This window comes from Nothobranchius furzeri, chromosome 10 (assembly GCF_043380555.1).
Source record: "Nothobranchius furzeri strain GRZ-AD chromosome 10, NfurGRZ-RIMD1, whole genome shotgun sequence".
Lineage (NCBI taxonomy): Eukaryota > Metazoa > Chordata > Actinopteri > Cyprinodontiformes > Nothobranchiidae > Nothobranchius > Nothobranchius furzeri.
This window is the reverse complement of record NC_091750.1, coordinates 61,401,694-61,545,872: the sequence shown is the minus strand read 5'-3', so window position 1 is coordinate 61,545,872 and position 144,179 is coordinate 61,401,694. Positions and strand designations below refer to the sequence as shown.

The following is a 144,179-nucleotide window of genomic DNA, read 5'->3' as shown; positions in this document are numbered from 1 at the left end:
AATACAGTTATACAGAAGTGTGGGAAAATGATAATGTGAAAGTATTGCTATTTAAATGTAATCCTATTTATCTTTAAAAAGAAAAACTCTAAAAATGTCCTGTACAGCATCATGACAGAAGAATGGTGGTCTGTCTGTCAGAATGTGCTGAACAGATTTGCTCTTTGAGGAGTGTCATGTTTGGAGGAAGGTACTTAACCCAAGACATGCAGAATACAACACTGACCAAAAACTGATGGAAAAAATGATTTATTTATAAGGAGGAACTTAAGGTGCACAGATAAGTCTGTGGTTGGAACTGCAACAACAGCTCAGCGTCTGGAGGAGGGAGAACACAGGTGAGCTTAGGTTCTGGTTTCAAAATCCATTGTAGGCAGGCAGAGGTGTTCAGCAGACTTACTGTGGTGGGTGTATGTGTTGGCTGGAGGAGGGAGAGGTAGAGAGCCGGGGGAAGCGCAGGAGAGGGAGCAGAGGTGGAGAGAAGCGGGGCGTCCTGGTGGATGGGGCACTGGGTGAGATGAGAGGTGGGTTATGGAGGGTGGTGATAAGGTCCGTGTGTTGAATATCCAAATCCTGGAGTAGAGGTCAGTATCCAATGAGGTCGACAGGAATCCTGAAGAATGGTAAATCCAATATAAGAGCAAAAACACTACGAAATAACATTAATCCTAGGAACACTAGAGGTAACACGAGTGGCTGGTTACTACCAAAACTGAGGCAATCTTCTGGCGTCAAATTTTGTCCTCCATCCACCTTAAATAGGAAAGCACCCCGCTGATCGCTGATCAGGAACGGCTGGGGTGGAGTCACCAGAACCATGAAGAACGTGTCTCCAGAGACAACTCGGGTCCTGGTACCGATCAGGAAAGCGGACCTTATCACCCAGAGCTGCCAGGTCACGCTCAAAGCCTTCATGTTCACGCTGCAGAGCCTGAACGCTGGCCAGGTGGTGGCCGTAGTTGTCTGTGTTCAGGGCCTGGTTCTTCTCCTCGATCCACTCTTTGGTCTCATCAGCGTCTCTGAGAAGACATCAGAACTCCGTCTGAGTGTGGGTCCAAACTCTACTGACCCGTAAGCGGCGCATAAGTGTGCGGGGTACCTGTGGAAGCGCTACACCTCATGGGCGCTGCCCAGCATGTTGCAGCGAGCGCCAGCGGTTGTTCAGCTCCTGGAGAGAAACCAAACCCAGTGAGATGAAGGTGGACGCCAGCGGGCTGGACGCCGGACGAGGAAACCTGGAGACGGATCGCTCAGACAGGAAGGGAAGAGCTTCCTCTTACCTTGATGGAATTAAAGTTAGCCGTCGTCTGAATGCCCAACCGTACGGTCTGAGGTCAAAGGTCACAGGAAACACACACCAGTCAGCAGTCATACAGATGCATAAAGATAACTGTAGCCATGGCAACCAGCTGACATGTCCCCACTTTCACCAGCACCTGGTGCCTGCCGGGTCACCTGAATTCCTGTGTGATTTCAGCACGGTCGGCCGTGACTGCGGCCATCAGAGGTGACCTCTGATCAGCTGAATGAACTCACCTTCTAGGGTGACGCCGTGTTACCCCGGGTTTCCACGGGAGCCGTCAGCAGCACGTTACTGCAGCAGCACGTCTTGCTCGCGTAAGCTGCTGCTTGGCCCTTCCCACGAGACGCGAAGCAGCAGGGGAGCAGCTGTCACCGACCGAGCACGAAGTCACTCGAGTGACTTCGTCAGTAAACACAACAACAAGCAGGACAAAACTACAACATGGTTTGTGTTTTATGTTCTGTCCGTTTTATAATCGCCAATACGGACCTGAAAAACAAAGGAGACCGCTAGCTAGGTGATAACTTCTCACGGGGCCGCTCAGTTAGTAACCTTTTTTAAAAGTAAAGCAACCGGAAGGCAGTACGTTCTTTATTCTGAAAATCTCGGTAGCTTCTCTCAATTTCCGCATCCGATTTCCTGTCTTTCCTTCCCCAAAAATGTCGAACTTGACCCGTTTCAGAGGCGTCGCGCGTAGAAAATAGAACCGGCGCGTAAGGGCCGCGACATGCTGCTCCTGAGACGCGGCCGACTCGCGCTGCTGACGGCTCCGGTGGAAAAGGTTCTGTTGACCACAGCGGTTCCTATCAGCAGCTATGACGTGCTGCTGCAGTAACGTGCTGCTGACGGCTCCTGTGGAAAGCCGGGGTTAGAGACGGCTTCATCCTGTAAACAAACAAATGAGTGGTAACAAAAACACCACGTCTGGTTCTGGTGGAGGCGGAGGACAACACGCACCTTTCCAGGAGCAGAACCCAGATGTTCTTGTTGCTACAAACAGAGACGAGCAGAGTTAACAAACCAGGAAGTGAGAGGGACCAGCTGCTGCAGACAGGTGACGCTCACCTGAGCCTGAACCATAGGAGCCTCCTCAGCCATCAGACCTTCTGACTCCAGTTCAGATGCCACCTTGTTGATGTCCCTCAGGCGGGACTCGTTGGCCTTCAGGTCCTGCAGGACAAAAGCACCTGCTGATTATCACCTGAGCTGATCTGACAGCTGCTGCTGGAAGACGGAGAGGAGGAAAAGTCCGACCTTCTGGAAGTCGTCAAACTTCTTCTGCAAGACCTCGACCTGCTCCAGGTCCGACCCGTCTCTCCATCCTCATTCAGCTAAAGACGCGAGTTCAAGTAAAACAACCTAAAGTCACACAAACACAAAGCAGGTGTGGAGATGGTCGCTCTGAGCTGGAGGTCGTTCCTCGGCTGTGAAGGGCATACGAACCTTGTTGGTGCTGTTGAGCAGCGTGAGGATGTCGCCCTTCTTCATGGTGACCTCTCCAGGACTCTTCTCCTGGTAGTCGTACAGAGCCAGAACCAGCTCCTTCCCGGTCTCATCGTCAGTTGGAGCCACTTGTTGCTGTTGGGTTAACAGGTCTGGTGTTAGAACGTGGTGGATAAGAATGTTCTGACGGGCCGAGGGTTCTGAACCAGCGAAGTGACCTGGACCCAAACAAAGTGAGCCAGAACCTGCAGACACCTCAGAAACATGTCAGGACCAGACCTGCTCTACCTTCCTCCATTATGGTCTCTCCTTTCTGGGTGACAGCCTTGATGCGAGGTTCATGACCTGTGATCTCAGCCTGCAGAGCCTCGTGCTTCTTCAGCAGGATCTGGACACCAATCAGGTCCTTCCCTGAGGACACATGTTAGAGTTCAGCATTATGCAGTAGACAGACCAGTTTAACCTAGGGGTTTCTTTCTTCTACAATCTGCTCTTTAACTGTATTATTTCCTGCTATTTCAGCTGTTAACTTTATTTTTTCTGTAAGTGTTTTTCTCCCCAGAAGAAGCTACAACGATGTTCTGCTGAGCTGTGGTGGCCTCATGGAGGGGGCCATCGTCTAGCACACTGCTGCTAACCACTTAATCATTCTCCCTCTCCTGATAATAACATTTTACTTTCTTTGATGTTGGATGTGCTACTACTAGTTTACTCATTTAATTATAGATTCACTAGGATAAATACAATAAAGTTTATCTCTCGCCAAATAGAATATTTACTAAGAAATCACAATGTAACGTGTGTGTGTGTGTGTAAAAGCCATGCGTAGTGTTTATTTATAAAGCATATGTTGTTGGATTTTATCCAGAATCAAGACTTTGAAAATATATAGTTTAATTACAGTTTGATTTATTTGACATCTGTATAATGTTTATTATTTTGTTTTTTCCCCCTAAATACCTAACTTTTTAGTTAACATGAATATTAGTCATTCATCACAATACATGAAGTTACACATTTTAAATTTTAATAGGGGAAGACTGCAGGAGGGAGCAGTAAAATACAGGGGGTCCCCTGCAAAAACTAAATTTACGAGTCTGATGAAACTTGCTGGTATTCCCGCTGCTTCTTCGGTAAACAGCGCCAACAAAAACAAAGAAACTTGGGATCTTGTCGGCGTGGCAGTGGGATTTAAGGGAAACGCTGTATGCCCTATAGACTTCTCAACGAGCTGCAGTATTTCTCCGGTCAGATCTGTCTCCGAGTTCCACGAGCGGTCAGCCCGCAGCAGCGAGGCGCCGCATCGATCAGCCTGCCCGGCCTGACCGCTGGGGATTACCGGATGAAAGAATGGAGCACAGAAGTGTCCCCCCAAGCGGCGCGCCCCGTCATATTTCAACCCATTTTTATCTTAAATGCACTGGGTTTTACCCTATTACCCATTTAAATATGCCCTATTAATTATTTTACCGTATTTTACATTTAAATTTCATGGTTAAACAGTACATGCTACATGTTAAACTGATAGTTAGCTAGCTACTTCGGTAAACTCAGCTAGTTTAAAGGCAGCAGTGACATAAAATACAAATATAGATTTTAACTTACCGAAAAAAATGAAGTGGAGACTCCTTGGACGCTCTATTAGTGCAATTAATACCACAGCAAGTCATTTTGTCCAACAATTGCACCAATATTATCCAAAACAGAATTCACAAGCACAGAGACTCAAAATCCCGACACAGTTTCCAGGAGAGACCGAGGCTGTACTGAGGCCTTTCCACGGAGCTAGCTCTGTGGTCACGTGGGTCTGAGGCGGCGGTCACGTGTGTCGGATGCTCATTAATTATACAGAATTTTAGGCTTTCAATACACTTAAACAGAAGAGTGAGAAAAAAATTCACCCCCCTCAGAGTTGTCATGAGTATAAACTAGATAATTTAGACAAAAAACCATTTTTTGAACCAGGCTGTAAACATGTTTATTTCTGCTGTGAAAATGGCATTTTTAACATGGGAGTCAATGAGGATTTGCTCGCTTCTGGCACCAGCCCCCAGCGGATGAGGGTGGAACTGCAATTTTTCTTACTTCCGGGTTGGGACCATTTTCTGAGCGGCATTGTGGGGGCTTGGGTCCTACCCATTAGGACAGTGGGAGGGTTAACTCAAGAAGTGGAAAATGAACATATTTGCCCAAATGGTGGTGTGTTACTTTAACATCAACAATTAAAGAGCAGACAAATAGTAAATTACATTGTGGATGTGGACAATACTCTAACAGAGTGAGCCATCTGAATCCACCACTCTTTCAGATTTTGAGTTACACATGTAACATCAGGTCATTTTTGACTCTGCAGCTTGGGTGATAGTTTAGACTCATCAAGACCAAGTAAGATTTTCTGCGTGAACTCAAATGTGTTGGTCAGTCCCTTCGGATAATCTAGGTGTAAGGCATAGATGAGGTCGAACATTACCAGGAAGGCATCAGGAAGGCTGGAGAGGTTGACAATCACATCACCCTCTAGGATAACAGATTCTCACTGGGTCGTACGTAACTGGACTCTCGGCATCATTGGTGATGGTTGTCAGGAGGACAACTGCTGCATCCCTGAGGTCCGGCTCATTGGTATCATCCTTACAAAAATGAAAGGGAGATCATACACTAATCACATTTGAACTGAAACTCTGACTGTGGCCATTTTTATTTCAGTAGATTGTCATGTAAATAACAATAAATGCAGTCTGATAGACTCCTGTTTAGGGCTGGGCAACATGTCAAAGATTTATCGTTATCCAAGTTCTTGTCTCTCATCCAGATAACTTTTCCCATGTCGATAAATTTGATAATAAAAAAATGAAAAGATGTGTAAGTTGGCCACATTTATGTCCCTTTAAGAAGCTGTAGCACCTTGAGTCATGTAAAATTTTAGTCAATGTAATACATGAGACAGCCCCATCTAGTGGACAAATATTGTTGCTACGCATTCCTGTAGTTATCGTCTACTTATCGTTATCCAGGTGAGATCTTCAATATATGGTGATATTGATTTTAGGCCGTATCGCCCAGCCCTACTCCCGTTCATTCTGTTGCTTTGTGCTCTCATTTACGAATAAAGTGAGATGGCTTCCGTGTGTGCCAGTGTTACGCTAATGAAAGCCACTTGAATTCTTTGCAGTGATTGTTGATTTTTCTCAGTGCCTTAAAGCCTGCCACACATGAGGGCCATCTGCTGAGCAAACGGCCTTGAATGACCGCTTGCTCAGCAGATACCTCGCCATGTGCGCCTGATTTTCACAGAGTTTTCCGCCTCACGAGACGCTGAGGTGAATATCTGACCAGTTAAGATATTTTTCGCATCAAAGGGGTAAAAACTCGCCGTGTGCACATTACTGAGCTGCTGGTTGAGCTGAAATATTCTAGTGGCCAACCAAAGCATGTTCTCCGCTCACATGACCCCGAGATGGCAGCCCCCTGTCTGCATGTCAGAAAAGAAACAAAACAGAGACAGAGCTGGAAACAGAGGAAATGCCTATCCTTTTTTGTTGATGAAACGTCGCCGCCACCGGCATTTCAAGGTTAGGAAAATATGGGTACAGTAGCTGGAAAGATGGACCAGGCAAGGAGTTTATGCCAATTTACTCCAAGAGATGCACCTGGAAGACCCAGAATCCTTCCGAAAGGGTAATGGAAACAGTGGCCCCATCGATCCACAAGGTACCATTTTGTTTATTTTTCAGACACGCAGACAAGGTAAGGGGCTGCATCTGAATACATCTTGGGGTCATGTGAGCGGAGAAAGTGCTTTGATTGGCCACTAGAATATTTCAGCTCAGCCAGCAGCTCAGTAGTGCACACATGGTGAGTTTTTACCCCTGTGAGGCGCAAAATATCCAACTGGTCAGATATTCACCTCAGCATCTCGTGAGGCAGAAAACTCCGTGAAAATCAGGCGCACATGGCGAGCAATCTGCTGAGCAAACAGTCCTTCGAGGCCGTTTGCTCAGCTGATTGCTCTCGTGTGGCAGGCTTAAACATCTTGCCAAAGGTTTGTAGTTGAAACAATGGCACATTTTCCAAAATGTTCATGTGCGTTGTCCTTGTGGTGTCTTTATGCATAAATAAATAGAATGATTTGTTCAAATTTACAATACTGGGACTTACCACACATGTCCTCAAAAATCCAGAGGTTTCCTCACGTAGATAGACTGGATGGGCATGGAGAACAGTGGTACGCCTTGTGTGGACATCATGTAATTCCTAAGAAGATTATTAAGAGTGTAAATACTGTCAAGTTTACTAATCAAACTCAATGCCAAACTGCTCTGACCAATTTTCCAAGACAGTGATATCTGCATCTAAATCCAATGATAAACTGCTGAATTCAAAAGTTAATTTGAATTGTTTAACATTACATAATACGGAGGGGTATTAGGGCCACTGAAGAAGAAAAATTCTGAAAAAATAAATAAAGTCAGAACTCTGACATTTATCTCAGTATTCAATTGTTTCCTTCAGTGGCCCTAATACTGCCTTATTGCCTAAGAGTATTAGAGTAACTGAAGAAAAAGAAAAGAATTGAGAAAAAAAGTCAGATAATTTCAAAATTCTGGGATTAAAGTCAGAATTCTGACTTTTTTCATGAACCTAAAACCAAACAAACAAAAAACTATTTAGGAATTTTTTTTGTTAAAAAAAAATCAAAACAAACAAACAAAAAAAAGCCTGAATTTTAAGATTTAAGTCAGAATTCTGATCCCCCCTCATAATCTTCCCCTATTTCCCTTTTTTTTTTGTTTTAGGTACCAGTCAGAACTCTGAGATTAAACTCAGATTTATGACTTATTTTCTCAGAATTCTACATTTTTTTTCCATCAGTGGCTCTAATACTCATAGCATAAAGGCATTACCTGTAAATTGTATATTCACCAGTTTTAAAAGACAAATCTGTATTAGGGCTGTCGCGGTAACCGCAAGAAGAAAATATTGCGATATTAAGAAACCCACCGCGCTGCAGGACGTGCCACCGCCATTACCGCACTTGATTAAATCTCGCGACAGCGCATGCTGAGAGGTAAAGTCCGTGCTGATCGAGGAGATAGTACACATGGAAGATGGAGGGAGCGGTGTCAGTGCGTCAGCTGCAGCCCAGCCAGAGACCTTGGAGCAGGCAGTGCTGCCACCAGCGGCAAAGAAAAAAACGCTTGGAGACCTGCTGAAGTCACGGACAAGCACGTCATCTGTAACCGTCCCGAAGAGAGAGCCGAGCTGGAGCTCACTCGCTACCTGCAGGAGGAACCCATTGACCCTAATGAAAACCCTCTGACATGGTGGCGCAACAAACATGGGAGATTTCTATTGCTCTCCAAAGTCGCACGTAAGTACATGTGTATTTGCGCAACAAGCGCACCATCCGAGAGGGTTTTTAGTGTCGCTGGAAATGTTGTCACCCCTCTCAGATCCTCTCTCAAACCGCATAAGGTTAACATGCTGGTTTTCCTTGCGCATAACAAGGACATGACCGAGTTATGTTATTCTTGTGTGTGAAAGTGAATTGACAGTGCCTAGGACATCTCATTTTGTACACTTTATTTTAAACTACAAAACAAAACGGGCACTTTTTTATTTCTGTTATATGTTGCAGCCAAATTTGCATTTCAAAGTTAAACCTCCTGAATGTTGTTTTTAAGTTCAGTCAGAAAATGCCGTAACTGCCCTTCGATCTGCATTCAATAAAGTGTTAAAAATGGCCATGTATTTTTTCTAACATTTTTTAAATATGTAAGCACAATGTTTCAAAGGAAATATTGACATGAGTTTAGTAATCAACAAACAAATTTGCTAAGTACATAAATAAAAACGGGGTGCAATAATATCGCATACCGCAATATTGAGCTGCCCTGACTCACCGCAGGGGGAATTCCTCAACCGCGACAGCCCTAATCTGTAAACTTATATACATACATACATATATAGTCATGTTATTTAGGATGCGCCATCAAAAATGCAGATTGTGAGAATTACTCACCAGTGGTCTCACTTGTATGAACCTCTTGGGGGTCAACAGCAGCATGCCATCAATCTTGTGTGCAGAGAGTGGGGTTGGATCATTGAAGTCTGACTGCAGATTCATAGACAGGCTTCCCGGTGTGGCTGACAGCTCATAGGAATGCACATCTACACCAGGAAGCATAATCAGTAGAGAAAACAAACATTGTGAATCACAAGGTAGATCTGTGTTAGTCTGCAAAATTTAGGCAGTCCTCCACTATATATGAAGCTAAATCATCTAAATTATATATATATATATATGTGTGTATGTGTGTGTGTGTGTGTGTGTGAGGAGATTCAAGTGTAATTTGACTTATCCACACAAAGCTAAAAACATAACATTTAAAGAAAAGAATCTGGAGTAACAGTGTACAGTAAGGACAAAATTACAACACTAAAATACTGTGAAATTAATAGAAACAGTGTTCTGCATTCAAGATATGTGCAACTGAGCACTATTTAATTTGATGATAAAAACATTAACAAAATTTGTATGTCTATGCGTGTATTAAATAAAACTTTTCACAAAAACTGGCAAACTCCCGCGAGCTAACTGAACTGACCGTTTTTTTTTTTTTGTCCTCAGAACATCACCTTTTAAAAAAACTATGGAGGGGACAAAAATGGAGGGAAGGAGGGAACATAGCATGGGATACAGCACCGCTTCGTCTCTTGCAGTCACAATCCTCTTCTACGGTTAAAAAACCAGGCTGCTTGCAAAGCTATCGCACGGGTGCTATGGGGAAATAGTTTACAACAGACTGATTTTTTCATCACTGTACAAGAGACCACTGCTCATTTACTTTTAATAAGTGGACGTTTAAGTTTGACTTGGTGGCGCTGAGCTCCAGCTTTTTTTTTCTCAGAACGTCACGTTTAAAAAATTACGATGGAGGGGACAAAAATGGAGGGAATAAGTCTCTAGAAGTCTAATAAAAAAGTATCTAAAATAATGCTAACCTTTAATAATGAGATAGCGATGCTCATTTAATTTAATAAACGGACTTTAGTCGCACACAAAGTTAACACAGCTAACTCATGCAATGACTTAGCATATTAGCTTGCTACGTGGCCAACATTACTCACCATGTCCGTCTTAAAAACATTTACAACATTTAAGCAACTTTTATGGCGGCTACTTACATTTAGCTTAGTGGTGCAGAACCAGTGACTGTCAAGTGCAGATGCAGAACAGAAGCGCAACCTCCGACGGTTAATGCACCTCCGATGGTTAATGCACCTCCGACCCTCGCTCTTCTTCTCCGTCTGCTGAGAAGCTTCGCCTTCGAGAGCTGACTGAGCAAATGCTACAAAATAAAAGCACTTCCTGTGCGTGTAATTTCACAATAATTCGTAATTTCATGCTTAATATGTTATTTAGGACAGACAGACAGAGTAGTTATTTCAAAATAAGGCAAAGTTTCAAGCAAGGATAAACTTAATATGGAGGAAGTGATTATGTTAAACAGAAAGGACATGTCAAAAAGGACTGATTTCAAAACATATAAAGCTTTACAACAGGATTTGATTGTTAAGAATATAGATATTAAAGAAAAATGGGAACTGGAAGTGAACATAATGATAACAGATGAGGAATGGGAGGAAACACTTGAAGCAGGCCATTAACTAATAGTCCGTCTTGGAGGGAATTTGAATGGAAGGTGAAGATGCATGCTTTAAAACTCCACTTATCATGTCTAAATAGTAATGTTTCAAATTTATGTTGGAGAAAATGCGGGCTAGTGGGAGACTTTTCACATATACTTTTGGACTGCCCTAAATTCATACCATTCTGGGAAGGTGTTAGGGAGAAATTGAAAGAACCTTGAAGGTGAAATTACAATTTAAGCTAAAATGGTTTGTACTGGGAATGCTGTACCAAAAATCATACACACATAATGGAGACATACGTAATCAGAATTCTGCTTATGACTGCCAAGAAGTGTATTACAGTTTTATGGCTGGACACAGAACCCCCAAGGGTGGTACAGTGGAGAGACAGAGTTAGACAGGTCTACAAAATGAAACAAATTAATGCAAGACTATGACTGGGACTAGGGAAATTTGAAAAAATTTGGGAACCAATAAAACAAATGTTAGAAAGATAGTACTCTCATGTGAAAATTATTATTATTAATTTTTTTTAATTTATTTATGTATTTTTGTCTTTTGGGTGAGTTATTTAGCTAGATCAAAGTAAAATGTAGAATGTAGTAGAGAGCAGATAAGATGAATACAGAGAAAGCTTGTCAGAACTATATAAACTGATTGGTGATTTGGTTAAGTTGGATAGATCTTATGGCCACAAGGAAATTCAAACTTTGTTCAGGGAAACACTGCCCTGGAGAAGGGAAGAAGAAACTCAAATGCATCTCCATGTAAATGTTGTTGTTCTAATTCAAAAATAAAAAGTTCCAAATATATATATATATATATATATATATATATATATATATATATATATATATATATATATATATATATATATACTTATATATTATATATATATACACTTATATATATAAGTATAAGTATAAGTATATATACTTATATAAGTGTATATATATACTTATATACTGTATATATATATATATATGTGTATATATATATATACTTATATATATAATATATAAGTATATATATATATAATATATATATATACTTAGATATTATATATATAAGTATATATATATATATATATATATTATATATATATACTTAGATATTTATTATACTATATAAGTATATATATATATATATATATTTATTAAGTATACTTATACATTACTTGGTGAAATATACTTCTGATAGAGTCAAGTACAAGTATAGTCTAAATGTAAGTAAACTTTAATGTAAGTATGTATTAAAGTATACTTAGTAGTATTTAAAAAATGTACTCGGATAACTATACTTCTGATAAGTACATTGAAAGTAAACTTGGAAGTATACTGTATTCATTTTTAGTATACTTCAAGTATACTTCAGTGTACTTCTTTTTGGTAAGGGATTTGGGGTACATGTCTTTTCTCTCTTAAATTCATTAGTTCGAAACAAACTAAACAAAAGTATGGAAGCCCATTCCCGCCACTCAGATTAAAAATATATAAATATATTATCTCATAATTATGACTTTGCCATCTCATTATAATGAAGGTAATAGCTATCTCATAATTATGAGATAATAATTTGTTTTAACTGAGTGGTGGGAATAGGCTTTCATACTAAATCTTTAGTATCGTAGAACTAAATCTGCTTTAATAGTAAGTGGATGACAACCCGATACCAAATGTATCATATTGTGATTTGATTATTGCTAAACAAACAAACAAAAATACCTGTACCTTTTTGGAAGATTTACTACCTGTCTCAGAAACCCATCTTACATATCCTCTGTTCTCTAATGGATCATCTATGAGTGCTTCAGTTGCAAAATGCTAATTTATGAAAGTCTTTTTTCATTGTTTTTATTGTAACATAATTATATAAAATGTAATAAATGTAATTGCTGTAGCTGTATTAGTAAATACACAGAAAATAGTAATTTTTTATTAGTAATACATGTCTCAGGCTTCAAAGGGTAAAAACGTAGAAGAAAATTGTATTTAGATTGTTTTCTAATGTTTTCTTTCCTTGTTTGTTTTAAAAATTTCTTATGTACATTTTTATGGAGATTTGCTGTTTTCATTTGTATTTTATTGTGAAGCCCTTTTATTTTTAAACAGTTAGTTGAACTCTAGAAATGTTTTTTTCTGTTATTAAGAGTAAAGCCACGATGTTTGAGCAGCTACTGAGAGATGATGTTTGCAAAGTTTGTCATCTTTTCAGAAATTCATATCACTTGTTTTCTACACTAAATGCAACATAAGGTTTCTCATTTTGATCAAACATTTCCAGTTAAAGGTGTTAGCATTGTTAGTCCAATGGCAGATCTGTGCAGACAAGATCTCTCATCTCATCTTGTTTTCTTTCTACTGTGGTCTGAATTGCTTGAGCAGCAGCCCAAGTTCGTGCTTGTACTTTACATCGTTAAACAAATGGGTTTCATTAGGCTTCATAGAAACTTTGACACTTCACATAAACTTGTTGTGCAGAAAGTGAGTCAACAACAAAATATAATGACACTGATAATGAACAAAACTCCCTTTGGGAGCTCTTTGTCACCAAACGTTGCTCAACAGCCTAGGATAAAATGATCCCCTCTCTCGGTTTTGACTCCTGGGAGCCATGCTAATGAGTCCTATTTGAGATATCATTACCCAAGGAGGTTGGTTAATGACCGTCCTCATAACAAACAAAGCTTTAACTGTTCAGGCTTAAGCCTAATTAATCTCATCTGCATCCATTAGGACTTTTTGCTCTATTGCAACTAAAAGTGTATGAAAATAAAATAGAAAGGAATGTTGAATGGTATTAATGGCTCATTAGTATGATTATCAGCCATTCTTAATTGGAGACACACCTGGAGTTTTATACTCTATGAGGTCATTTTTTTCTAAATTGTTTGAAACAAAACAAAACTAAATAAACAAATAAATAAATAGTTATCATGGTTAAATGGTGAAATGTAGGCTGAGTTCTCCTGCTTGGCTGAAAACCAACGCACTGGTGTGGCTCATCAAAATAAGAGCATCAAGCGATGTTTGGAACACACAAAGTATGAAATCTGCAAGGCACACCGAACTGTATATTACCGGTGAAACATTAGAATATGGTGCAAAAGTTTGTTTTTCTCTACAGTTCCACTGAAAAGGCTAAACTAATATCCGAGACACTTGTTACATGTGTAACCAGATTTTTCAGGCCTTTGTTTGTTGATGATTATGGCTTACAGCTTATGAAAACCCCACATTTAAAATCTCAGAAAATTAGAAAATTGTCGTTGTCGTCATCGTCTTCCTCCGCTTATCCGGGTCCGGGTCGCGGGGGCAGCATCCCAACTAGGGAGCTCCAGACCGTTCTCTCCCCGGCCATCTCCACCAGCTCCTCCGGCAGGATTCCAAGGCGTTCCCGGACCAGATTGGAGATGTAACCTCTCCAACGTGTCCTGGGTCGACCCGGGGGCCTCCTGCCAGCAGGACATGTCCGAAACACCTCCCCAGGGAGGCGTCCAGGAGGCATCCTGACCAGATGCCCAAACCACCTCAACTGAATCCTTTCGATACGGAGGAGCAGCGGTTCTACTCCAAGTCCCTCCCGAATGTCCGAGCTCCTCACCCTATCTCTAAGGCTGAGCCCGGCCACCCTACGGAGGAAACTCATTTTGGCCGCTTGTATCCGCGATCTCGTTCTTTCGGTCATTACCCAAAGCTCATGACCATAGGTGAGGATTGGGACGTAGATCGACCGGTAAATCGAGAGCCTGGCTTTCTGGCTCAGCTCCCTCTTCACCACGACAGATCGGTTCAGCGTCCGCATCACTGCAGACACTGAACCAATCCGCCTGTCGATCTCCCGATCCCTCCTACCCTCACTCGTGAACAAAACCCCGAGATATTTAAACTCCTCCACTTGAAGTAGGAGTATACTTAGAATATTGTGAAAAGGTTTATTATTCTAGGCTCAATGAGCAGCACTCTATCTAATCAGCTAATGAATCCAAACACCTGCAAAGGCTTCCTGAGCCTTTAGATCTGGGGCACCCCTGGTCCTCAAGATCTCCTATCCAGCTTGTTTTATATGTCATCCTGCTGATTCAGTGGCTAAATCACCTGTTCAACAGCTACTCAAGCTCTGCAGAACACTGCTAATCACCACTGATTCAAATCAGGTGTGTTGAAACAGGGAAACTTCTAAGGCATGATGGGTAGGGGATCTCGGGGATCAGGATTGGACACCCCTGCTTTACATGGTCTCTCAGTCTAAGATGAATTACAGAAATAAATGGATTTTTGCACCAGATTCTGTTTTTTGAAGTTTTACCTGTGTGTTCTGTGTTCACTCCACAAAAAGTTAGGGGTTGGAGGGTGAAGGGGGCCTGAGCACCTGCCCCTTCAAAGGTCTCTGCACGGTCCTGTTGTTGCCAATGTTTTAAGCATTAACCTCTGCAAGAAAACCCACCAGAGTCTGTCGATTTTTCAGTTTTAAAAGTCTAAAAATGTTTATTAAATAAGTCCTGGCTTTCATGCTTTTTCCCTCCTAATTGTATAAAAACCGTTGCACTGTGTCACCTTGCGGTGAGATCAGACCTCGAAAGAGCTTTTGGAAAATCTGAGCGTGACGGACAGGTTGTCAGGGTAGATGTTGATTCTGCAGTAATGGACCACACCCGTCAGAGAATCAGCAGCTTCTCTTGAGTGAAGGACACCATGAAATATTCACACACTGCTTAGGCAGCATTTTTTCCTCTTTTGTCACCAGGAAGAGAACAACTCTCTTTATATCCTTCATGATTCCAGCAGCGCTGCAGTTGATGTTTGTTTGATGACTGCAGATGGGGTTTAGTTAGCGATTATGATTCCAAAGCTTGTTTATAAAATTCACAATTTGACATGTGTCTTGGGGGCTTGAATTAAATCCTGTTACTCCAGTCCTCGCCACTTTTCCATTGATTCATGTGACGTGAAGGACGTTCCTGATTTATGCCTCTCAAATGACCTAGTCCGAAACGAAGCGTGACGGCACTTAATGTGAGTTTTCTGAGGATTTACTGTCTGTCCTGCATGAAGGTCAAAACTATGTGTGTATGGAGATCCTTTTCTCTGAGAAACTGGCAGGCAGGTGTCTAGCTTTAATTGCTGAGTAGCTTTCAACCATCTAAACAGATTGCTAAGGGAAAAAAACACCAAATCAACCAGATGGCTCTACTCGTTAACAGTTTGAATTAAGCTCAGGACCAGTGATGACATATCTCTTCTGTTAAACTTTTTCACATTTCTCAGTAAAACTACAGCAGCCTTCAAGGGGGTTCATTTTAGAGTTATCTCACTCATCACTCCTGATTTACTGGTATCCAACCCAGGCTCATGAGATTTGGATTTTAGCATAAAAGGATGAAAACAAACCCAAAACACAAATTTTTTAAATGAATGTCCTCCGTAAACTGGCCATGCTCAGCCTTAAAGATAAGATGATGAGCTCTGAGTAAAGCTGCTGCTCCTCATGAAAGTAACTCAGCTAAAGAGGCCTGGCCTTCTGAGTAGGACGCCTCCTGGTTGCATCTTTTAGGGGTTTTCTGGGGAGGCCCCTTTGGGAGATATGACTCAAAAGGAGCTGGGCAGAGGGATGTCAAGGCTTCTTTCCAAGATCTGTTACCCCATGTGGTGGTGCCTGGGCTGCTGCTCCCGGTGCAGTTCGCTCCTTTTGATGGCATTTCTGTCTTCTCTCAGCCAGTTGTCCTTTCACTTTAGCTTGTGTGTGTGTGTGTGTGTGTGTGTGTGTGTGTGTGTGTGTGTGTGTGTGTGTGTGTGTGTGTGTGTGCGAGTGTGTGTGTGTGTGTCTGCATGGGATGGGAATGATGGTGGGAGGAGGAAGATATGGAAGGGATGTTGATCTGTGGGGGAGGGGTGGGAAATTGACTGTTGTGTGGTTGTTTTTAATATTGTACAGCACTTTGAGTTGCACTCGTTACATGAAAAGCACTTGAATAAAATTTGATTTGATTTGAAACCTTATCTCCTCGCTGTGTGTTTGTTTTTTTAACACCTTAATCTAACAGCTGAAATGTCTCCTCAGCCTTCATTAGTTTCTACAGGAGTGGTTCATCACTAAATTAAAGACCTAAAACATGCAGTAAGCAGGCTGGAACCATGCAGCGCCAGGTATGTCAGCTTAAGTCCACAGGGACCGGACCGGCACTCTGAAGTTGCAAATACGGTGTCTGGAAGAGGGTGGTGGGGGTCTGAGTGACATTTTGTTAAACCTGTAAAGCAGGGGTGTCGAACTCAAATTCACACTGGGCCAAAATGAAAAACTGGGATGAAGTTGTGGGCCAAACTCGATATTTTTTTTTTAAGTGACGGTAAACGTGCATATTTTCCTTTATCTACAGATGTGAACGGTTGAACCTTTTCATTTGTAAACAAACTTATTTTTGCAGTAACACTGAATGTGGAACAACCAAATTACACACGAGCAAGTGGATTTTAAATAAAGCACACATCAGTGGTATTCGTTACTTATGTCTCAATTTAGTTTAAATATTTTATTCCCTAAAATCAACATTTCTTCTTATTTTTTGAAATTTTTAAGTGTTTCTATTTTGTGTTTTCTTGTTTATTCTTTATTTTTTACTCTCCTTTGTTGCTCCTGTAATGAATGTTATTGCTGCTGTGACACCAGGCTTCCCCCACTGAGGGACAATAAAGGGATTTTCTATTTTATTTCTATTTCAATTTTTCTATCTGTAATCTGTCCTGTTTTAAAGTAGGTGACATCTTTTTTCACAGGCCAACAACATAAATAAAAAATGATAATTCTCTTAAATGAAAATACAATATTTCACCTTAACTTTCATGCTTTGGAGCAGAAAAGGTTAATAAAACCAAAATAATTCAATCCCAGTTTTCTCCACAGTGATTTCCTGTGATGCTCACCTGTTCCGGTCAGACCTGCATCTGCGGGGTTGGGCTCTGAGCTGAGGAAGGACTTCATCAGTGAGAAACAGTTGCTCACACAGGTTTGTGCTGCTGGACATGGAGAGCATCTGGACCACGCAGTTGGTCAGTGTGTCGGGGGGTGGGATAAAAGGTGCAGCAGCCATAAAGTCATACTGACTTGAGCGTGCCACTAAACTGGAGTTTCTCGGTCTCGAAGTTGGTCAGTGCGCTTTCTATGTTGGACAAGAACAGATTACTGAGATGTTAAAATCCATTTCTGGGCTTAAAAGTCAGCTAATTGCTGAGTAAACTCGGTGCTGAATAAGAGGAGTGTTTTCAGTTTGTCCAAGGTAGAAGAGGTAATGCTGCAGATGCTGATGCTAGTAGCATGTAAGTAAGTAAGTAAGTAAAAGTTTATTTATACAGCACCTTTCACAGATATAAATCACAAAGCGCTGTACAACATGATAAAGATCAGGGCAAATACCTCTAACCAATAAAAACATCAGAAAAACAATAGCAGTGATAAACGTAGAAAATAAAATCATGAGTATAAACAAAGTGAAGGTGTGAACCCGAACAAAGCCATCTTTTTGAAACATTTAGGGAGGGAACGCCTGGATGAAAAGGTGAGTTTTTAGACGATTTTTAAAGACCTCTACAGTGTTAGAGAGACGGAGATTAGAAGGTAGACTGTTCCAAAGTCTGGGTGCAATAGTCTGAAAGGCCCTGTCCCCTTTGGTTTTCAGTCTGGTTCGAGGAACAGCCAGGAGGTTTTCAGATGTGGATCTAAGGTTCTGAGAGGTGGTGTGTGGGGATAAAAGCTCAGATAGGTAGCTTGGAGCCTGGTTGTTAAGAGGTCAGGACTAAAACTTTAAACTGTATTCTATATTCTACCGGAAGCCAGTGGAGGGACTGTAAAACTGGAGTGATGTGAGCTCGTCTGCTGGACGGAGACTGGATTAGCATGGATGCTAATGACTGGAATTACCAGTTTTTCTCCTTGAAGCATCAACATGTTCCATCTTTGTTTAAACACTCTTCCTTCTGCATCAATCTTTCTCTTCTTGGACATTTTGGGATGATGTGTAGGGTTATTTTCACTTGTTGCATTAATTAACATGGAAGTGGATATTCTGCGATCTAGTGGCGAGTCACTGCACTGGTAACACAATCGCCCTGCATTATGGGAAATGTAGTTTACAGTCAATATGCGCTTTGAAGCAGCATAGACCTATTTTAAAACACTTGAATCTCTCGCAGGCCAGATAAAATTATGTGGCAAGCCACATCTGGCCCACGGGCCTTGTGTCTGACACGTTGAGTAAAAGGGTCATTTTAGCACATACTGGCTTAAGAAAATGATTTAAAAGTCTGCAAAAACTGCAAAGTATCCCTTTAATTGTGTCCAGGCAACTGATAAAGGCAGAAAATTAACCCTATTAGCTCAGTGTATTTAGACATTGTCACTTTAAGGTGCCATATTCATTCTTGGAAAATGTAGTTTAAGCAATCAACATTTTGAATAGAAAAAAAAACATCATAAAGGTCCAACCAGGGGCTGCGCAGTGGCGCAGTGGTTAGAGCTGTTGCCTTGCAGCAAGAAGGTCCTGGGTTCGCTTCCCAGCCTAGGATCTTTCTGCATGGAGTTTGCATGTTCTCCCTGTGCATGGGTGGGCTCTCTCCGGCTACTCCGGCTTCCTCCCACGGTCCAAAAACATGACTGTTAGGTTGATTGGTCTGTCTAAATTGTCCGTAGGTGTGTGTGTGTGTGTGTGTGTGTGTGTGTGTGTGTGCATGATTGTTTGTCCTGTGTCTCTGTGTTGCCCTGCGATGGACCGGCTCTCTGTCCAGGGTGTACCTCGCCTGATTGCCCATTGACCGCTGGAGATAGGCATCAGCCCCCCCCCCCCCCCCCCCACCACCACCACCACCACCACGCGACCCCACGCGGGCAAGCGGGCTCAGAAACAAATTGGATGGATGGATAAAGGTCCAACCCCTGTCTTCAGGCTTGCCCTAGAGTCAGAATGTGATAGTTACAGAAATTGGTACAACACCAGCTTGTGGCAGACACACAGCTCTGCAGAGCTTCTAAGGTCTGAATTTCCGGAGACAACTCCAAAACTGAACCGAACCTCCTCCCATTTGCTTCGCTGAGACTAGTGCTCGAGGAGAGAACACCATTTAACCCTTTCTGCACCTCTAGGGTAACGAGACGTTGAATGGCTTGTTGGTTTTTAGCAGAGATGGTCAAATTATTGGTGGGGGCTCACTGGTCGTTGCTGGATATTGATGGGGACACGTCACCTCCATACCATGCTAAATACGCCCTTGGACTGAGGTGTTTCCAGGATTGTATGTTTAGAATTTTTTTTTTGACAAATCATGTGATTTATTGTTTGGTATGTGAAGTCCATTTCAAGCAATATGGAAAAAAGGCTAAATGTGTTCCAGAAAAATAATCTCAGATGGTAATAAAATGCAAAAAAATTATTTTTATACTTCCAATGTGAGTACTCTGCTGCTGGACATTATGGAAATTGTTACTGGAATGGGACAAATTAGACTTTCAACCTTGCTGTTGCCTGCAGCGATGCTACAAACCGTCTTCTTCTGCTAAATCAACTCCTGTTTCTTATCTTCAGACAGCAGGAAAGACAAGAAGCAACTTTTCATCCTCATTTCCACATCACAAAACGACAGTTTTATCTGGACAGACAGCAAATCTGGTTCTGTGTGGCTACAATGTTGATCTTCCATTCTTACCAATTCACGCACAAAAACTGTTCAACCAGTGGGCTGCATCAAACAGGAAGTCAGATATGACGCAATTTAATCAGACGAGATGAAATTCTCTGAAAGCAGCAGAACAGGGAAAAGAATGTTCTTCTTTAGTTGAAACGTCTCCCCTAGTTTGTGATTCGGCCTCCCAGACATTCATAGATAGAGCAGCAGGGTGAGTCACTGCTTTGCATGAGACAAGGACATTTTGTGCTCTAAGAAGAACTCTAATGAATCTTTTTCTCTTCTTCCCCTCTTGCTTTATCTTTCTGCTTCTGTTCGTTCCCGTTGCTGGACTCAGCTTTAACTTTGTCCCCGTGTCCTTAAAGAGTCACTCAACTGGATAAAGTAATTTACCTGAAAGAGGAGGAGAGAGGGAGGTGAGCAGATGAGGGCAGAGGAAAGAACATCTCCAAGTTTGTGATGAAAAAGACAGAAAGGAATGTAAAAAAAGACATCAGTTGGGTTGTCTCTTCTTTTTATGTGGTGAAATATCAAAAAACAGAGATGTGGCTGACAGAGGAGATAAAGACAGACACTCTGACAGGCAGGTCTTGTTGTTTTTACATAGTAAAGAGGAAATCATTTGGTTTTACAGCAGAGATCAATTTCAAATAAATATTTTCACACAAGCTTCAGGAACAATTATTTTCCTTCTAATTGAAGCTAAATCAAATTTTCACTTTGAGTTTTGCAAAGTAAGAAAATGTCTAAACTGAACATTTGATGAATCTTGGAACTTCAGGACATGCTTCAAACTTTATCAGATACTTAAAGTTCATTCCACAGTTTGTATTTTTCTCCTGAAACATTAGTTTTTATTTATCTGCTATATTTACACATCTGTCATTATCAAAAGTTCATTTTCGGTGACGACCGAGCAATGGGGTAAGGAGTTTTCCCTGAAAACCGTAGGTTGTCGGTTCAAACCCAGGCTCCTGTACTTATGTCAGTTGCTTGTCCTTGGGCAAGACACTTCACCCTCCTTGCCTGCTGGTGGTGGTTGGAGGGACCAGTGGTGTGTACTGCACCCTAGCTTGTATCAGTGTGTCCCAGCGCAGCTGTGGCAACAATATGGTTCATCACCATCTGTGTGTGAATGCATGACTGTAGTGTAAAGCACTTCGGATTGACTTAGAAACGTACTTTACAAGTGTGGGTCGTTTTCCATTTATCATTTCAACATTGCTACGGTGGGAGGAGCTGTGCTTGGTGCTAAAAATCTTTCTCTCTCTCTCTCTCTCTCTCTCTCTCTCTCTCTCTCTCTCTCTCTCTGTCTCTCTCTCTGTCTCTCTCTCTCTCTCTCACACACACACACACGTGTGCACACACACACACACACACACACACACACACACACACACACACACACACACACACACACACACACACACACACACACACACACACACACTTATACAGGTATGATAACTGATATATATTGATCATTAGCCAATTGATTCTGAAATAGAAAAGCTCCAAAATAGTGAGAGGAGATAATACCTGAGGAGGCTAATGACAATTTTGGGAATAAGGAAAATGCTAGAGAAAAAATAATAACTTTAAAAGAATCCAATGAAAACTACTAATTTAAAAGATCAAACCTATTTTCTAATTTATTTAAAAAAACACTATAAATCTAAGTAAATATAATATAATCATATAATATGGTATAATATAATATAATATAATATAATATAATATAATATAATATAATATAATATAATATAATATAATATAATATGTCATGTTCTGTGTCCCTTTGTTCCCCAGCTCCTCCAGTTCCCACTCCAGGTTCTCCTTTTGTGTTCTCCTAGCGCCCTCATGTGTCCTTTGTCTGCATCTCTGTTGTGTGTCTTAAGTTGTAGCTCCAGCCTCTTGTTCCCCTGTTCATTGTATGTGTGTATGAGTTTGTGTGTGTCAGTATGTGTATGTGTGAGTCCTTCCCTTAGTCTTTAGGTTTAGTTTTGTGTTTTATATTGTGTTAGGTTTCTCTGCCCTCCACTGGTTCTCTTCCCCATCCAGATAATTGTTGTCACCTGCCTTCCCTCCAGCCTCACTCCACACACCTGCTTCCTGTTTCCCTAATTGCTCCTCCCTGTCTATATAAACCCTCCTTGTCTCATTGTTCTTGTCGGTCCATTGTTGTTGTCATGCGTGTTTTGTTCCCCCGTGTAAAATCTTAGACCCCTGCCTGTTTTTGTGACTCCTGAACTTGTTCCTGTTTTCTGGATACCTGACTTGACTTCCTGTCTGTCGTTTTTTGGATAAAGACTTCCAAATAAAGGATTCTACCCTTTTTTCAGTTACTCCTGCCCCATGTCGTCTGGTGCTCTGCATATTGGGTCCTACTCCTAATCTGAACGTGACAATAATATAATATAATATAATATAATATAATATAATATAATATAATATAATATAAATAATATAATATTATATCATATTATATCATATGATATAATATGATATAATATAGATTATATCATTCTATTAACAAAAGGCTATTCTAAGCATCCTGTCGTAATTGAAACATTAATGCAACTTCCATTAGTTTTTTTTTTAAACTCTCATCAGGGCAACCACTGAGAAACTCTCAGGTCGTTTCTCCGGAAGCCTCTCTGGGAAAATTATAATTTGCGAAGCATCCCATTTGGACTCATTATCGCTTAGCAGAGCTTCTGGCATCTGTTGGATGGGACATGCATGTGCATCACTAATGCTTCTATTCCCTGACATGACTGTCCTGGTGATGAGGTCTCCTCTCCTCAGCCTGCACACACAACATAACAGTGAACGCTGCAGCAGCTCGCCAACCAGCAGCAGAATGATATCAGCTGTTATGTAAAGGTGACTCCTCTCTGCTGCTGACATACTGAGATACTTTCAAAAATGATGCAAAAATGAAGACACACTCCAGTTTGCTGCATGTATCTGACACATTTAATGTTCTGTTTCAATCTTCAGCTGACTGGAATTTTAATAAAAATAAACGTCTATTTTTAGCTAGACTAACGTGGACATTCTGTTTGATCTTTTATATTTTTGTTTGATCTCTCACAAGCTCATTAAATTCTCACCTTATTTTGTAAAACGCGGTAAAATAAACATGTTTTCTGTGATTGTTTCATCGGTACATCTGCCTTTTCTTATTTGTTACCTGCACATTTAGGTTTTAATAGGAAAACATGTTTTTAGTCTAGTTTTCAAAAGGGCATTGATCTTTTTCGTGTCTGAACTGCTTTTTTACTACTTAAAATCTCACAAATGTTTTTTTAAATCTTTTTCCAAAAATTGGACGTCTGTATTTTTTGTCAAAAAAATTCATTCACTTCACAAGTTAATCCTCAGTCTGTGATTAATAAATCAGCGATTATTAGATTCACTCAGTTGTTTAGTATTTTTTAGTGCTTCAAAATAAGTTTCTTTTATTTGAGCTTTTCTCAGGGAAATCTAGTTTTTCAACACTTAAAAGGTACAATAAAACAAAATAAAATAAAATAAAAAATCACAAACATTACTAACACAAACAACCCACTCTCAACTTTAATTTTAGCCCCATATTCCAGATCTGTTTCTTTCTATTTGCTTTTTTATGGATGCTCCTGGATTCAGATGATCTGTGGTTCCTAACTTGACGTCTCATAAAATCTATATAAATTTGTTCTTGAATAAATCTGTCAGTTTGTTTTAACTAACCAACACGGCCCTCCAACTTTCTCTCTCATTATTTGCATCATCTCAAAAGCAGATCACTTCTGTCCTCTTGAGTCTTTCAGCAACACGGCTTCCAAGAAAAACATAAAGCCACCACTTCATTTCAGCTTTACGAATGAAAATAAAACCCATCCTACATAAGCTAGTTTGTATAATTGTATCTTGGTTAATAATGGAAATAATACTAGTGGACATGTGACAAGCTGCAGGCTAAATACACTGTAAGAAATAGAAAGTTGAGTTTACATAAAGTTGTTTACTGGTTCAACTAAACCAAGTTGCTTAAAGTAATGAATAATATTTATATTACCCTTTACACTTAAGAAACTGGAACCAGTTGACACAACTTGTTTAAGGAAACCCAACATTCTATTTCTTACAGTGTAGGTATGATATGAGGAGATGGTTATTTACAGCCAGTAGAATACTGTTTCGAGTTGTGCAACATATTTTTGTTTCTGGTTTAATTGTCTTTGGCTCGGAGTTCTGAAGGGTGTTAAAAATAGTTTTTATTAAACTCCCCGAACTTTCTGTTCCACCCACCCAGACATTAAACAGCCACGTTGGCCAGTCTGGGATCCGTGTCCTGCTCATAGCGGTAATGGTACACCTCCATCTGGTCCCGGCAAGCCTCTCGGATGTTGTTGAGCCACCGCTTGATGCCTTTTCGATTGAGATAAAGAACCATGAGGAACACCACACCGATCAGGGCCAGAACTATACAGAGAAACACATACGAAACCGTCTCCAGGTTCTCGGTGACACAATCCATGTCCTCCGCCCTGAGTTTATCCACTGGGGTCCCCCTCCTGTCCTCTGGCTCACTGCAGATTAGCCTCCCAGCATCCAGGCACTGGGAGGAGTTCTTTAACCAGTAGTAGAACTCCTTCAGGTCGCAGGTGCACCGAAAAGGGTTCAAAGCCAGGTAGACGTGCATGCGTCTCTGCTCATACAGGCTGGTTATGGTTTCTCTCTCTATGTTCTCTATGGAGTTGTTAACCAGCACCAGGTAGCTGAGGCTGTACTTGTCTAACCTTTCCAGAGGAACGGACGTCAGTCCGTTTCCTGCCAACTCGAGTCTCTGGAGGTTGTGGAGACTTTGCGCGCTGAGCGCATGTGAGAGCTGCGCCGTGGCGCAAGGCAAGACAGAAACATTTAGGAAAAGAGATCTCAGCTCCGGTAATCCGTGGAAAGCGCGAGCCGAGATAGACTCCAGCTGATTGTGGCTCAGGTCAATTAAAGATAAACGAGGAAGTCCCAGAAACGCGTATGGTTCAATAACCCGGATCCTGTTGTGGGGCAGCCTGAGGCTCACAATTCCCATGTCGGTGCCGTTGACAGTGAACGCACCTTGTGGTAAAGTTGAGATATTTCTCCCTTTCAGGATCAGCTTGGTCGTCCATGTCGGAATGTCTCCCGGTACGTCGGTGTCCTCCAAATCGGAAACGCACGTCACCGTCCCCGTTCCCGTGGCACACTCACAAGACGACGGGCAGGCGTCATCCGTCCGGACGGGCAAAAACAGCAAACAGCACAGCGCCGCGGATTTAAAAAAACACAGATTCCAAGTTGGAAAAACAGAAATGGAACGCGCGGTGCTGTAAAGTATCCACATCGTCTTCTTCATGGTTGCATCAGAGCTGAAAACACGACGATCTACTGGGGGGAAAAAATCCTCACAGCGACGTTAAAAGTCAAAGCAGAAAGTCCAGCCGCCAAAGAACACTTCATGTGTCGTCACCTCGGTCTCAGAGCTTTCTGGAGGTGGTGCGGCTTCTCTTTGGGGTCTTTGCGCACCGGAATGGTGGGCATAAGTTCTGAGCTGCTGATCTGCGCTCCCTCGGTGGCAATTTTAATGCCTGTCACACTCAGGGAGAGCGCAACTCGCACGCACGCACTCACACAGGCGCGTGCCCAAACCCAAATAACACAAGTTCATCGAAGTGAGCAGCATCGTTTAAAATTAGTCCTGTAGAATTATTTTAGTAGGAAAACAAGAGTTATTGAAATGCAAAGTGAATTTAAATCAGCAATAACCAAAGTGCCTAAAACCAACCTGAAGCTGAAGGAAAAATCTCCCCACTAAAAAAACATTCATTCACTATTAGTGGAAAGCTGAATGAACAATCAAGAATTTGAATCTGAATTTGAATCAAGAGATGTTGTTTATTTTCTTTCCAAGTCACAAATCTTTCATTAATGTCTAAATCCACATCTCTGGTCCATGCTGCAAATTAATTTATGTAATTATGTGCAGCCTGTTTAATGGGACTTGATTCACACACACACACACACACACACACACACACACACACACACACACACACACACACACACACACACACACACACACACACACAGTAGTTGTTTCAACAGCGGTGACAGGGGTTTTCAGCACCAGGGACAGCTTCACACAACTCTGGTTCAAAGTAGAGAAAAAAGTCTAATAAATGCAGGGAATAAAATGAAAGAATACATTTGATAATGAGAGAAAATAAAACATGAGCCATTAACCTTTGTTTAAATGGCAATCAATCAATGCATCATTAAAGAGACAATGTGTAGTTTTTACCAGTAACATCTAGAAATATAAAAGAAAATGTTAAAAATGAATAAAATGATGTCCAATTGTTGAAAAATATTGGTGCCTTCTTAACATGAAACCATAAAAATTGGGTCTAAAGTACACTAGGCGCAGGTCTAGCATCTTTGGGGGATGCCGTATTAGATGCAATGTTTCCTTCTGGCTCATAGTCCTGAGCCTGTCAATGACGTCATACTAGACAATTGGCTGGAGGTTCGACTTACGGAAGTTACTTTACCATGTTATAAAACATTTAGGCACTAAGAAACATGCATTTAATAACAAAACTGCTGAACTCTTTCTAGAATTATGTGAAAGAACAGAATTGAAAAAGAGATGCAGTATGTTTTGGGTGAGTGGTATTGCCGTAGTATGATGACGTCATCGGCAGGTGCAGAACCCCTAGCAGATCCAGAAAGTACAACACCAGAAGACTATCATCGGCATTGCATTCTCTCGATGGCATTAACTGAATGACCATCAAAGTCTGAGGAGTTACACCGTGATTGCATGCTCTCTGCTCCACGGGTAACAACATTTACCGTAATGTTTTTAAAACTAGCGCCAATAACGTCGCCGTGGTGTAAAACTACCCTGAAATGTATGTACTGTCCACTAGTGCCAGGAAACCACACACTGCCACTTTAAGTATACAGCCTCCTTTTCAAAAGGTCGTATTTCTAATGTAAAAATTTTATGTTATGTTAAAACGTTGAAATTTTAATTAAATAGAAATCACGCTACAATGTTTTGAGGTCACAATGCTTTTAAATTAAATTGCTTTAGTTTTTTCCATCTTCATTCTCATTGTTTTTTTACATTAGCTGATCCAAAAAAAAGGGAATTCAGACCATGAGCTCATTCAGTCCCTTTGTTTTAGGCTTTAGCCATAATTATATGAGACATTAGACACATATATCTTTGTTCTAAATTACTGAAATGCACAGAGTCTCCGAATCCACTGGTGTGGCTGTGTTACTCCACTAATATACCAAATAATGTTTTATGGTTATTAACAACAATGTCACAACTGACTCCATTAAACTACATACCGTACAATAAAGTAACAAAGTGAAAGGTGTTAGAAAGGTCAATCTTTTCATCTAACTCTTGCCATACCTTGCTCATAATCACACCCTCGGGAGCTAATGGGTGTAAAAGGTCAAGGTTGGAGTGTAAATATAGACATTGGGAGAGCCATAAAATGTAAAACTGAGACACGGGGATAGGACAATTGTGCAAATGATGGAAAGTGGCCCGAGTGCTGGTGTTCCTGATAAGCCCAAAGAGCTATATTAACATCAGTATTTATTCCCTCAGACAAAAAAGGACATCTGCTCGGTTGTCCTCAATGGACCCCCCACCTCCAGCTCCAGCTCCCCCATTGCCAGCTCTATCTTCGTGCACAGAAAGCTGATTTAGTGGCAGCTTTTCACAGGCTGCTGCTGATATTGTCATGGTGCCCTCTGCAGGGCCTCCAATTTGACAGCAAAGCTCGTAATTGATTCACCCCAGGTGGCCCATCCTCATATCCTGAATACTGTGCATGTGTGTGTGTGTGTGTGTGTGTGTGTGTGTGTGTGTGTGTGTGTGTATGTGTGTGTTTGTAGGTACCAAGATCCAGCCAAGTTCTTTCCCCATTTCATGGCATTTATTGTTTTTGGTAAACTTGATTAAAACTTTTAATTAGTAGAGATATAATGTTTATTTTGGTGTATGAATGCAGAATTAACCACTTTTTGCAGCACCAGTCAAAATCATCACCTTGAAAGAAGGGACGTTTGACATCATCAGCTGATATTGGCATTAAATGTAATATTAAAATGTAGTATTCACTATTAGTTTTACACTTTTACATGCCATGCAAATGTTAACCTTTTCAGTAGCCCAGAAGTATGAGTGATTGCCCTGGGACTGGGAGATTGGGGTTCAAATCCATGGCTGGGTCACACCAAAAACTTTAAAAATGGGACACTCCACCACATAGTGGACACTGCTACAGCTCATAGCTGCTCATGGTGATGGGTGAAACGCTGAGATGTCATTTCACCCGGGCATGATGATAACTAACAGAACTTTAACTTTAATGTACATGAATTTCTTGAGCGACTTGGAGATACGTACACAATGTTAGTTACTTGGGTGGGTGGTGCATATATTGGTACCTGTAATTATTAGTTGTAGAATAGAATAGAATAGAATAGAATAGAATAGAACTTACTGATCCCACATTGGGGAATTCAGCAGTTATATATAGTTAGACTATAACTTGTATCTGATATTGACAAATAAAAAAAAGATAAGCTGCTATCAAACATCTCTAACTGAAAGTTTTCACCAGCAATAAAAATTTGAAGTTTTTCATTTGATTTTATTTCAAAACTGAAAAAAATTAAAAAATGTATTGCTTTTTTAACCTGCTCAACAAATTGTCATGTTCTGTGTCCCTTTGTTCCCCAGCCCCCTCCAGTTCCCACTCCAGGCTCTCCTCTTGTGTCCTCCTAGTCACTCGTTGGTTTTCCTAGTTGTCTTTAGATAAGTTCTCCTCACCCATCTGGTTAAAAATGGTTTGTTTTTGCCCTCTGTCTTTTAGGTTTAGTTAGATCCATGTGTTATAGGTTAATGTTCATCTACCCTCCTGCCAAGCTCGTTCCCTTCCCATTTAGTTAATTGGTTCCACCAGTTTCTCCTCAGCTCACACTCCTCACACCTGTCACCTGCTTCCCTGATTACCTCCCTCTGTGTTTATAAGCCTTGTCTTGTCACTCTGTGTTTGTTTGGTTCATTGCATTCATCAGCGTGTTTCTGTCCTCCTCGTGTCTTCCTAATCCGTGCTCACGAATTAGTTTTCAGTTTATTTTTTTTTTTGGTAAGATTAAGTTTGGTTCGTTTCTTTTGTGCCTCTTTAAAATAAAATATTTTCTTTTGAAGACTTCTCCTGCCTTGAGTCGTTCTGGGTTCTGCATTTTGGTTTCCGCCTCCTCTATCCTGACCGTGACACAAATACGTAAATATATGATTAGATATTGAAAATAGAAAAAAGATCTGTACCTTTTATAGTTCTGACATTTGCCCTTTTTTAAAAAAAGGATATGTATAATTTCCTGGATTTGCTGGGTTGATATTTTTTTTCCTTTTGGTCTCAAAAATACAGTTTAGGTTATTAGCAACAGAAATTTATTATGGGCTATTGTTTTCTGTTAATGATTGTTGCATCTAGCCATTTTCTTTTTAAGTTAAATCTTTGAGGATGATATGATTTCAAATATGACAGATGCAGAAAGCATGTAGTATCCATGTTTTAGTTTAACTTGTACCCATTGAATTTATTATTTTTTTATGAAGTGACAAAAGCTCTTGAACAGGAAGAAAGTGTCCCCTATACCTACTGTGGAACCATGCCACAAGAACTCCCAAATTTAATTAGGTTTCTCCTACAATCCTTGTGTTATTCACTGATCTTGATTCAAGAGTTTTTTTATGTCCAGCTGTCTGACCATCGACATATAAATATTGGACAATGGGTTTCCATAGATCCAATAACACATTTTTCAAGATAAATGGGAGGTGGCCACCACCGCCATTTTGACCGTGTCACAGGTTCCGTCAAGCCCAGACAATTCCACAAAAGGGAAGAGAGGTGGAGCTGAGGGTGGGGCTGTAAGGCTGGGATCAACTGACGACACCCGGTCGAACTAGCTACAAGCTAACCTGAAGCTAGCCCAAAGCTAACGCGGAGGTGGGAGCTAAGCTAACGGAGGTAGCAACCTAACTACAACTGGAGTTAACTTGGGGAGAAATTATGACACGTCTCTAAATAAAGTAAAATTTTCCAGTGCAGAATGGAGACAACCCATAGAAGCACTGATTTGATATCATTTCAGAGAAAAATAGAACAGGTTAGATGCACCTAATGAATAAAATTACTAACAAACTCAGGAATCTTTCTTTGCTTCACTGTTCTGGTGCTGAAAATATCACTAATGCGGGTCAAAGGAGATACACAGATGAATGCACCTCTTATTATTTGGAGTCTACATTTACTGCAGCTGGCAGAGGCAGAGATTTTTTCTATTGATACACGGAATTTACAGAATCATTTTAAATTTTAATAGGGGAAGACTGCAGGAGGGAGTGGTAAAATACAGGGGGTCCCCAGCAAAAACAAGAAACTACGAGTCTGATAAAACCTGCTGGTTTTCCATCAGGCAGTCACGGGGCAGCTCCAACAACCCAGTGGCTGTGCTGGGTCAATGGTATCGAGCTCAGTCCGGTACCGGCTCGGAGGCGCCGTCGTGCTCTGCTTAAGAAGAGGTGTTATTTTCCCGCTTCAGAAGAAGCGTCCAACATGTTTTTACGCTTTCTCTGAGACATGTCACGTCGCTAAGTTGTTAGCGCCGCGCGCTAACACATCAATAGTGCAACGTAGCCTGCTGGAGGTTTTAAGGGTTCAGATTAAACACCCGACCTCTCAGGCTGCTCACGCATCGATCTTAAGTTGTCGCCGTTGCGCTCACGCCGTAATACAGTATGAGATGCAGTTAAAGTCAGACATAAATAAATTAATTTTACATGAATAAGTGATGCTTACCCTGGCGGGGGGAGGAAACCCTGTCAAGATCGTCAACACTCATTTATCTTAATGCTATTGAAACATGTAAACCAAAAAGCTTTATATCCACTGCTACCTTTCTAATTTTAAACTCAGTAACTTATGCTGCAACTGCACCTTGCTCTGCCTGCTCCTTTCTTCTTGCTGCCCGACCGGCTGTGATCACAAGCGACAACATAGTACTTCCCGCTGCTTCTTCGGGAAACAGTGCAAAAAAATAAATACATAAATAAAACTTGGGATCTTGTAGGCGTGGCGGTAATGTTGAGGGTCTGACCTCATGAGGAAATTACTATGCAGTGATTTTCTCCAAAATGACTGTGCTTAAATTGCTTTGAAAAGCAAATAATCACATCAGCGCCAAGAAACTTCATTTCCCATGATGCTTTGCACACGGAAGCATTGGGATGATGTCACCGCCTAATACCAGAAACATGATCTGCGGGAGGCGGGAGCTTGGACAGCTTTCCCGCGACTTCAAAGACTATAAATCATGAACGGAACAAAGAAAACTCCGTTCTTTTGCCCAGGATACCTGGCGGTAAGGACACGCTTGTCGAACGCTCCGACAACTTGAGCACGCGGAAGCTCTAAGTGCCCAAGATTGAGCCACGCAACCGCTGGAAACCACTCCAACTCCATCAGGACCTGACTGGGAACGAGCGGAGCTCCATCCAGCTCTCAGAGACGCTGTAAGTTGTCAAACTCAGCACAAAAGAAACTTCGTTCTCTTTGTGTCCAGCCCGTGGAGAAACACTCCCGGAGAACGCCAAAACAGCGGAGAAAGCCATCAAACCGACGGACGACGCCAAACTGCGGAGAAACACGGAGAACCGTCAAATCAAAAGAGGGAGGGACGCCTCGCTCTTCTGGTGATCAGAAACTCATCTCTTTCTCTCATTCTTTCCTTCTCCCGTTTCCTCTATAGTCCAGAATAAGCAATAAACCGCGTCTATTGCTTAAAAGTAGCTTCGTGTTCTCCTCTTTCGTTCCCAAACACGTCCGTCGGGTCATTGTGAAAGAATAAACTGCTTATTGATCATTGTTTGGGATCTTTAAATGTTTTCGGCCATGGCCAGGCTGATAAACTAAAAGATATTAACTTGTGATTAATCTTTTGTGTTGTTTCATGATCCTTTGAAATGTTTTGAGTGATTTAAGGTTAAGTTACTACTGATTCTAAGTGCTTTGGAAGTTAAAGTGCATGTTGCCACCCACACTTTAGCCAGACAAAGGGGTCAGCCATCTTGCATACAGACTCCATTTTAGAAACACACACACATACATACACACAAAACACCTTGAACATTATTTTGAATATACATCCTTTTATTATATCACATGGTTATTATTCATTTATGCCACTGTTTATTCATTTGACAAATTGTTAATTAAACGTTATAAAATTCAGATTTTCGTCTCCAGTAGCTTTGTTGTGTCGAAGAGAAGTCTCTGCTCCGAGGGTTCTACGAACTTCAAGAAAGACTGATAAGAGTTTTGGATTCAAATTTTCCCCGGTTGAAGGGGAATGGTGCCCCGTATATCTAAGAATATCTTAATTAATTAATAAATCAGTAAATATTCCCATATTTACAGAATTTATTGAAGAATCCAAAAGTAAGTTAAAGCTTACAAATTGTTCGCTACCGAATAACCCCAACATTAATTGGTGCAGCCCGTGTGAGGCTTGGATACACAGATATTTCTATCTGACACAAACAAACAAATAAATCCAAAGAGCCTGAATTAAAAATAATCAGTTGTTCAGCCTTGAACCAGCAACAGAGTGGTGCTGATTTCGCTGAGCAGGAAGCTGCATCGAACTCTCACCAGTAACTCAGTGCTTCTTTAAAGGTGCAACGTGTAAATTAATTCTGGTTGACTTTTAGGTAAAAATTCAGTTTTTCCTTAAAGGTGCAACGTGTAATTAATTCTGGTTAACCTTTTAGGTTAAAATTCAGTTCTTCATTAAAGGTGCAGCGTGTAAGTAATTCTGACTAACCCTTTTAGGCTAAAATTAACTGCTAATTTAGCGACTTTAACTCACAGTGGCTATTGTAACTAACTGAAACCTTCACTCAAAGACTGATAACACCCTGTTTGCTAATATTCTGAAGGAATAATAGCACATTTAACACCACAAGTGTTGTAAGACGTTGCTACGGCAACGCACCAGCTTTTGCTAAAATACTGAAAGGAATAGTATTTTAAGCATCAGTCACGGCATTCCGTGCAATTTAAAACGCTAAAACCTGTGCGCACAAAGGTTAATTTAGTGTTTTTCTGCTACAAAGCTAGGAGTTGCTGCCCAAAAGGTGCAGCTTGAGCTATCTGCAGAAGCTCTACTAGGCTATTTTTGGTTCGGTTGTTAAAATGGAGGGACAGAGTAGTGAACTGACCAACTCCCAGCAACCAGGTGGCGCTGCGGCCCACGACTATGAACCTGGCCTACTTTCTGGACAAATATTGTCCAAACTGGTCGCGGTTGCTCGAGAACCCGACTACCCTTCTAGGGATTTCACTGAAGAACAGCGTAGCGACGAGCTAGAAGCTGTAATTGATCAAATAGAAAACCCGGATGGTACAAAACCAATCCAGGTTCACTTAGCTAAGTTAGCCTTGATCCTCTATCAGAGAGAACTCCAACATGATCGAGAGATCATGAAGCTCCAGAGCATGCTAGCTGAAAGGCAGCAAAATGGAAGGCAGAAGGATGACGAGGAGGAAGACAGCACCGATTCTGGGGAAGATGGGGAGGAGACCCCGTCCCCCTCTGCTGATGAGAACAGACAGTGGGAAGGGGGGAAACACCATGACTCTCTGGACGGACGCACGCCGCAGGGGAGAGATGAAGCTTATCTGTCCCAACCTGCGGCCCCGTTCCCTACACACACTATAGGGCATTCAGGACCACCTAGGGGCCGAGGGCAATTCGCCCTCGAACCCCAGGTTGGACCACCACCCTCATCTTCACGGCCTTCTCAATCAGTGGGAAGTCGACCAGCTGAGCGACACCTCTATTTAGACCGCTCCCCCAGTCCACGAAGGGTGCAAGGTGCCGATTGGGGTTATGCACCCCAACCTGCACCTCAACCATCTACCCATCCTAGCTACTCCGGTATTCGGCATGCCGATAACCAGCTGCAGGACAAAGCATCCTACGCCAGTCCATACCCGGACAGAGTGTATTACGCAGAAGCCCCAGTTGACAGACGCAGGCTGCACTACGCAGACGTGCCCCGGGAGGAGGACCTCCCAAGACACCCACGTGACGTGCCAGAAGCCCGCCACAGCATGCCGGACCCCGATTTGGGCCCCAGGAGTCAACATTGGGAGCCCAGAGCACACCAGCGATATCCAGCGCCCTCTGAGACAGACCGTGGGTCAGAGTCAGAGGATGACGTGCTGTACCGCGAGTCAGGGCTCCGTGTACGTCAAATTGAATCGCTAGCTAAAGACATAGAACGCTTTGATCCTAACACCAATGAATCCAATGTCGACGATTATCTCAGGGAGGTAGAACGTTGTCTGCTTGATCTTCCAGCACCCTCTTCAAGGGAAAAGCTCAAGCTAATTTGGAAAACCACAACTAGAACGGTGCACGGTTTCATAGAAACTCTACCATCTGACATTCGAGATCGGTACTCCTCGCTCTGCCGAGCGTTGAGAGATGAATACGCCACGTATGCAGACTCTGCGTCTGCTACAATGGGGGCCTTCTCCATCAAACACGGGAGAAACGAACCCCCCAGAGAGTATTATCGCCGACTCAAAAGTGCTTATTTCCAAGGTCGAAACGGCCCTGGGCTCGAGGAAGACCCTGCCTTCAGATCCCTGTTCATTCACAACCTGCACGAGTGTGTTCGCTCCGAAGTCTCAATGTATTGTCGGATGAAAAAACTGACAACTCAGGAGATTAGGAGATACGCTCAACAGGCTTGGGAAGCCGGCGGTAAGCCCCAAAAGCCTGACGCACATCACCGCGTCATGCACCTAGCTCCCGACGCCAAGCCGCGTTTGGAGCTCGAAGGAACAGAAGCTCCACCCACTAAGCCAAAATCTGCTAAACCTAGACCTGCTAAACCGCGAGAGCAGTCCCAATCTCCTCAACAGGGGAAGGGGGGTGCTAATCGGCCGCCTAGGTCTGGACAATCAGACAGGAAGTGGCCCAACCAAAACCAACGGCAGGTAGGTTGGAACAGTGGAAAGTTTAAGGAGCGCCGCCAACAGGAAAGTCCCGAACGCAAGTCCGCAGGTGAGTACTTGACCAAAGCCGACCTCCAGGAGATGTTTCAGCAGTTCCTAGCTAAACAGAAGGAACAGCTGAGATCTGCAGATGAGACCCCTGCACCAAAGTCTTCTTCTAAGAAGCCAGACCCAGAGCCAACGTCCGCATGACTAGGCGTGGCTTAACCCCCCAGCGTGGCCAGGACCTACCTGATCAGCTGGGGGAACACTACTGGTAGATCACAGGAGTCTCCTGAAATCTACCCCCCAGAGAAACCAGATACTAAATTTCTGAAGTTCCTTGGTGACTTAACAAACCATGATCATGCTCGCCGTTTGTACTGTAGCACCAACGTAGGTGGATGCATACAGGTTGATGCTCTGCTGGAAACCGGCTCAGAAATCACCCTGATGTGCTCCACACTGTTCCATCGCTTGTCTGACACCATGCGGTCGCTCGGGAAACCAGTCCAGGTAGAACCCTGTGGCCTGAAAATCACCAGCTACACCCAGACCCGGGAGTGTATCACTCACCGGGCGTGGCTGGACATCACCTTCCAAGACATGACTCTGGTTCACCCGTTTTATGTCTGCCAGCTAGACACTGAACCACTTCTCATTGGTCAGGACCTGCTTGAACGTCTAGCTCCCCTCATCGACTGCCAGAAGGGTCAACTGTGGGCCCAGGTGGACACACCTAAGCCCTGGAACCCGGATAGCAGCCGACCATCCTCCATTCTTGAAGTCAGCATAAGTGAGCAGCAAAACCCTTGTTCCAAGGCCATGCCCCTCCCTACGGCTCCCACAGACGATGACCGCCTGCAAAGGCATGAAACCGCTCCTGGAACTCCGCTCCGCACACATTCATCTTTTCTCTGCTCGCTGAAGAACTTCAGCCTGCAGCCATATGCACCACACATAGTTGGTGGTCTCACCATCAACTGCACCCACATCTCAGATGCTTGCCTTGCTCTTTTGTCAGAAAAGTCAGCCATCAGCCAGCAGACGTTTGAACACCTGCGTCAGAAGGACCCCCTTCTGGTCAGTGTGACACGTAGCCATCGGCTTTTGTCACCAACTTGGCCGCAGAGGCTCCTGAAAGCGCCAGAGGTCTGCTCTCTGACTATCCAGCTTGGAGCAAGACAGCTCACACATACATTCAGCATCATACCACAGCTTGATCCACCTGCACTCATTGGAGCAGATCTGCTGGTTCGACTCGGTGCCCAGCTGGACATTTGCAATCAAGTCCTTTGGGCCCGGGCCACACCATCCTCTGAGCCTTGCTTAGAAGGTCATGAACACTTGCTGTCCGGTCAGACCATTCCACAGGCCTGCCGTGCAGTGGTTGAGGCCAGCACGGTTCTGCCCCCACAGGTCAAAGGGGTGCCTGTTCGTCTGACTCTGATGAAGCATCAGAAGCTGCCAGGCACACAGGCCTTCTTCCAGCCATCACCACACTTCTTGGAGCTCAACTTAGCCGTCTGTGGCACGCCACTCTTGGAGCTGAACAATCGTTCTGCCTACTTGTTGGTCGAAAATCCGACCCGGAGTCCTATCCACATGCCGGCAGGAAAGCCCTTGGGCATGCTGATAGATAGCTCATTCCATGACTTCGAACTTTCAGTCCCCGTGATCGGACAACTTCCGTTGTTCTTGAACGACAGACAGGTTGGTGCAGACACATTCAGTACTTTCCCCTCACAAATGATTACCATCAAGCGGCATGAAGCCCTTCCTGAGGAACCCATTTGCAGTGCAACCTTAGATACTGACGGCGGTCAGTGTCTAACGGTTTTTGCAATAAATACTCAACCCTCTGAGTCACCGGTTGAAAGCCCGGAACACCAGAGACCCTCCTCCTCTGAACCTTATGACGGCTTCGAGGCCGAAGTCAGCCAGCAGCTTGACAAAGCGGATGCGCTGGAGTCAGAGGAGCAGAGAGCAGAGCTTAGAAGCCTGTTCTATGAGTTTCAGTCCGTCTTATCCAGGGACTCCCTGGACTGTGGACTCACAAACCTGCACACGGTTCGCATTCCAACGAACCCAAATGCCCCTCCTACTTTTGTACGTCAGTACAAGATTCCCCTCGCTGCTTATGAGTCGATCCAGGAGATCCTCGATCAGCTGAAGGAGAAAAACATCATCAGAGAGTGTAACTCCACTTACAACTCTCCCATCTGGCCGGTTCTGAAACCGACTGGGAAATGGCGTCTCACCATAGACTATCGTGCACTGAACAAACAAGTACCTCTCTCCAGGTGGCCTATGATCCATTTAGATCAGGAGCTAGCCAGAGTCAGAGATGCTCGTTTCTTCTCTACGGTTGACGTAGCCAACGGCTTCTGGACCATGAAGGTTGAGCCGGTGGACCAGTATAAACTGGCTTTCTCCTTTGGAAATCGCCAATATACTTGGAACCGCTGCCCCTTTGGCTACTCTAACTCACCTGCCGAGTTCAACATCTTCCTCCACAAAGCCATGTCAGATGGTGCTTCCAGAGGGAACCTCATATATGTCGATGACATCTTGATGAGGAGTCGAACCTTCGAGGAGCACTTGGCCGAACTCCGTCACGTGCTGCAACAGCTCGCTGACGCCGGAGCTAAATTGGCGATTCTCAAAGGACAGTGGTGTCGAACCAAAGTGGAGTATGTTGGACTGCTGGTGGGCCCTAATGGAGTCGAGCCCCAAGCGGGACGCATTAGGGCCATTCAGGACATCAAAGCCCCAGCTAATCTGACTGAACTCAGGAGCTTCCTCGGAGTCTGCAACTACTCCAGGCAGTTCATTGAGGAGTACGCTGAAATAGCGAGGCCCCTCACTGAGCTGCTTCGGAACGACACACCTTTCGTGTGGGACAGACCCCAAGAACTCTCCTTCCAGTTCCTAAAACAGAAGTTGGCGTCCGCACCCTGTCTGGCTTACCCAGACAAGGATAAAGAGTTCTACATAGAGGCTACTTTCTCCTCTCACTGCCTGAGCGCTGCTTTGAAGCAGAAACACGATCAGGACATGAGAGTTGTGGCATACGCCAGCAAGCCTCTGAGCAAGGTGGAACTCCAGTTCTCTGACTGCGAGAGAGCTCTCCTCTCTACAGTCTGGGCCGTCGAACACTTTCGTAGTTACATCGGTGGACAGAAAGTGATCATTGAAACGTGTCATCAGCCTGTTACATTCCTAAATAGCCAGCGTCTGCGCGAAGGAAGAGTGTCAAACAGCCGCATTGCGACGTGGATGATGGTGCTCCAAGGATACAACATTGAGGTCAAGTATGGTCAGAACACCAAGCTAGCGCTAGGACAAGGGCTAGCTGGCTGCCAGCACTGTGACTCTGACTCCATCAGGGGCCCCCTGGACACACCTGCCGCAGTCTACCCAACCGCATCCAATCATCGCTACTTTGATGAGAATGTTTGCCAAGGGCTTCCGAAAGTTTACACTGACGGATGTCCCTACCTTCACGAAGGCCAGCTCCGTGCTGAGGTTGGAGTCGTTTGGATGGACTGTGACACTAAGCAACCAAATCACTACCGGTTGGGCCAAAAGTCTAGTCAGTACGCCGAAATTGCTGCAGTGTTGATAACCCTCCAGCAGGCGGCAGCCTTGGACATCACTCAAATCGTCCTTTGCTCAGATTCAAACTACGCTAGACACAGCTTCATCTCTCACTTCCCCATGTGGAAGGAGAACAACATGAAAAACGCCAGGAATAGAGACGTGAAACACTCTGAGTTATTCCTAGCGTGTGATCTGCTCACCACTGAGAAAGGCATAATGGTCTACTGGAAAAAGGTCAAAGGTCACTCCAGGACCATAGGTCCGGAGAAAGATGGTAATGACGAAGCTGACCGCCTTGCTAAGATCGGTGCTGACCAGGGAACCTGTTGGGAATTCAAAGACGAGTGGCTTCCACCCAAGGCCGTTCACGAGGTCTGCGCGATTACTCGTCGCCATGCTAAACAGGCAGACGAACCTCGGACCGTTGAGGTACCCGTGTGTCTAGGCAGACAACCACATGACGCGGACCTAGTCACCATGCAGGAACAAGATCCTGACCTGAAGCTCATCCGCGAGCTTCTCCAAAAGGGCACGATGCCTGAACAACCGTCACCACCTACTGGCGCAAGCCGAGATTTGGTAACCCTGCATCGTCAACTCGCGCACCTGAAACTACAAAACGATTTGTTAGTTTACATGCGTGACGATCACAGCCCGCCGCGCTGGGTTGTTCCACTCGACCACAGAGGAGTGATGCTTGCCTATGCCCATGACACTCCGGTTGGAGGTCACCGCGGAGCAAAAGCTACCCTCGCGTCACTGACAGAAGTAGCATATTGGCCGTCGATGTCCAAGGACGTACACAGCTATGTCCAGGGCTGCCTCATCTGTGCCCAGTTTCAACCCTCCCAGCCGCTTGCTAGAGCACCACTGCAACGCAGGGGAATAACCTTCCCTTGGTCCCACCTGCAGATCGACTGGGTTGGACCAGTTCCCAAATCGGCAAGAGGAAACAAATATATGCTAACTGTAACTTGCAGTTTCACAAAGTGGGTGGAGTGCCTTCCAGCGCCAAACGATACAGCCGTCACAACCGCTGTACTGCTGATTAACCACGTTTTCAGTCGATGGGGACTTCCACTCTGCATTGACTCTGACCGAGGAACTCATTTCACATCCAGTGTAATGACGTCCCTGTTTGAACTTCTGGGAGTGGAAGTGAGATTCCACCTCCCCTATCACCCACAGTCATCCGGACAGGTCGAACGGATGAACCGCACGGTCGTCTCCATGCTCAAAAAGTATGTCTGCTCCACTGGGAAGGACTGGGACGTCAAGCTCCCTCTGGTCCTGATGGCCATACGGTCCACTCCCCAGCGATCCACGGGGGTTACGCCCTTTGAGATGATGACCGGCAGACTGATGACTCTACCACTGCACCTCCTGTATCACCCAGAGGATGTCAGTGTTGCCACTGCCTATACCGCTCATCAGTATGTGGCAGACTTGAAAACACACCTCAGAGCTACGTTCGCGCACGCTCAGAAGAAACTGGAGATCAACGTAGAAGGCGCTAAAGCCTACTACGACCAAAAGACAACCAGCCGCGACTACGAGGTGGGTGACAAAGTATTCTACTTTCGGTTCGCCCAACCGGCACGCAAAGCTAAGAAGTTCCTGCCCTGCTGGTCAGGACCATTTGAGATCGTGGCAAAACTCTCTCCAGTTGCATACAGGTTACGCATCACCAAAGCGAGACAGGAGCCTGTCTACAAATGGGTGCATGCAAACCAAATCAAACCCTACGTCAAACCATCCCCGCGGGTACAGAGACCAGACTCCCCGCAGGAGGTAGACGTAGTCTCTACATAGTTCTATGCATGGAAATGGAAAGGGGGGGAAAGTGCACGTTTAACCCACTAACATGTACTAACCGACAAAGAACCAGGCCCCCCCCGCCGTCCCTTTCACTAACCAAGAGAAACTCCTCCTAGACCTCTAACAGGATGTACCTACTAAAACCTTACAGGTTACTCTGGTACCTACACTATGCTCTGATTAATGAATCTCTACGTGCAATCAAGACTTTGTCTGAAACCATACATCAGGATATTGTGTACACACGAGTGGTGAGAGATTTGATGCAGGACCTGCTCAGGGAAGTAAGTTCCACGCTGGACAGCTTGGTTGAAAGTCGTATTTCCCCGTACTTGGTACCACTGGACCTGCTCAAAGTTAGCTTGACAGCTGCTACCCCTCTACTGTGCACCTTTCACAAATCCACCTAGCGTACAGCCTAGGTAGTGCAATTCCCACTCACGTTGAAGCAGAAAATTAGAACTCGGTTTCCTGTTACATGTTCCCATAATTGTGACACCTCACATCTATAGGTTTAAGTCGATGCTTAACATTGGTATTTGAAAGGACGGTAGGCATTTCCACTTTGAACTAGAAACCTGGCACTCCATCATCTCAACCTCGAACAGCATGACTCAGAGATTGAGATCATGGACGCTTTCCAGGGTTATAACTTTGCCTTCGATTTAGAAATTGACCAACAATTACTGATTGAAGGAACCAAATTTGTTAAGTTCACACAAAACCCGCGTGAACTTACTTTGACGCCCAAGACGCTACATTGACACAGATTATACCACCTTAATCTGCACATTGGTCACCCTGGGGATGGGATGGCTCATCACGGCCGTGGTAGCTTATTCCGCCTACAGGCGTGTTAAGAAACTCCAAGATAAGATGCACTTGCTCACCTACGGTGTGCCTCGTAACTGCGTTCGGGGAGACTCCAAGCTTGAATGTACCACACCTGTCTAAAGGGGGTGAGCAACATTTTCTTTGTTATTCTGTAACCCTAAGAGTAGTTCTCATTTTAGTCTACCTCACATTTTTATCTGAGTGTTGCATTATGTCACATTCTTTATAAGCTACACACTGAATGTATGACCTAAGAATGTATTTTATGAGACCTCAAGGTTGCTATGAATTTTCTTGGATGTTATATGTTTTTTTTTTTTTTTTTTGGGTTTTCTGTATTTTTGTTTCTTACTTGGTCACATATTAACTAGTGGTTATGTGCCAGCCCGGCTCAGTCTGTCAATGACTCTGTCTGACGCACCAGCACATTGTAGTACCTCTTAGTTTTATGGTCCTTGTTTTAGCCCAAAGACTGTCCTGATCCACCCTTTGGACCAAAAAGGGGGGAATCTTGGGACCACATAGGTCAATGCGCGTTTGCGAACTATGGACCTCGTACATCACCGCGTGCTCCATAAACTGAACTGTATGGCCGGCGGTGAGATGCCTTTGTGTCCCCTCGTGGAGTTAACCGCCCACCGACCTTCCTCCTTCTACACTACTACCTCTCGCATGGACGACATCATCATTGCGTACCACCTGCGTGAGTGGCTTCTTCTCGTTATGCGCGTTGGGGACTATCCCGTTTCCTATCCTCTTTTGTTTTGTGCCTGACCAGGATCCAAGACAAAGACAAAGACCAAAGGCGCCAGGATCCAAGACAAAGACTAAAGACAAAGGCGTCCAAGGAGACCAACGTCCTAAGGGACAAACCCACCTGTGCTTCCGACAATCAAGTCGACCTACGTTCATGAGGGACAAACCCATCTGTGCTTCCGACGATCGAGCTTTGGGCGCGATCCCCGAAACCAAAAGGGGGAATGTTGAGGGTCTGACCTCATGAGGAAATTACTATGCAGTGATTTTCTCCAAAATGACTGTGCTTAAATTGCTCTGAAAAGCAAATAATCACATCAGCGCCAAGAAACTTCATTTCCCATGATGCTTTGCACACGGAAGCATTGGGATGATGTCACCGCCTAATACCAGAAACACGTTCTGCGCATGTGCGGGAGGCGGGAGCTTGGAGCTTTCCTGCGACTTCAAAGACTATAAATCATCAGGAAAGACAAAGGAACCTCGTTCTTTTGCCCAGGATACCTGGCGGTAAAGACACGCTTGTCGAACGCTCCGACTCCCTTAAGCACGCGGAAGCTCTAAGTGCCCAAGTTGAGCCCACGGAACTGCTGGAAACTACACTCCAACTCCATCAGGACCTGACTGGGAACGAGCGGAGCTCCATCCAGCTCTCAGAGACGCTGTAAGTTGTCAAACTCAGCACAAAAGAAACTTCGTTCTCTCTGTCCAGCCCGTGGAGAAACACTCGTGGGGCCAAAACAACGGAGAAAGCATCAAACCGACGGACGACGCCAAACTGCGGAGAAACACGGAGAACCGTCAAATCAAAACAGCGGGGGACGCCTTGCTGTTCTGGTGATCAGAAAACTCATTTCTCTCTCTCCTTTTCTTCTCCCGTTTCCTCTATAGTCCAGAATAAGCAATAAAACCGCGCTATTGCTTAAAAAGTAGCTTCGTGTCTTCCTCTTTCGCTCCCAATACGTCCTTCGGGTCATTGTGAAAGAATAAATTGCTTATTGATCATTGTTTGGTATCTTAAAAGGGTTTCGGCCATGGCCAGGCTGATAAACTAAAAGATATTAACTTGTGATTAATCTTTTGTGTTGTTTCATGATCCTTTGAAATGTTTTGAGTGATTTAAGGTTAAGTTACTTATGATTCTAAGTGCCTTGGAAGTTAAAGTGCAAGTTGCCACCCACACTTTAGCCAGACAAAGGGGTCAGCCATCTTGCATACAGACACCATTTTAGAAACACACACACACATACATACACACAAAACACCTTGAACATTATTTTGAATATACATCCTTTTATTATATCACATGGTTATTATTCATTTATGCCACTGTTTATTCATTTGACAAATTGTTAATTAAACGTTATAAAATTCAGATTTTCGTCTCCAGTAGCTTTGTTGTGTCGAAGAGAAGTCTCTGCTCCAAGGATTCTACGAACTTCAAGAAAGACTGATAAGAGTTTTGGATTCAAATTTTCCCCGGTTGAAGGGGAATGGTGCCCCGTATATCTAAGAATATCTTAATTAATTAATAAATCAGTAAATATTCCCATATTTACAGAATTTATTGAAGAATCCAAAAGTAAGTTAAAGCTTACAAATTGTTCGCTACCGAATAACCCCAACAGTAAGATTTCAGCATGTAAGGAAAACCCTGAGTTCAGTTTTAGAGAGGTTGAGTTGGAGATGATGGGATTTCATCCATTTTGATATGTCAGAGAGACAGTTTGATATTCATGCAGAGACAGTGTGGTCGTCCGGTGGAAATGACAGATAGAGCTGGGGGTCGTCTGCATAGCAGTGGTAGGAGAAGCCATGTGATCGAATAATCTCACCCAGTGAGGTGGTGTATATGGCAAAGAGAAGAGGTCCTAGCACAGAGCCCTTGGGGACTTCTGTGGCAAAATGGTGCACGGTAGAGAATTGTCCAAGCCAAGATACACTGAATGATCGTCCTGTGAGGTACAATTCAAACCAGGTGTGTGCTTTCTCTGTGATGCCCATGTGTGAGTGTGGACAAAAGGATGCCATGGTTGACAGTGTCAAATGCAGCCGATAAGTCGAGCAGGATAAGCACTGAGGATTTGGCAGTCACTCTAGCTTCTTTTAAGGATTCCGTCACTGCTAACAGAACAGTTTCAGTGGAGTGGCCCTTTCTGAACCCAGATTAGTCAAGCAGACAGTTTTGTGAGAGGTATTCTGTGATCTGCTTGAAAGCCATCCTTTCAATGATTTTGGATAGAAAAGGGAGGAGAGAGATAGGTCGGTAGTTCTCCACATGATTTGGAGGAAGAGATGGTTTTTTTTAGCAGTGGTTTAACCTGAGCATGCTTGAGAGAGGTGGGGAATGTACCGGATGTCAGTGATGCGTTGATCACCTGTGTGACTGCTGCGGCTACTGTAGGAGCAATTGCTTGGAGCAGCTTAGTCGGAATAGGGTCGAATGGGCATGCAGTAGGGCGGCTGCACGTGAGAAGCTTGGACACACAGTTCTCAGTGAGAGGGGACAAAGAGTAAAATGAAGCAGTAGGGCTTGAGATGGTTGGGCTAGAAGGAGTTTGTGGTAGCGAATGTTCAGGAGTGGCCAGTTGAGTAAACAGTTTGCTTATAGCTGCCACTTTGTCAGTGTAGAATGAGGCAAAGGTACAGCTGATAGATTGTCGGTAGGAGGTGGAGACGAAGGGTTGAGCAGAGTTTTGAATGTCGAAAATAGTTTCTGAGTCAGTAGAGCTGAGAATTTTGTCAGTGTGGATAGCTTTCTTTGCATCAGTGATGCTGGCAGAGAATGAGGACAGTAATTCATGAAATTTCAGTTGATCACTATGATCTTTTGTTTTGCGCCATTTCCTTTGCGCAGCTCTAAGATTGGTGCGTAGAGATTGGAGGGTATCATTTAGCCAAGGGTGCAACTGAGAGGATCTAGCAGGTGTAGTGGCTAATGGGCACAAGCTGTTAAGACAAGAGCAGAGTGTGAAGCAGAGTGACTCTGTGGCATCATTCACTTCATAAGCAGAGAATTTGCTGGGAGATGGAAGAGTGGAGGCAACAAGAGAGGAGAAGTGGTTGGGTGCCAGATTGCGGAGGTTGCGGCAGAATGAAACCATTGGGGAGGAAGCAGTGGACCTCCCTTGTAGAGTCGTGCTGAAATGGATGAAGTAATGATCAGAAAGATGCAGCGATGTGACAGAGATTATGTCTATGGCACAGTTTCTGGTGAAAATGAGGTCAAGCGCTTTTCCAGCTTTGTGAGTTGGAGGACTTTGTACTAGTTTTAGATCAAATGATGACATTAGTGACAGGAAGTCTAATGAGCCGGGATTGTCCAGGTGAATATTCATGTCTCCAAGGACCATTGTGGGACAGTCTGCTCAGGAATGGAGGAGAGCAGGGTGTCGAGTTCATCAAGAAAGTCTCCGAGTTGACCAGGTTGGCGATATATGACAACCAAAATGAATTTTTTCGGTACAGTTACCTGGATGGCATGGGATTCAAAGGAGTTGTATTTAGTGATGGGTAGCAACTGACTGTATATCCATTTGCTGGAAATTAACATGTCCGTCCCACCACCTTGGCCAGATGCACGAGAAGTGTGGGAGAAAGTGTGGTTAATTGAGAGAGCCGATGGGGTAGCGTTGTCACATGGTAGGTGTTTAGATCTACCAGAGTTCAAAAATGGTGTCAGTGCATGAGGGGCATTTCCTTCCTTTTGATCGTCTCTGGCTACTGTATCAGAGCATGAACAAAGCAAAGAGGCAACATAAGTACTGTGTTATTGAGTTAGTATTGATACATTAAAATGTGATCCACTGAAAGGAAGTTGAACGTTTCCTCAAATCTCTTATTATGCAAAAGTTTGACTTTTTGTTTTACTATTTCTTTCTCTGTACAGTAAATTCTGGACCTTTATTGAGCAAATTTCATTTAGAAGTTTATTTTTCATCTTTGATGTCTTCATCTTTGTCTTCTTTGTCATCTTCTTCATCTTCAATCATCTTTGTCCTCTTTGTTGTCTTCTCAGACTTCTTTGTCTTCTTCGCTTTTAGTCATCTTCTTTTTCTTTGATCGTCTTCTTCCTGTACGTCTTAAGTCGTCTTTGTCTTCTTTGTTATCTTCTCAGTCTTCTTTGTCTTCTTTGTTTTCAGTCGTCGTTTTCTTTTTCTTCAATCGTCTTCATCGTTGGTCATCTTCTTCTTCCTCTTCGTCATTGGTATTCTTCCTCTTCATTGGTCGTCTTCTTCTTTTTCTTTGGTCGTCTTTGTCCTCTTCTTCTTCTTTTTTGTCTTCTCAGTCTTCTATGTCTTCTTTGTTTTCAGTCATCTTTTTCTTTGGTCGTCTTCTTCTTCCTTTACTTCTTATGTCGTCTTCGTGTTCTTTGTTGTCTTCTCAGTCTTCCTTGTCTTTTTCATTTTCAGTCATTTTCTTTAGTCTTCTTCTTCCTTTAATTCTTATGTTGACTTTGTCATCGGTCGTCTTCTTCATCTTCGGTCATCTCCTTCTTCCGCTTCTTTATTGGCTTCATAGTCTTTTATGTCTTCAGTTGTTTTCTTCTTCTTTGGTCGTCTTCTTTGTCATCGGTTGTCTTCTTCTTCCTCCTTGTTGGTCATCTTCTTTTTCGTCTGTCATTTTCTTTTTCTTCTTTGGTCATCTTCTTTTTTCGGGTATCTTCGTCGTTGGGATCCTTCTTCTTCCTCTTCAGTGGTCGTCTATTTCTTCTTCTTTGGTCGTCTTCGTCATTGTCTTTTTCTTCTTCTTTATTGTAGGTTGTCTTCCTATTTGTCATCCTTCTCCTTCACCTTCTATTAGCTTTGAAAGCAGATCTAAGGCTTTTTGTCCACTTACATGAAATATCTTTACAAACCAGGGTGCTGAAGTGTCAGAAGATTCTAGGTTCGGCTCCTGGCTGGCTCACCATAATAGGGAACAATTAATACATATTAATTATGACGAATAAGATGTGATGATTCCATATAAATATGAAATATCAATCTGATTGATCTTTGAATGTTTAATCAGAAGATTCTAGGGTTCTTTGCTTCTTTCGGGACCATAAACACGCTTCGTATTAATTCAAATAGAGTCAGGTCTATAGTTTATAAGATGAATTTAATTATTTTTCCTAAACTAGCCATTTATACATGACAAGATATGAATAATGATATGTGATGTGGTGGAAGTGAGGTGTTGTGATGGAAGCTAGATGTTGTAGCAACCGTTCTTGGTATCTGAGAGAAATTGTGAAATCTGGGCATGAAAGAATTTGTTTGGTTCTGAACAAAAGAGTTGTTTATTAAAAACAGCATCAGACGCAATCTGTCGTGCCAAGTCAACGCACCATTGGTGTGGAGGTTCTCGATGGATCCGGGGGGTCGATGGTCACTGCCGGTGGAGTGAACATCTGATATCAGGAACCCGTAGAAAGCTCCGATAGGACCCGTCCAGTCTGAGATCCCTCCAGGTGAAGGCAGGAAGCTGGAATGCTTATTTGCATCTAAGGAGGATGTTTGCGTATCTGGCTGGTTCGAGGGTCAGCGAGAAACTGAATTGATCGGGAAGTAAGTCTTGTTTTATTAAACTACTTTGTTATGATTTCTAGCCAAGTTTGGCAAATCAGAATTTGACACGTTTCTGAGCATTTACCAACAACCCTCAGAAAACAACGCCTTCTCAGATACAAAGATGTTTTTAACCTTAATCTGTATCTTATTGTAATGTGTATGAGTGTAAACAATGATTAACTTGTTAAATCAAACACATAGTGATTTGTGATATAAATGGATCATTGTAAGAACAATATTCATTTCAAATTCATTGATTTAAGCACAGATTATTCTAACAATTAATTTAAACATCTTGTTAATTCATCACATATGATTATTAAACTTATAACTGTAAAATCGTGGAGTCTTCACTTATTCAGAGTGAAGAATGTTGACGTCTGGCATTCACACAGTGCAGGAACCTTGGGTGAGAATGTTTGTTTGAATGTTTTGTCTTCATGGCTGTCACGAGGCCGTCCGTTCCAATAACAACGCTGGCGCATCGGAGGGTGCAGTGCAGTAAAGTTTACTTACAGTATTCCGGTAACAGAGACACCTCTCTACATCCATCCAAATCAAACGTTTTCCCATCAACCCTAATCACTCTGACACCCAAGCTTTATAGATTTTTCCCCACCCCTCAGCACTTCCCACTTATCACATCACACCAATCATATTACAGGAAAACAAATGCTTCAATTACTCCCACGACGTATATTTGTGTGAATGATGATACAACAATAAAGGCATCGCAGGTGTCCAGGTGTGCACCCCTGAACTCGCCATGCACTGTCGCTGGAGCAATCAATGAATACATGCTACAATAACAATCCTGTCTAATCTGTGAATGTGTGTGCTGTGAGATGGGGCCGCTCCTTCACAATGGCATGTCAACACGGGCTGAGCTGAACCTTCTGGATTTAGAAGGCCAAATAGAAAGTGGATTTATGCTGTAGATGAAAGGTCACTATGTTGGTCAATGTAAATGAAAATTTACCCTTTTGGTACATATCATCAGTTTCGGACACAATCTCCCTCAATCTATCTTCTTCTATTGCACTGTGGATGTTTGATAATGAACACCATTTACGGGTCACAAGATGCTGGGACAAACACTAAAAATGCATTTTACACATAAAAGGGTCCATCAGGCTCGACACTTCAGAAAGTACTTTGGGTTGTGGAAGGAGGTGGAGTAACAGGTTAATCTATCCGTCCTTCAGCAGAGATGGTGACACATGACCCACCTTCCTCCTATATCAGCAGCTCTTCTATAGTCTGCTCCACCTGTACCTCAATCTGTCCATCTGTCTTTTGGCAGAGCTGCTCCTCAAACAGTCGTCCACCGCCAAATGAATAAGAGATGAGGGGAAGGTGGGGGCAGAGAATGTTGAGGGCTGGAGTGAAGAAGAGTAGTGGAGTGGATGGGGTGTAAATGGATCTTGAGGAGCTGGTGTCACCTGTCTTTGGACCTTTAATTAGTCATTTAGACTGGTAATGGAGTGAGCCGGAGTCAGACAGACTCAACCAGCTAAACAAAACCAAATTGCTCAGTCAGACCAGTTAGCTGTAGCTGTTGATCACTCGCTGTGTCCGGAGTGGAAAAATGGTCATGATCACAGAGTGTATAAGACCGGAGGAACATGAATAATTGTTTACAAGACATGTTGTGTGTTGATTTTTCACTGATGATGTGTTTAGAAGAGTTGAAAAGGAAAATCAACATCAGTCATACTATTAAAACAGCAGTAAATGAAGGATGAAAAGAACATGAACATGTTTAGAAGTGGTTGACAGAAAAATGAGACATGTTATCAAAATTAAAGACCCACTTCCAAAGAAACCAGTGTTAGGCACCTCTTAGCTAACTAGTTGGCTTTTTAAAAATAATGTAATGGAAAGCATGTCTATGGTCAGTTGATGGCCTTTTTAAATTAACGTAATTTTTAGAAGCTTTTCAGTCTGGTTTTAAACCACTGCTGAGACAGCAATGCTGAAGGTCCTGAATAATGCTCTTTTTGCAACTGATGGTGGCAAATATCTTACTGTTGCTTTTGATTCATTGAACCCATTCCTTTGTCAGAAGCAATATATTGCAATTTTAAGCCTGGCCTTGAGATGGTTTAGGTCTTGTCTTTCTGATAGGATGGTATATGGTAATATGGGGGGTGGGGGTGGGGGATCTCCCTTGGGGTGTCCCGCCTGGTTTGGTTCTGGGACCCCTGCTGTTTTTTGTTTATATTTTGCCATTGCGTGATGAACATAAAACGGAGGCAGTGTTGTTTGGCCAAAATTGTCATACTGAGGTCTCTAAATTAGATTGTGGTGAATTAAGTCCCCACCTGAGCGGTTCAGTGGTCAATCAAGGAGTGAAGATATAATGCCCTCTGTGGCATCTTCTTTTTATCATCTTACATGCTTGTTTAAGATCAAACCATTCTAGATGTGAACTTGAAATTTTTGTTCATGCATTTATAACGTCATGCCTTTACTATTGCAACTCTGTCTTGTTTGGCACTAGCCAGGGTTTACTTGGCTAGCTTCCAGCTTGTCCAAATTACTGAAGGGAGATTCTTGGAGGTCACGCAAAAGTTTGAACACATTACACTGATTAATAACCCCAATCCTAACCCTTTTCATGGGTCACCTGTCTCGTTTAGAACATGGTTCGAAGTTTATTTGTTAGATTTTAAATAGCTGAATGGGTTGGTCCTGGCTGAAGTTCATCCAATCCAGATTTTCAGAAAATTTTATAAAAGTGGTTTATGAGATATTTTGCTAACAAACACACAAACAAACTACCTCAACAACTGAAAAGTCTTAAAGTTTCAGCTCAGAAATGGTGTTCAGGATAAGTTTCATGACTGATGCTAAATTAGTAAGTAGTACTATAAAATAAAACAAGTTATAGCTCATTTTTATTTTTAATGTTAATTGTGACAGCCATATTAAATGAGGTTAGTCAGTTGTAGATGTGCGTCTAATTATTAGATTTTAAAAGTTTCATTAAATTCAGTTGAGCAATTTAAAAAGGTCAGAATCAAACAAATAGAAATAGAAAAAAGCATGTATTATTTTGTTTCTTTGGTCATATTATATGACATAAATGATGTTTGATGTTTGAAATAAGGGTAAACATAAAAATTAATGAAATCCATTTACACTGACACTTTGCAGATTTTGGCTTGCTTTTAGCACCCCCCAGTTTTGTTTAATCAAAACAAAAGTGAAACACATTTCCTCATTGTGTGGTTCATCACTAAATCAAACAAATCAGTTGTGTTCATGATCTAAAACATGCACGGAACGTGCTGGAAGCAGAGTTTGGCACTGGCATGTCAGCTCCACTCTAGAAGGCCAACAGGGACCGGGTGACACTCTGATGTTGCAAGTGCGATATTGTGGTGACAGAGAGTGCTGGGGTCTGTGTGACATTTCATTCACCCTTTCAAAGGTTATTTCAGCACATGCTGGCCCAAGAAAAAGATTAAAAAATATGAACAAATAGCATATTATGGCTTTAAAACATTTGGTTAGTTGTGTGCAACATTTTACCCATTCAGGCATTGTAACCCATAAATCAGCCATAAATTACCCACCTTATAATTTTTTATCAGATTTTTGTCCTTAATCCATTAAAAACATTTAAGATCTGGTTGTAATTCAATCTTGAAGTTAACAGGGATGAAGACCAGACAAGTTAACTGCCATTTAATCGTTTGATTCAGACACTTGAGCCCTCAAGAAGATTTTAAGGTTGAATTTCAAAGAGCATCAGAGACAGCCAATAATCCTCCAGGGATACAGTAACATCACCTCACAACTTCCTTTTTCATTCCATTTCCTTTGTCATAAGCACCTAAAAATGCAGAAATCAATTCACCCATTAACACAATACTTCTCACCTTCAAAGATCTTTTAAACCCAATAGAAGTTCCTCCAGTTACTCTCAGTATTAGTTTGGTATCAGAACTTTTCTAATGATCACATAACAAACAAATGATATGGATACTTGGGATGCACGATCTTCGTTTAGATTCAATTACAAAATGCTTGAGATCTGATGTTCAAGTGACCGCAGTGTGTCCTTCTGGCTGTCAGTAAGTGATGATACCGAAGCCCCCGTGGCTGATAAGACACTCCTGTTGAGGGGTGAAATGTATCAGTGACACCTTGGAAAGTGAATGATCTGTCTGACTCAGGGCAGGACTTCAGCCTGCTGCCAGAAAGGGTTAATTAGTCAAAGTGATTGCTGGACATGTTTCAGAACAAGACCTGGTTCTTTTTTTTTCTCCATGTCTTTGTTTTTTTTTTTTTTTTAATGCAGACACCCAGCTCTCAGCCACTCTGATGTAAAAATACTCCAGCAGGTATTTGATGCCTGGTGGAGAAGGGTCATGGATAACAAGGGTTCAGGGTCAGAGCTTGGATCGGGTTTGAGTTTCCAGAGTTTGCACAGGTCATTGGCTGGAAGCAATGCCGTGTTAAAGCGTCTCCATTTCATGCCAGCATCGGTTTGTTCCAGTAAAGTTTAACTGAGGAATAAATAAGACCGATTAAGCTTTAGTCAGCCTTGCCTCGCTCTGTTAGCATCTTTTATATCTACCATCACCAAGCAGTCCTGAAGAGGCGGAGTTAAAGCTCTAATTCACACGTTTATTCAGTTCTTTTGCTGAGGTTTCTAGTATGAATAAATAAATGACTTGTGAGTCATTTTCCGTGATAAAAAAAGCTCTGGCGCTCATGTTCCAGGAAGTAGAAGTTAGCTGCAGGAGAGGGGGAGGAAAATGGCAGGATTTGCATTCTTATGGGCTCGACACACGGGAGGCAACATCGCTTCTCCTCCATTCATTTTCAATTAGACGTGTGCAACAAAGCGTTAAGCGTGTCTCCCTCCTGTTAAGCAACACGAGAACAATGTGCAGGTGACATTTTGTGCTTGTGCATGTGTCGTGAACAGGCGAACGAGAATCGCAGAAAATTTTAACTTTTCATGGCTGTCGCTCAGACAAGGACCAATCAGCAGAGGTTTTATTGACTGATCAATGAGCGGACAAGAGTTTCGTTGATCACAGTCATTTCTCACCTCTTGTGTCGAACCCATTTCTCATCACAATATTTTGGACATCTCGCCTCTGATTAACAGCAACGTCACTCTTCCACTACCACGTTTGCTCTACAGTGTTAATAAATAACACAAGCTTGAAGGAGTTCTGCCATGTGGCGGAGTTGCTAATGCTAACGGTTAGCCTCTACTTGTCGAGAAGTGTTCTACTCTCTCCTGGCTGCAAAAATCAACACAACCGTCTCCTGTTGAGAGCCATGATGTGTGACTCCATGAATGCTAGGCTTTTTCTGACTCAAGCATTTCCCTGTCTATTTTTTACAGGTGCCTAATGCAGGAAATAAGGGTAGAAGACCATTTTCATGTTCAGTCCGCTCAGTGACAAATTGTCTTTCAAAAATAACAAGGAAAAATGGTTTCTCTGTGAACCTGCTTTTTAAAGTTGACATTCATGCATGACAGAGGTGGGCAGTCAAACCTCCAGTTTCATCCATCAGCAGCCAGAATGTTCCTCAGTCAGGGTGAACTTTTCAGGATAAACTGCTGCAGCTCTCTTCTGCAGGCAGCAGGATGCCACAAGATGTACACACACAGTCTGGCAGTCTTATCTCTCAATTTTCAATATTTAATGCTTGTTTAGTTTCAGAGGCATGCAGTGTTACATTTCCAGGACAAAACTGTGAAATAAGGTAACAATAAAATCGCTTCAGTTGTGCCCACTATAACTACATTTAGTTTTTTATATATATATTTAAAATCAGGCGAATAGGATTGTGGCTCATTTGCCTTATTTCCATGCCAAAGCTTCAACAAAGTGCCCCCAGAAACTATGCAACATGTTTGAGTTGATTTTCAGTCTGACAGGTCAGACTAGCTCATTTGTAATGATAATTACCCCTCCTCCACCTGAATGGAGCATGACAGGAAGTGATGCTTTGCATCTGAAAGTGTTCCATCACAGAAAAGCCACAAAAGACACTCTCATAAAACCGCCTGCTCATAAAACCATTGAACAAAAATCTGTCTCCAGTTATTGCCTGGCCCAAAGCCGAGGCTTCCATTTGTTAATTTTAATCAGTGGCAGCCATGTTTCCACCTAGCCTTTCAGTGTCTAGTACTATAAGTACTATGAGTACTTGACAGCTTACACTGGCTGCAGCTCTGGAAAATGATTGTTTCTGGTCATTTCTTTGGTCTTTGAGTTTTGTTCTGTAGTGTGAGCCCTGCCCCCTTATGCTACACCACTGTTTGCTTTCAGTTTTGTGCCTTCTTGTCTTTAAATTGTGTGTTCTCCACGTTGTCAGTCAGAGACATGGGAAAACCATATTTCTGAGGTGAAGAAACATTCTCAGCAAACACAAAACACTTCAAATTCTACCTATGACATGTTTTTACTCCCACCGCATGCTTCAGAAATGTAACCAACCAACATCACTGTTTCTCCTGCATGCTCTTATTGTGAAAGAATAAAGTTAAAAAGCTCATTTCGGTCTGAAAAGCAAGAAAGGATCATGCTACATCCTGCAAAGATAAAACCTCAGAACAAGACAGATGAGCAGTCATACAGGCAAGTGGTTTCATCAGCCATCCAGGTTTCTCTCAAGATTTTTCCAGGTTTCTCATCAAGATGCTGAAAATACTTCACCCCATAATGAATGAGACATATGACCTGGAGGGGAGATAATGCAACAGTCATTAGGAGGGGAGCATTAATAAAAGAGAGGTTATCATCATTTATCTGTTGAACGTCTAAACCGAAAGATCTATTCTTAGATTCCCAAGAAGACAAATCCACTATTTATGTGATGTTTAATCTTTTCAATCTCTAACTTGATCATGTCGTCATTGAAAGAGTTTCTGGTTTTATATAAGCAAGTATGATTGTTTTTATTTGAGGTACTGCCATTTCTCAGGTGGCAGCAGGATATGCTGACAACAGAAATAATTATCAAAGCTCGGAGCAAACTTCTTCAACATTATTGTTTATTTGGTTCATGCTGTGTCAGCTGGGTTATTGCTTGTAAAAATTGGAGGAGTAGGTGGCAACATTCAGCTTTTATTTGAGGATAAATCACGACAAGTGAGAATATACAAGGAGGAAGAGAAATAACAACTTTATATGTTATAAGCCTTGTTATCTCCAATAATGGAGATATGGCCTTTTGTGTGGCTCACTGTGGTGTTTTAACGAGTTCAGATCAATGATGGTACAACTAACCCACAATATCTAGGTCATTTTTTACACACGGAGTAGAGAAATTTGGCAACATTTTAATTTTAAACCAAAATATGTTTCTTTAACTAGTTTTTTTTCTAGTGTTGCAAAACATAATGTGCAGCCAAAGAAATCAGAAATAAAGTAGATTCAACCAACAAACAAATAAAAAAATTAATTTGAAAAAATAAAAATAACCTCAATTAAATAGCAAAAACTTCTAATTAAGTTTATCAAAAGGAAATACATACAATTAAACAAACAATTATTTATTTTTAAATATATATATTAAATCCACAACACAATATCATAATTTATGCATCAAATAATACAACCACAAACACTGTTGAATCTTTATTACTATTACTGTTATTATTTACTTTTCTGTTATTTATTAACATACTATTCTATACATTTAGTTACTTAATCCATCTTATTCACATGAATGTGTCATATTCTAGCCACTCACACACACATCTATGGGTGCACTAAGGCTTGTCTCATGGAACGTACATGGAGCTGGCTCCAGAGAGAAAAGATTAAACATTTTTGATCAGCTAAAGAGAGTGCAAGCAGACGTAATATTATTACAAGAAACTCGTAGATCTGCCACATCTGCAGATGAACTTAAAACACCTGAGTTTCCCAACATGTTCTCTGCCTGCTATAACTCTAGGCAAAGAGGTGTAGCTATTTTAATACACAAAAACATCAATTTCACAGTATTGGACACAGTCTCTGATCCAGACGGTAGATTTATAATGTTACAAATATCTGTACAGAACCAAAGCTTATGTATTGTCAGCATATACTGTCCAAATATTGATGACCCTTCATTCTTTCATAATTTTTTCTCTGTACTCTCCAAACACTTGGACTGTCCACTTATACTTGGAGGCAATTTTAATTTTTGGATGAACTCTTTAACAGACAGGTTCAGTACAGCTGAGACTCAGCACAATTGGCAATCCACTAACATAGTTAAACAGTACATGAGTGATTATGAGCTTTGTGATGCATGGCAATCTCTTCATCCTTGTCAGGGTGCGCTGGTGAGTGGAGCGGAGGTGAGGATCCAAATGCAGGGGAGAAAGCAGGCAGGCAGACAAACTGGACAACTGAAAGGGTTTTAATGATTCACGCACGCAGGACATGGAAACAATGAAGCAACAAGAGACAAAGGACTGGAGGGGTTTAAATACAGGAGGGCTGGGAGCTTGGGTGATTGGGAAACAAGAGGCAGGTGGGAGCAATCAACAGGGACACAGGCTGAACCAAATGGAGAGACAGGACAGGGTGTGACAGTACCACCCCCCCCCCCACCCCCCCCCTCAAAGGGCGGCTTCCAGAAGCCCACAGGAACACAGAACAGGGCCGGAGGAGGGGAACCCGGATGGAGGGCCGAGAGGGACAGAGGGCCCGATGATCAGGAGGCAATGACGACAACGGGCTCTTGGGGGCCTGCGCCTGGGGCAGAGGAGGAGGCGACGACGGGCTCTTGGGGGCCTGCGCCTGGGGCAGAGGAGGAGGCGACGACAGGCTCTTGGGGGCCTGCGCCTGGGGTAGAGGAGGAGGCGACGATGGGCTCCTGGGGGCCGGCGTCTATGGCAGAGGAGCTCTGTAGGCTGGGCCGGGGACATAGTCTCTGCAGGCTGGGCCGGGGACATCGTCTCTGCAGGCTGGGCCGGGGACATAGTCTCTGCAGGCTGGGCCGGGGACATAGTCTCTGCAGGCTGGGCCGGGGACAAAGCCCCTTGGACGGACTGGACCGGAGACTCGTAGAAGAGCTGGACCGGATACGGTATGACCTCCAGAACCACCGTTGGCACTGGAGACGGTGGAGACGTCGGACTAGAGGGAGCGCCGACCTCTGGACAGGAGAGAGCGCCGACCTCTGGACAGGAGAGAGCGCCGACCTCTGGACAGGAGAGAGCGCCGACCTCTGGACAGGAGAGAGCGTCGACCTCTGGACAGGAGAGAGCGTCGACCTCTGGACAGGAGAGAGCGTCGACCTCTGGACAGGAGAGAGCGTCGACCTCTGGACAGGAGAGAGCGTCGACCTCTGGACAGGAGAGAGCGTCGACCTCTGGACAGGAGAGAGCGTCGACCTCTGGACTGGAGAGAGCGTCGACCTCTGGACAGGAGAGAGCGTCGACCTCTGGACTGGAGAGAGCGTCGACCTCTGGACAGGAGAGAGCATCCTCAGACGAGGCAACTTCAGACGAGCCAACTTCAGAGGAGGAGGTGACGTTATCGGACGAACCGACTTCAGAGGTGATGTCATCGGACGAGCCGACTTCAGAGGCGGCGACTTCAGAGGCGACGTCGTCAGACGAGCCGACTTCAGAGGCGGCGACTTCAGAGGCGACGTCGTCAGACGAGCCGACTTCAGACGAGCCGACTTCAGAGGCGACGTCGTCGGACGAGCCGACTTCAGAGGCGACGTCGTCGGACGAGCAGACTTCAGAGGCGACGTCGTCGGACGAGCAGACTTCAGAGGCGACGTCGTCGGACGAGCAGACTTGGGAGGCGACGTCGTCGGACGAGCAGACTTGGGAGGCGACGTCGTCGGACGAGCAGACTTGGGAGGCGACGTCGTCGGACGAGCAGACTTGGGAGGCGACGTCGTCGGACGAGCAGACTTGGGAGGCGACGTCGTCGTCAGACGAGCAGACTTGGGAGGCGGCGACGTCATCAGACGAGCCGACTTCAGAGGAGACGTCATCAGACGAGCCGACTTCAGGATTGAAGGCGACGTCTTCTGGACAGGAACGGGCGTCGACTTCTGGACAGGAACGGGCGTCGACTTCTGGACAGGAACGGGCGTCGACTTCTGGACAGGAACGGGCGTCGACTTCTGGACAGGAACGGGCGTCGACTTCTGGCCCGGGGGCGTCGACCCTTGAACTGGAGGAGGCGTCGACCCCCATCGACTTCTGGTCCGGGGGCGTCGATTCCTGGTCTGGAGGCGTCGACTTCTGGTCCATCGACTTCCGAACCGTCAACCCCTGGACCGTTGACCCCTGGACCGTCAACCTCTGGTCCGGAACCGGAACCATCTGCTTCGGGGTCAGAACCGTCTGCTTCTGGGCCGGAACCGGAACCGTCTGCTTCTGGGCCAGAACCGGAACCATCTGCTTCTGGGCCAGAACCGGAACCATCTGCTTCTGGGCCCGAACCGGAACCATCTGCTTCTGGGCCCGAACCTTCTGCTTCTGGTCCGGGACCGCCTGCTTCCGGACCGGTATCATCAGCTTCTGGGCTGGAGGCAGAGCTGCTGCAGGAGGAGCTGCCTGGCCAGGCTGGACCAGATGCGGTGCGACCTCCGGGACCACCGCTGGAACTGGATGCGGAGCGTCCACCGGGGCCACTGCTGGAGCTGGCTGCGACAGAGCAGGTGGTGCTGAGAACTGTGAAAGCAGGGAGGACAGACCGTCCAGCTGACGCTCCTTAAGGCTGAGGGTCCAATGGAGCTGGGCCAGCTTAGCCCGCAGATCGGCGAGCTCCGCTGGGTGAACACCGGGCTCGCTCGTCTGGTCCTGAGATGAGGAGGATAGAGCGTCCAGGCGGGAATCCTGGAAGCTGATGAGCTGGCGGAACCGGCCAAGCTCCGCCTGGAGACTGACGAGCTCAGTCAGCTGGGCTGCGGCCAACGCTCCTCCCTCAGCAGATGACGGAGGCGCAGATTGGGTCGGAGCCGGAACTGCTGGTCTGGCCGGGGGCTTGTCCAAACTGCTGCGCAGAGCAGGGGCAGCGGCGGGCACACAACTCCATCCCGGTACACAGGACTGCGGGGCAGCCCGGCGTCTCTCCCCACGCCGTGGACCAACGCCGGGGGAGCACACAGCCAGACGGGTGCCCACGTAACTGGAGTGATCCGAACGCGTCTCTCGATCCGGTCTCTCATCAGGCGCTGGGAGGGTGGAGAGGAAGGCCGAGGGTGCACGCTGACGCCGTCGTCCGCGGCGAGGCGGAGCTGGAGCTGGAGCTGGAGCTGGAGAAGCCGGGTGGTGGCTTGGAGCGAGCCACTGGAGCAGGTACTCCCTCGGGAGAATCTCCCCGCTGGGTCCTTCAACTGGGGGTTGCTTCATTCTGTCAGGGTGCGCTGGTGAGTGGAGCGGAGGTGAGGATCCAAATGCAGGGGAGAAAGCAGGCAGGCAGACAAACTGGACAACTGAAAGGGTTTTAATGATTCACGCACGCAAGACATGGAAACAATGAAGCAACAAGAGACAAAGGACTGGAGGGGTTTAAATACAGGAGGGCTGGGAGCTTGGGTGATTGGGAAACAAGAGGCAGGTGGGAGCAATCAACAGGGACACAGGCTGAACCAAATGGAGAGACAGGACAGGGTGTGACAATCCTAACCATAGAGAGTATACTTTTTCTCACACGTCCATCACTCTCATTCATGTTTGGATTATTTTCTAGTCAGCAGCTCATTGTTGTCTGACATTTCAGACACTGAGATACACCCCATAGCTGTCAGCGACCATGCTCCGGTTTCTTTAACTCTGGTAAACAAGAAGACAATCCCACCAAGCAAAAACTGGAGGTTTAATACATCACTGCTTAAAGACGAAGGTTTTATAGAATTTTTTAAAAAGGAGTGGGATTTATATTTAGAACATAATGACCTGCGTGGAACATCAGCATCTGTTCTCTGGGAGGCAGGAAAGGCAGTGATGAGAGGTAAAATAATCTCTTTCTCATCACATAAGAAAAAAAAACAGAAAACAAACATATTCAGGAGTTAGAGAAAATCATTAAGTCATCAAGTCTTGATAGATTTCTCTTACAGTACAAATTTAGAAACTAGTATATTATCTCTAGATGCAGAAAAGGCTTTTGATAGAGTTAACTGGAAGTTCTTATTTGTAACTTTACATACATTTGGTTTTGGGAACTTCTTCATAAACTGGCTACAAACATTATACAGTTCACCAACTGCACGTGTCAGGACAAACGACCAAATATCAGCTAGCTTCTGTCTTCAGAGGGGGACCAGGCAGGGATGCCCATTCTCCCCCTCACTGTTTGCTGCTGCTAGTGGTTCGATAAAGATAGCAATTAGGCAAACAACAGGTATTAAAGGGATAAAGTGTAAGAAAATAGAACATAAGATCAGTCTTTATGCAGATGATGTTTTACTCTTTCTCCAGAATTCTTAATCCTCTCTCTCTCATTCAATATAACTGATAAACTATTTTTCAAAAGTTTCAGATTACTCTATAAACTGGTTAAAATCCACAGTTCTACCGATTAATTTCTCTTTTGTCAATTTACTTAATACACAATTGGAGTCAGGGAATATCACATAGCTGGGAATTAATGTCTCTCCCAAGTTGGCAGATCTAACCAAACTAAACTACATCCCACTTTTGAAGAAAGTGGAAGATGATCTTGCAAGATGGAAATCCTTACCGACATCACTCATGGGAAGGGTTGCTACAATTAAAATGATGGTCTTACCCAGAATAAATTACTTATTTTCAACGATCCCAAACAAACCACCAGCTGACTGGTTTAGATCTCTGGACTCCTCAATTTCTAAATTCCTTTGGCAGGACAAACCTCCACTAATTAGCTTAAAAACACTTCAGAAGACCAAAGACAAAGGAAGACCCAACTTTTATTTTTATTTCTTAGCCAACAGGCTGCAATATATACCAAGATGGTTGCAAGATATCCAGAGCCGGATTAACGCAAAGGCAAAGTAGGCAGGTGCCTAGGGCCTGATTGGCTAGATGGGGCCCAGACAGAGGAACAAAATTAAAAATAAATAAATAAAAAATCAAATGTACAAATGTCCTATGATAGAATTTGTAGATACAACTCCTATCTACAATTTATTTCAATATTTATTAATTAACTAAAAATAATGACAATGTTTATCTTAACCATAGACCGTTTCATTGGCTAGGTCACACTAAGGTGCCACCCAATTAAGGATGTCAGAGAAGCGGTCAGAGTCAGAGCGGGACACAACAAATCTAGCAGGTGTTTTTGAGTAGGCTAACTTTCACGATGCTTTCGGGTGCGGCAAAACGTAAAAAAACAATAATAAATGAAGAGGAACAAAAGAAGAGACAGCGGGGGGCTTTACAGAAGTTTCTGTCGGGCTGCTCGGGCAGCCGTCCGACAGCTGTGAACCTGCTCGAGTCAGCAGAGCCAGAGGCCGGGCTCGAGCAAGACCCGGAGGAGACACGGCCCGAAGACACGGTGGAAGATGTGGCGGGAAATGCGGCGGAAGACGCTGTAGCACCAACGCCATCAACATCAACGCTGTCACCGAAGGACGAACTGAAAGAACAGCAGCCAGCCAGAAGTGAGCCCAATAGTCTTACAGGAGCCTCTAGACCCAGAAAGGGTGTTAACAAGCTACCCATCTGATCCTGCAAAGTGGTACCAAACTGATGACATGATGCGTGAGCACTTTGCACTAAACCATCCCTCTCAAAATATTGGATATTCTTCGGCATCACAGAGGAAATCTGGAGACATAGACTGAAGCTTAACCAAGGAACATTTCTTTAGACGTGTTTCTGCTGTGACTGAGGCCTGTGATGCTGGAAGGCTGAAGATGATCCCGGAGTGGAGAATGCTAAATGGTTTCCTTGGTAAGTGTTGCTGGTTTTATTAATTATTTTTCAAATAATTTTATTAATGTTCACACTCAGAAAATTGACAATTTCTGATTCAGCAGAGGCAACAACAGCCTGAATGAGTATAAAGCAAGATCAAAACTTAAGATAACGTTTTCATTTTATTAAAATACTTTCTTTTCAGAATCAGAATCAGAAAAGGTTTATTGCCATTGTCAGTGAACAAGCAATTCACAAACTAGGAACTTGCTTCGGTACTAACGTGCTACATATAACATGAATAATATAATTAAAAAATAGAATAAAGTAGAATAAAATATAATAAACTAGCATAAAACTTTGCTATAAAAAATGGCAGGTAAAGGTAATATGGCCGATAACGTGACGTTATGTCAAGTACCGAAGACGAGCATGGTTGTGTGTTTAGCGTTATGGATTTATGCTCTTTTATGAAAGAGAAACCATGCTACGTATTAATTCGGAATATTAATTTTAATAAATCAATAACCAAATTTTATATTGTTCAGAAGACTCAAAGGTTGTTTTCATCCATAAACTGCCGATAATATCTGAGTGTCTGTGTTTCAGTTCAATGAGGAAACAAGTTTGAAGGATTAAAAGTTTTAATTCTTCAAATTAAACTAATGATTTTGAAATTGACAAACAGGAAATACAATCAACATTAGTAACTTTGTGGGACAATCTCTTTAACAGTTGATATGCTGTTCTGGCTCAAATAGACCTTCTGATGAATTTATGAAGATTGAGAATGTTGTGATGGTGAGAGTGATATGAGCTGGGATGGGTGCGTGAGTGCATCTGATTTTGCTTCAGGAAGAACCAGGTGTCTGAGTGAAAAGTGATGGTTTGAATAAACTTAGGCTCTTAGTTGGAAAAGATGCATCAAAACGCTAAACACCGTGTTCTGTCTCACCGAATTCTTTTGGACCCTCTTTCGGATCCGGGGCGTCACCTTAGGATGTTTCATCCAGGGCACCTTGGCTGGCAGAAAAGACAAAGATGCGCTGCGACCCAGTCCAGAGTTGTCCTCGGTACACGTTGATGGTAAAGCGTTTTGTCGACGCGCTTTCTTAAGTTAATTCACTCAGAAATCAAAAGACTCGGTAATGAGTCTGCGTTAGAAGTTGCGATTCAGCTATTCTGCCTGGCGTGGCAGAAACAGCGTGAGAGGAGGGGGGGGGATTGAGCCCATGGGCTCCGTTCCCCGTTAGCGGTTGTTCACAAGTCCTCTCTCTCTCGTGGCCCAACACGAACTGAATCATAAGACTGAAAACTTACCAAAAACCTTTCTCTTCTCAAAGCAAACGTGCGTCATCAAATGTGTCTGGAGTTTACTGTGAGCAGGTGTGTGTGGATGTGTGTGAATGTTTGTGCTTGAGTGTGTGTGAAGGTCAGTAACAAACATTCTCAACATTATTTAAGAATGGATTCATTAAACCATTATAATTACCCCAAAGCTAAATAGTCATTCATTTGATTAATCACATTTATAATGAGCAAAATGATAATGGTTACTTTAACATTAAAATCAAGAAAAAGAAGTTTAAACTTTATGTTTTGACTTGGTCTGGGTACAACTCATGTAAACACATCTTCTGGTAGACTGCAGGTGGCAGATGTTATGGTTTCCTCCCAGACTCGCTGGCGTTCAGGTCTTAATCTGTGGGTGAAAGTTCTCAGCGACCCAGCTTTGACACACCTGAGTCCAACACCCCCATTGTGACAGAAAACCCATATTTCCTCACGTTACACTGTTCACAAGTCTAACGGCAGATGGAAAGAAGCTGTTCTTATGGCGAGAGGTTCTGGTCTGGATGGACCATAACCTCCTGCCCGAGGGAAGCAGCTCAAAAAGTCTGTGACCCGGGTGAGAAGGGTCAGCTGCTATCCGACCTGCATGCCCCCGAGTTCTGGAGACGTACAGGTCCTGGAGAGATGGAAGGCTGCAGCCAATCACCTTCTCAGCAGAGCGCACAATGCGCTGCAGTCTATTTTTGTCCCTCACCGTGGCTCCAGCGTACCACACAGCGATGGAGGAGGTGAGGATGGACTCAATGATGGCCGTGTAAAACTGCACCATCATCTGGGCCGGCAGCTTGGCCTTTTTCAAATGCCGCAGAAAGTACATCCTCTGCTGGGCCTTTTTGATCAGGGAGCTGATGGATGGCTCCCACCTAAGGTCCTGTGTGATGGTGGTTCCGAGGAAGCGGAAAGAGTCCACAGTGGTGACGGGGGTGTCCGACAGGACGAGGGGGAGAGATGGGGCTGTGACTTTCCTGAAGTCCACAATCATCTCCACTGTCTTCTGAGCATTGAGCTCCAGGTTGTTGCTGCTGCACCAGTACACCAGCCGTTCCACCTCCCTCCTGTAGGCGGACTCATCACCGTCAGAGATGAGCCCGATGAGGGTGGTGTCGTCCGCAAACTTGATCAGTTTAACGGAGTCATAGCTCGAGGTGCAGCAGTTTGTATACAGGGAAAAGAGCAGAGGAGAAAGTACACAGCCCTGGGGGGCTAAAAATGCAGCCTGCCTAGTGTAGTCCGTTTATTTAATCCGGCTCTGAAGATATCCCACTAGATGAGTCCTGATTAGACATTGAACAGATACTTTGCAATAAGATAGTGCTTTCAGACTTACCATTTATTAGCTCAAGCATAAGAGAGCATGAAGGCTTCAAAAGTATTAGTATCAGCACCTCTCTGACAGCATGGTGGGAGTATCTAAAAATGAGAGTCTTCACAAATACCATGCAGACGCACACCTATCTGGAATAATCCTGATATTTTGCAAAATAACAAAATGATGAACCTTCCAGACTGGAAAAATAAAGGAATCCTATACCTGGAACACATATATGAAGGATTGGATTTCATCCCATTTAATAGAAAAGTCTCCCAATTTGGAATAGATAAGAATAGCTTTTTAGAATACCACCAAATTAAATCTGTAGTCAAACAAAAATTTAAGCTCAATAAAATAGAATTACAAACACCACCAAGGGTATTAGACTTCTATAATCTCAAAACCCCCAAAGTACTGTCTAAAGTATATAAGACACTGTCCAAAATAGACGATAGAATAGTAATCCCTATTGAAAAATGGGAGGTGGATCTATCAGTCAGCTTTGACCAGAACTTCTGGTCCCAAACTTGTTTAAAAACTTTTAAAATGATCAGACACTCCAATTTACAATTAATTCAGTACAAAATTCTACACAGAGTACACTATACAGGTCATCGGATGTTCAAGATGGGGTTTGTGTCGTCTGACACCTGTACACACTGCACAAACAACGTTCCTGACAATTACATTCATGCACTGTGGTCCTGTCCACCTGTACAGGAATTTTGGGGTAGAGTGTGTGAAGACCTGTCTCTGAAATGTCATATCCCAACCACCCCCTCTCTTTGTTTACTGGGAAACCTGGACGATGTCCCGATTGAAACATCTGTGGTTCATGTGGTTCTGACTGCCATATGCATCGCTAAGAAAACTATGCTCTTGAATTGGAAAAATAGAGAAACTCTCTGCATTAACCAGTATAAAAATCTTTTGTTAGATCATATTACACTTGATTTAGTCTCTGCTTCCACTTCAGATCAATCTCTCTGGGCTCCTTTGAGCGGTTCCATCACATAGCGAGGGTGGGGGGCCGTTGATGTTGTCCTGCGGGATGGTGTGGGTGGGGGGGTGGGGGGTCTGAGTTTGGAGTATCCGGATGTTCCCTGGAGGTGGGTTCACTGGGGGTGTCTGGGACTGGGGGGCCGTTGCCCCCCTCTGGAGGTGCTTGGGTTTCCTCGGCGATATTTCTCTCTTCCTGCTCCCTCACATCATCACACAAACATACATATAGGACCTTGGGTGATGGACAGGTCAGGGAGTGCGGGTATGGACCCCATTTCCACATTCCTGTGGCAACCTGCCCCCAACCTTATTTGCACCTTAAACACTTCCACCAGCGACATTCCACACAAACACACAGGGCCTTGGGAGTGAGCACATTCAACGACGTTTGGCAAGGGGATCTTTCAGCCTCATTCCAAGTGCCAGTGCCCACTTCCAATTTTAAACTGCACTTAGACACTGAGGGCTGTGGGTACAAGTGGGGTGGTGTGGTGGCATCAGCTGGCATAGGCCTGACGATGCCCGCACTGCCCGCTCACCACAGCCATAGAATACACCTCATCAACACTCACTGACACCATATTGGAGCAGGCGTAGGGAGACTAGGGGGTCTTAGCACACCTCTGTTGTCGCTTGGCTTCCTGGGGCTGGAGGCTAGGGAGGAGATCCGGCCATCTGGTTGGGGTCTGGGGTGGTGGGTTGCTGTGCTCAGCGTTGGGCAGGGGATCCAGCTCATCAGCACCCCAGCAGAAAGGGTCGAACTCTGGGAATCGGTAATAGTTGTACCCTATGTGAAGCAGTACCGGGACTAGAGTGAATAGGGTGTGTATGGGGAGCATGAGTGGGTGTCCGGGGTGCATTTTTGTAAGTCTTTGGTTGAATGTGTATGTGCGAGCATGAGGGAGGGAATGTGTGACTGTGTTTGTGTATGACTGTATAGGTCAGGTGGGGCCTTTGACTCCTCCCTTCTCCTGGGACTTCTTTTGATGATATAGATCTTCGTCCCCCCTCCCCCTGCCACACCTGATGTGGGGGGTTGTGCCTTGGTCTGTCTGAAGCTTGGTTTATGTTTTTTTTTTTTTTTTTTTTTTTACAAAAAAGCTTGGTTTATGCTTGACGCATTCACTTTCCGCGCGGTGATGCGGCTCACGGATGGAACGCGCTTCACAACTCGCAGCGTTTATGGTTTGTGCGGCTCGTCTCTGCGGTGAGCCAATATTCTCCCAAACTGTAGGGGGCAGCATGGAGCTCTACGGCATGCATCCAACACTACACCATAGTAGAAGTAGAAATTACTGTTTACAACATGGCATTTCAGCATTTTTAACAGCGTCCTCGTCTTTTCCGACAGTGCGAGCTATTTCTCTCCAAGAATTATTAACTACATGTTGATCACGGTGATCTCTGAGAGCTGAATCATACAAATGTCTGTATTTACGAACCTCTGCCATACTAGTTCTTGCCGGTCCGCCATGTTTTTCCGCGTCCGTCCGTCCGTCCGTCCGTCCGCGTGGTTAGAAATTTTCCGAGGTGCGCGTTGCGGAAATCTTGGGCCGTGCGGAGACGTGGTGGAGGGGCGTGGTTGTTAAAATGACGCAAAATGGCGCAAGCATTCCGCGCTGAGCCGTGCGGGCCGTGCGGACCTCGCGGACGCGTCAAGCATAAACCAACCTTGAGTGTTCGTGGCAACCGGGTCTGGGAGTTTGATTTTTGGCATCTGCATGACCAATCCCGGTGGCTGCCTGGTGGGGTCTGGGTCCCTGAGCTCTGCTGGGTCCCCGGCGGGGGGTGGTTGCCCCTGGGTCCCGGGTCGCTGGGTCCCGGGCTCGGCCGGCTAGGAGGTGGGAAGCTACGGGCGGGCCTGTGGCCTTGCCGCTGATGTCTCCCGGGACTCTGCCGGCTGCTGGTTGGGGCCCCCCGGGGCGATCCTCTGTGCCTCTCGAGGGGGGCGGGGGCCTTTCTGGTTGCAGTCTCCTTGGGGTTCCTGTGTTCTGGGGCAGCGCCTGGATCTCTGGGACTTGGAGCTCTCCCCGTCTCCTACACATCTTTGGGGGGCGGATCTGTGGTCTCTCACACTCTCTGTTGGACGATCCTACAGAGAAACCTTACATAAGCAAGCGCGTGTACACACACAGGTGCTCACACACAGGTGCTCACATGGTGCTCTCAAAAGTATGGGCTTGGGCACATTAAACACAGGTCTTAAGACTATGGTGGGCACTTAATGCACTGTGATTTATTATCGTGATTCGTCAGTTAAACAATGCTGATTAAATATTTCTTCATCAAGTTGACACAGTGATAGCTTGATCTTGTTGTATTGTTTTTGTGTCCCATTTTTTTTTGTTCTTTTGCTTTTTTTTGTCTTTTTCTGCAGGTCTAGAAGCAGACTCTTGTTCATTATTGTTTATTTTTGTGCCCCCCCCCCCCCCCCCCCTTCCCTCCCCACCTTTTGTCTTTTCCTTTCTCTTTCACCTCTGTCTCCGTGTCTGGTCGGAATTACAAAGTATTCAAAAGCAATAACAATAAAGTTTGAAGTATCAGGCGTGACATTAAAAGCAGATGCTTTGATGCTCCACCTGAGAGTAAATCTGTAAGGCTTGTCATCAGCATTCAGACATCAATTCTGTTTGCTTCACAGCCAGACAGGACATGGAAAAAAATTAAATCAATTAATGCAATCACATGTAATTAAACTGGATTGAAAGTCATGGGAACCTTAACAGTAAGAAGCTAACATGCTCTTTTTTCTTCAAGCTTAATAAATATCATCCCAGTATATTTCAAAAGCCATTCCACAGAGATGGATATATAAAATGGATTATAATTAAGTGTAATTAGCCGTGTGACAGAGATCAAAAAGATGAAGAGTGTTCTACAAAACATGTGGGGAACAAAAAAAACTACTAAGTAAAATAAAAACGTAAAAATGTTATAAGAAGGCATCGGGCCATTACATTTATGTTTAATCAAAACTCTCCTAAAACTGGCTGTGACTCTTAAAAAGACTCCAAATAGATTTGAAACAGGACATTAATGTTTAATTTGAGCAAAAACGTGATACTTCAGAAAGATGTCAGCGTAACTCACCCCTGATGTCAAAGGTTTTAAAGCTCTTCTTTGTATGATCCAACCCTTCTCTGAATGCTACTGCTAATGCTAACATCAATCAAGAGTAAGGTGACTTAGGCTTTTTTTTTTTAAACAAACTTTATTTGTTTTTGTCACAAATACATAGTCGCACTAACAAACATACATCAAATATACACACGAACAGACATCAGCTCATTAATTGACAAGAGGCACATAACAGATAATACAACCTTCCAAAAGGTACATTTTTTGATTGTTTTTGTTATGCAGGGTCAATCAGAAATAAACATTGAAGACTTATTAAAGTGAGTTCTGCCTTCTTATTTACAATTAACTTTATGGTGTTAACATATAAATGGAAGTCATTTAAGAAAACGCAAAAGTTAGGGAGAGATTTGGAGACCCTCGCTTTATGTATATGAAATTTCCCTAAAAGAAGCATTAAATTAATTATAAAACTTAACCTTTTATCATTACATTCAAACTTGATAATAACATCCTTAGATCTGATTTGGATAGTGTGTTTGGATTTAATCATAATGAAATTTTCCATATCTTTCCAAAATCCAGATGAGAGAGGACAATTGTAAAATAAGTGTATGATAGTCTCTGAACCAGTGTGACAAAAGGTACATTTCTCATCCAGATCCTTGAACAATGATAATTTTTTGTTACATGGATAAATATTGTGTAAAATTTTGAAATTAAGTTCCCTTATCTTGTTTGAAATACAGTACTGAAAGTGAACCATCCATGCTTTCTTCCAATTTATATCAAACTGTGTGTTCCAGAAAAACTTTCCTTTGGGTGCCACTGTATCAGAACAACATAAAACCTTCCTTATATGCTGGTTTGAACATTTCTTGTCTAATAAATCAATACCCCCAACTTTTAGAGATGGCATCTGCAAACTAAATCTCTGATAAACAGAGTGTGCTCTCATTAACTCAACTATGCCTGAAGAAATGGCTCTCATGACCGAGGCAAATTCTCTGTATTTCACTGGAAAGTCCTTAGTTTTCAAAAAGTTTTCATAGGTATAAAGGCTTCCGTTATCATCAAATAAATCCGCGGCAAAAATGATGCCTTTCTCAACCCAATTAATTTTGTATAAGCTTTTGTTGTTTATGGTAATATTACCATTATTTCATAATATTTCTTTGTGTGGGGAGAAATTATGTGTATGGCATAATTTCCATGCAAGTAAAGCCTGCTGGTGAAACATTGAAAGTTTCACTGGTAATTTAGAAATAATAAAGTTGCAACGTAACAGAAAATTTAACCCCCCTACCATTTTAAATATGTTGTGTGGAATAAAATTCCATAAAGATTCTGGCATTTCTAGACATTTTTTAATCCATTTGACTTTAAAGGTGTTGTTTAAGTGGAAAAAATTTGAGTTCTAAGCCCCCCCTTGCTCTTTCCAGATAGAGTATGTCTTTTTTTAGATGATGATACCTGTTCTTCCAGACAAAGTTTACAAATAAACTGTTAATTTCTTTACAAGTTGCATCATTAACATGAAGGGAGAGGGCGGGATATACTAACCTTGATATGCCTTCCGCTTTTGTTAACAACACCCTGCCAAAAATAGAGAGGTCCCTTTGCAGCCACATATTAAGAATCAAATGAGTTTTTTTAATCCTTGATTGCAGATTTAATGTTTGTCTAATCATTTTGTCTTTTATTATGTGAATTCCTAAATATCTAACAGTTTGTTTGACGGGAATATTGAACATATATTGGTCATTGGTCTCATATAAACATAAAATTTCACTTTTATCAACATTTAGCTTCAGTCCTGAAGCTTCTGAAAATTCTCGTATTGCATGTAGAGCATTTGGTATCTGTGATTTATCTCTAAGAAACAAGACTGTGTCATCAGCCAGTTGGGACATCTTAACTTCTCTATTAAAAATTTCTAAACCATGAATATTTGGATTGTGTGAAATATTTAAAAACAAAAGTTCAGCGGCAATCAGAAACAAAAAGCAAGAAATTGGGCAGCCCTGTCGTACACCTCTTAATATTGGAAACCTCCCAGACATCTGTGGATATAAAATTATTGAGCTGTTTATATCTTTATAAAGCATTTCAATAACACTAATAAACGACTCTCCGAAACCTAAAATTTGAAGTGTTTGTAAAATGAAGGTGTGTTCAATCGAATCAAATGCCTTATAAAAGTCGAGGAAAATCATCAAAGCATTTGAGTTTATAAAATGTGAATAATCGATTAGATCCAACACTAGTCTAATATTAGAGCTAATGTGACGTTTGGGAAGAAATCCGTTCTGGTTTTCACTTATTATCTCACCTAAATCCTTTTTTAGTCTTTTCGCATACACCAAAGATAAAATTTTGTAATCAATATTTAAAAGTGAGATAGGTCTCCAATTTTCTATTTTTAAAGGATCTTTGTCTGTCTTAGGGAGCAGAGTTATAAGACCTTGTTTCATGGTTGTTGTCATTTCTTGCCTACTTATACATTCTTTGAACATCAGAAAAAGGTGACTACCAATTAATTCCCAAAAACAAAAATAGAATTCTACTGAGAGTCCGTCGCTACCAGGTGACTTTCCTAACTTCATTGAATGCAAAGCATCTGTAATTTCTGGAAATAAAAGCTCAGCATCACAAGAGTCTTTAAAGGCCTCCGATATCAGAGATGTAAACATCCTAATATGATTTAAGAATCTGTCACAATTAGTCTGATTAAATTTTGTAGAATACAAATCACTGTAAAATGAGGTAGTATAATTGGCGATCATAGCAGGGTCTGAGTTTATTATACCATTAATATTAAGAGCCACAATGTTGTTTCTTTTCCTGTTTCTTTTTTCTAGAGCAAAAAAGTAACTAGAATTTTTCTCTCCTTTCTCTAACCACTTAGCTCTAGACCTTATGAATGCACCTTTAGCTAAATTGACATACATTTTATCAAGTTCATCTTTTAGATTGGGCAGAACTCTTAATTCACTTTCAGACAAGTCTTGCTTAGATATTAGGGGCTCTAATTTAACAATTAAATGTTGCATTTTATTTGTGTTCTGTTTCTGTATTTCTTTACATCGTTTTATTGCTGTTTCCCGAACCTTATATTTGAAAAACTCCCACTTTTGAATTGGATCCATCTCTCTTTCCTTAAAAATTTTCTCAACCAAAAATGAAACACTTTCCTTAAAATTTCTATCGTCCAAAAGGTCATTGTTAAATTTCCAACAGCCCCTAATACTTGGTCGTTCTTTAACTCCTTTTAATCTAAGATTTATTAATTTATGATCAGATAATGGGGCATGTGAGTGAGAAACATCTGTGACATATTGTAATGCATGTGTAGACATTAACCATAAATCTATTCGTGACTGGGAACTCCTGCTAGAATTGGACCACGTATATTGTGTAGCGTCAGGGTTCATATATCTCCACACATCTGTAAGATGGTAATTTGCGCTCAAAAATTCAGTAGGTTTGAAACTTATTGATGTAAACCTTGGAGGAAGCCGGTCCACAATATCATCTGAAACATCATTAAAGTCACCTCCAATAATTAAAATGGGGTTATTGTATTTTGCTTTCAAAAAATCCAACTTTAAAGAAAATTCCTGAAAAACAGTTCTTGCATGAGATGAATTATTTGGGCCATAAACATTTCCAATAATAAAATGTTGGTTATCCAATTTCACAGCCAACATAAGCCAGCGACCTTCATTTGACATTACAGACTGCAGTATGTCACCACAAAATCTATTTAACAGAATTGCCGTGCCAGCAGAGTGATTTGAGCCATGAGAAAAAAATATGGAATCCCCCCATTGTGACTTCCAAAACTTTTCATCATCCTTGCATGAATGAGTCTCCTGCAGAAAAACGAAGTCTGCATTGCAGTTCCTACAAAATATGAAAATTGCCTTTCTTTTTGTGATTTCCCGTAGACCCCTAACATTAAGCGAACAAACATTTAGTGCCTTAAAACTAAAACCTGCCATATTTGAACAAATTTCTGATGTCAATAACAATCACCGAGAAGAAAAAAGATGAAGAAAAAAGAAAAATAATAAAAGAATAGTACTTACGAACCTTTAACCTTAACTGCAAGTACCCATTTGCTTTATGCGCATTTTTAAACCTTTTTCAAGTATTAACTGAAAATAATTTTACCAGCATCCATCGTCACACAGCTTTAAATCAACATCTAGCGAGTAACTTTTTTCCCTTCTATGTAAGCATGAGGGCCTCTAAAGCCAGCACGCTTTCCTTGCTTCCTAGCTTCCTCCACTATCGGCCACAACCGATTTCGCTCCATCCGGTCAGCCTGTGTCAGATCTTCCTTCAGGAACAGTTTCTTCTCTTTAAGTGTGTTGTTGTCACGGGATACCTTCCAGATCTTGTTTCTGAAAGCTCGCATAGTGAACTGAATAATGACAGGTCGAGTGGAATTGTCCCGGACTACACCAACCCTGTGCACAGTATCAACAAGGAAATCCAACTTTTCTTTATCCTCTGGTGCAAGCGCAACGAAGAGCTTCATTATCTCCTCTCTGATGTTTTCCCCCGGTGTTTCTTTCTTGCCATACAGCCGCAGGTTCCATCGTCTGCTGTATCGTTCGGCATCATCACTTCTTTGCTGCTCCTTAACCAACTGCTCCGATACATCTTTAATCATGTTTTCGTTCTTCTGTACATGCATTTCAACTGCTTTTAGCTGATCACAGACATTAGCGATAACTTCTGTATTTTTAGTTATTTTTTGCTCTAGCGCTGCAAAGCGGCCAGATAGTTCCATTACGGCTTTCAAGATGTCATCGTTAGATGTTCCTTCAGGTGAGATGTTAGCTGATTTTGCTTTTTTTGTATCAGGGCTCTTTGTGGGTGTAACAGGTAGTGGAGTGAAAGCAGCATCAAAGTCCTGCATACCTCGTTGCAGTAAAGAGGCTTCCTCTTTGGAATTTTTCGGTCCTCTTTTTGCCATTTCAAAAGATTGAGCTGAGATGACTGTAAGCTAGCCAGCTAGAAACAGTTGACGTGGAGGTGAGTATCCTTTCAGTAACAAGTTCTTCTTCCTCTTATCTTATGCATAAACGATTCCTTGAACAACAATGCCGGTAATATATGGTTTATTTGCCTTTGTTAACGTGGTACAACTCACAGTCACGGAGCTCCTCACAACACCTCCGCACTGGTCGCCATCTTGAGCCCACAGGTGACTTAGGCTATGGCTAACAGACCTTCGCTCCTATTGTCAGGGTCAGATCACCTGCAGGCTGGAGAGCCAATCAAACTCCATCTCTGAGTGCTTCATGCTGCTTACACACAGCTGACGGTCTGTGTTGCATCAAGGTGAGCAGACCAAACTGTTTCCTCACCTTGTCCTGCAGTGTGCACTCTACTCATGCACACCTGCCAAATATAGCTCCTCTCTCCACAGCCCTCATATGCAGAATCCATCACTCTATTCTACTCACAGTCCTTTTCTCTCTATTTATAACAACGATTTAGGTGCTGCAGATGTAGCCTGCAAACATAAAAAACACAATGATGGTTTCTATTTTTGCTCCGGCAGAAATTTTTTTCTAAAATGTATTAATCGTTGCAGATTATAATTTACAGCCAGCCATTTTCATATTCGTTGGTAACAACTTTGTCCATGATAGGGAATAATGGAGATTTTACTTTTACATGAGCCCAGGCACATTACCCTCATCTACATCATGTATCAGATTTCCCCTGCTGTGGAGAGCGAGAGAGGGAGAGAGCTGAAAGATGGAGCATCGAGGAGACCGAGTGAAGTAAGAAATCCACTTAAATGCAGAAAGAGACACTGAATCTAGGAGGGTTGAGGCTATCAGAGTGAGGAGGTGGGGGGCTCATCTCACTAACAGCTTAGAAGGAAGTTAACGCAAAGATGATGGTCAACATTTAACTTTCCATAAGGTTTAGTGGCCTCAAGCATCTTTACGACCAGCAAAATCCTTCAAGAACAAGATTTGCAGATGAAGCTAAGCAAACCATTTCTTGCATTTATAATATGAATTTATACTATCAATTAAGTAGTGATGTCAGCAAACATCAATAATATTTTAAAAGTCAATACATAGAAATATCGCAATATTTTGTGTTATGACATTAAATCGATATTTAAAAGCAATGTATCCGTTTTTGTGTTGAGAATTTACATTCAAACATTTATCATATCTTTTAGTGGTGCGATTCAAATCCAGACCGCTGGGTAGCACCAGTTTATTGCCCTAATCCTAAGGGAACAAGGAGATCTCAATGGATGTGTCTTGGAAGCATCTGATCTGAGTTCTCCAATTAAATTCAATCTTTAAAATACCAAATTTCATCTTCTCTTTAGTGTCACAATTAATCAAATCATCCCTTCTGTATTATGATATATATCCTATTGCCAGATTCTTGCCAATATACGGTAGTTTTAAGCACATTTTGTTTTAGATTAAAATCCTATGCCTGCTTTTGTGGATCAGTAAGTTGTTTTGATCATTACTGAACTTCTACCTCCAGTTTAACAAAAAACAATTTCATAAAATAGAGTTAGATTTGTTTCTTCGTGTAAACCAGAGTAAAGCTAGCCTGGCAAGCCAGACTAAATAAATGTATTATTTAGTCTGGCCATGCTCCATTGACAGCTCTTGGCTGTGGGGCGGGTTCTACTGTTGTCTTTCAAATGATCTCCGCATTCCACTGGACAAAGAATGTGACATACTCTTGTTTCACTCTGTTGCATCATCCCACCCACCAGGCATATAGAGTGCCCTGATTGACCCACAAAGTGGATAAAGCTCTGTGATTTGTTCACTAAGCAGATAGAGCACTATGATTGGCCCACCATTATGGACCAATCACAGCTCTTTGTGTGTTTGAAACCCCTCTAGAGAGCTGTGATTGGCTAGCCAGAGTCCTGGTAGGAGCTGCTGAGGTTCCAATGGAGCGTGCCTAGACCAAACTTTGCAAAGCAAGAATTTGGTCTAGTTCACTAGGCTAGAGTAAAGCCAGATGCTGCTGATCAAATGTATTTATTGGTTGGTCATGTGCAGGTGTGAGTATCTTAAAAAGTCTTCTTCTCTTTTGGCTTTTCCCTTCAGACGTCGCCACAGCAAATCATTTTCCAAAGAAGCCATGATACGTTTATTTTTGACCTTTTGCAGCTCAGGATCATTCAGGTAAGCAACAGCCTATGGGAGCCCAAATGTACCAGCAAAGGTGTTCCACAAGGTTGTATCTTGATACTCAAAGACTTTCAGCTAGAAAGCCCATGATGGCGGCATTACGCTGATGTTCTATCAAGCTGTACTTCTGAGTGTAGTCGGATCGTCGATGTTTGCATGGTGTTATAACTCCACAGAAAATCTTAAATCTAAGATGGCTCCTTTGCCATGAAAGAGATGGCGAAAGAGGAGCATCAGTCTACGAGCAGTCTGTCATCAGACAGGCTCAGCAGATAGGGAGGACCCTTCATGCAGAACCAACTCTGCAAGATGCTATCCAGTCCCCCTCTGGGAATGCCATCAGCTCAAGAAGTCATTTGTACCTGTCTCTAAAACAGCTCTTAGCGCCCAAGACAATTCAATAAGGTCTTCATAAAGTGGGTATATGCAACACATTTATGCATTGTTGGTGTGCTTTCAAAGCAGTTGACTGTGCAGCTTAGCAGGAAGCGTCTTGTGCCTTATCAAATACCAACCACTATCCTGCATGTTTTAGATGTTTTCCTTCACAAACCTGATCCAAGCTGTTAGATTTCCTCCTCAGCAGGTCAAGTTCTGCAGAAACAGGACACAGTTCCACTTATCTAAACCAGTTGTGTTGGAAACAGGTTAACATTTAAAACATGGTAGGTAAGATAACAGGAAATGCATGATTTAAGCGAGTGGCACTTGAGTACTTGGTGATCGCTGTTTTAGAAGTTTTTTCTGCTCTAACACACCTGATTTCAACCATAGAATCAAGTTTTGGAACACGAAAACAACACGCAGGATGGTGGCCCTGGAGGACCAAGATTAGACATCACTGGTTTCATTAATTAACCCACTTGTGTGAGCCTGCACAATATAACACAATTATAGCAAAATAAATACTTTTTACAAAGCAAAGTAATTGCTCTGTGCACAAGACAACAGGTAGAAAACAGCTGAGCATAGCCATCACAGTGGCGGATCTAGAAAGTTCTGGGGGGGCACAACGAGGTGCAAAAGGTCTAGGCTGGGTGGCAATGCGGAGACCACAAAATATTTACACAATCCTTTAAAAACTATTTAGTCTGCTTGGATTTCTTAAAAGAACAAGTAAACTTAGTTCACTTAGTTATAAGTGAGAAAAGCAAATGTTCCACATAACACATAAATAAATACGGGGCTATTTGCAGTAAATTTGTGCAACACCCAATTGCATTTCTAGGATGATGAATTTTGCAGGCTGTTGATAGAAAATGACACTTGCTAATATTTATATGTTTGGATTTTTACTAAAATGCCTATTTTGGGGGAAACAAATGAAATTTTATATATATATATATATATATATATATATATATATATATATATATATATATATATATATACAAAAACAAGATAATTCTTGTTATCCACTGACTGATTGTAGCCCATGATAACTATTAACTTGATGCTAGCTGTCATCTAGAAAAGTTTAGATTCCCCTCCCTCAATGCGGGTGAAAAATTGAATCAAACCCAGAAGTGAAATAAATGGCAGTTCACATCCGCTGGGGGCTGGTGTCAGAAGCGAGCAAATCCTCATTGACTCCCATGTTAAAAATACCAATTTCACAGCAGAAATAAACATGTTTACAGTCTGGTTCCAAAACATGTTTTTGGTTTAAATGATCTAGTTTACACTCATAACAACTGGGGGGGGGGGGGGGGGGGGGTTCTCACTCTTCTGTTTAAGTGTATTAAAAGCCTAAAGTTCTGTATAATTAATGAGCATCAGACCCATGTGACCACAGAGCTAGCTCCGGGGAAAGGCCTCAGTCTGAGCCTCGGCCTGGCCTGGAAACTGTTCGGTCATTTTCAGTCTCTCAACTTAGACCATTAGTTGTAGTGTTTGTGCGTTGTTTTTTGGATATTATTTGTGCAATTGTTGGACAAAATGACTTGCTGTGGTATTAATTGCATTAATAGAGCATCCAAGGAGTCTCCACTTCATATTTTTCGGTAAGTAAAATTATTTTTTATGTATTTTAGGTCACTGTCGAGCTGAGCTTAGATTTTAACATGTACTATTAAACCATGAAATTTAAATGTAATAGGGTAAACCCAGTGCATTTAACATAATGCTGCACTTTAGAAAATGGGTTGAAATACAACATGTTGGTGGAGCTGGGTTCCGACGATCGGCTTGTGGAGCTCTCGGGAGACCTCTATTTTCCACCCGGTTCTCCCCTCCCCGCAGCTCGGCGCATCTCTGTCTGATTGCGGCTCCTGACTGCTGCGCGGGCTGCCGGCTTGTGGAGCTCTGGGATGGAAACCTTTCCACCCGGTTCCCCCCAGCGGCAGCTCTGTGCATCTCAGATCGCAGCGGCGATTGTCTGCTGTGCGGCTGCCGGCTTGTGGAGCTCTCGGAGACCTCTGTGTTCCACCCGGTTTTACCCAGCGGTCAGCCCGGCGTATCTCTGACTCAGAAGCTCTGGAGTTGTGCACAGTTAATTCCGGTTGTAGCTAGGTTGCTACCTCCGTTAGCTTAGCTCCCACCTCCGCATTTTCTATAATTAAGGCTTCTCTGGTTTCTGGTCAGGTCCCTGCTTACTTTAAGAACGCTGTAATCCACCTGCTTCTTAAAAACCCGAGTCTCGGCCCCTCTCTCCATAGCAGCTTCAGACCCATCTCTAAACTTCCGTTCATCTCCAAGATCTTGGAAAAGGTTGTGGCTAAACAACTCACAGCTGCTCTTGATGAACATAACATCTATGATAGCTTCCATTCAGGTTTTCGTAGAGCTCATTCAACTGAAACAGCTCTTCTTAGGGTCTCTAATGACCTTCTGACCCACAGTGATGCAGGAGACTGTTCTGTTCTGGTCCTGCTGGACCTGACTGCAGCCTTTGACGCTGTTGACCATCACCTGCTACTGGAGAGGCTGAGAGAGACTGGGTAGGCCTATCAGGATCTGCTCTGGAGTGATTCTCCTCTTATCTCTCTGAGCGATCCTTTTCTGTGGCCGTCTCCAAGTTTAGGTCCTCCGCCACCTCCCTTACCCATGGTGTCCCACAAGGTTCTGTGCTGGGGCCTCTGCTCTTCCTCCTCTATCTGCTTCCTCTTCAGCACATCCTGAGCTCCTTCAAAGGAATCTCTACCATCTTTATGCAGATGACATCCAACTGTACATCTCCTTTAAGCCCCATGAGATGTCTAAGCTGCTGCTGTTACACACCTGCTTAGATTCTGTCAGAACCTGGATGGCTGGGAGCTTTCTACAGCTGAATGAAGATAAGACTGAGATCCTCATCTGTGCCCCAGACAAGCTGGTTCCCAAAGTCAGAGACTCTCTTGGTCAGCTTGCTTCTCACACCAAACCTTCTGTCAGGAATCTCGGCGTGACCTTTGACCCAGCTCTCACCCTGGATTCTCATGTCAGTTCTCTTGTTCGCTCTTCCTTCTTCCATCTCAGGAACATTGCAAAGCTGAGTCCCATTCTGTCCTGCTCTGAACTTGAGACAGTTCTCCACTCCTTCATCTCCTCACGCTTAGACTACTGTAACTCTCTTTTCACGTGTCTGAGCAGAACCTCCCTGAACCGTCTACAGGTGGTTCAGAATGCCTGTGCTCGGCTTCTGACCAAGTCCTCCAAACACACCCACATCACCCCACTTCTCCTCCAGCTTCACTGGCTGCCAGTCAACTTCAGGGTTCATTTCAAGATCCTGGTTCTGGTCTATAGGGCCTTACATGGACAAGCACCCTCTTACATTGGTGATCTTCTTAGTCCCTACACCCCCAGCAGGTCCCTGAGGTCCAGTGATCAAAGCCTACTGATTGTGCAGCGCACCAGGCTAAAGACCAAAGGTGACAGATCATTTGCTGCTGTGGCCCCCAGACTCTGGAACTCCCTCCCCCTGAGCCTGAGATCAGTGGACTCAGTGATCTCCTTTAAAAAGCAGCTGAAGACTCACTTGTTCAAGCTGGCTTTTGTATGACCTTCTTCACCATCCTCTCTTTATTCTGCTCTCCCCACCTATTCCACCTTCCTCAGGATCCACTGATTTCCATTTTTCCTATTCACTCTCTCTTTCTTAACATTTTTTAAAATCAAAATTGCCTATTTTGCTCATTTTAAATATATTTTTAAACATTTTCTAAATGCTTTTTTATATTTCTACATTTTTTGTTTTTGTGAAGTGCCTCGTGATTTTTATCTTGAGAGGCGCTATAGAAATGATATTTTCTTCTTCTTAGCTTTGGGTTAGCTTGTAGCTAGTTCGACCGGGTGTCGTCAGTTGATCCCAGCCTTACAGCCCCACCCTCAGCTCCACCTCTCTTCCCTTTTGTGGAATTGTCTGGGCTTGACGGAACCTGTGACACAGTCAAAATGGCGGTGGTGGCCACCTCCCATTTTTCTTCAAAAACGTATTATTGGAGCCTATGGAAACCCATTGTTGATGATTCCCCTGGCTTAAGCTGAATTTAAGGACACAAAGTGTGCGTGTTTGTGGGGGCTATAGTAGGGGGGCAGTTTCCCCTCCTCAACTCCCTGTAGATCAACCCGAGCCATATTGTGTTATTTCATCAAAAACACACCAAATTGAAATAAAAAACAACTGGGGCAGCTGTGGCTGAGCAGGGTGAGCGGCTGTCCTCCGATCTGAAGGTGAGAGGATCCGTCCCCAGCCTTCACAGGCCATGTGCCGACGTGTCCTGGGACAAGACCCCTAAAGTTGCCCGCCAGGCTAGCCCAACAGCAGAGAGCAATTTCCCCAAGGGGATCAATAAAGTATAAATTATTATTTAATAAAGACTTAGCTAAATCAAATTTAAATGATGATCTGAATTTGGTGTGAACTGCTCCAAGTTATCAGCAGCTGCCTTTCTATCTTTTCCTGACCTTTCCTTTTACAGATTTATCCGTCAGGCTGGCTGCCCTCCAGACCTCAAACTATCATTATAACTTTATCTGTTGTCTTCATGAATGTTTATTTGCTACCAATCCTTTACCAAAAATATTGCTTTTTTAATCGGAGGCGATACACAGAAAAAGGTGAATCAGTCGGTGGATAAATGCTGCCATCTAAGGTCAGAAGGATGCATGCGCATGCAGAATCAATAACCTGGTAAAAGTGCTTTCCAACACCAACCTTAACACATAAAACAGATTGTTTTCTTACATCTAATCAATTTTTATTGAACACAAAACGTTTTGGATTTTAGCTGCAGTTTCTATCTGCAGGTGTAGGCTTGCAGACACTCCTCCATGGCCTTCAGTTCCTGTAGTTCAGGGCATTGAGGGCCACAATGGAGGTAGAAGATTCTCCTGGCTTTGGGAATGACAGAAAGAGCCGGGCCTCTGGTGCCGCTGGGATAAGGAGAAGAGCAACACACGATCAAACGTTTGGACCTTCTTGCTGCTGCTTCTGTGACACGTTCAACATCAGTTGTAGAATCTACTGACCTGTTAAAGTGCAGCTGAGCTAATTTGAAAAGCTGCCGGCCCAATTCAATGCTGTCTTCTCCAAACTGGGAGCCAGTAGCTGCGACACTTTGCTCCAGATGAGCCGCTGCATTCTTCCAGTCACCTGCAGAAACAGTGAGAGTTATGGATCTTTTCTCTCTACAGCTGAGCCCCGCACCTCATCAAGCTCCAGCAGCACCACCATGACACCCACCCAAGATTGACAGGTTTGAATATTTATTTTTGACTCTTGCACTCCAAAAATGAAGAGTCTCCCTCTCACCCATGGATGCGTACGCTCTGGCTGTGGCATCAGCCAGCTCCCCTTGCAGAGGATGTGTCTCTCCGAGCATCAGTCCAGATGCACTCTTAGTCCTTTTCAGTAGTTGCAGCGCCTTTTCTGTGTGAGGGCAAACAAGAACATGACAGACATCCAGACCTGAATTTGGACGCTGCGTTAGTGTGATGGGTGTACCTCTACACGTTTACCTGGCATTTCCCTCTCCATCAGTTCTACAGCCTTCTCCAGAACATCCCTGACCTCCTGCAGGTCGTTGCTCACCTCTGCTGACCTCATACAATGACCACAGGTTGGCAGAGAACAAGTAAAATCTCCTCTGTTGTCGCAGTTTTTCTGAAACATCAGACAAAACGACTCAAACCATTTGCCGGGATATGACGACGGCACGAAAGAAGTGAACTAAATATTATACTTTGAGAGCTCCTTTGCACTTATAACACAAGAGTCCAGACTCATTCCTGCCTCCTCTGGTACCGCTCCACTGCTGCTGACCCTCCTGCAGGCTGCAGGCCTCACACTGACACAGGAAGTAGTACTGTTCCTGCAGGAGGCTCTGGCGTTCTTGAGTCACCATCCTACTGCTGTGAGGACCTGAGAGAAGTCAATGATTGGTGCTGAAATCTTTGCATTTATCATAATTTTTGACAAGAAACCCCAGAAAGGAGTTCAGTCGACATCTCTATTTTCTCACCGTAGCAGTGTAAGATCTCCTGTTGGGGTTTAATAGGCCTCGCTGCTCTGACTGTCACTGTGACCCCGCGAGCCTCACGTTTGACCTCTGGAAGACCTTCACCGATGTCTGCAGACTCATCTGGACCGCAGAGATCAGCTGTGGTTCCGGTGCTGAACACCAGGCTGGTGTTAGGATTACAGGAGTGATTGAGTAGACTGAGAGTTGGAAAAATGGCCGTGGCAACGCGGACTTCCTGTGTGGACTGCACCAGAGAGGTTTCAGCTCCTGTTGAGATTCAAAAACCAGAAAGTTTTTATTTATTTTTCAAATGTTTATAGATAAAGATGCAAATGTCGATGGTAGAGAATGAAAAATGCATAAAAGGTCACCTGTATCTAGCAGTGAGGTGATGGCCTGAGCATTACACCTCAGCTGCAGCATGTGCCTCAGCGCTGCACTTCCCACCTCCCAGAGCTCAGAGTTCCCCTCTGCACCCCCTTCCTCTGATGACGACAGCTCTCTGATCCTCCAAGACTCAGGAAGAGAAACGCCCTGGCTGAGTTTCCTGCACAGTGTTGCTATAGTAACTGCACACAGAAAGCGCAGAGCGGCACTATGCTGAGTGATGTGGTGCAGTAAATGAAACACACTCCGGTAAGAATCACTATTTGGATTTAAATTCTTCTGCTCGATTGGCCGCCTTGCTTCCTGGATGTTTGCTAACCCCGCCTTTAGAGTTACCCTCAGAGCAAGGTGTGCCACTACTCCCATCGCTATCAGATCAGCTCCCAGCGGACACTCCCAGCGGTGATGCTCTTCCCAGGCGGCTCTCTGACAAGCAGCAGAACAGTATCTGCTATAACTGCACCCCTCACACTGCACCGGACTCAGAGTCTCCGCTAAACACCAGTGGCAGCACCTCTGCTCCATCCCAAACACCCCTTGTCCTCCTCTTTTACCCGGTATGAGCACACAGCTGTACGGCCTGTCCACGAGAATAACCTCTCCAGCTGCTACGTACTCTCCAGCCAGCAGGTGTCGACCCTTTTCAGCACTGTGTTCAGCCGAAACTTTGACACAAGTCCCGAATCCGAGACCTCCACCAGCAGCACTTTCGTTCTTCTTGGAGGCAGGACTGCCGTCGGCCCCGCTTTTGTTTTCTCTCCCAGCGAGGTGGTTCAGGCAGAGACTTCGACGATCCAGCAGCTTGTGTGAAAGATGAGTCGGATAGTCGCTGTCTAGGGCTTTGTTAATGTCACCAAGGCATTCCTGCAGAAAAAAAGAAATGAATGAAATATTAAAGATTGTGCAGAAAATATCAAGATGTAACTTTTACAGTTTTGGGTGAACTGAATTCAGACTTCAGACGACCATTGCAAACATGTTTTCACTGCACTCTAGAGTCAGGAAATAACCACCCAGCTTGTGATATTCTTAAAAGTGTTGAGCACTAGTTTAATCATTACATTTGCAGTGGTCTCTAGTAATAATAAACGACTTGTAAGTTGTTCTCAGGGGGCAAAAAAACACCGGTGCACCACTTCCAGGAAATAGAAGTGAGCCACATCACAGCTGAGTTTCAGACGGCAGGTTTTGGAGTCTTACTTCCTGATATTTGGACATCTAACCTACGATTGGATAATAGCAACACAACTCTACCACTAACTCAGTTTGCTCTGCACTGGTGCCAAACATTTAAATCCTATCTGCTCATTGATTACATTCTTATTAAGGGAAGTGCAACATGTGCTAATGATTAACAGCTTTCCATCTCACCTGGTAGCTCTGCAGATGATAGAGTGCCGCGGAGCGGTTTGCATAGCACAAACACAGCTGCTCTGAACTTTGAGGAGCTAAACAAATCCCCTGCGCAGACAGGAGGAGCAGGGTGAAGGTTAATGTGTGCATCTGAAACATCATCTGAGGTATAAAAACATCAGCATCCACATAAATTTAATCTCACAAAGATCTTGGTAGCACACCCCACTATCTTTATTTTCTCTTCCATAAATAACAGTTCAAGTCCCTGTTTATCTGACCTGTGAATAGTGCAGAGCTGCAGCTTTGTAGTGTTTAGCCTTGAAGCTGGAGTTCCCTCTCTCTCTGCTTTTGGCTGCTTCTTCTGGGTCTTTTTCCACTAGATGTCCTATGGAGACGGACTGCAAAAAATCCAGCTCGTTTTGGCTGGAAAACAGACAATAAAATCTTAGTAAATCTAGTTCTAGAAACCTCACTGGCGTTAATAGATGTTTAATTAATTAGTGGCAACTGAACTAAATGATGTGAGAACCAAATGGTCACATTTTATTTCAAATATTTAAATAGATAGATTAACAACTCAGTTAAAACAACAGAAGTAAATGTGCTACTTACTTTGTCAGATTCAGAGCAAATTTAAAAACATCATCTATTTCAAGTAGAGAAGTGAACTTTTCTTTTAGCTCAGGATTGAGATCATTCCATTTCAGCGCTACATATTGTTGCCACTGCGGGTCCGGAAGATCCATAATGAACTACAAATAAAACGTTAAGATCTTCTTTCATCAGCCTCAAGACGGTAGACCATAAACTTGATTTGTTTTGGGACAACGTTTCCGGCCAGCATGGCATAGGGACTCACGTTAATTTACATCAAAGTGTTTCCGGGGAAAAAATACTTTCAAAATACATTAAATTATTGCCACGGGCGATGCATTTCCAACATTCACTCCCTCCCTGAAAAAATAAATCAGCGCTATTTATTTGGGATGATACCCTTTCAAGAAACGTCTTTATTTTCACGCAGGGTTCTTATGCTAAATAAATTGATCAAGAAGAACATTCAACGTTGAAAATTGACACTTTTATTTTGAAGAAAAAACAAGTTATTTCCGGTGCTTCAAAGTATCGCTTGTGTCACATTTCTCGCGAGAATTTTATTGTTTTCCCTTTAACTGCTCAAGTCAAAACAGAAGTCTGCAAAATTAATGTTACGAGAGGAAAATGACTCCTACACTGACCCGGGGAGCGGCCGAAGTAAGCCTAAAATTGACTCATATTTAACTTTTAGTTGTACGCGACTTATTTTCCAGCTACATTTAGCATAAATTTACACCAAAGCTAACAGTATAGTTACAGCTGCAGCACCAACGCGTCGTCAAAATAAGCGACTTATTTTCAAACGTCTTTTAGAAATAAAAGCCCCATGGGGTTTTTTTTCTGTGTATTTTTAGGTGGCGGTAAGCCTGTTTAGGTTAATTATTATTCCTGATTAAATATTACTTTATGATGCTTTATTGTTCTACAGAGTTCAGGACTATAAAACGACTAAAACACAAATCCACGTGTTTTAATTTGCAGGCCCTGTTCAAAGGCTCACCCGTAAACAATCCCGTTCTGCAGCTGTTGGTAAGTGAATTTTAAAGAAGCTGATCCTCCAAATAAACAAGCAGCACGAGTATTAACGGTCACGTGTTTTAATAGGATATGAATAGGTATGAATAGAATTTCACAGATTCTTTGTTCATAAAGTATCAGGCAGTCGAGCAACTATTTCTGGTAACTCTATTGACCCTGTTCCAGTTCCTTCATCACCACCCACCCTGAGCTCCCTCAATACTGTTTCTTATTCTGAGCTGAGTAAGCTTTTTGCAAGGCAGAAGCCATCTGGCTCTCCACTTGACGTTCTGCCGCCTCGTCTCTGGAAGGCTGTCTTTCCATGTCTTGGCCCTTCACTTGGTCAGATTATCAATGGGAGCCTCTGTACAGGTGTGGTCCCAGCTGCTTTGAAAGCAGCAGTCGACCCTGAAGAAACCTGGTGCTGATGTCTCTGTGATCGAAAATTACAGGCCTGTCTCTACCCTGCCTTTTACATCAAAACTGCTTGAGAAAGTCGTTTATCAGCAGCTGGTCTCACATTTAGCTGACTCTGATCTGTTTGAGGTTTTCCAATCAGGGTTCAGGTCTGGCCATAGCACAGAGTCTGCTCTACTGAGGGTCCTAAATGACATCTATCTATCACTAGATCAGGGTACATCTGTGGTGCTTCTGTTAGACCTGACGGCAGCCTTCGACACAGTTGACCACGCGATTCTACTGGATCGCTTGGAATGATGGGTTGGGATCAGAGGGTCTGCTCTCGACTGGTTTAGATCGTATCTCCACAACAGGACATTCTGCATTAAACTGGGTGATGTTTTTTCTTCTTGGGAGGGGCTCCGCTGGGGGGTCCCGCAGGGATCGATCCTTGGTCCTCTTTTGTTTACCTTTTATCTGCTTCCTCTGGGGTCAATCATTCGTAAACATGGCCTATCATTACATCTATGCTGACGATTGCCAGATTTACTCTCCATTGTGTCAGGAGAAAGGACACTCCATCCAGTCCTTTGTGTCCTGCATTAACGAGGTGAAGTTTTGGCTAATGGCCAACTGTCTGCATCTGAATGAGGGAAAGACGGAGCTCATTGTTTTTCACCCCAACAGCAGGAATGTGGGTCGTTATGTTGATCTTGGCCCTCTTTCTCCCTACTCAAAACCAGTCGTCACCAGTTTGGGGGTGAAAGTTGATGCTGGACTTAAATTTGATGCTCACATCAATTCTGTGATCCGGTCCAGTTTCTTTCACCTGAGACGCCTTGCAAAAATCAAGCCCATGCTGTCAAGAGCCCACCTGGAGCGGGTACTGCATGCATTTGTAATTTCTAGGCTTGACTACTGCAACTCTCTAAATGCAGGGTTGTGTCAGTCATCACTGCGTCGCCTACAGGTTGTGCAGAACAGCACAGCCAGGTTCCTGACTGGGACCAGGAAACGGGACCACATCAGTCCGGTTCTGGCCTCACTGCACTGGCTTCCCTGCACTGGCTTCCGGTTTATTATCGTTCACACTTCAAACTCCTCGTCTTTGTCTACAATTTCTTCCAGAGTAATGTACCCGCTATCTAGCCACACTCTTGAACAGACACTCCCCATCACACGCTCTGCGCTCCTCTGACCAAGGCCTGCTCGCTGTCCCTCATTCTAAGTGTCGTACTCGCGGGGACCGGGCTTTCTCAGTCCTAGCACCGTCACTCTGGAACCAGTTGCCACCCTCAGTTAGGCTGTCCCCATCTCTGCCAGTCTTTAAGAGTCGCCTAAAAACCCACCTCCTCCGCTTGGCGTTTCCTGAACGTGTTTGACTTTGGCCCTCTTTAATGTTGATTTTATTTCCCTGTTTTCATTGGTTTACTCTATCGCTTGTTTTACCCATTTGTCTTCTACTAGAATGTTTTACCTTCTTTTGTAACTTGCAATTTGAACTGCTTTTATTTTCGATTTATTCACCATTTAACTTTGTCATGTACTATGTTCAGCGCCTTGGGCTACCCGACAGGGTTGCGGAAGGCGCTATATAAATAAAGCTTTGATTGATTGATTGATTGATTGAATGAAATGTTTATTATGAAACCAGCTATGGATAAAGTTTTAGGACATATTAACTGTGTAGAGGGTGCTTTTGAACTAAAATGTAGTATTTTTCTAGTCAATTGTTTTACTTTTGGTGTTCAGGACATGAGGAAGCTATGTGGAGCCTCAGGGCCACCCAGGTTCCGGCTTAAGATGAGTGATGGTCAGCACTCATTTTCCTGTGAGTATCATGTGATAGAGTTACCTGAAAATTAATGGTTAGGTTTGAAAAGGTCATATATTTTTGTTTCTTTGCACCAGTACCAAAAACAAACAAAGCAAAGCCAAGAAAGTTTGCAGCTCAATAGAGCCGAGAAGTTCCCATCATGTGAAATATGTTGATGTTTGTGTGTTCAGCCTTCCTACTGGCCACCCAGCTGCACCATCTGGTTGAGGAGGATCTCCTGGTTCCGCTCTGTGTGTGTAAGTTAAAGAAGACCACCAGTTCCACGTTGTCCGATGGCAGGTATGGGTTCCTTCCCTTAATCCTTCCTTTCTTATTCTTCATCATTTATGAACAAGCTTCTTTTTTCATTTCTGGTTCTAAAATAATTGAGCACAATTATTATTTTTTTTAGCTTTTTAATAAAACATAATGTTTACTATCTTGTTTACATTCTGAATTATATCAGTATGCATGCACATGCTGAGGATACAGGTGGTATAGATCCTTGAATCGTCCTATATCCTTGACTTCTATACTATTTCCTGTGTGTCTCATAAAGTTTTGGGTCTGTTCTTGTGACAAGGTGAGAGTAAAACACCTTATGAGTAAGCGAGGAAGTCGGGGTATAAAGATTAGCTTTAGTTAGACCATACTTCTGTAATGCATACGCGATGTTCTCCTTGCAAAGATGAATCAACAAATAATTGTTTGTTTCAGACTGATTATCTCATCCTTAATTAATTTGACAAAATTTCACACCCCACTCAGCTGCTTGGGTTCAATATGAGCCATTGTTTGTTGTTGTTGTAAACTCGCCCTGGTCTGAGATGGAAAACAGTAGTCCTCACATCAGCTGATTAGGGCTCATTCAGAGTGTTGGTTGCAGTTTTCGCTCCATTCCAAGCACACCAGGAGGCTGACGTTGACCGAAGGGTACCAACAGTTTTCAACTTTCAGTGATGAATAATAAAATAATAGGGCTTAATTTAATGATAATAATAATAATAATAATAATAATAATAATAATAATAATAATAATAATAACTTTTAAAACCATTCTTGATGCATTCAGTTTGTTTTTGTTAATTTTGGTTTTACATTTTGAGAAAAAATTTCCTTACTTTATGTTTATTGCTTTTATTCTCCTTTATGTCTGTGAGTGTACATTTTATCACCATTTCAGATCAAGATGCTGTTTCAGCAGGAGCAATCATGCAAAAATAAAATCTCAGTCTAGTTCTTATGTTTTGTTCTTGTTATTGCAGACATGTGGTTGTCATAGTGGACATGGAGGTCTTGCAGTCAGCAGAGGAAACTGGAGAAAAGATTGGAAATCCAGTTCCATTCAGCCTTTCAGATGGTATCATTTGACTAAATGTTTATTTTTTTAAAGACAGCATCATCAGCTGCAGGATGGGTCATTGCGTCTTATTTTTATTCATTTGCAGAGTCGGTGTCATCTCCACAGAAGGTGTCATCAACCGCATCAGAACCAGCATCATCTCTGCCTACTGAGGCACCCGGACCCTCTTATAGGAACGGCAGTGGTGAGTGAACAGTTAGCAAGTTTAAGGTCATTTTGTCTTTTTATAAAAGCTTTTTTAAAAACTTCTTAATGATTATTAAATGAAGTAAAATATTTAATATTTAGAGTGACGGTGCTCAAAAACGATAAAACGAAATGTTGATGTGGGGTTATCTTCTAATTGAAAGGTTTTAAATATAAAAAATACGAGTGTGAATAGAAATGTTAACAAAAAAATGACCCGAAACGATTACCAGAATAGAAACAATAAAGACATGGCATTTATTTTGTTTCTGAGATTCCCTTAACCCTTAAGAGCCCAATCATTTTTGGTATATGCAAGAATAGGACGTTACTTGGGGTTGTCAAACTTAATTATATGACTCAAGTGTCACCACAGGTCCTTCAGAGTTAAAACAAACAAGAAGTTTGTTTGTACTGTATATTACTGTGATGCAGTATTTTCATGATTTAAAAAGTAAAACCATAATTAGCTTTAAATTATACGTTCTAAACTAAAGTAGAGTTTGGAGGTTTAGACAACTGTGGAGTAGCATTTTCATAATACCGAAGAATTGTTTTTTGCATCCCAAAGCCAACAGAGGGAGCCACCGTCCCTTATAGTGAATATTCTGACACCTTCATTCTGGATGTTCTCCTAAATGTTGTTACTCTGACTCAGAAACACAAAGATTTGCTGTTTTTTAAGTGTTTTAATCTTAAAGATCGCTTTTAATAAACTGTTCGGAGAAAAATGAAAGGATTTAGATTCCTCTGGTATATTGCATCTGTTGTGATGAAGAACTTGATGAAGCAGGGTTTGAATGCTCTCTGGTAAATAAATAAATAAATAAATAAATAAATAAAAAAGCCACACATAAATGCAAAGTGCACAGTTCTGTTATCTTAACTCCTTTTCTTTAAACACAAAATCGAAGAGACTGAACTCATATGCTAGATGGTTGCTAAGTGACCACAGTATCACTAGCTGATCTGAAGCTGCCTTTTTCCTGTTACTTTGCCTTATGCCATAACAAGTCACATGTTGTGTTTTTCTTCTGTTAGCTTAGCCTTTCATTTATCAGCACCAACGGATTTTGTTCTGCAGCAGAAACCTGCCCAGTGGTCTCAATAGAAGATGTAAGCATGTGGGTGGATAATGAGGGCATGTTACATTGTTTGTGCAAGCGTAGGTGGGTGTGTCTCTGTGTGCTTGTTGTAACTGAGGGAGCGTGTGTGGGCTGATGGCTCCTCCAGGTCATGGCTTTATGAGTACTGCGCTGAGGACTGATTCCCCCTGTAGACATGAGAAGTCCACTAATTTGACTCAGCAAAGATGAGTTTCTGCATTTCCTCGTTACAGCCTCTGATCCAGATGCAGAGAACCCGCTGCTCTATCTAATTGTTCTGCTGGTGCCTCACTGCTCTTTGCTGCTAAAAACAAACCGGATGTTGTGATTGAATTTAATGAAGGCTTTGATTATTTTTCAATAACTTTCTAAATTGCATTTTGTAAATGTCAACACAATTGCTAAATGCCACAATCCAGCTGTTTCCTATGAGTTGTGGGTGATTAACTGATTTGGGAGACTGCAGTATTTATCTGAGGTCTGAGTTCAGGTTCCTTTATAGATTTCAGTCTACGAGCAACAATAGCTGTTTGTACTGGCTGAGTTCTGGGACATTTCTGGGAGAGGGGAAGGTGATGGGAAAAATGTGATGGCTCGGCCCTCTCACCCTGGCTTTTCACTAGTTGCATAAGCAGTGAGCAACGTAATAGACGTGTTTCACCCGAGCTCGTAAGCGTTCCATGCAGCCGGACCTGTGAGGTCAGGAAAGGACTGGCGACCACGCGTGATTCTGGCAGTTCATGTGATAACTAGCTAGGAGAAAAACAGCACCATGTATCCAATAAGGTACGTGGTTAACTTTCTGCTCTGTTGACCTTAGCTACAAAGGTTTCATGGGTAATGAGTGGAAATCTGCACTTGGCTTTTATTTTGAAAGTTTCCAGATGTTTTACATTGTGTTTACCCTCCTGTCTTGCCTAATCCAAACTACTGAGCTCGAAGCATTCTAGAAGTTTAATGCGTAAAAATTACACTCCAAGGGCAGATTTAGCAGAGCTACTTGTCGCTACACTTATGGGACTCGTCCAAAGCCTGACGATTCTTGGCCGGCGAAAACGCACCGATCAACTATAATGGCAACACATTACTGCGTACTACAATTTGCGAACATTATGCAATTCTTTTGCATCCAGTTTAAAGGCTTGGTCAGTTGTGTCTCCATTCACAGTCGTCCCTTTGAGGAAGATATCAACGTACCGTGACCATTTCCGTATTGTAGGACGTCACTGATCGGCACCAAAAGGCGTCCAAAGCCTTAGACATTAATAACATTAGAAGTTTTGTTCTTTCAAAGTAAGCAGCATTTTACGAGTGGCTGTGTGATGTAAAGCGGTGTTCAATTACAATAATAATCCGCATTTTTATGCACTCTGTAGGAGACCAGAAAGTGGCGTTTTTGTGGCGGGATTTAGGTGTTAACAAATTACCATTTTAAAGCAGCGCTAACACTTAGGGCTGGGCGATATGGCCTAAAATCAATATCACGATATATTGAGGATTTCACCTTGATAACGATAAATGGATGATGACTACAGGTATGCGCAGAGACAAAAGTTGTCCACTAGATGGGGCTGTCACATGTAATACAGAGTCACTGTTTTTCCAGGACTCAAGGTGGTGCAGCTTCTTAAAGGGACATGAATGTTGCCAACCAACACACATCTTTTCTTTTTTATTATCTAATTTATTGACGTGGGAAAACTTATCACGATAAAAGTCAGGAATTTCGATAACGATACATTTTCGATATATCGCCCAGCCCTACTAACACTACTTATTTTGTTTTACGTCCATTTTGCCTCACCAGCAACTTTTCCATTATTAAAATGTCTGCCGATATAATTTCCCACTGAGTTACGACCAATTGTCATGAGTTGACCACAAGTCCCGCCCAGCGACTCTACCGAACCCTATCCTACATACCCTAATACGGGTTCTCGCTTATTTCCAGACGCGGTGAAGACACAGCAAAATGGTGACACGCATACCCTGGCAATATTACCCAGAGGGTCAGATAGTGGAAACAGGCCTACTGGCTATCTTGGCTGACTTGCATCTCTCAGTTGTACCTTAGCTACTCCCGGCAGGAAGACATGGAAGGAATCACTGAAATTCCTGTAGAAAACTTTGCTATAATTGCGTGGTTTTTTTTTAGATCTACTTCTAGGTATGTAAGCTCAATACGAGAGTCTGACATGATAAGAAAACCCTGGAATGTTCAATGGCTACATTCTGTACAGCGTGGGGGGGGTGGGGGGGTTTACAGATGGTCTACGTTGGTATTCATTAGATGCCACAGTGCTGAGATAAAAGGTTGAAAACAAAAAGAGGGGAATCGATGCTCAGTCTTTTATCCGAGGGTGCTGTCACTCATAATGTGAAGCAGCTCAGCTTCCTCATAAATTCTATAATTAATGACGTGATTGTTCTTTTTTTTTTTTTTTTTTTAAAGAAATGCCTTATAATTGCTGCTCCGGTAGCTCTTATTGCTTCATATAGTTATAGAAAACCAGTAACCGGGTATTTTTGTTAAAAGAAAAGCGTACACAATTTTCAGTATTTACAAAACCATTACGCTGTTTCTGCACACCTCTATAATTAACTCAGTATCTAAATAAAGGCCAAATATTTCTCTTATCGACCTTGAATATGTTCAAGATCATAACTATCAGCCACCGCTGCATACATTTCAGCTCAATAACTGTGTAATTGAACAATTTTATTGTCTATCTTTTGTCAGCTCTCATGGTAACTGTATCGCAGTATTAATTATCTGACTGTTATCGCGCATCGCAGGTTTTCCTAATATCGTGCAGCCCTAGTTTCTCCCGCTTTCATCAAGATTAATTCAGCAATGACACAAGGAAGTCTACCTGTAAATAAAAAAAACTCTCAGCTCTTCGTGTTCCTTTAAAAACCCTCCAGTGTCCACAAACTGCAACGACGTTGTCAAAGATTTCCTCAAATAAAATAATAATTCTGGTGTTTTCCCACATCTAAGGTTGTTTAAGCTCCGTTATCAATTCATAAGCTCCAGTATTAATATCCAGAATGTCTTAAAAGTTTCCCAGCAGTGGGTGTAAAGTCAGAGGTCAAGAAGCAGTCGTCATAGGCACATCTGTGCTTCCATTGAAATATTCATCAGCAGCTATCACTGAAATGGACCACCTTCAAACTCTGCAGATTTAAATTCCACATAGATCTGTATTAGCTGAGGTGTGATTAAAAATAAAACATTCGTTATTCATCACTAACTATTCTCTTCAGCTTTCTTTTGTTCTTATCCTCTCAAACACAGACTTTTACACCGTATCCCTCACCCGATTTTTCTGCTTTTTTCTTGTGCGTATAGTTTTTCTTTTTAAAATACTCTCATCGCGAACCTCATGTGTTATTGGCAAACATATTAGCAGCCTGCATTGATCATGATCACAAAAAATGGGCCGATAAAACTGTATGCTCCTCTGGTTTTAGTCCACCACTCATCCTCACCTCCTACCGTCCTAGTTTTCCTTCCTCTTAGACGTGGATAGCATGTGTATGAATATTGATGTTAATTACCTTTAACCTGAAAATTGCTGTTGAATCTGTCAGGTTCCTGAGTGTGTTTCCTCACAAGCACACACCCACAGATGACTATTTGTCATGCTGGAGAGCAGCAGCTTAAATCAGCGGAGAGGTCTCTTGTTAGTTTTATCCCTGACATCGTCCACCTGAATGCTGTAGATCAGTGTGGTGGACCATTTATGCCAAAAAAATCATGCGCAGCATCACAAGTATGCTGACAACAGTTTTGTGTGAATCATACCGATGGGGCTGATGCTGCTTTATGGTGGGAGGTGAGATGGCACTATATGAGTCTGTGGGCCGGACCCAACTGTCTTCTGGCATTTGATGTGTTACACAAAAAGAACAAGAGTTAGCTGTTGTTTCTGGAACAAGTAAGCCACAACTTATTATGGAGGTTACATTTATTTGTTTTTACGTACATCTTTTAAATCCGAGCATTTATAAATTACCCAAGAAAGAAAGGAAAAGTATTATTGTTGTCCAGTTCCACGCATTAAAGTGTTGAATAGTTTGACTTTGTTACATATTAGATTTTGTTTCATTTTATCAAAAGTAAAAATTTATAATCCCTCCCACTTGCAGCTAATGATACTTTATTTTTCTTGTTAAATGCCAGTTCCCTTTGTTAAAATTTGTTTTGATGCTTGCCTTTGGCCTCTCGCTGAGCCCGATGATGTTTGGGAGGTATACAGAGGCAGTGATCGCCCCGCTGAGAGAGAGAGAAGGGCATTCGGCTGGCCACTTATGTGGACGATTGGCTTTGGACGATGGTTTTCTTGAGAAAAGTGGTTACAGCAGATTTTAGCCAGTCAGGATTGGGGGGTCTCTCAGATTTGGACCTGATTTGGTCGAGCCGAGGTGGAGCAGTTTGCCTCCAAGGAGAATGCTCAGTGTTGCTTGTTCTTTTTCCTGTGCGACCAAGATGCTCCACTTGGCGTGGACACGCTGGCGCATGAGTGGCCGCGGGAGCTACTTAACGCACTTCCCCCAGTAGTCTTGATACCGCCCGCCTTGCTGATGGCTCAGTGCCACATACTCGTTTTGGTGGCTCCTAACTGGTCAGCTACGCATTGGTTGGCAGACATTTTTCAGCTCCTGGAGGGCACAACCTTGGGAATTGCCACCCGCAGGGCCCTAATGTCCCTGGCAGGCAGCTCAATCTTCCATCCACACCCAGGATGCTTGGCCCTTTGGCCCTGGCCCCTGAGTGTTGCAGTTAAGGTAATCAGAACTGTCCAAGGCTGTTTTTCGAACCATTATGAACACTAGGGCCCCCTCCACTAGGACCCTATATGACTCTAAGTGGAAGGTGTTCAAGGCCTGACGCTAGGTTAGGGATATCTTACCTTTCCAGTGCCTGGTGAATGTCATGTTGTCTTTCCTGCAAGAATTTCTAGATGATAAGAGGCCTATGAAATTGTCTTTACCCTTATTTGATCGAAACAAAAAAAAGCTATTTCATAAATTTAATTAAGACTATTGTGTTCAATTTTAGCTACTCAAATGACACCGATACCTGCTACTTCCTGTTTTACCTATGAGACTTCATAATTATAAGATTAATAATTGATTAGTGGTCATACCTACAGAAGGAAAACAATTTTACAAGTGGCACAAAGTGATATTAGTCGAAAGGCAGATATACAGAGAGAGATCTGTGGGCACATTTAAAAACTCTCGGGCCTTTTCCTTTATTAACAGGAGATCAAATGATTAGTACGATCAATACATGTTTCATTTTAAATGTACGGAGATGCTTACAATGAATAACAACCTGGTAGTCAGTGACTCGATGCAGTCTGCTGGGTTTCCTTACATAGGAAACTTTCAATGATAAATAGGTTCAACTGGAATGTTTACTTTGTAAAGTCCCTCGAGGTGACTCGTGTGATTTGGCGCCTTATAAATAAACTAAAATCAAAACTGAAAATAGAGTGTTTGTTTACATGTTTGGTCGGATTTTTCCAGCTATTGTAAAGTGGAAAAACATCTTGTAGCATGTGATTTCGATTTAAAGATCTCATTGACTGTCTCTAGTTTAAAAGAATGCCATTTAAGTCATTTTATGTGGAAAAAACCTCTTGTGCTTTTGTTTCAGGGGTAAAAGTTTTTCAATGTAATGGGGGGTGGAAAATGATAGGGTTACATCTTAGTCATTAATCTTTAATATCCATGATGTGCAAACACCTTGTCAGCTGTGATGAGTTGTCTATATGAATAACATAAGCCTGAATATCCTCTACTAGGTTGTGGAGTTGTTAATGCTAATGGTTAGCTTCTACTAGCTGAGTTGCACTCTGCTTTCTCCTGGCCACTAAATCAACACTGCCTTCCTTTGGGCAGCTGCATGCCAAGGTGGCCGGAGCCGTCAATACCAGTTATAGCTGTGACGTAGATCTGTGTGGCTTTTACTGACCTGAACGTTTTGCCGCCTATTTCCTTTCAGCAGCTAATGCAGATGGTGGGGGTTGAAGAGTTTTTTACGTTCCACATGCAAATGCAACTTAGTGTGTCCCATTGTATCTCAAAAAGAAAAACGATTACATGTTTTCCAGATATTTAACACACATCCTGTCTCTCTAGCATGATGAAATTGCATCTTGTTCCAAATCAAACATTTAAACCCAAGATTTCAACAAGCCCGCCAATCCTGGTGATACTTGCGAATGGCGTTTGTAGGGGAGTTTTCAAAAATGTCGCGAAACCTTTTATAAAAGCTCTCAATTGCTCATTTGATTTGCAGGGCCTTGTTTCTCTGTCGCTGAAAGTTTAAGTTGAAACGATTTGCAAGAGATTATCTCTCAAAATACTCTAGACTCCTTCTCAGTTGTTTCTCAATTAAGTCTCTGAAAGTCAGAAATAGCTGGAAATGATATCTGGTCACCGAGAGGGAATTTTAAGCACATTTAGGCATAATGAGGGTCATTTTTTGACTAAATTGCAGCAAGAAAATTTGCACAACTGTCACGGTTAGTTTTCAGTTGCTTCATCTGCACCCTTTTAACCTGTCTTACTCTGTTTCCTTCTAAAGGCAGAGGCAAAGATTTCACTGGAAAAGCACCAATGAAAGCCGAACCCCTGATGGCCTCACCCATGAAAGCCTCACCCATGATGACCTCACCCATGAAAGCCTCACCTATGAAAGTCTCACCTATCAAAGCTGAACCCCTGATGGCTTCACCCATGGAAGCCCCATCCATGATGATGTCACCCATGAAAGCATCACCCACGATGGCCTCGCCCATGAAAGCTTCTTGCAGTTCTCCAGTCTCACCAGCAAAAGTGATTCCTATTGCCATGCTCAACCCCTACCAAAGCAAGTAGGTCTTAGCATTTGTTTCGCCATTATTGTTTTTTTTTGGGTGAGTTGCTGTGTAAATTCAATTTCGGATACTTCTCCTGCACCAAAAATGTCCAAAGTGCAAATGATTACATGCAGCCCTTAATTGAATTTCATGAATTAACACTTTTTAAAGGTGGAATATGGAACATGAATACCAAAGCGACATCTAGTGTGTGGAGATTGTAGTTGCAACAGTAGAACAAGTTTTCCAGCCGTCGGGATACCAGGTTTGCTGCCGATACGCGAAATGTTTTATTTGGGTCCATCTGCTGTAGGCTTCATCTAGGGTTAGGGTTTTGGATCTTTTATGGTCGCTCCGCTTCAGAGAAGGATGATGACATCTTCCTATACTCAGAAGCAGTTGCTTGATTTGCCGAGTCCGCCATTTTTCACGGCGCCAGCCTTGCTTTGCTGAGTGGACTGTTTGGCAACCTGCAATGGTGCCCTCTATTGCCTGGTAGATGTAAAAATAAACCCAGTGTCAAAATAACTTTTGATTATTTTTTAATTAAAATATAGCTTTTAAAGGAAATACTATAGTTTCATTCAGCACACACTAAACGCCCTGCGGAGGTATTATTTTTTTTAGAAATAGCTTTTTATTAAATTGTTTCATAATCAATCTTCAACTAAATGTTCAGTTTTGATGATAGGATACTTAAATTGGAAAAGTACAAATAAAAAAATCAGCAGAGAAATTTCCATTTATTGTGACTCTACTGAAAAATCTGATTTTCAATAAAAGAAAAAATTGCCTCATTTTTAGATATTTTCTCTTACTTTTAGTAAAAAGAAAGGTCTCATGCAGAAAATGGCTTTAAGGTAAACATTCCTAAATATGATCCATATTTTCTGGATTTGAGTAAAAATAAATCTGATAAATCTGCCAACGGGGAAAGCAAAAGTTGCTTGGCCAGAATTCGTAAAATTAGCAAATGCTTTAGATTAGTGATGCACCAATATGAAGTTTTTGGGCCAATACCGATATCCAATATTAGGATCAGTGTTATGGCCGATAACCGATATTTGCCGATATCGATATCCTGACATTTTTGCTTCTAAAATCGGCAGATTTTACATCAAATGAAAATGGCTAAAGCTGAATTTACGTTAATATGTACACACACCACACACATTTACGCTTCTGAGATGATTTCATTCACTGTTCACATGACTAAACAATTACACATCACCCCCCTCTCCCTCTGAAACAGACAAACAAATGGAGACGAGATGGAAAAAATATCTTGTTAATATCGGCTCGGTTTTATTTTTCGAACTGATACCGACACCAGGTGGTGCTAAAAGCAAGCCAAACTTTCCAGTCTCCTACAGTTTTAGCCCTGGTTTGGCCAAAAGTTTGGACACCCCTGTCCTCGGCACTGAGCCTACCTCCACACAAGTTCCTTCATTCCTAATAAACTGTGTTTGCATTCATCATTTCACCCTCAGATATTCTCTCTACTGCTCAGTCATCATTTAAACTATTTTCCCTGATGTTGTGGCTTCAGTTCACTCTTGTTGCCATTTCTTAGCAGCACTGTGGGGCATGTTTGCAAGTGGATGTTGATGCGTGTGTGTAGAAGCACTTTTATTTTATTTTTTATACGGAAGCGTGCAGCTCTCTGGACTTGAGTGTGCACGTGTAATTCTGCCCATTTTCATGGAAATGAAACAAAATGACTGATCTTGCCTCAGAAATTGACATTTGTACGGCAGGTACTGCTGGGTTTTATGGTCTGCCGCTGAGGTTTGGATTCTGTTATGTGGCCCGTTGGGAAAACACCCAGCCTAGTCTGTCCCTGTTTTCCTTCACTCCTACGTTTACTGCTCCGGGGCTTCATTTTATTGCTGTTTTCCTTCTCTTTATTTCTTTTCATTTCATTAAACTTGTGTCTCTGAGCTTAAAGAAGACTCTCAAAAACAGGAACACAGAATGAGCCAGGCATAGTTGCACAGATTAAAGTAAAGGTACTCTCCATGTTTGATAATATAGATGTGCTTGAAATTGTAAGCTGTAAAGATAACCGTGCCTCTAGGTGTTGTAATAAACTGATGAGTGCTCTAACTTTGATGTTGGTGAGAAAAACTGATGATTTCAGCACTTCTGCTTCTACTTTGAAGGTTTGGGTCAAAAATGGAAGAGGAGTTGTGTACTCATGTAAGCATTTCCTCTAATTTGCTTTTGCTACCATAAACCTAAGCGAGGCAGCGTTGTCCACACCGAGCAGGAAACAGGGCTCATTCTGGACCAGCGGCTGCTCTCATGATAGGGGATTTAATTGCAGGAAAAGTTATGGTAGGAGTACTTTCTGCTGTACAATTACCAGGAAGAAAAGCTCACTGCTGTACAGAGTACAGAGCTTGGCTGGTTGTTGTTGAAAACACAAGAAACAGAATTTAAATGCGTCCAGGAGTTGGCGAATGTAAAACACCTAGTTCACTCTTTTAATAAAAGCAGCTCAGAGCACCCAGTTTCTTTGGGAGTGTTTTGTTCTCTTGAGTTTAACACTGGTGTCTGTTAGGAACTGAGTTGGGAGGCTCATTATAAAGAAAAACCTTTTAAAACCTGCCGGTCTTTGGCGACTTCTTAACTGTGTCTCCCTGTTTGTCTGTCAGTCAAAGAAATGAGTGGAGCGTGTTCAGTTACAACGTAAATAATTGACAGGTTTATGTCTGTAAACATTTGTTTTGGTTGTTTGGCTAAAATCGCCTGAATTCACTTGTACTGGGTCACCCACACACGTGTGTCTGTGTCGTTGATCCCAGGTGGACTATCAGAGCCAGAGTCACAAACAAGTCCAACATCCGTAACTGGAATAACTCCAGAGGAGAGGGCAAGCTCTTCTCCTTTGAGATAGTGGATGAGAGTGTAAGTAGAGCAGGTTGACTGTAACATGTCTACTTACTGTATGACACGCATGACTACTTTATATATTTATTTTTGTTCATCTATACAATGAAATGTGTCGGTCAACAGGGAGAAATCAGGATTACTGCCTTCAACAACGAGGTGGACAAGTTTTTCCCTCTAGTGGAGCAAGGCAAGGTGAGCGCACGGCACTCATCCATGTCCACACTTTAGTTGATAAGAGCTTGTTGGAAATTATAAACAAAAATGATAAGTGTTGAATGATTTGCCCACTGGCCAGTGCAACCGCTCAAAGTCATATGCCTCTAAATCCACTAAAGGAAAACCTGCAGCGCGTTTTTAAAAAGGATAAAATCTAAAATAAATCATAAAGTACTTCCAAAGTAAGCTTAAAAATGCGTACGATCTTGTGTGATGTCATTTATGTCAAATGATTTAGAATATCTTTGTTTTGTTTTTCTTTTTTGTGGTGACCTCTGAACAAAAGACGGTGGGGTCTTAGATTTTAGGCCACATATGTCAGACACAAGGTCCGTGGCCCAGATGCGGCCCGCGGAGCATTTTTATGTGGCCCGCGAGATAAATATCAAAAATATATTAAAACTGGCCCGCTGGCCAATTTTACCGCAAAGACTTCAACTCCCATGATTCTTTGCGGCGTCAGCGCGGAGCCGACGCGCCCCCTCCATTGTTTTTTCCAGCGCCTGCTGCCGGTGTCTGCAGCTCCGCTGTCTCAGACAAACTAAACACTCCTCTCACTCAGCGCCGAGTTCACTCAGCTGTTTTCTGACGTTGAAGCCCAGAAACGGAGATTTTAGCCGCTCAGTAATGTGTTCACGACTGAAAGAGAAAGTTTTCCAACTAACGTCCAGACAGAGCCGATATACAGTAACTCCAGCGAACAGCGGCACGCTCAAACCAGCACGGCTCTGTGGCTGCTGTCGTGTTTCCTCCCCGACACACAACAACGTGGTCCAGCTGCTCAGACATGTTCATCAGCACAAACCTATAAGGTGAGCACCTGTTGTCATCTAATGTTGTCATTATTATGATGAAGATGAACAAAACAACAGGAGTCTCCTCCTCAGCTCAGATCAGCCCCATGATGCAGGTATCTGGCTGGAACAGGTGAGCATCACAGTAAACCAGTGGAGCAAACTGAGCTTTAAATATTTAGGTTTTATGCTCTTTTTCTGCTCCAAAACATGAAAGTTAACAGGTGAGATGTTGCATTTTCATTTAAGATAAAATGATATTTTTATTTTGTTGTTGGCCCGTGAGAAAAGATTTTACCTACAGTAAACAGGAAGTGGCAAGGCTGCAGATAGATGAATAGAATAGAAAATGCCTTTATTGTTCCTCAGTGGGGAAAGCTAGACGTCACAGCAGCGATGACACGTATTACAGGAGAAAAAAGGAGAATAAAAATAAGAAAAATGAATAAACAAGAAAGCATAAATCCTGAATAGATTTTAGAAATGCTGATTATACCACAAGTAATGAATACTACTGATGCCTTTTATTTAAAACTGACTTGCTCGTGTGTAATTTGGTTATTCCACATTCAGTGTTAATGCAGAAATAAGTTTGTTTCCAAATTTAAAGGTTCAAAATTGCATATATGTTGATAAAGAAAATGTGCAAATTTGCCGTCACTTTTTTAAAAATTTTAAGTTTGGCCCTCGACTCCGTCCCAGAGTTTCATTTCGGCCCTGTGTGAGTTTGAGTTTGACTCCCCTGTTTTAGGCTATATCGCCCAGCTCTCCTTGGTGGGCCATATAGATGTGGAATGACAAGACCAAGACTTTGTTTCTGCCTAAATTCCTTCCGTCTCCACACACAACATTTGCATATACCTGTTTATCTGTTTGATTACAGACACCTAACTTTGCTAAACCTCATGCACGACTCGAAGCACTCGGCTCCTGCTGAAGAACTTGATTAACTCTGCTCATTGTTTTGATAGTCAGACTGGCTCAGGTTTCAGACTCGATTCCAATTTGTGCCCCCTGCCCTCCAAAGATAAAGGAACAAATCTTTATTCCCTTCATGATCTGGGTATTGACAGAACAGTGTGGGGGTGTAACTGGCTCTGAGGAACCAGAGAGCTTTTCACATAAGTTTCATGCTCCTATGTCTGCGTGCTAAATGAAAGCAGAAGAAGGCAGAAAAAGAAAGAAGGGAAAGAAAGATTCACAGAAACAAGCCCAGAGGCAGAGGGAGAACATGGTGGTGGTGGTGGTGTTGATATTGGGGCCTTGGGAGAGTAAATGAGGGAGTGTGCCTGACAGATTGAGTTTAAATTATGCTGTTAAGCAGAGTCCCTCTCAACTGGCACTTATTTTCTGGTGAATTAGAGAAGTGATGGGGCTGATAGGGACACCGCATCTCTGTTTGACCTGCAGGGTTTTTTGTTTTTTTTCCTTTCTTTTCAAGAGATTTAGTTTAAACAGAGTAACTCTCTTTTCTGGGATTAATAACGCAATCACCAGTTCACTCCGCTATAGTTGTCTGAATTTGTTTGGTTCTTCCCAAGTTTTTAAGGCTGGCGCACTTTGCTGATCTGTTTGCTGCGTAGGTGTACTACATCTCGAAGGCTTCGCTGAAACCGGCCAACAAGCAGTTTATGAAGCTGAATAACGACTACGAGATGACCCTCAACAGTAATTCGTCTATCGTGCCATGTGAGGATAGCCAGGGCGTTCCCACAATGCAGTGCGACTTTGTGCCCATCAAGGATTTGGCAGACCGTGACAATGACGCCATTGTTGGTAAGAGATAAAGCTTTTAAACGAGAACTTTTAAAGCTGCTGAAAATACGTCTGCACACTTTGGAAATTATACTGATTAACCCAAAAATTGAGTTTGATCAATAAACACTGTGTAGGAATCTGTCTCTGACCTTCTACTCTATGTTGCTTCAGTTCCTTGGATGTTTGTGAGTTTATGCACAGCTCCTGTCAGGTCCACTTACAACTTTTCATTCTGGATTGTAGCTGGATTTTCATTCAGCCAATGCAATAGTATTTTTGCTGAAAAATGTCTTTTAAAGTGACTGCGTGTATTTTCCCTGGTGATAGGGGGCGGTATATGCCTAAGTCATTGCAAGCAAGCGGTATTTTTGGGTTCGAATAAGAGCTTACCAATGGATGGCCATTAGGGTCAAAAATCCCTGGGGGTGCAATTGTTGAACGAGTACTTCGTCGGATCGTTCATCCTCCAGAAAAATGACCGCACATCAGACTCCCTTTCATCACTGGCAACGAGCGAATAGGTAAATGTGTAAAACAACGTTTATAAATGGTGAAAGTTTTGTAACCGCATGTTACAAATCAGTAAATGTGCTTTGTCCTCATGGGCTCCCGTAGAAGGAAACATTGGGTCTAATATAGGGTTGCCATATCCCCATCGCCTGTATTAGCTGCAGAAAGGAAACGGGCGGTAAAACAATCCGGTCAGAAATAGCCTGTCTCTTCTACGTCACAGAGAACATTAGGATTCGTGGACTCGCCTATTTTGGCTTGTGGCCGTATAAAACTGTGTTGGATTTGCAGCGAGGACACAGCAGAGCGCATCTTGGCTAGTTGAAGCTAACATTAGCATTAGCAACTCCACAATGTGGCGGAACTCGTTCAGACTTGGATTATCTGTGGAGATAAAACATCAGTCTTGCAGTTTTTACCCAAGAAAGATGAGGAAACAAAGGCAGGAGAAGAGTTATGTTGCTGTCAGCCAATCAGAGGAGAGCTGTTTGCATTAGAATATTAATGAGTAAGACTCCTCATCCTGCCGATTTCTGCCACCCACTCCCCCTAACAATCTTTTCCTCTCTAAAACAGGATTTCTATAGATTATACCTACAGAGAACAACTCACAAGACATCCATTCTTACGAGAGACAACTGCAGACTCAGGAAAAAATAGGAGCTTTTTAAAGTTAAAGTGGTTCCTGGATATTTCAAAACTGTCTGGTAGTTTTTATCCTGAATATCTACAGCAGTGTTTCCCAAACCTGGTCCTCAAGACACACTGTCCTGCATGTTTTTCATGTTGCCCTTTTAAACACCAGTGTTTCCCTGCAGCCACACACCTGACTTAAATGAATGAGTGATTAACAGGCATCTGCAGCACTTGAAGTCCTCCTGAGAAGGCAATGGAAATCAGGTGTGCTGAAGCAGAGACTTGGAAAACATGCAGGTCAGCGTGCCCTGAGAACCAGGGTTGGGAAACACTGGTCTACAAGGCTTTGCAAGTAATCAAATATGTAATTTGATACTGATTTTGCCTCCAAATAATTACAAAAACAAGCATAATCCTATGTAATGTAATCTATTATGTACAGGTATTTCTATACCTCACAAATCTCTGATTTACTGAGCAGTTTTAGCTGAGGAAACGTGTCTCCTCTGGTTACAGACGGGCAGCGTTGCGTTTCCTCATCTGTCAACTCGTCGTTTTCTCTCCCCTGATTCCCCCACACTCTACTCCTTTGTTAAATAGGGGATTATGAGATGGTAATGAGAACCGCCGGCCTGTTCCTGTTGTGATAATGGAGTTCATAGGCGGATGACATCGTCTCAATCATAATGGAATTAAGCCAGGCTGAGAGAGCGCTGACGATGGGGGGAGGCAGAGGGAGTTTGGAGCAAGGTTAACAGAAAGCGCAGACATGAGGATGAAGTTGAGAGAAAGGCTGATTTGCACAATTGGTTTTATGATTCGGTCCAGTGATTTCCTTCCTCTAGTTCTGTTCTAGTTCTGACCCGCTGACGAGACGGTCAGGAAATAAACAAATGTACGTGTAAAGCTGAGGTTCCAAACAGCTGTTAAGCCGTAACTCATTTATTCTCTTCTGTTTTGTTTGTGTCGCACGGAAACGCACATTTGCATTTGAAATATCCTGAGTATATCAGTGTTTTGCTTGCTTTATTTTGATAAAAAGGAGCCACATCCTATAAACTTACGGAGTTTAATGAAAAGGTACGTTTTAAAAAGTTGTCACTGCACCTCGTTTTCAGTTTGTTCCTTTGCTTCCTGTAATTTGCCTCCTTCCAGCTTTTCAGTCAGCCTGAAGGGACTTTTAAGGTCTTGAAAGTGACAGAAAACATAAATAAGAAATGAGTGTGTTGGTTTTGATTTGGAATAATGGGATGGGAGTAATCTTCGTTGCAACAGTTGTCTTGTTCTGCTGTGATCTGGGAATAACGGAAAGGTTTATGGTCTCGTCTGTGTGATCGTGACTCCTTACTTCAGGGCAGATTGGTGCTTCAGTCATGTAGAGAACTTCCAGAAGTACTTAGTTTTCTAAAAACTTTATTGTAAACATGTGTCCACTCCTGGGTTCTCTGCAGATAAAAGTTGTGAAGGATTTATTTTGTGCATTTAGATGTTATTGGAGTGTGTAAAAGTGCAGAAGATGTTACCCGCATCACCACTAGAGCCAACAGAGACGTCTCCAAGAGGGCCCTCAGCTTAATGGATATGACCGGCAAAGAGGTGTCAGTCACGCTGTGGGGAGAGGAGGTAAGAGCTGGAATCTCTTTGTCTGAATGTGGCGTTTAGTATAAGAATATGTGGCGTAGACTGGAATGTTTCTGGATGTGTCCACGCCTGTATGTGTATCCAAGTCCTCATGGACGTTCATGCACACAGAACTCTTTGATTTGACCTTTCTGGGTTGTAAATTTGAGATCATTCAAGTCACTTCAGCAGTGACCTTCAGCACCACTTTGGACTGAAGACTCAGATTTGAGACAGGGGGCTAAATAACTCGAATGAGCACGAAAGAACACTATTCTTCTCTAAGCTCATTCGATCTGCAGGAGCTAATCCTTCCTCTTTGCCGAAGTCTGAAAATGACTTTCAAATGAACTTGTAAGTTATCTAATTATTAAAGCAAGCTGGAGCCGAGACTACTTTCAGGCACCGTCTAGTTGCAGGCACACGCTAACCATGTAGGATTTGGCCTTTGTTGTTTCGTATTGTTCCCTTTAAATTACTGTTATTGACTTGTTTCACCCTCCAGGCGGAGAAGTTTGATGCCTCTGGGAGTCCCGTTGTCGCCATCAAAAAAGCTCGCCTGTCTGATTTTAGGGGCAAATCGCTCTCGGCTTCGTTCAGTTCAACGATAATGGTCAACCCAGACATACCTCAGGCCTTCTGTCTCAGGGCCTGGTGAGTTATACTGTTGTACACACACACACGCACGCACGCACGCACGCACGCACGCTCGCTCGCTCGCTCGCTCGCACGCACGCACGCACGCACACACACAGACCCAGACAGAATGGCAGTTGCAGATTTTGGTCCTGCTACAGTTCGAAGAACTTACTGATGTCATTGTTTCTGTAAGCTAACAGAAATATACCAATGGGCCCTTTCTGCTTTGTAATCACAAACTAAGATCTAAAAACTAAACATAGCACCTGCTCACACACAAACTAATGAGTAAACCGAAGAGTAAAGCCCTGATTATCACATGTCAGGAGACTGGTGGTGTGTGCCACCTGAGTCTCAGTGGGACTTCAGGCGGGGTTGGATTGAGGGAATAAGAAAAGCATTTAGTTATTTCTGGATTCCAGCTCAGAACTACCGCCACATGCACTCAAAGACACGTTGAGCCGCATCAAACCGGATTCCTATTAGCTCTTCCTGTGGAGGGATTTTGAGTTATGACTCATTCCCTCATTAAAGCTGTTCCCAAGTCTGGCCACCGGTAGAATATAACTGTGCTGGCTGTTTTTTTTTTTGTTTATTTATTTATTGCTTCTAAATAGTCTTCAAAATATTTATAATAGTCCTTTTTTTAACTTGAAAATGCAGAAAAATGTGTTAATAGATTTAGAGTTTGATTATGCTGTCATGATTAGTAAACCATGGATGAAGACCGAAGTAAAAAGGATATAAATTAAACAAAATCAGAATAGATTCTACCATTTTCTTATTTATTAGAATGTTTTTATATAAAATTATGTTAGTACCTGATAAAAATCATGGCATTTTATATTTAAAGGGATACTTTGCAACTTTTTCGTATTTTTAAATCATTTTCTTGAGCCAGTATGTGCTAAAATGACCTTTTACAGGGTTAATGAAAGGCTACCCAGCCCTTATCAGCCCCATGGCCAGAATATTCCACTTGCAACTTCAGAGTGACGGTCTGGTCTGTTGGGATTTAGAAAAAATCTGAGTTGACACACCTGGTGCTGCAGTCTGCTTCCAGCCCGTTTCCTGCATTTGGTGATTAACAGGCTTCTGCATAGCCTGATGAGCTGCTGCACAGGTGATTCAGCCACTGAATCTAATGTGTTGGACCAGAGAAACCACTAAAACATGCTAGACACTGGCCCTCGAGGCCCGCCATTGAATAGCCCTGCCTCAATCCAAGTGCAAGTGCGATATTCTGGCTACAGGGGGCGGTGGGGTCTGAGTGACATTTCATTAACCCTGTAAAGGTCGTTTTAGCACATACTGGCTCAAGAAAATGGTTTAAAAATATGAAAAAGTTGCGAAGTATGGCTTTAATGCAAGGCCCCACTGCTCCAGGTTCCCTTTAGTCTTTTTAGACTAATCAATATAAAATCTCATTTGGATATTCAAGAAGCTAAATAAGTAAAAAAAAAATATAACAGCGTCAGCCCCCCTTCCTTTCATCACAGCGTCTATTTTTCTCTAATCCCCAGCTTTTCCCCTGATCTCCACGGCTGTTTGATTCTCTCACCAGTCTACATGCTGACAGCAAGAAGTTATTTCTGGAGCAGACAAAGTGTTTACCACTTCTTTTCGACATCTCTGTGCACATTTTACAAAGACAAAGGCTGTCTTGTCTGGCTCGTGTTTCTGTGGTAAAGTCATACTGTTTTGAGTTGTTTGGACAAGGCTTGTTTGCATACGTAAGTGAAGGAAACTGATGCATCTCAAAGATGCCCTGATTGGATTGCTCATCCAGAAACCAGAGCAAGAGTCATATGTATTAATAATTTAGCACAGATAAATAAACTGCATATATTTGTAGGAAGGCGGGCAAGGTTTTGCACAATGTCATGCAGCTGACTGATCTAAAAAATATATATATATGCATCAGTTTCGGATCTAATATGTTGTAGAATAATGACCTGATGGCTGCAAATAAGTTAAGGGAATAGGAGAGTTTTCCAGTCATGACTGAGATGGGTATGATGGGTAACAATTCTGGCTGAGCAGTAATTATTTCACTTCTGTATTTACTTCCAAAAGAAAAATCGAATTTATTTAATGCAAAACACACATTCATGCTACACGATCTTTCATTTCCACACTCACCATCATTTATGCTGCACCTAATCCCGTTTGTCTTGGTGTCTGATGAGCGTGTTCCTGCACACTTAAGGATCAGCATGTTGCTTGTACATATCTATGTTGCAGGTATGACCAAGGAGGTTATGCACTGGACAGCCAGTCGCTAACTGAAACCGGGCCAGCCACCGGTTCATCAGCGGTGAACTGGAAGACATTCAGTGAAATGAAGAAGGACAATTTAGGACATGGAGAGAAGGTAGAGTGCACACATTCACACGGAGCGGGACATTGTTAAATGAAGATAAACGTATGAGATCATTTTTAGTTGATTCTTGTAGTTAAACTTTTCTCTTTTATTTGATTTTGGTTGAGAGAACACGGTATCGCTTCATGAATAACATTTAATATTTTCCTCAAATCACTTTAGCATTGGCGATGTTTTAGTTCGTCTTTCATGCATTACAGCCGCACATCCTGGGATTTATAGGGAATCAGATGGAAATTAAACCATGAGGTTAGTTCAAACAAGCTGGTTTGAGACTCACCGTTTTATCAGTCCGAAAATCCCTTTCTGTACAAAAACAACCTCAATACTGCAAAGTGGTCGGGTATTTTAAAAGATGCTCAGTAGTTATCAGTCTCAGATATTTCAAAAGTGAGAGGTTTACTGTAAAGCCTGATCCACACTGGAGGCATCAGCGGTGCAGAACGGCGTTGCTTTAAATTAGAATCCATTATAATCTATGTGTTGATCCAAACTGGCCTGCGACGCGGAACATTTGAGTCGCACCCCGATAGCGGTGCGCCGCGCTGCTAAAGATAGGGTCCAGCTCCATTTTTGCCACGAGCCGCTTCTGAGACACATCAATTTCTGCAGTTCACATAGGGCTAAACAGGAAATCACACACGATTTCAGTGTAAAATGTCTGGTAATTTTCAAAATAAAAGACTACTGCGGATAATCAATTTTTTATTTATATAGATCATGTCTGAACATGTGACCTTATGGCTTATTTGCTCCTAGCATATTTCGAGAAGTGCAATAGTGTGTTGGACGGGCACAACAACATACATGACATCAAACGTGATCTCCCTCTTCTTGGTTTAATGGTGGGTGGCATAAAAAAATGCGACCTTTGAAGCCTCGAGGAATTTCATGATCTTGCGAGTCCAGTGCGGAATGGGGCCGGCAGAGATGCCACCGCTCAGCAGCTGAGACTCCCCCGGTGTGGATTGAAGTGTCATGAAGCACACGAGTATATCGTCCCACTGTTAGAGGAGCCTGCAAGAAGCCTCAAACTGAACTTTGTAATCATTTTAGCAAATTATCCAAAATAATTCTGCTTTAAACCAGACGGAGAGTGCATCCAAGTGGTGTGCACTACTTCCTAAACTTTCCATCTAATTAATTTGGTTCATCTCAGATTAGTCTCCCCTCTTTCCTTACATTTAATTGGAAGTAGATTATGGATAGCTTCCAGATCAATGTCCTTTCTAATGAAAATTTCTAATTATGCGCTGGAGGAAGCCTAAAGGGCATAAAGACTGAAAGCGATGGAAAATATAGGTTGGTGAAACTTGAGTACAAAAGCAAGATGCTGCCACTTTTACTTCATGTCACTTAAAAACCTGTTAATGATGGAAAAAAGCATCAAGACTGAACATAAACTGCAAGTGAAAATAAAACACCTGAAGGGTTTCAAAGAATAAAATGAGTTTAGAAATCCTCCCTTTTCACTGTTTTTAAACCTTTTCGTCTTGTCCTCTTTTCTCTTGTTCTATCGCTCTGCTCTTGCCCCCAACTGTTTCTGTAATTGAACAGAAAAAGAAGAACATCATTGTCCATCATTTATTCTTGAGGCTACAGACCAGGTTAGAGTAACTGAATCAGAACTTTTTAGGTTTGAACAAATCTGATTCAGCATCATAACTCATTTCCATTGTTATTCAAGGTCGTGTGTGTGTGTGGAAATGGTGTGTGTGTGGCTGTGTGTGTGTGTTTTGGGTTATGGGACAAGCATTAAAAGTTGGCATGTGCAACCAGGTCGATTATGTGAAGTGGATTTTCACTTGGTTGCCCCTCCACACACACATTTTAATTGCATTTAGGTGCCAGAAGGTGACACAGGGTTTGGTGTGATAAGAATAGAAACCATTTTCAGAAGGAAGGAGGTGTGTTGATCTGTTGGTAAGTGTGTTCATTTGTAACTCAGTCTGCTTATGCAGTCCTACCATAGCACTGTCAGGGTTATTATACAGAGATACAGAATGAAGATTAAACACATGCATATGCCAGAGTTTTAAACTAAGATCTCTTTTTGTTGAAGAAATCACATGCAGGTCACATCATATCACAAGACCCTATGCAGGTTTTAAGGCCCAGTTCACATGGCAGGATTTAAAATGGTCAAAACAATGACATACCTCAAACTGAGCAATTAAAAAAAATCATGGATAAAACAGTGAGAGTGCTTTGGGATTTCCCTGGAGGAGCTGGGGAGAGGGAAGTCTGGGCCTTTCTGCTTAGGCTGCTGCCCCCGCGACCTGACCCTGGATAAGCAGAAGATGGATAGATGTTGTGTCCTTGTGCAAGACACTTAACCCACCTTGCCTGCTGGTGGTGGTCGGAGGGATCGGTGGCTCGGCAGCCTCGCCTCTGTCAGTGCGCCCCAGGGTAGCTGTGGCTACATCGTAGCTCATCACCATCAGTGTATGAATGTGTGTGTGAATGGATGAATGATACACTGTAGTGTAAAGCGCTTTGGAGTCCTTACTCTGAGAGGCGCTATACAAGTGCGGATCATTTATCATAGTCCTACAAGGTGTGGTGTCCAGCCACATGGCAAACTACACACCATACACTAATTGATTTCACAGGCAAACTTACCCTGATCAGACAGGAAATTTAGCATAACCATTTGTGATCAAACTTGACTCTGGAGTAAAAAAAACATGGCTGAGGGTTACCTACAGGTTGCACACTCATTTGTCCTTAGTTAAATATTGCAGTGTGCGTGGTGTGCACTAAGACAATCCAACCTGCTGAGTATCTCTGATTTATGATTGGAGCAGTCCCGACAGACTTCCGAGCAGACCACACACAGCAGGAATATCTGATAAGATTATATTTAGGTAATTGGGGAGTTCCTTCAAATTGCTGGAAAGAGAGAATCAGATCAAGAATCAACATAATTAGAATAGAATAGCCTTTATTATTCCCACAGACGGGAAATTCACTTGCTACAGGAGCACATGTAGAGAAAAGGAAGAAAAATAATAACAAGATTACAGGTAAACACACAAAGGCAATAAGCTATTACTGTAAACGTCAACCACTAAAAACTGAATAAAAAGAAAGCTTGGGTTTCAGAACCATGCAGCATAGCTTATGCATTATTAGTATGCATAAGGGACACGGACATACTAATGTACTTCCAGAAATGCACAATTATCTTGCTGTGTGAATGAGGCCATAGTTGTTAAGGTTTGTGCTGTGAGCTACTCTAAGCTACTATCCTGTTAGCTCGATAGCGGTTAGCTTGACTCAGTCGAAGCCATTTGTGCGTTTCCTACTGTCAGTTAGCTGGGAACGCCATCTTGAATCAGCTCGAATATAAAGGTTATTTTGTTCAGATGTACATCCATAGGTTTATTTTTCTCTGAAACTTTGATCAAAGTCCACCATGTGGTTCTTGAGATATTTTGCCAGCATTACAGACAAATGAAGACCCAAACACACACATCAGAGTGGGAGAGACGATGTGAAAATTCAGTGTTATTTATTTAGCGTGGTTTTTATTTAGACATAACCATCGTGGTTTAGATCTTCTGTTCTCTAGTCTTACGTTGACTGTGGCATCCTTCAACGAGCCCCTTATGCTACTTGTCTACCTCCTCCCAACCTCTCTAGTCTTCTAGTCTGCCCGAGTCTGCAAAATGTGATGATACAGGCACTCTGATGGAAATATGGGAGTGAGGCGTCGAGGGGGAGGGGGGTTTGCTAACGGGTAAAGCTCCTAATTAAAGAAATATAGAATACAGCAAGAGCTTTGGAAGGGCTCTTAGTGTGTGGCATTGGTTCTGGTAGATGGATGGGTGGACAGATTTATGAGGCTGTGAATCAGCGTTGGCTAGAGGGAGAAGAAGTCTGACGGTATATGCAGAGGTTGTGGGGCACACAGCGCAGCGTCAGCCCCCTCTTGAGGGACGCAGGAGACACAATGGCCTTTTCACATTCAATACTCTTACTAAACACTTTACAGAAACCGTGGGCTGTATAACGAAGGAACAACATTGCTCAGTCAGTGTGTGATTTTGGCCGGCTTCCTAGAAAAACTCTTTGATAGACTCATTTAGGACAGAAATTAGTAATGAGTCTGGCCCAGCTTTAGCTTGTTGTTCACTGTGCATTTTAAAGCATTTCACTTTAGATCTTCTCTGTAATTCCAGCATTTTGTCAAAGAGAAAACACTCCATTAAATGTAGGAAGAATGTGTCATGTTCAAGGCAGCGTGCATGATTTAGCCTTTTCCAGTGAATTCTTTACATTTATATTTATGTAAATGGGATGCCGTGTTTCTCTACAGGATGAGAGAAATAGACTTCCCCCCAAGAAGGAACATTTCTTTCTTTTTAGCTGTTGATTTTTTCCAGTGTGAGTTCTGCCGCGTTAGGTGCTAATATGTGTTTAAATTACAGCAGCATCGCTGCATTTTAATTTTTTTACATGTTTACAGACTCACAGCAGAGCAAGTTTAGCTTGTATCTGCATCGGACATGCGAGTGTTTGTGCCTTTGCGTACACCCAGTGATGTGTATGTGCACTTGTATTAGAGAGAGAAAATTCATTTCATCCAGCATCTTTTATGCAAAAGAAAACTCAAAGTCCCTCTGCTCCCTTTTTTCAAACTGTTCCAAGATTGTCTGGAAGTCAAATAGAGATGTGTACACAGCATGCATCTAGCAGTTGGACAGACTCGTTGGCAACAGTTTTGCACACAATTCCAAATTTCATCTGAGTTTATCTTTATTTAATTTTTAGTGCATTCTTTTTTATCACAAGAAGGCTATTCTTAAAACTGTCTGCTTATCATTTTACCATATACACCATGACACTTGAGATATGAATTTAAGATGCAAACATAAAGACTAAAACGGGGAAAAGATACTTTAATCTATTTTTTGTATAGAAAAATATATAAGTTATTTTGATGTGTATTTTGGTTTAAAAAAAGCAGTGAATAATTAAAATCCTACCCTTGGATATCTTTGTGAAAGGCCTCTGTTCTGAGCGATAGCGCTTACGTCCTTCAGGACTCTTGAGCTAATGGCTTGTCTGAACTCAGCCAAGACCAAAGTGTGTTGCTGCTATTTTTTAACAGCTCTAAAAAACTACTGTCAGCTGATGTACCATTTTATCTTAAAAACTTTTATACCATCATGAGTGTAGCTCAACAGAGATTGACAGCAATTTACATGTAACTATGTGGTTCAACTATAAATATCAGCAGCAGCATCAAAACGTAACACTTCCAGTGCAGAGGTTGTGTACAGTATCCGGATAACCCAATAGGCATCCTTCTGGTGTTCATTCAAAGTCTGGAAAAGCCCATTATATCCTGGAATGTTACAAGTGTGCTCAGGCATTTTCTTTGTTTTCCTTTTGTCCAACAAAGGACGTTAGCCTTAGCTCGGGCTAGCGTTGTTAGCTAGCATTACTGCCACCAAAGTTGCAGACATTAAAGGGGGTTTGGACATGCAAATTCAAGGGTGTGTTTAAGCTTATGTTGTGTTAAATCAATAGCCTAGAAATCTGGACAGATCGTGGCAGAAAATGATTTTGCTCTACATGTCAGTCCGGCCACGCTCCATTGGAACAGCCACTTCCTATCTTCAGTTTGAGCCAATCACAGTGCTGTACCAGTTTGGTGGGCGGGATGTTACTTGACTGACAACTGTAATGGTCAGTACGTTACGTTGTTCGTTATTCTGGTTTTAGCATTCGGAGACAATAGATCTGTCTATGGATCTTGGCTAGCCTATATATTCATATATATGTAAGATGGCATACCAGGCGTTTAAACCAGCTTTTCTCAGAACAAACCATTTCTCTGTGGCTCTTACATTGTTACTAATTTACATAGGAAAGCAGGTAGGAGCTTTTTTTTGAACATTAAGGTGTTAACTAGTCAGTCAGCTTCTACTGTTCAAGAGGAAAGTGTTTCAAAGTGCCGAAGCTGACGTCATCCCACCACCGTTTTATCATTTTTTTACTGGTCTGTGGACAAGTGGTTACTCACAATGTTCTCGAGGCCTCTGCCACCTTCCATCTTTTTCATCTAGCAAGATGCTGCCTCCTACACAACAAACAAGAAGTCTCGTTCCGCTCCATTCTGTGAACGCCTTTAACATTTCTTGGTTGTGAAAAGTTTGATTCAGACCGAGTGAAGTTTGTTCACTCCCTCTCCTGGCACACGTAAACATGCCTTTGCTAAAGATGATCAAATCAATGACTTATATACACAGAATTTTAACCCTTTGATGCATGAATTATGAAATCTTCAAACATGATTTTTTTAACAATTTTTTTCATTCATCTTTAGGTGTGAATGAAACACATTTCAACAAATATTTTTTGTAACATTTAATAATTTACAAATAATTTATTACATGTCCACCAGCAATAAAGTCTTCAACAGCTGTGCATAATAGCAAAAAATAAATAATAATAACAATTTTGAGTACCTGTCCACTGTAGTGACCATTATGCATCAACGGGTTAATGTTTACTTGGTATTTTATCACCTACAAATACAGTTTTACACAAGAAGCTTCTCTCAGCCCATAAAAAGCTTTAATTTATGCAGCTTTCTTTCTCCTTGAAGTTGCAACTGAAAACACGCAAACAGATTTTTTTAGAAGTCTAAGCTTCTCCAAAAGAAATCCACTGGGTGCGTTCTGAAATTTTAATGACACAAGTCAATTATGAGCCGGTCACACGGACTGCTACAGATATTTTCATGTTTTAACATCTGCCAGCACTGCAAGCATCCAGCTAGACATAAACAGGAAAAAATAAATGATCTGAAGCTGAGATGTCATTACCTGTTGCCTTCATGTATTTTTTTTTTCAAACCTTGTATTTTTGTTCATTTACCACACTTCCTCTTTGCTCATTGGTGTGTGAGAGAGGGGGAAGATGCTTGTAAATAAACAGCTGTCGCTTGTTTCTTTTACTGTCCAAACCTCCCATATTTTACATTTGCTCTGTTTTATTTTTGTTTCCTGTCAGGCAGATTATTTCAGCTGCGTGGCGACCGTGGTGTTCATTCGTAAGGAGAGTTGTCTGTATCAGGCGTGTCCATCTGCAGACTGCTACAAGAAGGTCATAGACCAGAACAACGGCATGTACCACTGCGGAAAGTGCAACAAGGAGTTCCCAAACTTTAAATACAGACTCTTACTTTCTGTGAGTGTCATTAATGATCATCGGTGATTTCCAACACTTGCAAACATACAGAAGTAATCTCTTCCATCTTCTCTGGCTGTCTGAATCTCAGGCCAACTTAGCAGACTGCTGGGATAACCAGTGGGTGACATGCTTCCAGGAGACAGCCGAGGTCCTGCTGGGTTGCAGTGCAGCAGAGCTGGGACAGCTCAGAGACACAGTGAGACACGCACGCACGCACGCACGCACACACACACACACACACACACACACACACACACACAAACACACACACACGTGGTTTTCATGGCCCGATTAACCAGGAGGTCTAAGAATTGGAGTGTCTCTTCTAAACTTTGTTCCATATTTTGTGTTTAGTTGTTTTTGTTTTTTCTGTGCACGTTCCCTAGGATGAGACTGCATTTGATGAAGTCTTCCAGAAAGCCAACTTCTCAACCCACATATTTAAAAACCGAGTCAAACTGGAAACGTATAATGTAAGTGGCAATAAACGAAAACACAATAACATTTCATACAAGGCATTGCAGTAATTCCCAGGGTATAAAATAGCAGAATGTAACAATGCACAAGCATTTTCTTTTCAGTGATAACATTCCACCTTAATTTGCAGATGGTGCCTTATCTGCATTCTGAACAAATGCGCCAGCTTGCATTTTATTTTATTTTATGCGCCATCAATAATTCTGGAAAATTGTGTTGACAAAACCACGACTGCAAGTATGCAGCATTGTTGTAATGAGATTAAATGGTCTCCCTTAGAGTCCATTTCACAAACATAAAAAATAATAGAATAAGATAGAAATTGTGCACATCTGAAATAACTGTTTATTTGTTTTATGAAATAAACCACAAACTATCACGAAAAGTACTTTCTGATTATGAACTTGCTAGGTTGGGTTAGGGCTAGCGTAGCTCATAACGTAATAGCTCAGTTTCCACTGCGTCCTCAGTGGTGCATCTCTTTCTGCTGGGAGCGATTCTAATGTGCAGCGATGATGCCATACACCGCTGGTCCCGTAAATCACAAGACAGGAGAGTTTTAAGATCACATGTGATTTAGCCAGTTCATGCAATAATGAGCAAGAAAAAATTTGGCAGCATCCAAATGGTCTGGATTAAACGGTGTCACAGTTAATGATTTATATTTTTATCGTTAAGAGATTGGAAATCTGCACATATGTTTTTATTTTAAAAGTTGCCAGATGTTTTACACACACATTAACCACGATAGCACAACGCTTCTGTGACGGGCCCCTGTGCCCTCAGTGGAAATAAAGTCATTAACTATAATAGCAGCAAACAGCTGCATTTTGCACTTTAGATGTTACGCAACAATTATGCATCCGGTGGAAATCTGGGGTTGTGGATTTTTATCATAGTGGAAAAATATTCAAACAATGCAAAAATAGTGATATTTTCCTAGCAAACATAATAACAGGCAAAAACACTCACCTGGTTTTTGTGTTTTCTTTGTGACCGTTCAAACATTCAGCTGTGGTAATCCATGACACATATGTTTCATTAACCTAATTGTTAATCTACAGAGCATCCATGGAATTGTGAGGCAAATGTCACAATCTGTTATCTCACCCTGAACTTCTCTCCCAAGCATGTGGAGCCACCAAACAACATACATAATTACTGTATAATCACCAAACAGTCAGTCGCACAACATACAATTCAGAATCATTTCACTTAGTATCAGATTGACATGTGAGCTTGTTTATCGCCAGTGCACTTTGGATGGCAGAGAATAAATACAGCTGTGGATTCATTTCTCTTAATTAGGCTCTAATTAGCATTTAGCTATTGTCAGTCTAAGTCTAATTAGCTTAATTATTCAGAGGCTAATTTGCTACAGGGGGTGTATGCAGAGTCTGGAAGGAAAGATTGAGATGTGGTATGCGCTCTGAGCAGTCTGTGTCCTGACCTCAAAAAAAACTCACTGTGCAGGTTTTCAGCCATTTCTCAGTCTAGGCCAGGGGAAAAGTGTCAAACAGCTTCAGAGTGGAATCACACAAAAAGGATGCTTCTAGCAAAGTCTAATTTACCTTCAGTGATGTTTAGACAAAGCTGTCTTGAGTCATACAGAAAGAATCTAAATCACGGTGACTTGTTTTTGCAAGATAGATCTGGGATTGTTGCACATTTCAATCTTGATTAAAAATATTAAATAGATGCAAAACGTCTTCAAGAATCATACAAAAAGTAGGAAGTCCCGTTTTCTCTTGCTAGACTTCCCCAGCCCTGGACATTGGGGTCCTCGGGGACAGTGGTTCTGCATGTTTTAGATGTTTTCCTGCTTCAATGCCCCTGATTCAAATAATTGAATTACCTCCTCAGCATATTTTCAAGGTCAGCAGAAGCCTGTTAACGGCTCATTTATCCGGTGTGGTGAAGCAGGGGAACATTTCAAACATGCGAGGCAATGAACTTTACCAACCAGAACTGGGAAACATTGATGTAATTAATAATAACATTATTAAGGTCTTACCTTACTAGAGGTCAGTATTTCTCAATCATCCTCTGTGATGCCCCCAGCCCCAGGATACATGTAACTTTTTGAGACGCACATTTTCCGGGGGGGAGTTGCTCCATCGCAGAATGTCTGGTGGGGGGGTGGGGGGTGATAATCTTATCAGGGTATCCCAGAGCAGGGGTGGGAGTGTGTTGTATCTGGCATCTGTGTGGGGATTCTCTGAGCAGGGAGAGGTCTGCCCACCTATTGCGTCCCTCCGGTTGGGCGCCCCCCACTAATTGAGAACCACTGGTGTAAGCCAATGTCACACAGTGGAACACTCCACATACCAACGAACCATTCACAGTCAGAAATTATATTAAAAAAGAAAAACATTTTTATAGTCAACATATTTAACACTGGGGTCCGTAGTGCGACATCATCAAGGGGAAGAAGAGGAGATTTAGAAATTTTCACAGCTGTAGGCCTGACCCTGGAAGGAGCAGTAAGCAACGCCTCTTACCATGCAAGAGCAGGAAAAGCAGTCAACAGAGAGCTAAAACAAATACTAACTTAGCTCCAATAAACTAAAGATGAATCCCTTTTTGTTCCACTCGCTCCTTGTCCACAGTTAGCTTGACATTTGCAGACTGACATTAATTCAATGCAGGCCGAGTTAGCATTCAAGCTAGTACCATATTAACCTATGGTAAATGCTGTTGCTGTTTTTTTGTTTGTTTTGTTTTGTTTAAATAAAATTTTGGTAACAATTCTCTAAAATACATTAAACGATTTAGTATTAACCTGTCCAAAAAAACTTTGCCAACTCTTCATTAGTTTTGAGCCCTTGTAGCTCCCAAAGCTCCCTCCATTTTTAAAAAGGGCCTCAAATGTAAATAAATTCTACTTGACTGACATGAACATGTCATGGTGTGTTTTGCTGAAGGATTTTCAAATAGTTTAAATTGTAGGGCGGTCGAGTAATCTGTAGCTTTGGTACTTGTTTTGGTTGCTCTATTGAAAACTTTAAGCTTTGTCCGGCATCACGCCGCAGTCCATACTGGCGACTGGAGCACGTTATCTTTGATCGACAGCTCCCTCTTGTGGATATGCATTTCTATCGGTCAACGCTCTAGACTAGTGTTGAGGATTCATTTTGTTGGAGAGGCCAGGGGAGGGACTTAAAGAGAATATGAATTATAAATAATCTACTTCATATCATAAAACAGGATCAGCTAGTCGCATTTAGGCTTTTTTTTTAAACAAACCTATTTTTAACAAGTGACAAATATAACTGCCCCACAAAGCACTAATAAAGCTTAATGGGCTTGACATGTGGGAGGTGATAAACGACTGCGGTCAGTGAAACTTTTTGCTGTCGCTTTGATAACCTGACACACGGGAGGCTCTGGGAAATCCGACATGGTAAGTATTTACTTTTCCTTCATGTATGCCCGGAGGTGTACTGAGCAGCATCCTGTCCACTCATAGGTTAGTCAATAAAACCTCCACTGATTGGTCCTTGTCTGAGCAACAGCGATAAAAAGTAGAAATTTTTTACTTTCTGGGATCGCGTCACTGGCTTGCCCGTGCATGACACATGCACAAGCGTAGTATTTAACATGCATGTTTTTCGTGTGCCGCCTCCCGTGTATCGAGCCTATAATTCATACTTTGTATGGTTTGAATTGTACCTCACAGGACAATCATTCAGTGTATCTTGGCTTGGACAATCCTCTACCGTGCACCATCTTGCCTCAGGAGTCCCCCAGGGCTCTGTACTAGGACCTCTTCTCTTTGCCAAATACACCACCTCACTGGGTGAGATCATTCGATCACATGGCTTCTCCTACCACTGCTATGCAGACGACACCCAGCTCTATCTGTCATTTCCACCGGACGACCACACTGAATCTGCACGAATATCAAACTGTCTCTCTGACATATCAAAATTGATGAAATCCCACCATCTCCAATTCAACCTCTCTAAAACTAAACTACTTGTCATCCCAGCAAAACCATCCATACAGCACAATATCTCAATTCAAAATGACTTCCTATCTCTGGCTCCTTCAAAGGCAGTTCGAAATCTGGGTGTTGTGATTGATGAACACCTGACCTTTAAAGATCATGTTGCCTCTGTTGTTCCTTCATGCCGCTTTGTGCTGTATAACATACGAAAGATCAGACCATACCTAACACAACATGCCACCCAGCTCCTGGTGCAATCTACTGTCGTCTCCCGCCTTGATTACTGCAGTGCCCTTCTAACTGGTCTTCCAGGCTGTACTGTGAGACCTCTTCAAATGGTCCAGAACGCAGTGGCGCGTCTGGTCTTCAATCAGCCAAAAAGAGCACACGTCACTCCTCTGTTCATTGAGCTCCACTGGCTACCGCTAGCAGCACGCATCAAATTCAAATTGCTAACACTAGCATACAAAGTCAGAGATCGTACGGCTCCCATCTACCTGAATCCTCTTGCAAAGGCTTACGTCTCGGCCCGGCCGCTCCAGTCATCACAAAATCGTCAGCTAGCAATGCCTACACCACGCTCAGGATAATCCAGACTCTTCTCATGCACTGTTCCACAAATGTGGAATGACCTACCAAGCACTACCAGAACAGGGGCTTCCTTTTCAATTTTCAAGAAACTCCTGAAGACCCTGCTCTTCAGAGAGCATCTTCTAAACTAGCACGCTCCCTGCACCTGTCCACCCTCTCTACTGTCCACTCCTTGTTCCCTCCTCTCCATGATTGATGTCAAGTTGTTGTTGTTATTGTTGTTGTTAGCCTCAAGGGCAACATGCCAATTATCACTTGTAAGTCGCTTTGGACAAAAGTCTCTGCTAAATACATAAACTTCTCCATCTGTGTTGATGCAGAAACACGCAACACCATTTTGCGTCGTTGCAAGGGCTCGCAAGAACGGACAGTTTAACCCACTTTTCTAATTATCCGCCAAAAGTTTCGGAGACTTCATGCCTGTAATACGACAGGATGCTGCTTTCCTTCTTCATCAACAGCACTGCCATTCTCCCTCAAATAAATAAAAGGAGAGCCGAACAAATCTAGCCACAGACACAGAGCAGATTGAAGCATGCATCGCGTAAAAAGGTTGACGATATAAATGTTCATATACCCGTGACTGAAGGAGAACAAATATACTTTTATTCTTGTATTCTTACAGGAATTTAGAGTTTAGAGGTGTTGACTGTATGAAGAGGTGGAAGATACATTTCTCCGCACAAAAAAGAAAACACACTGGAGACGTAACTGCAGACAGGATACCCCAGAAAAGCAACTCCCCCTCTGCTGTCCTGGCGGAGAATTGTGCGTGTGACAGTAAACTTGCTGACGGAGAATTATAAATCAGGCATAGATTTAACCATGAACAATAGACTGTTTTTGTTTAGATATAAAGAGATGCGTTTATTTTTGGTGATGTGTGTTGCAATGTGTGATCTTTGACCTTATAACCTAACCTGGTCTAGAGATGACCCAGGTAAGAAGTGAACCAACCAGTTCGATGCAGAAAAACAAGTTGCCTCATAAAGATGCTAATCCCTCTTCATAGTACAAGATCCTTGTGTCCACCTCTTTTTCACTCACTTGGCTCAAACCATCAAGAAGCACACCTGATTTGTTGTTTCATCTCTTTCAAGCAAAGATTCATACTCAAGGATCAGAAATCACCCAACAAGCACTTTTGATTGAGGGATATAATTTTCTACACATTCTCCTCATAGATTCATGAACAAAAGATTTTTTTTCCTAACGAGTAAGTTTTTCACATAACTGTTTAGAAAAAGTCACCTAATCAGTGCACCAATGCCGACTTCAACTGCTTTTCAGCAAAAGACGATAGAAGCAGATGTGTATGTGCATCTGCCGCAGGGCCGCTCAACGCGAGTGCACAAATCTGCTCTGTGTGCGAGTACTTCTGTCTATCCAAAGTGATTGAATTGATTTTGTTTCATTGAATGCATGCATTAGTGTCAGAGGCTTTTTCTGCCTTTATTTTAGCAGACAGGCCATTGAGAGCCAAGTACACACTTAACACTGTCACTTTATATCACCAACAAACCACGGTGGGTCGCGTCAGCAGCAGCTCGCCTCGTTCCGCCATTCCACAACGAGCGTAAAAGCTGTGAGGAAATGAAATGTCATTTACATAATCAGTATGATATATCCTAAAAACATCCGAGTGTCTCTGTTACTTCTTTTGCCACACGTCTCACAATGAGCAATTCTGACAAATTTACAAAGGACCATGACAGTCTTCTGCTGAACCAATTTTGTGCATTTTAAATCAAACCAACATAAATTATTTTGTGATATTTTGTCTTATATTTATTAACATGTCTCGCAAAAACTACTAAAGACATTTTAAGACCCCCAGTTGTGTTTGAGGAGCATGTTTCTGGGAGTATTAAAGTTTGAAAAGAAAAAGTGTTTTAGGCTCTAAACAGCATTGAAATCACCTCTGTTGAACATATTACAGCAAAGTATTTCATCTGCCGAGAGTTTTCTCCGCTTCATTATCCCAATTTTTCTGCAGGGATCTTGAGTTTTGTAATTACATTTTTAGCTCACTACAGAATCTCGTTAATCCTCTCTTGAGGTTGCGGTGCACGTTTGGATAAATTGGTTTGTGTCTGTTGCACTTGTGTGAGTCTGACTGTGTTTTTGTCATTGGGCTGGCATCCAGATGTATATATTTTTTTCCTTCGGGCAGATTTCCAGCTTCAGAAGGATTTAAGAAAAAGTATAAATGTTTGTTTTCCTTTCTCCTTTTTTTAACCATGTAGTTTTAACTCCTTTTTTTACCCTGTTGCTTTTTTATTTTGTTTTATATTTAAAGAGCGGGTCAAGTGTGCCTCAGAGTCCTTCTCCACCCACGTATCAATTTTAAAAACTGCAAAATTAGTAGGCGTTGCCTGGAGGACCGAGAGGGCGGAGCCGCGGCAGTGACGAAGACGATGGGTAACGAGATAATGCTAGCTCCCTTCACTCTGAGCAGTTATTAGAAGTGGAGGAGGTTTCTCCTCCTCCTTACCCAGACACTCGAGAAGAAAGGGACCAAGTCTATTTGGAGGAGACAAGCGGACCTGAGCCTTATTGTTTGGGCTTGTGAGTTGCCTGAAACTTCCAGAACCGACCCAACAGAACCAGCTCTGAATGGTAAGTAGCCGTTAGCCATAGCATTAGATTAGCTGCAGGGTTTTGCTCCATGGCCCTAGAGAGCTAGTATAGAGCTCCGGTAGTTGACGTCACTTCTCCCAGCATGCAACAGTTCAAATCGAAACGGTGCCATATTGGCATGCAGAAGCCCGCAGCTGGACTATTTGTTATTGTCAGAAAACTCAATCAAATGGGAAATATGGTAGATTCCTGTTGTGCCCCAGGATGCAGAACAGTCGCGGACGACATAAGGAATGAGCCATCTACAGGATTCCCCAAGATCCGGAGCGCCGCAAACGTTGGATCATTATAATAAAACGCGCTAGTGACCGGGCGAAAATGAAGCTGTGGGATCCCGAGAGTAAAGGTTTTCAATTATGCAGTGACCACTTCATATCAGGTACTTAAACCAAAGTTTCCTCAACTGTGTATGGTGTTTATTTTAAATGCTTTTATTACGATTCTTAGTGGGCTTCCTAAACTTATTTTGGCGTGGCTTTTTCTGTCTTATTACTCACAGCAGCAAGTAAACGTCACGTAAAACGTTGCCTCGTGAGTTCTGCGTGCTGCCGTTTCCGTGTTTTATGATGACAGCAATTAACCAGCTAAGCTGTATTTTATTTTTAAGCAATGGTTGATCAGTTGTCAGATCACACATAAAAAGCACTTTGGATTGCTATTATCTGTCTCACCGAGACTACTTACGTGTAAATCTGTTATTTGTCCGTCCATCCATCCATTTTCATCCGCGTATCCGGAATCGGGTTGCGGGAGCAGTAGCGTGACTTCCCTCTCCCCAGCCGCCGGAGCCAGCTCCTCCGCGTAAATCCCAAGGGGTTCCCCGGTCAGGTCCGGTGTTCTGCCGGTAAGAAGTCCGCTCCGACAGCTTCTGGCATTTTTAAAAAGTATCCCAGGGGCACGGTAAGGGTCGGAGATGTTTAGTCTATTTAATTTCTGACTATATAAAACGATTTCTTCTGTTTTAAAGTGTGAAGTAAACTCAGACGAAGTAAAATCCAAGCGGATCCCGTTCATGTTCATGGTTACATCCGTGTTTGTTTACCTTTTTTGCATGCCAAAATGGCGTCCACTAACTGAGAGTCACGTGGGGTCCGGAGCTCTATTCAGCATGTTTTAGAGGTTTATCTGCTTCAACACACCTGGTTTTAATCAGCAACAAATAGCTGAGTTGCTTAACAGCTAATCTAACCTGTTAAAGCAGGAAAACCACTGAAACGTGCTGGATAGCAGCTCTCCAGGAGCCCTGGGCTCAAGTTACAATCTGCTGCATAGAAAGTTATGAAACTACCCCATGAGAAAATTATTCTGTAATGTGTTCAGCCCACTAAAACTGCCCTGATTTCATTATTTATTTACTGATACCAGCTGCTCTCTTGGTTGTAGGTGATCCTCTGGTGTCTGCAGGTGGTCTCTGCTGGTGTGGTCAGGATCAGGAGCTTCCAGAAGAATGTGCCTTTCAATGACTCTTTCCCCCTTATTTATATTAATTAAATAAATCTCAATTTATATATTTCCTGTTTTTGTTCATGTCCATAAATACTTAAACATGCTTGAAATTAAAACACAGTGAGGTGCTAGTTTAATTCATCACAATAGAGCTAGTTAAACATGCAACAATGTGATAATTCAATTAATGTAATTTATAAATATCCATTAAAATATCAAAACTGGAATCAAAATGAGATATTTGGCAGCACAAAAAACTTGTCAAACACAATATTTATTATAATAATTGTAGGCAGACAGGAGACAGAGCTGATGGAGGTTCTCAGTCATCGAAGGATGGCTGAAGGCTTTCCAGGAACAGGAGATGTGGTGTTGTCTCTTCTCTCTCTATTCTGCCAGATGAGCTGATAGGTTACAGGTGTGTGAGGACATCCTCATGCTGTCATAACCAGATGACAGGAGTTATCAGGTGATCAGCCAGGCTAATGATGAGATGCAGAAAGAAAACAAATCCAGGACAGTGTACAGTAATAACAATAATAATATGTGGTGTTGCTCACCTTATGTGCTCTTATAGAGTATTAACGTGTGCCTGCCTCATGGTGTAGAGTCCATATTTTGCTGAGTGTCCTGCAATAATGCAGGTCATTAGTTAATTTACTTTTGATAGCAAAGAACAAAATATTTAATATAAAAGTTATTTACCAGGTGAATCAGCTCACACATCACCACCAAGTGTCACAGGGGCAGAATCAGTAGCCTCCTTCAGGATGTCATGATGTAATCACATACTTATTTAATTCTTAATATCTTAAAAATTCTGAAATGTTTTTATTTATTTTTTTTACCTTGAACAGTTCACTGAGCTTGCACTGTGAGGTGGAAGCTGGAATCAGCAGCAGACACCTCACATCTTGGTCTTTTCAGGGGTTTGGACGCTGCTCTGGGACTTTCTGGAAGATGAATTTCCGTCATGGTCCCCGTGTCACAAGACACACTGCAGCTGGAAGCTCTAAACTGGGTGGCTATGTAAAAAACAAAGAAGCAGCACATTTATAAATGTTTCAAAGAGCATAAAATCATGTGTAACAATAATCTGTAAAACAAATTAAAACTAGAAGGTAATAATAAAATGTTTACATAGACGATTATTAAAAATAATTCACCTTTGCTACGGCTAAGGCTTCACGTCAGCCTGGACAAGTGCATTCTTGCAGATTACAAAATCAGTCTGACAGCCAATGTCTTGGGCAGATTTAGCCTGAAAAAAAAAATAGAAGCACATTGTTGTTGGAGTTTATAAACTCATAGATAATATACAAAACAAACTGTCCTATATAGGCGCTTTATAACATCCTAGTGTGTGATCGTTATTATAACGTAAAAGTCAGTCACATATGATGTGAAGAGAGCCTGAAATGCGACCTCCTGAACAGAATTCCTTACAGAACTGGGTCATGCTGTGCTGGATTTCACGCTGTAATGCTCTCTGTCAGCTAGTGCTGTGTTAGAGTCACTGTTGCAGAATTACCGACTGACACAAAACAACCCGAATTTTCTCCGAGCCTGACCGTAATAGTCATGTGGACCATTTCGTCGGCCAGGGCTTCGAGATATGTTCCGATTCGCCGCTGATCCTAACCTTACATCCCGTTCCACATTTTGTGAACTTGATAAATAAGCCCGAAGGCAGCGCAGAAGTGAACCACGTCTCTCAAACTTTGCATTTAGGTAGGGAATTGTCTTTAGAAGATGTTAAAACTTTTATTTAGCTTACTCACCTCAGACTGGAGCCTGCCATGGTGGGGGAGCAGAGTCGGTGGGCTGCATCTAAATCGCGGAAGAGCCACTGTGGGCACGGCCTCCCTCTTCAAATGGAGACATGCAGAATAACCCAGTTCAAACTTCATCATGTTGGCGATGGAATCGCGGGTAAAATGCTGGTTGCAAACTACAGCACCAGACGGGAGCTGACTGTTTTCAACACACCGATTGCGCTTAATCACTGGCGCCTAATTTCTAAGTCCAGCGGAAAGGAGTGCAACCCCACAGAGCCACCGAACCCACTACACTACACCTTCTCACCATACTAACACTATATGGAACACTAAACCCGAACTACTTTCCTAATAACACTAACAGCTAAACACTAAACTACAATATCCAACAGCCAAGCTAACACTAAATAAGTATGTATAACACTAAAAGCTATGCTAAAGATTAGGACATGCTAATGCTGAACTACCGCTAACTGTCCTACACTCGCTTGCAAACCCAACTCGCCACAAGGCGTGGCCGAGACTCTCGATGCTTTATAAGTTTGACACAGAGCTGCTACGTAGTACTCTACTGGTTTACGTAGTATCTTTCTCTTTAGCCATTGGCTAAAGTGTATTCAAAATGACTCAAACTCTATGTTTTAAGCTGAAGGTGGCACTATACTGTGGTATTTAGGCAGAATTTTTAATTTTTAAAGAAAATGCACCAAAATGCTAAAATAATGAATACACACATTCAAAACACTATTAGTCACTCATTTATACAGTTTCTCAGCAAAAAAGTTAATTTAGACGTTACTTTCTCTTTAAATAAAATTTTCAGGGTGCCCATCCGTCCATCCATTTTCATCCGCTTATCCGGAGTCGGGTCGCGGGGGCAGTAGCCTAAGTCGAGAGGCCCAGACTTCCCTCTCCCCAGCCACTTGGGCCAGCTCCTCCGGGGAAATCCCAAGACATTCCCTGGCCAGCTGAGAAACATAGTCCCTCCAACGTGTCCTGGGTCTACCTTTAGGCCTCCTCTCGGTTGGACGTGCCCGGAAAACCTCACCAGATAGGTGGCCAGGAAGCATCCTGACCAGATGCCTGAGCCACCTCAACTAGCTCCTCTCGAAGGGGAGGAGCAGCGAATCTACTCCGAGCCCCTCCCAGATGACCGAGCTTCTCACCCTATCTCTAAGGGAGAGCCCAGTCACTCTTCTGAGAAAACTCATTTCGGCCGCTTGTATCCGCAATCTCGTTCTGTCACTACCCAAAGCTCATGACCATAGGTGAGGGTTGGAATGTAGATCGACCGGTAAATCAAGAGCTTCGTCTTCTGACTCAGCTCTCTCTTTACCACAACAGACCGGTACAGCGGCCACATCACTGCAGTTGCAGCACCAATCCGCCTATCAATCTCACGCTCCAGTTTTCCCTCACTCGTGAACAAGACCCCGAGATACTTAAACTCCTCCACTCGGGGCAGGACCTCATCCCAGACCCAGACATTCTACCTAGGCATTTTCAGGGTGTTGAAAGTTAAATACTTTGGCAGGTGATTAAATATTTGTAGAAATTTAGTCTGTCTAATAAGAAACGTAACGAGGCATCTGTAATGATGCTTTATGGCACAAATTATTTAGCATTAAAATATTAGTTTTGCCTACGGATTAGAGCACATTGCCTTAACCAATCTGCAATATATTAACATTTTTTATTCTTACAAATAACGCCTGAAAACGTACATTAGAATGTTTCCTTTTTAGCTGTTAGAGTGGGGTAAAAGCACCGACTGAACATCCTGGTTTTTCTTTAAAACATATTAATTAATAATGACCAATAAGATGTGATGATTCCATATAAATGTGAAATATCAATCTGATTGATCTTTGAATGTTTAATCAGAAGATTCTAGGTTTCTTTGCTTCTTCAGGTACCATAAACACACTTCGTAGTAAATCAGACAGTCAGTATATAGTTTATAAAATGAATTTAATTATTTTTCCTAAACTATTTATACATGACAAGATATGAATAATGATATGTGATGTGGTGGAAGTGAGGTGTTGTGATAGAAGCAAAATGTTGTAGCAACCGTTCTTCTTATCTGAGAGAAATTGTGAGGTCTGGGTGTAAAAGGATTTGTTGTTTGGTTCTGAACTAGAGAGTTGTTTATTAAAAACAGCATCAGACGCATTCTGTCATGCCAAGTCTACGCACCCTTGGTGTGGAGGTTCTCGTCCGATCTGGGGGGTCGTGCAGGTCACTGCCGGTGGAGTGAACCTCTGATATCAGGAACCCGTAGATAGCTCCGATAAGACCCGTCCAGTCTGAGAACCCTCGAGGTGAAGGCAGGAAGTTAGAATGCTTATTTGCGTCTAAGGTGGATGTTTGCTTGGCTCTTAGAAGAGCCGGTTGTCTGGTATCAGCCGCAGCGTCGCACAGAGGCTTTGACAGGTCAAAAGAGAAGATGGTTTCAAAAATGCTTCTTTCCCGAATGTGCCGGTTCGAAGGTCGGCGAGAAACTGAATTAATCAGGAAGTAAATCTTGTTTTAATAAACTCCATCCATCCATTTTCTGAACCCACTTGACACGCAGGGTCGCCGGGGTGGGGGTAGAGGGGGGGGTGCCTATCTCCAGCGGTCAACGGGCAATCAGGCGGGGTACACCCTGGACAGAGAGCCAGTCCATCGCAGGGCAACACAGAGACACACAGGACAAACAACCATGCACACACACACTCACACCTAAGGACAATTTAGACAGACCAATCAACCTAACAGTCATGTTTTTGGAAGGTGGGAGGAAGACGGAGTACCCGGAGAGAACCCATGCATGCACAGGGAGAACATGCAAACTCCATGCAGAAAGACCCCAGGCCGGGAAGCGAACCCAGGACCTTCTTGCTGCAAGGCAACAGCCCTAACCACTGCGCCACTGCGCAGCCTTTTAATAAACTCATTATTTATAATTTCTGGCGTATTCTGGCAAATCAGAATGTGCCAAGTCTGGAAGGCTTTACCAAATCCTTCCTCAGAAAGCCACGCCTTCTTGCAGATGCAAAGAGGTTTTTAACCTTAATATGTATCTTGTTGTAATGTGTATGAGTGTAAACAATTAACTTGTTCAATGAAACACATAGTGATTTGTGATATAAATGGATCATTGTAAGAACAATATTCATTTCAAATTCATTGACTTAAGCACAGATTATTCACACATTTGATTTAAATATCTTGTTCATTCATCACATGTGGTTATTGTTAGTTTATGAGTTGTAGCAGTTGAATCAACCGAGTCGTCTCCATCCACCAAGAGGAACTATAGGTTTAAAGCGCTTTAGCAGTCCTTCGCCCAACAGAAAAGGAAAATCCCCGATGTCAGACACATACACTGGGTGTCTCGCAGACATGCCACCCACTGAAACTTCAAAGAAAGCTACGTGCGACAAGGTAATTGGATCTGGAGTTAAAGGATTCATGTCCACAGCGCAGGGCGTGTGTTAAGACATGACCCTGTCCAACAGCAGCCAAGCGGACGCTCTCCCAAAGGGAACGGGACTTGATGGTGAGGTCCGAACCAGAGTCCAAGATAGCGTCATAGTCAAGGATGTCAAGGGATGTGAGGTTTCTCCTTGGGACCTTTACGGATGATATCACAGAGAAACCTTAGTGGAGGTTTGTCTGGTGAGTAAGGATTACCTGACCTGCTAACAGGTGCATTGGATGCTAGAGGTTTAGAGCTAATGGAAGCGACCTCACCAGACCTCACTGGGGTCATAGGTGTCACAGGATGCACTGTTGGGGCATGTTTCACTTTTGGAGGACTCGTCGTTGCGACTGAGTCACGTCAGGATCAACAGGTGCAGGAAGATGTGCACTCTGTTCTGCAGAAGAGACGAGTAGAACTCTGTTAGTCTTTGATGGGTCTTCATCCAAGACACGAAGGGCATATTTTAACGCTTGGCTCATGGTCTCGGGAGGCCTGCTACCGGACTCAGCTCTTGACCTTGCAGCAGCAGGGCTGAGTTGTAACATCATGGAGTCTTGATTTATTCAGAGTGAAGAATGTTGACATCTGGCTTTCATGCAGAGAGAGCAGGAACCTTGGGAGAGAATGTTTGTTTGAATGTTTTGTCTTCATGATATGTAAACATGCACTGAGCAGAACCTTCTGGATTTGGAAGGCCAAATAGAAAGTGTAGATGTATTTCTGTAGATGAAAGGTTATCATGTTGCTCAATATATAGATGAAAATTTACCCTTGTGGTACGTTACAAACGTTTAGATAGAAAATGTCACCTTTCACGCTCTGTTCCCACACAAATTGAAGTCATCATTTAGGCGTTCACTGTCCACACACCTCAGGCCCAAATAGGGTCGTTTACAAATGATATTCTTTCCATTTTGACTTTGTACAAACCAGAGGACTGTATTTCTGCTACCATGTTGGATCGTAGTTTATCTGCCCCATCATGTTTGCTCATGTTGGTGTTCTCTGCTGGTCCCTATAGAGTGTTTCATATCTTCTGTGTCTGAGGTTGGCAACACATTTCTTGAAGACCGCCTTTATTTTGAAACCTAACGAGACTTTTGCAGAGTTGTGCACTTCAGGGTTTTCCCTCTGGAGTCTGTATGTTCACTTTTGGTTTTTGCATTTGTTGCCAATACTGAAAATGCATCTTAAACAGCTTTACTTCCTACAGCAGGGGTCTCAAACTCCTGTTCTAGAGGGCAACTATCCAGCATGTTTTAGTTGTTGATGGCCGTATCACCTGTTCTTCCTTTTAATAACCTGCTGATTAAAATTGTGTTTTGAAGCAGAGGAACAACAAAAACAAACCAGGATTAACAGTCTAGTGTCCAAGACAACCCTGAACTCCTGATTCCACATTGGTGTTTGAGTGGTAGGATTGGTAGGATTCGTACCTACCATTCGGGAGGCCTAGGGTCGATTCCTGGCCAATGCAGTCACTGTTGGGCAAATGCTTTAACCAGCTCAATGGCTTAGTAGGAGTGTCCGCCTTGACACGGATGTTGTGGGTTCATATCCACAGTCGGGTCATACCAAAGACTTTAAAAATGGGACCCAGTGCCTCCCTGCTTGACACTCAACTTTAAGTGTTTGACTGGGGGGGTTAAACCACCCATGGACATGAATAAATAAGCAAACCTCTAATTAGCATTCAGTTGTGTTTGCAGATGTATCAGATGGTCTGCTATCCAAATAAAAACCAGAATAATCAATCATATAATCTAATAGTCAGACAGACATTCAACTGCACAATCCTGCAGCTTTTTGCTGAAACACATTTGGAACAAACAAGTTTCTGCTTTGTAAACAACCGACTCACAAAAAGGCACAATGGAACCAGAATGGATACAAATAGTAGTTAGTATTGTTAACCGCCAGATTTAGTTAGAATTTAAACTCAGTCTTGTGTTTTTTTAGCGTGGATTCTCAGAACAATCTTAGGTTTATGAAACTTTTCTTTATGCCGTGTTGTTTTCAGTAATTTTAAACTTTTCCATCCTCAGGATGAGAGTCGAGTGAAAGTGACGGTCCTGGAAATCCTTCCTGTGGACCACAGAGAATACAGCAGGAATCTCCTGAGCAGCATCAGTAAGCTGGCGCGCTGAGCTCTGTTCCTGTCATCCAAACGGCCGCCTCATCATTACACAGATCTGACTGGATGCTGACTGGTGTCAGGCTTTTTCTTTCCCCACAACTGCACGATATATCATTTCTGACTACGAGTGATTCATTTTAGTTAATGGCAGCCTAACAAAGACTGTGATGTTGGTTTTCTCCAGCTGACTCAGAGCGAAACATTGAATTGCCTTTGATGGATGTCATTTTAGCGAAAGCATTTTAGAGTTTAAAGGTTCGTTTTACCCTGTGTTGCTTTCTGGTTCTATGCATCATGGACATTTAAAGAGCACCTTTTCTATTTATTTTTTATACACGTGAGTCAGTTCTTTAGTTTAATGGATGCTGCCATTTAGTGGTTATTAGACACAAATAGGCAAATGGGAAAAAAAGACTCAAAACATATATACGGTCTGGATTTTAACTTTTTGAATATTTTTATGTGTTTTGGTTGTTTCCTCCATTTCTGAAAATGGGAAAATATTACAAAGGATTAGAATTGCTTTGTCTTCATCACTCGTTTTCATGTTTATGATCAGTGTTAATAAATAGCTGCTAATTTTGTTCCAACTCTTTGAAGTATTGTGGATATTTTTATTTATTTATCTTGTATTTTTTAGTCTGCACAATAACTGTTTGGTGTCAGAGTTTTTTTTTTATCAGATTAGGTTTAACTAAACAAAGTAAATTAATCCAATCCCAATTTTAATCATTGGATTAGCTCCACGTACAACTAGGTTTTTATATAAGAGGTTAGTCATTTTAGACATCTCAATCATATTTTGCCAATACAGACGATCTGTATCTTGTGTGTATAATAATAATAATAATTATATATATATATATATATATATATATATATATATATATATATATATATATATATTATTGTATTATTATTTTATAGTTACTGAAGTGACAAGAAACACAAAACTGGTACAAAACTGCATTTGGTTAAAGAGTCTTAAAGATTTCAGTAAATATAAATCAAACACCGCTTTTGCTTAAGGTTAAATCTTCTAATTACTGGAATTTAAAAGATCATAGGCACTATTTAATTTCAGATATTTAGACTGATGCATCTCTCCATGACTACCTCTGTTGCTGTTGGCATTCTCAGGATGAGGAAATTCCCGCCTACACACCTGCTCACACTCATGGTGTTTTTAAGGCATCAAAGTCTAATTATAACTAAATGTTAAAGGAAAACTAAAATTTCAATATACAGCTGCAAAGGTGAATGCTGCAGAATAACTAGGGCCAACAACTGGAAAGAAATGATTCTGGCTTTAATTATCTAGCTTGACTGAACAAAAATTGTATATTTCAGAACAAAATCCTGCTGTTGATCTTCAGAGTCTTCTAAAATAGTAAAACCATGAAAATGTTAACAAAACTTCCCTAATTACTAATATTAAGACAATTAAAATCAAAAAATATTTTTGCTCTTTTCAATTTTCTAAAAAAAAATTCACACTATCTGCTATGGAAAAACCTGCCAGATGACCAGCTAGAAAAGCTCCATCTTCCAGTATATTCATGTAAAAATGTATTCCTGCCCTTAAGTCTCCATTCAAACACTGGAAAGATGAGCAGCACAGTGACACGTCTCACCTGGTGCGACTGTGGGCGTGGCTCTGATTAAGCATGAGTGGACTCCTTGCACCATCAGGACCGTTTCAGGTGGAATGGTGCAATGTTCTGTGACTCTTAAAAACACAATAAAAACGGCGAGAAACGCTGGCAGCAAAGGCCTTTAGCAATCAGGATACAGCTGGCAGTGAATGAGTTAACTCTATAAATGCTTTCTGAACTCTAGTGGAAGATCTGAGTACTGCAGGAAACAACCCCAGACTATAATAACAATTTTTATATTAACAATGAAAAGTTCTTTTTTAAAAATATGTATTCTTTACTCATTATTTCATGTTTAAAATTTTGAAGTGTTCATTTTAATCCAGTGTCACATTTTTATTCAGTTTAATCCCTGAAACTTTCTAATTGTTTTCAAGCAATATAAACAAAATAGTTGCCTTTCTTTACATTTTGATTTTTAAAAATAATTTCATGGAATAAAATCTGTAGGTGTCAGCCTAAAAATAAGTCTGAGATCGGAAAGTTATTTAATCCTCTCTGATGATTGAAGTTATTAATGTTACACAATGTGAGTCAGAGGGCAGTGAAGGAAACGGTTCAGAAACGGGAGCGGGGAACTGTTAGGATGGGCATTTCCTCTGGAAATACTGAAACTTTGGTTTATTAGGCATGCAGTGTCTGCCTCTGCAGTGTGTGTGTGTGTGTGTGTTACAAGGACAGTGAATGGAAATGAGCTTCTGTTATCACAGAGGTCACAGCCCTGATCACAGTCTATCTGTCCGCGGCCCTATCTCGAGACATGCTGTGTTTCAATCAATCCTTGACTCTCTGCGTGATGCTTGAGTGCATTGGGGGACAGATGGGTGTGACTAGAACAACCACCCTTTTCAAGCAAGTGTGTGAAACATTTGCAAGGCCAAGTGTGCAAGAGCTTTTATTTCCCTGATGCTTTCCCACTGATGCTTATTTTAATTAAATTTAAATTATTAGAATTACAGTTTTTTATGTCACAAACATTCTCTCCTCTAGAGTGGTAGGCTGAACACTCCTGAGTATTGGTGATATTTAATGAGTCTGAGTTAAGAACTGACACGGATCTAGATCGTACCACCTCCGGTCACTCAAAGGGGGTTCTGAGACACGTTTCAGGTGATTCTCTTCTATGGAAATCAAAACTCTTTTCATCCATTTTCTAATATGAGCTTTAATTCCAGAATTAGCTGGTAGTTAATCAAATTCATTCTTCTCTTTAATGACCCACAGTCTGCAACATAAACCCAATGCCCTTTCCACGATATCACACCTAAAACATATTTGGGTTGTCTCAGGAACATACTCATTTAATCTGAGGGATTATTCTTTAGTATAAAATACTTTTTTAAATTAAAATGTAAACTTCAAGCTTTACATCTTTTCTTCATTAACTTTAATTCTTAGACACAGAGCATCATTGATATCCCATGAAAAAAATTTAATTTTTTGATTGTGTTTTTTGTATTTGGTCATCTTCTCTTGTATAAATTGGATTAAAGGAATGAGATTAATGGGAAAATAATGATGACTGACAAACTTATTTGATAAGAACTGGGTACACTTAAGTATTTCCAGTAATTAGCATCACTTTAATCTTGCAATAAACTGATCTTAACTATTTCTAGGGTATAAGTAGTCACAGCGCTTTTAGGGATGAGTACCAAACTAAACGTAAAGCTCAAGAGAGAAAATTTCAGGAAATAATATGGAGAATGTCTAACCCTCATGTTAAAGAAGAATACCATCTCCAACCAGTTTATAGACCAGATTAAACACCGTAAACATGGGGGTGGTCAGCAGTGTGAAGCTGGTCAACATGATGAAGGAGGACCTGCACTGGCTTCACCTTCTACACCCTCATATGATGATCATCATGTCATCCATCACCCAAAGGTGTAGATGGAGGGCAGGTGTAAAACCTGCTAAAATTGAGAAGGCCAGGAGGTTTGTCAACAGTGTTATGGCTACATTTATTTCTAGCTTAAATGGTGCAATTGTTGTGCATCCTCACATCAGACATGACAGTCCAGGGACATTTTTGTCAGACAAAGTTCATTTCACAAATAGGGGAAATACTATTGCTTTAAGTAATTTTGCCGATTGTCTTAATGGCCAGCTCCAAAAGCAGTGAAAGATTTCCAGGTGGGAGTGTCGCTACTTTTGAATTTGGCCTTTAGGACAGATTTATTTTCAGGCAAACAGGATAACCATATCCCTGAATGTTAGAGCTAATGTGTTGTTTAGGGATGTCCCGATCCAATCACATGATGCAAATCTGTCCCGATCACATGGTTTCAGACTCGATCGGGACTCGGGCTTTACTTCCCGATCCAAGCCCCAATCCGGACTCGGATACTGGGTTCAAATTACAGGAGTGCAACTTGGTTCTCCTTAAAGGTTGTCAGGCTCCCCTGACACCCTTAACACACCCAGAAGGAGCACAAAAAAGATCCAGTTTCTACCTATATTATATTATTTATATGAACTCAGCGTAGCGGGGATTCTTTTGGGCAGAGATTCAGCAGAGCAGCAGGCAGACCGGTGATTATTCATGAACTCCAGCTGCGATCTGCACACGGCTACAGTAACATTTTCTAAGTTTCTAAGTGGCATCACCAAAAAATATATAATTAATACAGTCGTTCGTGTCCGTTCATTTTCTCTCTGGTAAGTTCCTTCTTTATTTGAGCATGACGTGTGGACGCGCTCGCGCTGCCCCCGCTGTAGCGCTCGTCACTGGCGCAGCCGGGCAGAGCAGCGCACACAGTATTGGATCGGGACTCGGTATCAGCAGATTCTCAAAATCAAATGACTCGGACTCAGACTCGGACTCGAGGGCAAAAAAACCTGATTGGGACATCCCTAGTGTTGTTGATGTAATTTATCTATAGCCATAACACTGTTGACAACTCTGTTCTTCCTTCACAACTCAATGTTCCACTCACTCTGCAGCTCTCTGGGCCCCTTGTATTATTTTACATTTTTTTAAATGTACCGACACTTTGTGTTCTGTTATTTTATAAAATGTGATGTAAAAAAATAAATATGTTTGCTCAATTACTGGAATTTCTTTGGTTAAGACAAAAAAGGAAGGAAGAATCATTTATGCCAAGTTGTTTCTACAACAGGCCAGTTTTAAGTCCAACAGTTTCTTAGCAGCCAATAGAAATGTGTTCTTTACTAACTTCCTGTACAGCAACATGACAGACGAACGGTGGTCTGTCTGTCAGAATGTGTTGAACAGATTTGCTCTATCAAGAGGAACCTTTTTTGTACGAGGTTCCCCTCTTGGTTTGGGTTATGTATCCCCACATTAGCATGTAAATGCTGAACCAATCTGGAATAAAGAGGGTTGATAGAGGACAAACAAGTAAATAAGAGAGGAAAATAAAAACAACTAGGAAACCAACATAAAAACAGAAACCAGCTGCTGCACCTGTAAAGAAACATTTCTAAGAATCATCAAGAAAATGTGGGGTGAACAACAATAAACATGTAAACCATGAACAACAAACATCAACAAGCATGTGCTCGTGTGTGTGCAGGGATGTGAAATGTTAGACCTCCAAGGATCAGATGCACTCTGGAACCGCCCCAAGCACCAGGAAACCAGCAGCCACCACAGAGCACAGAACCAACTCAGACCACCTCCCACCTCCCTGTAGCACCTTGCTACAGATAAATCAGCAAGGTCACATCCAGAACCGGGCTGACACAGGTCATGGGCCACAGGACACAGGAATTGCACAGCAATTCCACCTGAAACGGAATAATTAAAATTAGAATCAAATACAACTACTGTTCAATATGACATAACTGTCATGATTATGAGACAGACTAAATGGACTTGTAGCCAGACTGAAAAAATGTTGCTGTTTAGCCAAAGGTGGACAGTTGAGAGCTTCTGGTTGAACGTCCTGAGTGAGAGTGGCCAGAATCAAGTAGCAGTAGAGAAGAGTGGAGATTTCCAGCTGAGAGAGTTTAGAAAACAGGAGTCTGAAGGACCTAAGTAAAGTAAAGAATGTTACGTAGTATGTGTTACGAACCTTTTAATAATCAATTTTATTAACTAATTTCCTTTTGATTAAACAGCACTAGTTCCCTTGAGAACAGGGCACCCGGTCGTGGCACTTTGTGGACAAATGAGTTATTTAGTCACTCCCCACCACCACCATTTTACAAATATGCAAAAAATAAAAAAGCTAGCAAGTTTATCTGATAGCATACAGACTTCTGGAGAATAACATCAAGCACTATCAACCAACTCACCGAGCTGCAGTATTTCTGTGGTCAGGTCTCTCTCCGAGTCCGAGAGCTCCACAAGTGGTCAGCCCGCGCAGCAGACAGGTGCCTCAGTGGTCAGAGATGCGCCGGGCTGACCGCTGGGGAGAACCGGGTGGAAGAATGGAACACAGAAGTGTCCCTCCAAGAGCTCCACCAACATGTCATATTTCAACCCATTTTTATGTTAAACTCACTGGGTTTTACACCCATCGACATATACCCTATTAATCATTTTACCGTATTACATCTAAATTTCATGGTTAAACAGTACATGTTAAAATGGTAGTTAGCTAGCTACTTTGATAAGCTCAACTATTGCAAAAGCAGCAGTGACCTAAAATACATGAATATAATTTTACTTACCAAAAAATACTTAAGTGGAGACTCCTTGGACTCTCTATTAGAGCAGTTAATACCACAGCAAGTCATTTTGTCCAACAATTGCACAAATAATATCCAAAAAGAATACACACACGCTACAACTAATGGTCTAAGTTCAGAGACTAAAAATCCCGGAACAGTTTCCAGGCCAGACCGAGGCTCTACTGAGGCCTTTCCACGGAGCTAGTTCTGTGGTCACGTGGGTCTGATGCTCACTAATTAGTCAGAATTTTAGGCTTTTAATACACTTAAACAGAAGAGTGACAAAAAAATTCACCCCCCTCAGAGTTGTCATGAGTGTAAACTAGATCAATTAAACCTAAATCATGTTTTGGTACCAGGCTGTAAACATGTTTATTTCTGCTGTGAAATTGATATTTTTAACATGGGAGTCAATGAGGATTTGCTCGCTTCTGACACCAGCCCCCCAGCGGATGAGGGTGGAACTGCATTGGCCTCAATTTCAGACCCGCATTGTGGGGGCTTGGTTTGAACCAAAGTAGACAGTACATATTTTTTCTGTCAAAAGAGGGCAGTAGATACCTAAGTTGTTGCAAGCAAGCAGTATTGTGTTGGAGTAAGACCTTACCAATGGATGCTCATTAGGGTCAAAAAGCCCTGGGGAGTGCGAACTTTAGCAAAATAAGAAACATATCAGACTCCCTTTCATCACTGGCAACAAGTGAAAAAGTAAATGTGTTATACAATATTTAAGAATAACAAAGTTTTATAACCATTTGTTACAAATCAGTGAATGTATTTTGTCCTCTTGGGCTCCAGTGGAAGGAAACATGGCATCTAATATTGCAGCGCCCAGAGACTTAGACCCACTCCTGTGTATTCTAGACCTGATTTTTATGGGTATATGTTACAAAGTCGCCAATATTTTTCAACAACTGGGCATCATTTCATTCATTTTCAGCAACATTTTGATGGATATTTCCAGAAATTAATGGTAAAAACTACACATTCTCTCTTTAAAGTATCTTTCCGGAGTATTTCTCTTATTTGATGGCACCATCTACTGGCTGACAAGCATATCACCCAAAAAGTCTGTCTATGCTTTTTTTTAAGATGGCGACTTCACGTTTCTTGTTTATTTATGTGCTTCTGTTGCCGACAGAGCTAAAACACATTGTTTTACAAGTATTATTCTCATGTCATGTGTTTTCATATATTTATATTTTAAACACTTACTTGTCTGTGAAAAGTTCATCAACTCTGCATCAGCCGAGGTATTCCTTAAATTTGAAGCACGTAAGCGTTAGTCTAACACTATTGGTTAGTTCTGGTCGGTGCTCAGTTTCCTATTGCACAGAGCTCTGCGGGACAGGGGGCGTGCTTAGCAAAAAAAAAAAAAAAAAGATGTATTGCTTATATTATATCACAGTGCATGATAAGATAATCACTTTTACGGATTTCTGACAAATCATACATAATTTCTGAAAAGGAGAAAACTCCGGAAAGCTACTTTAACAGAAGACCAATGAGGACACTGGGCATGGCCAAAATGCATGTTGACAAGTCACAACATTTGTACAAGACTGTTTTTTTTTTTGACAAATCAGTCAAAACTGCCGATTTTTTACCAATCACGTCAGCGCTACGTTCATGGTTGCTGAAAGGAATCAGGTGCTGCTTTGCTGGATCTGGCAGGTGTCTTGAATCTATGCAGGCTCAATGAAGTCAAAAAACTCTGCAGGAGTGAAAAGTGCTGCCCAGGGTCTGAAAACAAATCATTAAACATATTCAGCTTTCTATAGGCTAAACGTTTGATATCAGAAAATAAACAAACCAACCTGGGGTGTCATTCAAACCTGTATTTACTAAAAGTAATTCAAGTCAGCCAGGATACAACATCCCATTAATGATCCACATTTTGAACTTACAAATTCTCCTTTAATCCACAACATGCAGTTGGCAGGAAGAAGCAGTCATCCATTGTTCGGCCAACTCGTCTCTGCAGACAAGTCTTAAATGGACATATAATCATCTGTTCCTGTTCAAGGACGTCATGGTGTCTTCAAGGGCGCTGGGTGGTATTTAAAGACTGGACTTCTTATTTTTTGGTTGGACATGTTTAACATCATTTTAATGAGAAAGATAAAATCTACAGACTCGCTGTTCATCTTTGTTAGAAGCCCACGAAGCATTTTTCCTTGGTAATCATTTATAAATAGAAGCCACGTTGTCCCCCCCGTTTCCACATTAAAAGTCTGTTTTCATGAAGCTATTAGTTTATCATTAATATTTTTTTAATCTATTCAGCACTTACTCTTTCTCTCTTTGTTTTTCTCTCACCCTCCATTAAATAACTCTCCCCTAATGCCCCTCCCCCTCTCTCCATCATGAGCATATTTGGCCTCTGGGCATGAATGATTTTTCTTTTTTCCTTTGCTGCTCTTTGAAAGCTAGAGGCCATTCTGACACCAAGGCCAGAAAGCGCTGCATGTTACGAGCCCCCTCTTATGCATGATAACTCTTCACACGTAGAACAGACCTCATCACATTCTAACACAATGAGGAACATGAAACAGAACGTGTAGATCTCAACACACATTTCTGTAAGGACATAAAACCGCAGGTGGCCACAGGTAGCTAATCCCAGAAGGCACAGTAAATGAAATGACACTGGCATGTTCGTTTGATGTGCATACATAACAGGATGACGATTAAATGACAAAAACACTCCCAAGGCAACGAAAGGCATCAAATAAGAGTTGACATTACATAAAATCTCCCAGTGGGTTTCATTAAAATGGATTTGAAGAGCAGCTTCCAGGTTGGCAGCCAGTGCAGCAAAAATGTAGCAGGAAGAAGTTTTAAACTTAGCATAACTGTGTCAGATTGTTGTTACACATTTAAAAAGAGGTCCTGATTGCATACTGTCATTTATGTAACACCAAAATTATGATTGTTGCATCGATTCTCCTAGCTGTCGATCATTGAGTCCCTTGTTTTAGTTAGGAGGTAAAAACATCCAAATATTGGCAAGCCATGTCATGACTCGAGGTAAGTGCCTAACCCAAGACATGCAGAAGCATCACACGCAGCCCAAAGCAGTAAAGTAAAATGTCGTAATTATAATAACGGTAACTGAAACCGCACAGGGAAGTCCTGTGGGGATGAGCAATACGGCTCGAGTCTCTGAGGTGCTCAGGTTAATCAGGAGATGCGGGGAAGCCGGGAAGGACGCTGGGCAGAGGGTGAGAGGTCCAGGAGAGGTGAGGGAGCAGAGGGAAAGCCAAACAGGAACGGCGGAGGAGGATGGGACGTGATGAGTATATTCCAGAAAACGAAGACAGCGAGGGTGAGTAGATGATGATGAGATCCTGAGCGAGACAAAAACAGGTGTAAGGGATAATCCAATTCCAAAATACAATCCAAGGTCATAAATCCAATAGTCGAAGGCGAGTCAAAAACACGAGTTTACAAGATCAAAGTTCAGAATCGAGTGGCTGGTGCTACCTAAACTGGTGCAACCATCCGGCAAGGTGAAATGTCTCCATCCTCCTTTTAAACCTGCGTTCCTGATTTGGGAATCACCTGCAGCTGTTGCTCCAACTGCTCCTCACCTGTGGAGAATCAACTCAGACTCTGGTGAGAGGAGATGGTGTGACTCACCTCTCCCCAGGAACATGACAAGCCAGCTTAGCTAGGGGTGATAAAGATGAGCGGCCAGGTGGGACATGGCTACACAGATTTGAGATGTAAAAGCACAACATCCAGACAGTTGCCTTGTCTTGAACAACAGGAAAGCAAAAGAGTTCTGAGAAACATCTGTTATTAGAGGGACATTGGTTTGCATATCCAGTGGTGCCCCCAAGGGTGGCCAGGGCCACTCCTAGAAAATCTGGTGTGCCACCCCCAATTTTTTTTCTGGCCACCCCTATGAAAATTATCTGTGGCCACCTCCGTGTATTTGAGATGGGAATTAGAAGAAATGAATCAGTTGGTCACAAAAGGCATGTTTCCACTATTGGAACCTCCGGGTAATTTTACTGGACCTACACAGCATGCCGTTTTACTGGGCCTCTACATTTCACAGCCCAACTGAATACCTGAACTGGTGTATGTACAAATGGCCCAGTAGAGTCGCTGGGCAGGACTTGTGGTTAACTCATGCTTACTGGTTTCAAAGCAGAGGGAAGTTATGTTGCGGATGTTGCCAAACAATCTGCCTTTTTAAAATAGGAAGACTCAATGGCAAAGCAGAATGGAAGGAAAACAAATGAAGCAGCATTCATGGTGCTTAAAATTCCTGTTTCTAAATTCCCAAAATAATGTGGCGGAAATCCCACACTACACCATAATTGCTTTGTGGTCTCATTGAGTGCAGTCAAAGATGACAATTCGTCAGTGAAAATTGCTTTTTACGTGAAATATCTGTTCTCCCCGCCCCCTGAATGGGGTAAAATATTGCTCACTCTGACAGAACAAGAGTTTTATTTGTTTTTAATGTCCATGGATGCTTTTTGGTGCTGATCAGTGATGCCTTTCACTGCTGAAACGGTCGCAATATTCTCACATTTTTAAAAAGTCTTGAAAATGCTGGTTTTATGTTGCAACGCTACGGCTGAGTGCCGTTGTATTGTCTTCGTCACAAAAATGAAAAATTCCCTTGTCATCTCTCCAGGCTGGAGGAGCAGTGGCTCTACTCTTAGCCCCTCCCTTATATTGGACAATCTCAGTTTATGGTAGCCAACTGGGGATGGGTGGGCGTGGCTAGTTTTAGCTTGTTTTCCTATTGTGACAAAGCCTGAAACGGCTCATTCTGGAAGGTACAGAAATCATTAATAAAACAGATGACATCGCTTCATGTGAGAGGGATTTATTGTTAAGAACTTCATAAACATGATTTTTACAGACCACAGAGCTGCTAGCCTAGTGGACTAGACCAAATTCTTGCTTTGCAAAATTTGGGAACGCTCCGTTGGAACCTCCGCAGCCCCTAGAAGCATTCTGGCTGGCCAGTCATGGCTTTCTATAGGAGCTTCAATCTGAAAGAGTGCTGTGACTGGTCCACAATGGTGGGTCAATCACCGTGCTCTGCTTTGTGGACCAATCAGGACCCTCTAATCGTCTGGTGGGCGGGATGATGTGACTGCGTGGAACAAGATGGTGACAGCTTGCTTGAAACAGGTTTTATATCAATTTTGAACTATTTGGACTTAATTAGAATCAGAAGCAGATACCATTATTTAAGTCCTTTATTTAGAAAAATGATGCATTTTTGCCCTTTTCAAGGTGTTTACCGACATGTGTTGCGGTGAATTCGCCGCGTTGTTCGTTGTCACTAGCATGTGGAGATTGTTTGAAAGACAACGGTAGAACCCACCCCACGACGAGAACCGTCAATGAAGTGTTGCCAGACTATAGAACTATTATAACTTAAATAAATGAGTCATGATACATGTATTCATGAATCTGTTAGGTTTTATTAAAAGAGCATATGTGTAAGCTTAAATGTTGTAACATGCATATTATAATTTTTTTGGGGGGTTCTATTGAAAAATTTTGTTGCTCATTATTTTAATGGTTCTCTTGAAGCTTATTTTACCCACAAATATGTGCAAAACTGTGATTTATAAAGTTTCTTATATT

At 42.4% G+C, this 144,179-nt stretch overlaps 4 protein-coding genes and 1 long non-coding RNA gene across 20 annotated transcripts in view; 1 reads left to right on the top strand and 4 right to left on the bottom strand.

The window, feature by feature from the left end:
• LOC139072254 (spectrin alpha chain, non-erythrocytic 1-like) overlaps positions 1–11,219 on the bottom strand; it is a 14,223-nt gene extending 3,004 nt beyond the window's left edge. Inside the window, exons 1-11 of one of the 13 annotated variants that reach the window (XM_070555870.1) lie at positions 8,769–9,043; positions 6,905–7,000; positions 3,035–5,376; positions 2,747–2,964; positions 2,558–2,662; positions 2,369–2,473; positions 2,261–2,293; positions 1,100–2,188; positions 708–1,019; positions 401–613; positions 234–318 (exon numbers count right to left, since the gene is read on the bottom strand). In XM_070555870.1, coding sequence (XP_070411971.1) covers positions 2,627–2,662; positions 2,747–2,964; positions 3,035–3,044 — 264 coding nt within the window. In that variant the 5' untranslated portion in view covers positions 3,045–5,376; positions 6,905–7,000; positions 8,769–9,043 and the 3' untranslated portion in view covers positions 234–318; positions 401–613; positions 708–1,019; ... (2 more) ...; positions 2,369–2,473; positions 2,558–2,626. Of the gene's footprint in view, positions 1–233; positions 319–400; positions 614–707; positions 1,020–1,099; positions 2,325–2,368; positions 2,474–2,557; positions 2,663–2,744; positions 5,377–6,904; positions 7,001–8,768; positions 9,200–9,934 lie in introns of those variants that run through there. The other 12 variants (XM_070555869.1, XM_070555871.1, XM_070555863.1 and 9 more) reach the window with 12 other exon arrangements.
• Positions 11,220–20,565: 9,346 nt separating this feature from the next.
• tpbgl (trophoblast glycoprotein like) lies at positions 20,566–25,669 on the bottom strand. The gene has a single exon (XM_015941233.3). It carries the CDS (start codon positions 25,451–25,453, stop codon positions 24,377–24,379), a length of 1,077 nt encoding a protein of 358 aa, XP_015796719.3. The 5' UTR covers positions 25,454–25,669; the 3' UTR covers positions 20,566–24,376.
• A 55,055-nt stretch (positions 25,670–80,724) lies between these two features.
• smyd4 (SET and MYND domain containing 4) lies at positions 80,725–84,621 on the bottom strand. Of its 2 annotated transcripts, XM_015975103.3 has the most exons (10): positions 84,368–84,621; positions 84,034–84,178; positions 83,771–83,860; positions 82,384–83,263; positions 82,013–82,279; positions 81,734–81,912; positions 81,510–81,654; positions 81,304–81,420; positions 81,021–81,144; positions 80,725–80,924 (listed from the first exon to the last, which is right to left on the bottom strand). In XM_015975103.3, the coding sequence occupies exons 1-10, from the start codon at positions 84,499–84,501 to the stop codon at positions 80,789–80,791; spliced, it is 2,217 nt and encodes a 738-aa protein (XP_015830589.3). In that variant the 5' UTR covers positions 84,502–84,621; the 3' UTR covers positions 80,725–80,788. The 2 variants fall into 2 exon arrangements, 1 of the variants encoding a protein (XP_015830589.3); XR_011521830.1 differs by lacking the exon at positions 80,725–80,924 and having other exon boundaries at positions 81,304–81,415.
• Positions 84,622–84,879: 258 nt separating this feature from the next.
• LOC107395678 (replication protein A 70 kDa DNA-binding subunit) lies at positions 84,880–132,851 on the top strand. 3 transcript variants are annotated; one of them, XM_015975101.3, is made up of 18 exons: positions 84,880–85,009; positions 85,334–85,381; positions 87,521–87,599; positions 87,776–87,884; positions 88,850–88,944; positions 89,033–89,131; positions 96,841–97,129; positions 99,922–100,024; positions 100,133–100,201; positions 102,603–102,795; positions 105,410–105,546; positions 106,049–106,197; positions 107,706–107,867; positions 108,427–108,556; positions 115,592–115,768; positions 115,860–115,967; positions 116,158–116,244; positions 132,170–132,851. In XM_015975101.3, exons 1-18 carry the CDS (start codon positions 84,977–84,979, stop codon positions 132,269–132,271), a joined length of 2,169 nt encoding a protein of 722 aa, XP_015830587.3. In that variant the 5' UTR covers positions 84,880–84,976; the 3' UTR covers positions 132,272–132,851. The 3 variants fall into 3 exon arrangements, 2 of the variants coding, with proteins under 2 accessions (XP_015830587.3, XP_015830588.3); XM_015975102.3 differs by lacking the exon at positions 107,706–107,867; XR_008559071.2 differs by lacking the exons at positions 116,158–116,244; positions 132,170–132,851 and having other exon boundaries at positions 115,596–115,768.
• On the bottom strand, positions 125,096–125,608 carry LOC139072253 (uncharacterized). Its single transcript, XR_011521829.1, has 3 exons — positions 125,580–125,608; positions 125,435–125,504; positions 125,096–125,313 (listed from the first exon to the last, which is right to left on the bottom strand). It is a non-coding gene; the product is annotated as an uncharacterized lncRNA (long non-coding RNA).
• Positions 132,852–144,179: the final 11,328 nt, after the last annotated feature.

Coding starts and splice junctions, on each gene's coding strand:
- LOC107395678 (XM_015975101.3), top strand. CDS start 84,977: ATGACTCCTACACTGACCCGGGGAGCGGCCGAA. Junction 85,010..85,333: donor TGACCCGGGGAGCGGCCGAA/GTAAGCCTAAAA, acceptor TTTAATTTGCAG/GCCCTGTTCAAAGGCTCACC. Junction 97,130..99,921: donor CTCAACCCCTACCAAAGCAA/GTAGGTCTTAGC, acceptor CGTTGATCCCAG/GTGGACTATCAGAGCCAGAG.
- smyd4 (XM_015975103.3), bottom strand. CDS start 84,501: ATGGATCTTCCGGACCCGCAGTGGCAACAATATGTAGCGCTGAAATGG. Junction 83,861..84,033: donor CAGCTCTGCACTATTCACAG/GTCAGATAAACA, acceptor CTGTCTGCGCAG/GGGATTTGTTTAGCTCCTCA. Junction 81,913..82,012: donor GGAGATCTTACACTGCTACG/GTGAGAAAATAG, acceptor GACTTCTCTCAG/GTCCTCACAGCAGTAGGATG.
- tpbgl (XM_015941233.3), bottom strand. CDS start 25,453: ATGAAGAAGACGATGTGGATACTTTACAGCACCGCGCGTTCCATTTCT.